Here is a 144,179-nt window from a genome sequence, read left to right on the forward strand (position 1 = left end):
TGGAACAAAAATAGGAGGCCTGCCACCCACAGTGACTGAGTCAGAACACAAAGCTACAGTTTCTTCCCTGCCAAGTTCCCACCCTGCATTTCTCCCTTCTCTAAATAATAGTAATCCTGGAAGATGCAGTTTAGGAGGCCAAGATAACCCCCAAAAATAATTTTGGGGTTTTTTTTGGTTTCTTTTTAAAGTAAAATCAGGTTCCTCATACATATAAGAATCTTTATCCATAGTGATTTTAAAGAAAAATTTATTCTAAATCAGATGACTTTATTAGAATTTTGGGATATTGAATTATTTCTCCATTGACGAAGATGATGAAATCATGGTTTATGAGATTCTATGCCTCGGAGATCAAAAAGAAAGCATTTGCTTTCAATTGCAATAAAATTCATATTTGTGAATCCCAGTTTTCACATGAAAGTGCTTTGTGTCTGTTCATTTGGAAACGACTTGCATCAATTCATTCTATACAAACTCCACAGGAAGTTGGTCCAATGTAAAATCAGTTCATAAGACCACACTCAAGCAGGGAGTATTTGGTTACCATTTTTTTGTCAGGAATTTTTTAGTGATTGTTTTCAAGCAAATTAATCATGACACTGCTCCAAGAGACATTTTCTTCAATCTTTTTTAACTTAGCAAAGAACTGTTTTGTGCCCATTGTGATCAGTGTTATTACTTACTTTGAAAAAAGATTATAGTATTTAATCATCATAACAATGTTATAAGTGATAATAAGAATTTTAAGCATTTATGGTGTGCAAACCATTGTGGAAATAGACATTTTTTGTATTATCATATTTTTGCTAACAAAAAACAGGTTTTGAAACCCAAAGTTCTGATTTCATTGTCAAATTTAGATTCATATGATGGTTACTTTGTCTACAAGATCTAGTACATCCAAAAAGCAAAAGGAAAAGGGAATAGGGAGGCATACAGATTGGCAATAGAATTATTCACTCTTTTGAGACCTAAAATTTGGAAAAGTTGAGGTGAAATGAGTATCTTATTTTTACCATTTATTATGAGCTTTCCTTCCTTATCCCACTCCATCAACAGATTTTGATTTAACTTTAGTCTTCTTATTTAACAAAGATAAGTCTCTAGCACTTGGCTGGAACTTTGAGCAGAGCACTTTCTATTTTTAATCACCTCAAACTTTCCCTTAAAGGCCCTTTTCAAGTTATAGATTCAAAAGTAAAAATTCCCTGAAGGGCAGAGGGAGAATAATATGCAGTAGCATTTATGAAGTTAATTGGATACTTGAAGTGGGAGCTAAAGTTATTGTTTCTCTATGTTCAGAGATAAAATACCCCATAACCCATCACAAACTTGCTGCTGAAACTATATGCTCATTTCTACAATCTCTACCCTGATAGATGGTTGTCCCTCTTTTATGTGACTAGAAAAAGTGTTAATCAATCTATCAGCAATGTTCTTTTATTTTGAGTTTTTTTATACATACTTCCACTTTGAGGAAAATGAATTGCTTGCCTCTAAGAAAAAACAATGAATTACCATCAGTACCATCTATCTCATCATTAGTATACTTTCATTACTAGTAACATAATCATTTTCATGTACAATATCTACCTTTATAATAAAAGTTCTACTCCATTTCAAAAATGATACATGATTTTTACTTATTACCTCATTTAATCCTAATTATTCAACTACTAGGTTTCAATGTATCTGTTTATAAATATGAAGACATTGAGTTATAGAGAATTTTAGCAACTGACTTAAGCTCACATTGATAGAAAACATTCATGTTTATTGTTAGAGGAATGTGGCCAAACTCTCTTTTGTCATCTCAGGAATACCTTGTCTGCCACTAGGAACTCAAAAAGCATTAATGGATAAAGTTCTTCAATGCAGTGGTTGTTACTCTGGGACTCAAACTCTGGAGATGTGATGTGGCTTTGGTGAAAGATATCATGGCTTCATGAGCTTCATTAATTTTCTTGGATCTTCCAAAATGCTATTAAAAGTTGCTTTAGAATACGAGATTTATTTCAGCTTTTACAAAACATTTAGCTTTGTAGTCAATTGTGGTGGCCAACTCTATTATACTTTTGTAACAGACAAATTAATTGGTGGATTTTACAAATGAAAAGATCAACTGATATGATGTAGAGCAAACCCATTATGTGAAGAAGGAAACTAGACCTTGAAATTACAAGCCATTCTGAGTAATTACAATGTATTACTATTTAAAGTCACATTTTAATATCTTCTCAAGCTTCATTTAAAGTATAATGATCAAATAGAAAAATATTTCTCACTGTTAAATTTTTGTCTAAACATTTTATATAGTCTATTGAGAATATGGAATAATTTATATTTCATTGCAGCAGATTATCTAAAGTGAAACTATGAGTATTTTATTTTGGACACTTAAGTTACTATGCCAAAAATAAAAATAACACTAGCATCTTTGTATTGATCATGTAAGACTTTGAAATTTCTTTATACTTAAAAACTGCCTTGTGCTTACTCCTTCAAGCATTTTAAATTTTCTTAAACATTTTAAAACATCTAACACATTTCTTTCCCCAGAGATAAAAGTTTTCAATTGTAATGAAGGCCAGTAATATGAAAAGATTTTCAACAAATATTGTCATATGGGAAATTTCTTCAAGTACACCTGATTAAAATAGGGTGAAGGATAATTCAAAATATGCATACAGTAAAACTAAATGAGTCCCTCTGCCCTTGGTGATGTGTTACATCACCTATTAAAACAAGTTTTAGGCAACAAGACTATAACACATTAAACTATCTCACCTATATAACCAATCACTCTTTATTTACATGAGTAGGCAACTGTTTATATATTTTGGTGGCAGCTATAAAACACATCAGTCCTTTTTTTTTTCTCAAAGATATCTGCAGTACAAGTGTTGAACGATTGATTTCATGCCTCCAGTCTTTCTGTAACATCTTAGATTAACAGAAACAAACTGCATGAGAAGGAAAACTTCCTGGCAACTAAAGTTTTCAAATATTGATATAAAACAAGGTTATTTCCATAAAAACACCTTGATCCTTTAATAAAATCCCCAAGGCAAATAACTCTTGGTGTGTCATTTGTGAAAATATTCTGTAAGATCTTTTATTTCACTTTATCATCACATCTCCACATTTGTATAATGGAAAGAAGGGATCATTATTTTTTAAAAAATACTTTAAGTACTTTTTATTTTTCTGGTTTTTCTTAGAACTTTTTTGATGCATGGAACTTCTCACTACTATCAAAATCTTCCAAAAATCTTAAATCTGAAACACAAGTACTATTTAAAACAAGGGAGGATGCAGATTTCTGCTTACTGCAAGGACACCAAAGCCATTGCAGTCAGTTGTTGGGTTTGTACACTTCTCTAGGAAGAGGAGGAGATCACAGAGCAGGCAAGGGAACTAACATGTCTGTTAATCTTCACTTGGTGCTGGTAGTAAGTTGGAACATGGTAAAACAGAATACCCTGAGTGGTCTGAATTTCAGAGTCTCTAATGTGTGTTTATTTCTCTAAGCTCCATTGCTTGGCCTTTATGTCTTTAGCATAAAATTTATATATATGTAATTCTCATGTTTTATCTGCTCTATTGTAAAAATGCATACTTTGTGATCAGGGACTGTTGTAGCAAATCAAAATGATCTTTCAGAGACAGGAGAGTTGGGTAAAATAAAAAGGAAGTTTATTGCCAGGCAATGGATGGCCTCAGGAAACGAGTCCTTTTAGGTTGACCATGAGTTAAGACAGTTTCTCCTTTTTATACCTTTTACAGGGTAGCTTAAGTTGCAGTTACACAGACGAATGTGCCAAGGCTGTGATAAAGCAGCATTAGGCAATTTTCCATGGTTTCAAGTTTGGGTGCTTAGATAAACAAACTTCAAGGCTGGATTCTAATCTTTCCAGGAACAGACTGCCCCACAAAAGGGAGAAGGCCCACCCAGAGTTTTCAAACAGGAGCAAGTTTCAAAGAAGTTTCAAACAGGGTTTTAGCACAGAGTTCATTAACAAATATTTTACAATAATTATCCATTCCAAGCTATATTTGGTGGCTCTTTCTACCTCAGGACTACATATCCTTTCACTATTGCAGCATAATGTCTGATGCAAGGTGAACCCATAATATATATTTTTGGAATGAATGTTCATTATATTACCAGAGTCATCTACATGAAGTCCTCACTTCAGGGAGTAAAAACAGAGTAAACCTGGACACTTTTCTCAAAATTTTATGTATAAAATAATAATGAAGTACAAAATAAATTCATTCACTATATCTATGCTGGGATTCTTAGGAACTATCATCCCTGGTTCTGTCTTTGGTGGGCTAACTAGAGCATCTAGAATATTTTGAGAAGGAGGGGCAGAAGTATTTCTAGTCAAGCAGTTTGAGTTAAACTGGGTCTGGTTTTTGTTATCTCAGGATTGCCATGTCAAGCCTTCTCAGCAGCAATAGGAATGTTACTACTTGGGGATAGTAGTTTCAACTCATAATAACTGCTGTTCCTGGTATCAAAAATGACTATAGAAAAGAATGATTGAGAGACAAAGACAAATCAGAAAATCGTGGATGAGTTAGTACCTCTAGGTTTGGGGCAAAATAGACATTTCTAGGCATCGTTCCAGTGGTCTGGAACAGAGTGCTATAAAAACTGGAGGTTAAGATTATGTTGATTATGATGGCCCTGAAAATCTTGAAATTACTTTAGTTACACTTGTCTTGGTGTCTTTAACCTTGAAGAGGGAGAATTACTGTTTTAAAAGAACATTCTTTTAATGATTAACATGTCCTCACATGAAGCATTTCATATAACTGTTAATATTATTCTGTAGCATTTATTATTTAAATTATTATTATGTAAAGAGGTAAAATGTTGAAAAATAAAAAACTTTGTAAAATAGTAGAGACTGTTAGTTAATAAAGGGAGAACTTGCAGAAGGCAGAAATGATTTTGAGATGAATTTGGAATAATGTTGATAGTTGTAGCTCCTGATAAAGTGGGCAAAAAGAAAAAGAACAAAAATAGATTTTAAAGACAACATGGAAGTAATAAATAATAAATAAGTAATAAATTAACTCAAATGTGAAGCCCACTGTTTTCAACTAAAATAGTCCATAGATTTCAACTAGTGCTTATGCTATTTTAAATTGTTGCTTATTTTTTAAAACATAAAACATCTAAACTGATGCAATGAAGTAGAAGTGTGACAGATGAAGAGAGAATAACATGCTTTGAAAATGAATTCCTGTACATACAATAGAATATTATTCATCCTTCAAAAAGAAGTCAATCTTAACATTGACGACAACAAAGATGAACATAGAAGACAAATATTATTCTAATATTTGATTTTATATTGTTCAAAATATGAATTCTTTTTTAATACTGTGCTTATTTAAAATTTATATTTTTCTGTACAGAACATTTTCAAGACTGCCTTAACAATAACAATATTTTGCATACTAATTGGAGGGAAAAGTACAATTTTAATGGTTTGTGTATGTTCATTGAAGTTTTCATGCCAATTTAGAGTGTATTAAATATTGAACTTTACATTGATGTATAAATATACTGAGATATTCTTGATAGAAAATTTTCCATATATTAACTCACTTTGCATGTTGTTTATTGTCCCTTTATTAGTATTACATATTCAAACATATTTACATAAGGAATATTATATAATCATTACATAATTATTATTTTTAATATAAAATTATTTTAGAATTTATGATACTATTTGAAGCAAGTTTGTTATTTTATAAAATACTGAGATGTAAATAACTTATCACTTAAAAATATTTTTTAAAAGGTAAAATATGTTAACACAAACATTTTTGAGTTTTGGAGAAGGACAGGATTATTGTATGTGAATCAAGTTGCTCCTCTGCTATCAATCAAGAATTATCCTTGTTTAAAACTAAAGACTGAAAAAATTCTTATTGCCTGACCTAGAAACAGGTTCATTTATTTTCTCTGCCTTAAACATTTAAACTTAGACAACTGATTGAATGTTCCATCCATCTTTACAGTGCTTCTGAGAATACTTTCAAAACCATACTTCTTCTTGTGTGAAGAGTCCATAGACACAAACCATTTTGTGGAGAATGGCAATTTTATAGAAAAAGAGAGATATAAATTGTATATAAATTGACATTTATTCCTAGCTAATTTTGAATGAGGTAAATACAAACAATGTTAGATTTCCATTTGTCATTATGGGCACTACATTATTGCTTAGAATAATTGGAGTAAAAGAAAATATGGAGACAGTAAGTAATTGATGAGAAGGGGGTGAGAATACTAGGAAGCAGTTTATACACTAGGGACTTTTTCAAATTTCTGCTATACCTGATGGTCACACTCTTTCTGGGTACACTGAGATGATCCATAGGATTCAGTGTTAATATCACTTATTTCCAAAAGTTTTGTCCTGGGACTTTGCTGGAGACTGAGATTAAGGCTGGCTCACTAATTCATTTAGTAGAAGAAATTGAAATGGAGCCCAAAGTTCAGGCTGTGGCATGGTCACTGTTGGCTGCTGTAACCTAGATCTACAGTGAGAATCCAGAGCAAACTTTAGAACCTAATGATTTGAAATCTTGGTACTTTTGCCTGGAAGAAAACACCTGCAAATTTAGAGCAAAGGATAGGATTATTTCTGAAGAGTTAGCACTAAAAGGGAGTCAAGTATTTTGTATAGAAACAGAAAAATGATGTGTAGAGGCATCTTCAAAATCAGCCTGATCCCACCTGTGGCAGGATCTAGAGTGCAAAACTGTAAATCTTTCATTTGAGAAGAAAGTCTCTGTGATACCTACTCTTTTCAGGGGTGCCTAGGGAAGCATATCTCTGAAATCATTCTTCAAGGCACTCAGAGGTCACTTCAGACATGTTCTGGGTCGGGGGAGGGGGGAGTCTGCTATTGCTCATGCTAATATCAAACTTTAGGGTCAAGTACATGCAGCTAGTTTTTCAGGCATACAGAATGCAAGAGTTGTGGAGCCAGGAAAGATTCCTCCAAGACTTCAGAGGAAGACCTGGGAGGCCAGACAATGTGCCTCTGAGAGGGGAATATATGAAACTACACGAGTGAAGCCAAAAGTACTGGAGACCTCAGGAATTTGGAGATTCCAGGAGCACAGTCTGTCTGTAAAGGAATGCCATGGGGAGTGAACAAAACCAGCCCCAAAGAAAGGTCATGTGTGCTGAGAATTGCAACGCTGCAGCTGTAGTGATGGATCAGCCTAAGTCCTTTGGAGTTCACATCTCTCCACAGCCAACACTGGGTGCTGGACACACAACTAAATGTTTTAATGTTTAACCTGAGTTTTGGTCTTGCTTTGTTCTGTTTTCTTCCTGTCTTCTTCCTTTTTGGAATGGGAATGTTTGAACTGTGCTATTGTAGGTAGGAAGTGTTTAAATTTCTTTTTGATTTTTACAGGGTCTCACAACTAAAAGTTTGGCTTAAGTATCAAAAGGGATTTTAAAATTGTACTTTTCAGCAATGAAGGAACTCTTAAACCTTTGGGGACTCTTAGAGATGGACTCTGAACATTTTGCATAATGAGATGTATATGAACGTTTCTGCATAAGGAGGCAGATTGTTATGGTTTAGATCTAAAATAACTACATAAAGTCTCACATTTAGAGGTGCATTCTGGTTGGAAGGGATGGATCACTGGGAGTATGGCATGTAAGGACACATTCTTGTCCTGGGTCCTTCCCTTCTTTCTCTGCTTCCTGGCTGCCATGAAGTGAACAGCTTTTCCCTGTTGTGCAGTCCTACCATGGTGGTTCTGCTTCTGAGCTGGTGGATCATGGACTGAAACTTCTGAGAGTATGCACCAAAATAAACTTCCTCCCCTTTAAATTATGGGTATTGGGTATTTTGTTTAAGCAATAAGAAAGTGACTATAATAAATTTGGGTTAGAAAAAATTCTTCCATGAAGTCTTGCAGAAAACCAGGTTTCTTTGTAAGGCATTGTAAAACATAGCAAAGTTATCTTCAGTGCTGATTTCATGCTTTCTTGAAGACAGGAGGAAGATATGAGGAGGATTGACATGCCATATTGACTCAATTTCTAGTAGTAGGTTAGGATAGAATGGTGAATAGTTTTAAGTGGATGACTAGGAGTTTCTTCCCCTAATAGAGAAAATATATTAAGTCTTTCAGTACTCTGGGGCAGACTTAGGAGAATGATTCAGAATCACTTTAATTTGGTCATTATTACATCCCTTTGACTCACTGACCAAGTTACAGATGTGTATAATTTTACTATCAAATATATTACAACATAGCTTTGTAATCATTAAAAGGATTTTGAAAACACACATTGAAATAGAAATGTGATACAGACAGATTGCAAATTTTATAAAAAATAAAATTTAAAATATTGTATACACATATCCAGAGTTGGCCCTTGTTATCCTTGGGTTTAATCAACCTCAGGTTGAAAATACTGAATACCAAAGTCTGTTACATGAACAGATTGTTTTCTTGTTATTATCTGATAAACACTACAGTATAATAATTATTTCTATACCATTTACACTGTACTCAGTATTAGAAAAAAATCTACAAATAATTCAAGGTATAATATTAAACTATTATATGTAAATAATTAAAAATATTGTGCTAGTTTGTATAAAGGGCTTGAGCATCCTTAGACTTTGGTATCCTCAGGAGGAGTCTGGAAACTAATCATCAGCATAGACCAATGGTCAACTATATAATAGCAGGAGAGATATACTGTAAATGTTAAGAGTGATTAATTTTGGTGTTGGAATTATGGATGATGTTTAGTTATCTTTATTTTGTATATCAACATTTTCTAAATTGCCATGGGTCTTTTGTGTAATAATTTTTTTTTTTTTTTTTGGTACCAGGAATAGAACTGAGGACCTTGCACTTTCGAGGCAGGCAGCGGAACCACTGAGCTAAATCCCCGGCCCTACTTCTTGTCTAAATGCTTTAATTGGTTAAATATTTTAGCCATCTGTTACTTATCTGTTCAATACTTAACTTCCTGCTTATATAAGATAACCACCAATTTAAATAAGCTAGTTGTACTCAGGGTTTACAAGGGACTAGATTTAAAACAGGATACATAATTTATAGGATTATTTTACAATAGTCACCCAAAAAGTCAAATCCAAAGGAATGCAAGAGACCTATCCATGCTAGAGTCCCAAAGAATTTAGCCAAGGGCCAGGATCCCATGGCAATGTCTCATGCAAGCATGTATCAAGGATCTGCACTGGGAAAGCTCAAAGGGCAGTGGAGGAAGCTAGAAATTTTGTGCCAGCAGTGTGAAGGATCTGGGCCAAAAGGTTGAGGAATCTGCACTGGAGCCAAGAAACAATGTTCAAGGGAAAGACTAGAGCTCTCCCAAATAGAATAGCAGCTATTCTATAGCTATTCTATAGCAGCTAACCTTGGTGACAGCAAGGACCCAAACTTCTCTGATGACTAGAACAGCTGAGTTCCTATCAGGAAAACGAGCCACAACAAGCCTCTCTAGGAAAATCAAAACCATGCAATCTTTCCCAACTGTTTTCTTTTTATACCATTGGCAACAATCCTCAGGTGGGTCTTCCACACCCAGAACCATGCTGACTCAGTTCAGGTGGACATTCCTACTTAAGTTGACCATTAGTTAATCCACAACACTAGTAAACCTTGTTTTGTTGAGGATTTTTAATATCTCTCTGTCATTAACCTATTCTAATTATTTTTCTTTCCTGTACAAAAATAAAGCCAAAGTTTAACAACATTTTGACATTAATATTACTATTCTGCTTTTTAAAAATGACTGAATTGTGATGTCATAAATAATACATAAAACAATATCAAACAACATATAACTAAAAGAAAGTAAAGTAAACCCAGTTTGTTGGTCTTTATTTTCCCCTTACCAATAAAAGAAGCAATCTTCTCTAGCCTGTGGATACATCCAGAAATTTTGTGTATGTGTTCTTGCAGCTTATGTATTCCTGGAATGTCCACCATGTTCAAATATTCAAGTAATCCCTAAGTGGACAGCACAGCAAGCAGGTTCTTTCATGACACTTTTATACATTCACTTGAAAAACAAACAGTGAACCCAGGTGGATTTAGAAAACATTTTAGTCATGATAAAAGCAGCAGTGTGAATTTTATATCAGCTCCCCTTGTCCCACAACTCCCATGGAGGTTTCAGGGAGGCAGGCCCAAGTGAATGCTGAACACTCAGTGGATCTATGTTGTGGCTGTGCAGTGCTAGGTTGCAAAACTCACAGTCACATATGGGCCTCCTAATATGTGTCCCTGAAGTAGGTAGTATTTTTTTCTTATTCTGGTCAGGAAAATTTTCCACTCAGTGACTGAGATAAAAAGTACTGGTATCATCTAAAACTGTTTTCAACAAATACATCCTCACAAAGGGTGACAAAAGATGGTATCATCTAAAACTGTTTTCAACAAATAGATCCTCACAAAGGGTGACAAAAGATGGACAGAACGTCTACAGTTATCTCCTAACATTATATATGCCACTGTGAGTGCAGCCACGGGTTGCCTACATTCACCCATGGGCTATTCTACATTCATAGGTGAGCAACTATCTTCTGGTATAGTTCAGGAGATGGAGTGTTCCAGGTAACCTTTCGCTTGCACTGCAATCCATTTAAACAAGATTAAAATCCCAATCTGTACAAGTAACCACTACAAAAGCATATTATACAAAATAAAACAATACAAAACAACTTTGCTGTTTAATGTTGCCTCATATCTTGGACTTTAGAAAGCTGAATGACTGTACTCCTACTACTACACCATACAGATGTCATTGAAAATGCAAGAGGATATTAAAGATACAGGAATATTCCTATACTTCATCTTGTGTTTTTCAGTTATGCATTCAGAAATCAGTGGTAAAACATTATGTCACCTGATTACTGGTAATAACATAGAGATAACAGGGTCTCTTTCATCATTACTCTTCAGTCATAGAGAAATTATATGATATACTAGAAATTTTGGACCCTCTTCACCATGTATTTATACTATATCTCAAAATTCATGAAAACCTTTTCTGGATATTTTGCAATAGAAACACCAATGTAAGTATTCCAAAAGGTATAACAATATCAATAACTAACAAGCATTGATTGCTTTAGAGAGCATATAGTTCATTTACTGAAACTTGCCAAAGTATGACCAATGCACCAGTATTGAGACTGCAGGTATTTTTCTCATCAAACTTTATTGCTTCCCCACAAAATGTTAAAATACGTATTCATGTATGTAAACCTCAGATGCAATAAGATATTCATATACCTCCATAGTTTCATTTTTTGATCTGAAGTTTAAGAACAAAGTTTCCTCAAGTGATCATGTGAAACAGCAAGTACACGCAAAATGAGAAAATATAAAACATTGTGAACAACAATTCCATTTCTGATGAAACTCAGAAAGTAACCTCTTCCAGTGTAAGATTTGAAACCATTTTTGACTAAATCATTACTGTTATGAAGGATATGAATGTATTTTGATTTCTTTCTTGGTCAGTTGCACTAGTGCAGAAAGAAAGCATAAGAACTTGATGGTAACATAACCATTATTAAGGATGCTATAGAGGTTGTCTCTGTAGAATCTTAGCTTTTACTTCCAAAGACCTCAGAGGGAAGTGTGTGTCTAATTTGTAGTATAAGTATTCAGTACAGTATCTGCAGGAGGAGTTAGCAAGTGATAATACTGAAATGCAATTTTTTCTTTTTCCTATTAACATCAATATTTTAAAATGTCACCACAGAATTTTAAAAGAATACAATTGTAATAGCATTCTACAGTGTTCAGATATATTGCTTAGATTTCAAATGTTTATTCTGTTATAGTGATACATTAGTTCTGTCTTGGCTTCAGCTGAAAATAGATGTTTAATACTTATTCATCCAACATTTTGTCAAAATATACCTTCATTGCTCTTAAAATATACACAGATCTCTGCTGAAGAATTAGAGCAACATTAGAAGAGAATTTCAATGTAGAAAGTTACAAGTTACATATTTAGCTAAAAATAATCTTTCTATAGTGTCCAAACTGAGTTTTGAACAGAATTTTCCCTCACTTCCAGGCTCTCTGGATTTCAGTTTGGGATATTTCTTTTTTTGAGATAGGATCACACTAAGTTTCTAAATTTCCCAAGCTGAGCTTGAAGTTGCAATCCTGCCTCAGCCTCTCACATGTACCACCATGCCTGGAAGAATATATCTGTTAACCCTTTCCTCAAACTCTCTGCTCTGCAACTTCATTCTTTCTCTAATGAAACTATTGCTTTTTGTGAGATCTGTCCAAAATTTGTGCAGTGGCTCGAGTCTGGGCTACTGTCTCGGGAAATGGCACAAAATTGTGCTTTTTTGTGCTGAATTTTAATAATAGAGGTTGAAAGCAAATGGAAATGGGCTAGAAAAAGTGGGCTTTTGTGAGCCAAAAAAACAAAACATCTTTCAATAGAACTATCTCATTCAATTTTCCCACCAGAGAAAGAAATAGCCCTACAAATCCTTTACCATTAACACATTAAAATAATAACCTACTTAAATTATTTTTCTTGAAAAAATTTTTATTGAAAAGGTAAACATCAATTTTTATGAAACAATGGTACTAGCTCATTGTGACAAAATGCCATCCTTAAATAAATTGTGTTTCCACTGTTTGAATCCACCATGTCCTAACCGATTATTTCCTATTAGTAATAGCCTAGGGAGTAATTAATGTAATATTTACTTGGTCCTAAGGACACGTTCATCATCAAATACTATCATTTCATGTCAAAGCCTTCTTTTGAAAGGAGAGAGAAGATGGTGATTATTAGCATGCACAACAGTTTACCTACAGAGAGATACCTAACAAATCATCTCACAGTAAATTGGAAAGTGAAGAAAAAAGTGAGAGAGCAAAAAAGAAAATTTGTATACCTCTTAGTATTCCGGGTAATTTTATCATGTCATATATTTTAACATTTAAATGTCTGAGGCAGGCACAGTGGTGCATGCTTATAATCCCAGAACTGAGGGAGACTGAAGTAGGGCTTTGCAAGTTTGAGTAGTGAGACCGTGTGTCTCACTAAGCATATAGGACTTGGGATGCCACTCAGTTGGTAGAGCAGCTCAGCCCCCTGTTTGATTCTGAGTACCAAAACTGAATGAATAAATTAATGAATGAACTAAGAAAAAAATTATGTCTTATTTGTAGGTTACTTTAGGAAAAGTCAAAAATAGATCATTACTTTTTGGAACTCAGATTTATTTTCACCTTTTCTGCAGTTAACTAAGAAAAACTGTGCATGTTATGCACATTCAATGCGTCCCAAATTCATCAGAAGAATAGCAAAGGTGATGCTTAATGCCGATGAAGAGAGTTTGCTGGAGTTAAGATTCTAAACAAACTTCTTGGTAAGCTGGAGAGAGTAGACAACTGGTCAGAGCAGAAACAGTTCTGTGGAGGTTTGCAATACTCGATTTCCTCAATTCTCTAGCCAGGCTCCAAAAATATCCCCTGCTGAAGGAAGATTAGAGTATCTGTAGCTATAAACAATAGGCATCAAATATTGTATTAATTAATTCATTCATTCATAAGTTTAACAAATAGTTGAGGTTACTCTCTGAGAATGTCATAGGCAATAAAATACATATAAGTTCCAGGCATCATACTATATTCTACTAAAAAAGTGAAGAAGCATCTATAGTAGTTCAGATTTTAAGTGCAATGGAGAAAATTAAAGCAGAGAGAGTAGAAGGAAACAGGAAAGAAGAGAGGCTAGTGCAATCTAATTTTAAATAGAATCACATTTGAGAGGAGATCTGAAAGAGGAGAAGAAACAAGGTATGTTGGAGTTCAAGGATAAATAATTGTCAGGCAGAGTTTCAGATAAGGACCAAAAGGGCCCTAAGAATACATGTACTACATAGACAAAAGGATTATGGTGATGTGATGGGAGAATAATAAGAGGGATTTATTCTAGACAGTAATTATTTATTCAGGGATTAAAATTTTAATATTGCTTTGTAGGTTTCTAAGGCTCTACTCACTAATTTTTAAAATTTTTCTTCTTTATAAATTCTGTTGTCTTATTTTCAGGCTCAATACTTTTATCTGTTATTCCCACATCATTGTACTATCTGAGGTAAATTTTTATTTTGCATTTCTTTTTTTGCATATTTTGCATTTTCTTTTTATCTTTTGATAATTTTATGTGAAGTTCTGCATATTTTATCTTGAATATATTTCCTTTATTTTATTAAAGATAGCTATAATAATTATAATACATTCTTTGAAGTTCTTGTCTGATGACCTTTGTTGCCTTTTCTTTCAAAATTCTGTTACATTTCTCCCTAATGTCTAATTATTTTGGATTATAACTTGGCTATCATGTGCATTATCTTCTGAAGATTCTGTACTTTGGTATATTCCTGTGAAAAATCTGATTCTTTATTTGAGCCAGTAATTGATTACACTCTGGAGAAAGTGCTGTCTTTCTTGCTGTGGTGAATTTAAGTTCAAACCTCAGCTTAATCATTAAGCCTTTGCTAGATCTTATCTTTCTCAAACATGTGTAGTTTAAGGGTCAAGTGAACATTTGAGAAGTATTTATACATAACATGAAGAAAGCATACATTTTTCTAGCTTTATTTTCTCTATCACTCTCCTCACTAGCCTTTTCTTGGTTTATTCTGGTAGACTCAATAATTTCTGAATTTTAACTACCTATATCATACCTCACATAACTTTAGCCCCCGCTTTGGAAAACACACAAAAAATGGTCATCAAGAATCATTCCTAGGTACACAATAAATTATGATTGTGCATCAATATAAAGATTACAAGTAAGTAAAGTAAGTCAATCTTTCTAGTAAATGCTCCACTGAATAAATTTGAGTATTGAGAACCATGGATTATAGGTTTTAAAAATTTCTAATTCTGGAGAAAATTCAGTTGGTGAGAATAATTTTAGCACCCTTCTATTACATTTTACTCAGTGCTTCAGTGTTTGATTGAGCCTCAGTATTAGTACAGCAAGATTTTCTCATCAATTTTCTACTGATTAAATGTACAAGACCTTGAGCCACAATAGTGCCAAATCTCTGCCTAGCTATAAAAGCATAAATATGTTTCAGTTATCTATTTTCATATAATGAATTAATACAAACCTTGTGCACCTAAAACAACCAGCATTATATTATATTTTTTATTATATTTTATAATTCAGTGACATATAGCCATTCAGCTCAAATGGATAGTTCTTTTCCTGAACCATGTTTGGAATATCACACCTAAGACTAGTAAGACTTTCCTAAATATGCTATTTTTTCCAGATTTATGGTCCCTGTTCTCTGGCACACTTCATTCATTGCACCATTGGCATGTTGATGTAGTTCAGACAAGAATTTCTCAATCACCCATGGCAGTCTCATAACATCTCTCAAGTACTGACAAGTCTGTTGAGTGTCTATGAAGTCTTTGGAGCTCCTGCTGTTAAATTTCTCACCTGTAACAATATGATACAAAAAAAAGAAATGAAGTATGCAATATTTTACAGAGCTTATTTTTCTATTATTCTGGTGATTTTTAACAAATACTTCTGACTTGTTCATTAGGCATTAGCTTTGCTGAAACACATGAATGTTTTCTCTCCTTTGAGCTGTTTCCTTTTCAATGAATTTCTGACCATACAAATTACTTGAAGATCCTTCTGATAAGGCTGCTAAGGCAAAAATGAGGTGGTTAATTGGAGGCTCAAACTTTTAATGAGACTTAAGCAGAATCTATTATAATATGTTATAGCAGAAATACAAACGAGTATTTTGTTAATACAACGTATTATAGGAAAATGTGTATATATCAACTAGGCAGCATAAATGTATCCAATTAAACATAAGAAATACAGAGTCTTCAGTCCTCATCAGTTCCTCTTTGATGCGCATTTTGATTTGTGAATCAATTTTTGATATTTCCAATGAAATTGTCACAGACATGTATGAGAAGCATAGGTTTAAATATAGATACAAAATGGAGTACTACTCAGCCATTAAGAATGAGAAATTAGAAACATTTGTAGCTAAATGGATGCACATTGAGGTCATACTCAAGTGAAATAAATAGGACAGTTGTGTAAATACTGAATTGTTTCTCTGGTGCAAGAAACTGAAAGTGTAAATAAGGACTAAAGGATTTAATAGGTAATGTGAAATAGGAAGAAAGGCTGCAAAGGGGAAGAGGAAGTGGGAGGGGTAGGGGAAAAGAAAGAAGGGAATGGAATATGAGAAAAAGAAAATATGGAAACAAAGTCTTTGTAGATAAGGAAGGGTAGAGGGGTTGAAAGGAGGGCAGAGGAATGGGGAAAAAATAAGAACCAAGGGAGATTATGTAAAGGTGCAAATTTCCAATGATGAATGTCATTATATTGTATACCTTAAATGTACCAATAAAATTAATTTCAAAAATAAATAATATATAACTTTTCATTTTGATAAATGTAACTAAATACATATAGCAACATTTTTATGAACTGCTTATCTTTCTTTAAATTTTAGAAGAAAAGGTATTCCTATGCTAATAAACCAGTAAATATTGTTGTGGTTACTTTATATTTAATGCTCAAAATAGACAGAGGTAGGTTTACAAAACATGTCTATTTTATACATGATGCTTTTGATGTGTAGAAGAACAAAGTAACTGGGCTAAAGTTATCAAACCTTTAAATGTGTCATAAAGAGTGTAAACTTAAGACTTTCATAACATCAGTTCTATGCTCTTACTTCCTGACTCTGTGGACAAATAAATTTAAAATAAAATAATACTGTATTTGATATTTACTTGGTAGGAAATAAATACATTTAACTGGAGAATGTTACCTTCAAAGCAGGAAAAAAAGAACCAATATCTTATAATCACATATGGGAACTTAAGTAATTGAGTTAAATAATAAATTTTTCCATTTATTTTTAAAGCAGTCTTTCCATTTAAAAGAGTAGACACCAAAATCGTCTCTTTGACTCCTGCTAATCCAGCCTTTCTTCTATTTTTTTTCAGGTTGGGTATCTGTGAAGTTGGGGTTGTTCTAGCTGACAGGGACACTGGCATGCTACAGTTGTATTTTTAAGAATGCATTAAATTATTTCCTATACAGTGGACCCTCAACTTATGACACACAAACAACTTGGGTTACAACCAGAATTTTAGTTTTAACTTCCAATCAGAGTCTTGCGTTATGACTCAAATGCTGGTTGCTTGTGCTTCCAGGTGGTCTCAGATACAGGTTTAACCCTTAAAGAGTTCTGGAGGGAATATTACAACATCCTTTCCTCTGTGGAGTTAACTGAGAAATCCTGAACCAATTTCTCTCTAAGAACACTGAGATTGGCCTATATACAAGAGAGAGATTTTGAAGGCTGTGTAGAGGAGCCTGAGCCTTCAACTGACTTGAGTTGCAACCAGCCCTTGAGAATGAATTGAGTTTCAAAGTCAATGATCCACTCTATTTTGTTGATAGCACTATTTCTATTAGTGTTTAATGGATCTTTCTTTGTGTACCATCCATTTTTTTTAGAGTTCCAGTTTTAAAAGGTGTAATAGAACACTGCTGCTCTTAAAATCATAAATGTGGTTGATGAACAGCAGGGATTGTAGAGTTGGGTATATATTTTTAAAAAACCGCATTGCCTGCTTTTCTCCTTTTCATTTCATTTCCAAACTAACTACTTTCTTTAAATGTGGTTTAATTCTATTAAGGCTGATTTCCCATTTTGAGTTTATGGTATTTCAGATGCACTTTTGAGAATTGGGGCCAGCTTCAAGAACAAACTATTGTTGATCAATAACTCAGTATTTTCTTTCATCTCTTCTCATGATAAAAAGAAAAAGTTTACTTTTAGCCATTCCCTGGTAGAATATGATGTGCACTAAGGCAAGAAGTTTTTCTTCTTCCTCTTGGCTGTATCCTCAGATCTTAGTTGACAGAGTTGATTGTAAGTTATTTCTTTTTTTGGCACCGGGAATTGAACTCAGGACCTTGTGCTTGTGAGGCAGGCGGCAGTAAGTTATTTCATATTAATGATTAATTGACTAAATATATGAAAGATAGACTAAAGCAAATTCTTTCAGAACTTTTAATGAAAGTTCTATTCAAAGGGGTAAATAGGGACTATAATGGTACTTGCTTTTTTGATGTATCATACTGACCTAGTATAACCAATACCTTATAAAAATGTAAAAAGATTTTTATATTTGTCATTGATTTTTCACTGCAATTAGAATAAAACTGGTATAAATTAGAGGTATAACTGAAACTATTTTTCAAACACTTAATCAAATAATGAAAGTAGGAATCACAAGAAATAATTTTAGAATGTGCCTGTAAATACAATTACCATATTAGAAAAAATACAATTATGGAAAAATACGTAATTCTACTCCACAGAGATATAATTAACAATATCTAGAAATGGTAGCATTACATGAAAATATATGGTCCAGTGTCTCTAATAATTAAACAAGACAGAGAAACATACATATAATTGCAGAACTGTATGAGACATATCAGCCAAATGGAGGTAAAAAACCTTTAGACACAATTGGAAGATCTTAAACTCTGATAGCTTGATTTAATTAATTAATTATGCTTCTAGTTTTCAAATATTATTGCAGTTGTTTTAAAATTTACTTTCTTTTAAAAATAGGCAGATAAATATTCGGAGATAAATTGTAGACTTTACAGTCAGCTGTCCACACCTTCATATCTACACATTCAATCATTTTTGGATTGAAGATATTTGAAAAAATATTGTATCTGCTTAGAACATATACAGATTTTTTTCTTACTCTAATTCCATAAACAGTACAATATAACAACTATTTACACAGTATTTACATTATATTAGATATTTTAAATCATCTACAGGTGATTCAATGTATTATAGAAGGATGTTCAGAGGTTACATGCAAGTACCATGCCATTTAATATGAAGAGGTTGAGAACATATAAATTTTGATACCTTTGGAGATACCTGGTATCAATCCCCTATAGACACTGACTGACAACTGTACTTCAAAACAATCCAATTTGGGGGGAAGAAACAACAACAAAAAAAGATTTATTTTGCATTTTCCTTTTCAATTTGGTGGGTGGGTAGTGACTAAATGATTGTTCATTGTCCTTTTTCCTCACTTTGTTTATACAATAAAACCTTGGTTTTTGAGCATAATTTGTTTTAGAAATGTGTTTGTAATCCAAAGAATGGGTATATCAAAATGAATCTCCCCATAAGATATAATGCAAACTTGGATGATTCATTCCACAACCCAAGAATATTTATATGAAATGATTACAATATAGTAATACAAAATATAAAGAAAAATAAGCAAAATGCCATGTACTTACCTTTGAAAGCTTTCATGGCTGGTGCAAGGGAGATAAGACAGAGGAGGGTTATTGTGTAGGATGACTTTCACTGTAACTAATGGAGTTACTGCTATCTATTTGCTATCAATGGAATCTTTTTCTTTTTATGCACCTTTAACAAGTTCCTACACAATGATATTTGCTTCTGCTCCCTTTTGATGATTTTGCAGAAATATGACATTGCATTGTCATTAAACAGATTCATTGCACTGCTACAGTTTTATTCAGTGGTGCTTTTCTACAAAATCTTGCACTGCTTCCCACATTTTCAATATCTCCCTAATCTCACTTAATGTGAGAGATTCCTCCACCCTTTGTTCCTACTCCTCTGCAGAGGATATCTCCTCCATAACATCTTGCTGTTGGGAAAGGATTACCCATAATCAGAGAGAAAGAGAGAGAGAAAGAAGGAACCATTGACTCACTTGTGATCATGTGATATTTATTGTCATACTACTTATACTTTAAGATATCACTCATTACCAAGCTAAAATGTGTTAGAAATGTTTGCTTATCTTGCAGAACACTCACAGAACAAGTTACTTGCAATCCAAGATTTTATTGTACTTGATATTTTTTTCATTGGACAACAAAATATGTATTAAAACTATGATTGTCAGTATCACCTTCAGGGACATGCAATTTATTAAGAGCCTAATAGCCAGTCATAAATATTTGTGTAATTTTAGGCTACATAGAAAATTATTTTTGAAATATATAAGATCCTTCACTATTAAAATGAACAGCAATGCAGTTTTTCACATTATTAACATTTGGATACAGACTGACCCAAAAGTTCCGTGTGTTAGAGGTTTGACCTCTCACATAACACTCTTGGGTGGTGGCAAAACCTTTTAGAGGCAAAGCCTAGTGGAAAGCCTTTGAGGCATTGGGGACATGTCCTTGAAGGGTGTAGTGGGAACTCCAGTCAGTTGCTTGTGATCTTTACACACTGGACATGAGGTAAGTCGCCTTGCTCTGTCATGTGCTTCTGACATGATGTGCTGCCTACAATCAGAGATTCAATGCTAATGCTCATAATTCATAAGATCTAAATCTTGAAAGTTGCCTATATGTCCTTTAAACAGATGAATGCTTAAAGAAAATGTGATATTTACAAACAATGGAGTTCTACTTTGCCATACAGAAAGATAAATTTGAATCATTTGTAAGAAAATGGATACACCATTTTGTTACCATAATGTTAAGTTAAAAAAAAATCAGACACATTAACTTAAATATCACATGGTTTCTCTTATATGAGAAACCCAAAATAAAAATAGAAAGGAAAACAAAAGATGATCGAAAAGGAAAGGGGATCAAGAGTTAGAAAGGGGCAGTGGGGAGAGAAAGAGGATGAATGAAAGGAACTGGCTTGTGATATATACATGTACCAACCCTGCACAAGGATTGTAAACATTATGTACCATAAATATGTACCAAAAAGAGGAAGGTGATCTCTTAAGATATTGGTGGAAAGAGGGGGAAGGGAAGTGAAAGTGGATGATGTACCAAACTTCTCACAAAGAATATAAAAATAAGAAAGATTTTCTGTATATGAAAAGAAGTGGATAAATCAAATAGTAATGAATAGTAACATCATCAATGAAGCCTAGATGAATGTTGAATGCTTCCATAAATGATGTTCTAAAAATACAAAACAAATTTTTGAAAATTCTCTTCCTGGAAATGCATAACCTGATTCTCACAAAGAATGTATTAGACAGACCAAAAATAGATACTATTGTTCAGATGTATCTGTATTATAGTAGCAAAGAAAGTTGGAAGCATTTAGAGTTTAAAGCAGATATGGGACACATGATAATTAAATGTGAGACCACACAAATAGAGAGGAAAAAACATGATAAAGAATATCATTAAGCCAAATGATGAAGCTGAAATATTAATTGATATATCAGACAAAAATTTTGTGTCAGTTTTAAATTTTGTAAAGTGTGATAATTTAACTGTGATTAGCTAAAGAAGTCCAGGGATTAAAGTTTGAGTTGTTTGTTGTGAAATGACATTTAATTTATGCTCCTAATTTTCCTTGTGTCGGTTAATAGGTCACTACAGATTCCCACCTATTATGTGAAGTTGACCTGGCCATTGAACTTGCAGCAATTACTACATTCTTAAAACTGATGGGAAACTTCATTTATTTTCTATTTATGATTTTACTAAATAAACACAAGTACACTTTAACTGAAGGGAGGATGCAAATTATTGTTAAAGTTATGTTGATTCTGATGTCCCTGAAAGTCTTGAAATTACCTTAGATACTGATAGATTTCTCTCCAATTTAGGGTGGCTGCTGTATGTAATAGCTACCTTCTTTCCAACACACCCCTACTCCCACCAAAAGACTAAACTAATACTTACTCTCCTCCTAGCAAATAGTGAGGTCACAGGCTCCTCCAGTCCCTAGCCACTACCTCATTCAACCCCATCTCAGCTCCTACAAGCCCTACCCCCGCTCCTATAAAAGGCACTTCCTGTCCTGGCCACATTGCTTTTGTCTCTCTTTTGTTCAGAGACAGCCTGGCAGATTGTCCCTACAATAAAGGCTTGTTGTCGCCTGGTCTGCTCTTGGTTTTCAGCCTTTTACCTGACAAGTACCCTTGTCTTGGTGTCTTTAGCCTTGAAGAGGGAGAATTACTGGTTTTAGAAGAACATTCCTTAAATGATTAACATGCCCTCACTTATAATTAAACAAGCATCTGATTTAAAGTATAAAGCACCAAGACAGACAAAAGCAAAGTGAAAGTAGAGATGCCAAACTTTTATTTTGGTTACAGTTACTTATTTGGTATGTGGAGGCCCTAGTCAGAGCTTTCAATTAAAAGCAGCCTCTAAGTCCTTATTAAAATTCTATTCTACATGCTAGCTAGATTCTGATTCCAAATCCCATTGATAGAGTGCACCAAGTAATCCAAAAATGATACAGGGCAGCAAGAAATCCAAACAAGTGAAATATTACAACTCCCCACCTGCTAGATATCCAAAATGTGAGTTTGTGTTCTCCAAAATCAAAGAATTAATTCTAGGAACAATGGAGGTTAAGAGTAGGAAAAATTTATTTTGAGAAAGATAGCTTCTCTCTGAGAGAAAAGGGGCACTGGAAAGTAGGTCACCCATCCACCCCAATTTTCAAAAGTGTTTTATAGGGCAAAGGCACAAGGTAAGGTGGGTACAAAACTATAAGACCCAATGGAAAATCATGAGGTGGACATGAAGTGGGACAAAACCATGACCAACCAATATGATTGCTAGTACAGTCACCCAGGTGATATTGATTAAATGAGGATCAAATGTGAAAAATGAGTCACCTACAAGGAATTTGCAGAAGGGAAATGGGCTAGGGAGATTGATGCCTATTTGGAATATCAATCACTGCTATTTATCCCTAGGGGAAGTAGGTGGGTGCAGTACCTTCTCTCTTTTTATAATGCTAACTACTAAATGAGCCTCAGTTTTTTTTTTTATGCTGAGGACCCAGCCTTGTCTAACTGCCTTATAACAATTTCTAACTAATTTAGCTATCTGCAATACCATCCTAGCCTCTAAGCTATTTGTAGTGGGAAGCATATTTCAAACTTGTTTCTCATTCATGACAAGCACTTAATAAACTTTTATTGAATGAAGGAAAGAAAATAATCGATTTACTATCACTTAAAACAAACTTGATATTGGAGAACTGCCTGTATTTCTGACTTGTAACATTAGCAGTTTCAATTCATAATTGATTTATTAATTATTATATAACAATTTAACTTTTTCTTATGTAGCTTATTTTAATGAAACTCAAGGTCATGAGTAAATTTTTCTGCTTCAGATTGCACATCATTGTGTGCCATGAATAATCATTAGCTTTCATTAATAGTACTTTTTTTCTTTTGTGATAGACTGGTGCTATTCCACCCTCCCTTTGTTCACTCATAATAAAGTGTGTTAATTATATTTTCATAAATTATTTTCTTTTTGCCACATGTAGTGATCCCATTAGCTTATTGATGTTAAAATGCAAGTTACTTTAAAAATGATGAGATAATATATTGGCTTATAGCACCTATGCATGAAGAATGGCTGGATAAATTAACTAAATAATATGAAAATCTAAGTGAGAATATGATCTGATGAAATTAAGTTTGGGTTCAAAGAACAAGGGGAATTTTTTCCTTGTAGAGTACATTTACAAGAGTAAGGGAAATTTCATAGAACTTGTATTCATTAGAAAGTTAGTGAGTCTTAAGGGGATATTTCAGATAGGTAACTTAATTAGATATCTTGTAGGCAGTCAGACAGGGCCAGCCCAGGAGGAGCCAACATGGAGGACAGTCAAGGAGCCAACATGGAGGACAATCAAGACACAGTCACTGAAGGCCAGAATTGTAAAAAGAGAGAAACTACACACCCTTGTGCTTCCCCTGGGGATAAATAGTAGTGAATGATATTCTAAATAGGTATCAATCACCTGGATGGGGGGTCAAGGTCTTAACGCAGCCTCTCCAGGAAATATCCCTGACTCCCACACTTACTGAAAATTTTTGTATGCCTGTTACTTGACTTGCTACCCCATTTGACCCCTATTTAATCAATATTATCTGGGTGACTGTACTTGTAATCTTATTGGTTGGTCATGGTTTTGTCCCACCTCATACCCACCTTATAAATTTCCACTGGGTCTTATAGTTTTGTCCCACTTTGTACCCACCTCACCACATGGCTTTGCTTTATAAATCATCTTTGAACTTTGGGGTGGGCAGGCAACCTACTTTCCAGTCCCCCTTCTGTCTCTCTTCGGCAGAAGCTTTCTTTCTCCTGATACATTTTTCCTACTCTTAACCTCCATTGTTCCTAGAATTCATTCTTTGATTTTAGAGAACACCAACTCGTATTTTGGATATCTAATAGGTTTGGGAGTCATATCTCTTTGCCCTATATCAGGAAGATAACAGAAATTGGGACAAAAAACACATAGATCCACTTGGGCACAATGAATACATAAATAATTTTCTTTAGAGTTTTCCTTAGACTGTTGAATTCAAAGTTAAGGTTTTGGATCTTATTCATGATATTATATGTATATTTATTTCTAAGAATGGAAATGTTACTGATAACTTCTATATGATTTGAAAGTATCAGTGTAGCAGTAACATTAGTATATATTACTTTATAGCCATAAAAAAATTATTATGTGCAACCTCCTGTGCTCAGCTCTTCATATGTAGTGAGGTAGCTTCTCTGGAAAGAACAGCTAGTAATTGATAAAGCCTAGATTCACTACCAAGCCTGTGAAGAAATGCTGTGTTTTGTTAATTATTTTTTTTCATTCCATGCTACCATCCAACCTATGATGGTACATCATAGGCAAGAAGATTCACACACATTTATTTGAGTGTCCTTGTGGTCTTTTTTGAATTCCATGGCTGTACTTCTTTTGACCTAGCAGTTTGGATCTTAAGTCAGGCACCTGAGAACAAGGAATTGATGGCTGCTGGCATTGAAGCGGGGAGGGCTGGAAAAACTATTTTCCACTATATATTTAATGAGTGAAAAAGAGTGAGTGACTCTTCAGTGGAGAGGAGTAATTTGTCTACCATTCTGAGTTTGTATCCCTTATGGAAGAGCTCCTTCATCTAGGCAAAAAGATGTCCAGTGTGTATGTAGCAGGGAATGTGAGTCCAAGACAAAGAGCTTGCTCCTGAAAGAGGAAATAAACTCAAAGAAAAAAAAAAAAGAGGAAATAAACTCCTGACAAGCTGAACAGAGAATTCACTAGTCTTGAATCAGACAGACAAGAGACAAAGCCTATCAAAACAGGAGTGGCTTCCAACAAATATCACCTAATTTGAGATACCAGATGTTTAGACACCAAGGAAAACCTTTCAGTCCATCTTTGAGGAAGGCTTTAATAATTTACACATTCAGAATACTGAAGTTTCCATTGAGACAACTGACATATATAAAATATACCTTAGACCACATCTGTAAAATTTGCCCTAGTCCAAGCCAATCAAGTTGCCTTTGACTCAGAAGAATAGGACTGTGATTAGCAAAACCGAAAGGCTAATTTATGAAAATCTGAGTAAGATATTTCAGTATTAGTGACTATTATACAACAAAAATACTAATTATCAATATTGTATCAATAAAAAACAACCAAATAGAAGAATAAACAAACTTACCAAGGATATTATTTTTTTTTGTCATCTCGTGAAATCTATTGTCTCAGATTTGTGAGGTCCTGTCTCTGTTGTACCTATAAATATTTTACTACTGTTATATAAAATTAAGAAAGAATATTTCAAGTTTGTTTAAATTTTGAGAAGAAGCACATATATACAATTTGTGGAACACATAAATCTTGTTACAACTAATTAACAATATTATAGTGATATGAAAACAATCACATGATATATAAATAGGCTTTCCATTTTATAGACACTGGATAAATAGAGCATATATATATGAAACTCCATTATAAGGAGGTATTATGTTTTAATACATAATTATAATTATAAAAAATAACATTTCCAACATCCTACTGTCTTCTTCCCAAGGTAAGTAGCCTGACTGCATAGTGGAGTTAATCACCTTGATGAATTTTCTTTTCTTTGTAGCTTTAGTAATTATGTAGGTATTCTAAAAGGTACAGATTAGCTTTAAAAAAACAACATAAAATTAAAATAAAACAACATAAAATAAAAATTAACATAAAATTAAAACAACATAAAATTATTTTTGAATGGAACAGTTTCTATTAAGTCTCACATAAATAAGTTACATTCCTGGTAAGATTGAGAAAGATATAGTAATATGTTTACTATTCACAAAATTATTACTCTACTGGAACTGCAAAACCAGGGGTATTGAAAAACCAAACTATCAGCCAAGGTACAATTTTATTAAGAATTCTTTTAGTGGGTAGGGAGCTCTGTATGATACATTTCTCATTTTTATAAGTTGTGGAAATTGCTATCACAAAATTTAATGTGCTGACAGAACCCATATTTGTAGATATAAATCATTTGACAGCTTCTCTTCTATATAGTAATATAACGCTCTCTCCATATTTGACATCCAAGATTAGAGTCACTCATTTTTCAAATCTTAAAAAATGTCCCTTATACATTCATACATTTATGCTATTTAATTGGAATATGTATCTTCTTAAATAGGGTGCTAAATGATTATGGGAAGATACCCAATATCAAAGTCATCAAGAAGTTTTCCAGTGGCTACTATATATATTATGAATTTCTTCTGTCCACTGCAATTTACAAGTATTAAGGAGTCATTTCTTCTAGGCCTTTTGGCTAAGATCAGTGAAGTATTAAGGATTCACAATTTTACTAACAATTTAATTAATCTAAAGCCTGTTTTTTAATGCAAGAATTCAACACAACTTAACATCATCTCCATTTATTTTTGTGAAGTTCCTTCAATATTTTCTCATGAGATTTTTTTTTTTTTTTTGGTACCAGGGATCAATCTTGGGACCTTGTGCCTGCGAGGAAGGAGACAGAACCACTGAGCTAAATCTCTGGCCCTCTGATGAGATTTTATATCCTCACACACACAAAAAAATGCTCCTTCTGTTGAGCGATATCCCCTTTCCCTTAACTCCTTACCATTATTCACTAATATCTGCTGTATTCATTGGATGTCAAAGTCATCTCACAGTCCTGCGGCAGTATTATATTCTTCAGGATAAATTTGGTAATGTTCTATTGCAAAGTGAGCAATCCTTTCTTTCACTTTGTATTAGTTAATAAATACTATTATCATCTTATGGTTACTTTCCCAGAAATTTTATCAAAATTTTCATGAGTTTACTCTTCCAATTTTTATTTATATATTTCCCATGTCTTGTAGGACTAAGATGTGATTCCATTAGAAGGTCATCTATTCTGGGACACATATAGTGACAAAAACAAAGATATACTCAGAATTGATTGTCTTCTCTTCAGAATAAAAGTTTCTGATTTGATCAAATACTATCCATTCTTTCCTGAGCATTAGCAACTTACCAGATACCTACTAATTGTTCAAGGACATATATTTGGTAATAGAGTACAGAAGTCTGAAACCATTGTACAAAGAACAAGTTGATAACAAGCTCTGATAGTTGCTCATGATCTTAACAATAAACTCATTGTTGAGAATCAGAAGAGATAACTTTGTGCATATTACCATGATTTCCAGAACACTCTCCCATTTATTTTTCTTCCTGTATGTGTAAATCAGTTTGAGCTTCAATGAAATAGTGGGAAATAGTAAGATGAAAAGCATAGTAATGAATAGATAAAAGACTTAATGCCCTGGAATAATGTATAGTTAAATAAGCTAAGTCATCAATATGACTAAACACATTTTGCTTTCACATCAATAGCAATGCAATAAAATTAGTATTAGAGGGGCTGAGGATTTAGCTCAGCGGTACTGGCGCCTGCCTCACAAGCGCAAGGTCCCGAGTTCGATCCGTGGTACAAAAAAAAATTAGTATTAGAAATTTTGTTACACTATTTTTATCCACATTTTCTACTGGCTATGCATTATGAGGAAATATACTACAATGGAAAAGAACAATGGGTTTGGAACATAGAAACTGTTATGGTTTGTGATTAGATGTCCCCCCAAAACCTCATACAGATGAGGTGGGAATTTCTTTTTTGGAGGTAGCTGAATCTGGAGTGTGTGATCCTGGGATTAAGGGCGTGTGATAACTAAACTACTACATATGAGTAAGTAGTTAAGTACCGCCCTAATCCCAGTAGATTGGATGGGATAAAAGAGGCAGAAAGACCTGGTAAAGCTCTCCTGTTACCTTTGCTGCCTTGTGCATGCCATGTTTCTACTCTGTCATGCTTGTTTGTCATCCTGCCTTAGAGCCAGCCAATTATGGACTGATATGTCTACAAAATGTAAGCCAACTAAAACTCTTCCCCTTTTTTGATGCCAGGTATTTTGTCTCAGCAATGAGAGAAAAATAACTAACGCAGAAACTTAATTTTGAGTCCTGGCTCTGGCCTTGTTTCTCTGTATAATTGCTGGGCCCATATTTCTGTTTTCCTATCATAGATTCCTATCTAAGTTTGGTATACATGAGAGGTGAGGTTCTACATAGTCTTCACAGTCTATGAAACATTTTATTTCATATGCTCAGCTATTTGTCAAAAAATATACTTAGACCCATCAGTTGATGTACAACACACAACTATCTATGCTTTGGCATAACTATTTAAATTGCTTGATCCACCTAAGAGATATTGGGCTTCTCCACCAAAAGTTTAATATGGTATATATTGAAGGGCACTGGATAATAGTACAGTACAGTTTTATATTAATAAAAGGAACACAAATTTCTTCCTGTTAAGAATGTTGTGAAGAGACTCAAATCAGTTGTTTCATATGAGATTAAAAGATGAAATTCATGTTAAAATTTTATGTGCACTTTTTGAAGTCAACATTGTATTACCACAGAGTAATCACAAAAGAACATGAAGTAAACTCTGAGAAGAAAAAAGATTCTTAAACTTTCTTGTTAATAAATAGCTGATGGTTTACAAAAATCTTCCCTGTGATTCCATCTCCCTATAGGTGATGTTTAAAATGATGGTTTCAGGGCTGGGGATTTAGCTCAGTGTTTCCTCCACCTGCCTCACAAATGCAAGGACCCCAGTTCAATCCCCAATATCAAAAAAAGAAATAAATAAAAAAATAAAATAAAATGATGGTTTCAGGCCACGGATTTAGCTCAGTGGCACCAGGCCTGCCGCAAAAGTGCAAGGTCCTAAATTCAATCCCTGGTACCAAAAAAAAAAAAAAAAATGTAAAATGATGATTTCAAGCAAACCCCTTAAAATGTTTAACTTTTTCTTTGAAGTTGATATGTCATAACATTCAATGGGTTTTTCTAATGCTCAGAAACTTGGGCCCTTAGTGAGGGGAGGCTAAGTATTTTCAGTTATGTAATTTCATCTCATTAATCCAATCTCTATTATTCTAGTATAAAAAGCTTCTCACACAGATGACACAGAATAGTTCATTGCTGACTACTAAAACTAAAAAATTAAATGCAATTCTCTAGAAGAATCCAATAAAATATCACTTGTTGACAGAGATGATTTTAAATTTGGCTTGAAATAACCAAATTAAATGAAATGGGATAGCATAATTGCTAGTCAAATTTCAGCTCATGTTTTATTGGCTCTAAAGTCATTAAAGGTAATTATAATAAAAACTGACATGATACAGGTGATGTGAAGAAAATTAGCTTTTTATTGGGCCCTTCTGATAATTTACTATCTGATACACAGATATATTAAGAAATAAAAGCATATTGCTTTCATGACTTCTTAAAAATAATTTAGAACAATACTTTTTCATACTACATTATTATAGTTCCACATTTGTTTGCAAGATTCTCTGTGAACTAAAAAGTACTTTATATTACAGAAGAATCTTTTAAAATGTTCTTACTCTGAATTTTAAATTTAGGAGATAGTTTAATAATCAGTATATCAAACTAACTTGTTATAGGTATGAAAATATAAGTCCCAATTCTAACATTAGCTGCCTAAACTATACATATTAAGTACTGAGATTTTCAAATTTGAAAAAGTATATACAAGCTTAAAAAATAGGACCAGAATTAAATTAATGGGTCTTTAACATGCTTATTTTAATATTATATCAACCCAAGAAAGGCAACATATTTTGATTTTTGGTTATAAACTATTCTCCATCATGCCTTATCCTTCTATTGCTGCTGCTTTATGGGTTAGTGCATGAAATTTAGATTCTTCTATCTCAGGTTGTGTTACTTACAAGCTCTGTGCTCTTGGCCAGGTAATTTGGTTTGTTGATGCCTCAGTTTTCTCTTTTTCTAAATAGAAATAACAAGAGATTTGAGGATTAAATATATTAATGTATGTAAAGCATTTAGCACAGAGCCCAGAAAGTGACAAAATGCTTTTATCATGTTCCTAAACATCATGATGTTCATCACTACTGAATCTTCACACATTTTAACTTCTGTAGTATAATCAAACAGTTCCCCACAACCGTTCAACATTTTCAGGTGAAAATATGTATTTAGAAACTCTACACTGCTCGATTTGCTTAATGGCAACATGTTGGGTTGTTAGTGACTCTTACCTTTTCCCAAATCTTTGTTCCTACTTCAATAAGTAATTGAATGAACTAATGTTGGTAATGTTAATTCTTAATTTTCTGTTATCTTCTTATCTCTTTCAGTCTCTAATTCCACAAATATAATCGAATTTCCCATTGTTACTTAGCGGACTTTTCTAGAATTTTCTAGTTTATCTTCTAGTCTCTTATTTACCCACTCATATTATTTTTCATAAAGTTTCTATAAAGATTTATCAAAATTAAAATGTGATCCTATCATTTCCTTCCTTGGTATCCTCCAATAATCTTCCTCTACTCATAAACCATGAATCATGCTCCTCAAAATGATGCACATTTCTACCAAGATATTTTTATATAAATCATAACGAACTATTACTAGTTCTATGAATATTCCATTTCCACCCATCCTTTTGTAACACTGTTTTTTCTCCATCTGGCTTTGCTTTTATCTATGATATGCTGACACCCATAAAACAGAATTAAAGATTAATCACTCAATCTTAGGTATAACTTATGTGTCTTACATGTTGTCCCTATTCTTTCATTATGTTAAGGCTTAAATATTTGTTTACAAGTCTGGCATTTTTTAAGGTATTCTGATACTTGTTAAAATAAAGACTAAGACTACTTCAATCAAGGTGAGTTATATTGTGGTGCTACAGAGGGCATGAACTCAACTTCAAATTTGAATACAGCAAAGATGGCTGGAGAAAGTGAATGGATCAATGGATGAAAAATTAAGAAGAGTCATCAAGGGTAGGTACATTCTTCCTAAATAATACTGATTTAACAGTACTTTTGCCAAAACAGTTTGATAGGGTGAGCATAGTATTGAATGTAAGATGGTTTCAAGGAATCTGTTTGTAATTTGGAGAGACATTTTAATAGTAGCCAAATCTTTCTTTAAGGATTGAGGTTTTCATTCATCTCATTATCGTGAACCTAAAAAATCTTGATAAGTTGTAGATACTTAATAAGTATATTTTCAATGTGAACAGAATCTTTGTCAGAATCTTTGTCAAATAAGGTCAACGCTTGAGATTTCAGTCTATTTTGAAGGCTAATAGAGGAGGTATAACATGATTTATACTTCTACTTACATGTCTGATTGACTTTAAGTTTAACACATCACAGTTAAAGAATCAATATGTTCTGCTTTATCTCTCCATCTTGTTTCTGATCAGCTATCACTTTCAAAGCAATAATGCTGTATAGTATTCTGTGTTTCAAATGGTTCACACTTGTATGTCTAGTTCAAATTTCATGTAAAATATTTGTGAGCTGGATATCACACTGAAGTTGACATTAACTGTTCTATCACGTCTTCCACAAAGCACTCCTTTAATGCTTGCATAAATTTTTTAAGAGGAAGTACTTAACAATATATTTTTTATTAGATAGTTTTGTTCCAGAAAGTCTGAGGCTTGGGAATAAAGACAATAATTCAGAATTAAAGACTTCTGTTCTTAAGTACTTTTCTTTTAAATTTTTGATTGAAGTTAAATTACATAAATGCATATATTTTAATTGTACAGATAAATTATTTTCCATGCTTTTATCTGTGTAAGCATTTTCCAAGTTAAGAAATAGTAATATTTCATTAATTTACCATGTTTCTGTGCTTCACATCAGACAGCATCACATCTGTAAACATAGCACAAACTTAACTTCTTTAATTTGTTTTAATCTTTCTTCAATTTTCTTCATTACAACAGATTAGTGTTTCTCCTATTACAGAAATCCGTATACATACAATAACATAGTGTGCTCTCATTTTGAATATGACTTCTTTCATTCAAATTTTATCTGTGAGATTATAAATTTTGTTATGAGTAGCTGTATTTTGGTATTTTCTGTGAGCATTGTCTCCTTATAAGCATATTAATGATAAGTGAATATTTGGGCTGCTTTTAATATGTAATTTAGTATGTAGTTAATATGTAATTTAGTATGTAATTTAATATGTAATTTAGTATGTAATTTAATATGTAATTTAGTATGTAATTTTGGGCTGCTTTTAATATGTAATTTTAATATGTAATTTAATTAATTTAATTATGAATAATGCTGATATGTGTATTCTTAAACATATTTTTGGTAGACATAAACATTCATTTATTTTGAAAATATGGCAGGGTGGCATTTCCAGATGATAAGGCAGATTGTTAGCTTTAGTAGTAGTATATTTTAATCCGTTATTCCTCCTTGTATCAGCTAGTACTTTTTAAGAACATTTAAAATGTGGTCTGAACGTTTTTCCAACCTTGGAAAAATGCACTCTTTTGAGCATTAAATTGATTTCATTTAAATTTTCTATAGATGCAATCTACTGGGGTAATATTTTGGTGCCATTTTGCTTCTTTTCTTAATGTGTTTATGACAAATAGGTATTGAGTTTTGTGAAATACTTTTATGCAATTCTTTCCATACTGTCTTAAAAGAGTTTTATGTTCTTTTAATTCAGTGAATTATATTTATTTATTTAAAAGTTCTAAACGCACTTTTCACTTTTAAAACAAAACTATCTAGACTCTAATGAACTGTACTTTTTATCATTTTCTATTTTCTATTTGTTAGTGTGTTTTTTATTATTGTTGGCTCTAAGTTCATGAAATTAATTAATCTTTCATGTTCCTGGGTCATAGAAAGTTCAGGTTAAAATATGCTCCCTTCTCAAAATGGAGAAGCATGTTTATTTGATCTTCTAAAGTAAATTAATTCTCTCCCCCCTTTTCTTTCTCTGGAAAATTTAATATAAATTTAGTATTTATTTCTTCTTTAAATGTTTGAAATATTTTTGACCTAGACAATTCTTTGTGGGAAGATTTTTAACAAAAACATTTTCACTTTGTGAATGTCAGATTATTTGATTTTCTATTTCTTTTTGAGATAATTTTTGTTACTTCAAATTATTAAATTCTACATATACTTGAAACCTTATGAGACTAGAAAGCATAACTCACATGATATATTTGATACTTAAAAGATATTATATGCTAAGTACATAAAATACTTTATATGGTTATTGTCATTTAGATATACTCATGTGTTTATCTATGGAGAAATATCAATTTCTATCTAGATAAAAGTACATATTTACCAATTCACTTATTCTTCCTTACTTTATATATTTTGAAGCTTCAGTCTTCTATTATTTCCTTTTCCTGAACTATATCATTTAGGATTTTTTCTTATTTGTGGGGCCCTGGCATTGAAGTCTATCAATAAATCTCACTCAATATATTTTTAAATTTTTTTTAAATCCTAGAATACTTTTTAAGAAATACATTTAATCACTGGCTTTTGTTTCTTCCTTAACCAATATTATTCAGATTCAATGATTGATACTAAGATATGAAACAGTGGTATTACCAGTTTTGCCAACTGAGGAATCTATGAATTCTTTGCTATCAGAGAGAACCAATTGCAAGGAAACTGTGGAAGTTATCAGCAGCTGCTCAGGAAGAGATCACAGTATTAATTATATCTTAGTACTTAATAACAGTAAAATCTCATTCTAAAGTAATTTTTGTTTTTCATTCAACACATTAAAAATATTCCTATATTGTCTCTCTTCTATGGTTCAACAAAGAATATTCTGTAATATTTATCTGCTTCTTTTTGTCTTCAGTTTTCTGAGTTTGAATATGATGTACCAGAGTATGGATCCTAACATGTGGAACTTTTTTGTGCATGTGTGAATTTCATTACAGTAGACATTAAAATATATTGCATAATATGGAGAAATTCTGTTTGTTAATATTTTTCAGAAGTGGGGAAGGCTCAGGTGTTTTAGGAAAAAATTCTTATTTTGGTCTGTCATACAGAAGAAATAAAATATATTGTTGATCAAGTTTTTTTAAAAAACTAACAATGTTTTAGAACATTTTATAAATAATGGCAAAAAGGAGTCCACATTAAAATGTATTTTCATGTGGTTTTATTTTGTGGATATTGCTGAGCACTATTGTTAGCTACAGGTGCCAGTGCTTATTTTGTACTTGTTTCATGACAAGATCTGTATTAAGAAATTTTATTCTTTCAATTACCATGTAGAGTAGGCATTAGTAATGTAATTTTTATATAAAATTGAGGACTGTAGTATTTGACCATAAGCCATGAACCGTTAACATGTGCAATAAACCTTGAATCCAAAGTCTGAGTCTACTACAGAGCCTACTTTTCTTGTTGTACATGAAATGGGTTTACATTAAATATCTGTTTATGTGAATAAACATTCCATGTTGTGGTACATAGTAGAGTTTTGTTTAGTTTTCTTTTGGGAAAAAATAGCAGAGCTGACTGGTAAATCATCAATAAAAGAAGCTGTCATATGTCCTCTGTATAATGAAGCTTATGGAAACTGAATTCTGGAATTGCTTACCTAGAATTTATTCATTTATCTTTTATGATATCTGTTATAATGGAAGAGGACATTGCCTTTTTCAGAATGCATGTATGTTAGTGTGCTTTTATGTGAAAATCCTAAACAAAATACAATTCACTCTGAGCAAAATAAAGTTTATGATTTTAGGTTATTTTGTTAGACTTTGGTATTTTCAATATTAGTATTATAACATTATAGATACTATGACTAGAACAAACATATGATTATGGCAAAATAAAACAGGGTTTGTTATAAAACAAAAAGTTACAGCAGGACATATTGTGTCTATATATTTGAATATTTTGAGTGTCATTATAGATGCTAGCTTAGGATACTATCACTTTTTGAAACCTCTTTCATTTTGTGAAAATCAATGTCTGTATATTTTTGTGGTGCTTGATATCTAGCACTTTAAAAGATGTGATTTTTGAGATTTTTTTAATATCATAAACATTTATAATATATGTCATAACTTATAATAGTGATGCAACTACAATAAAGTGCAACGTGACATTGTAAGTAGGTAATATATTTTGTTTGTGAATGGGTGAATCTGTTATTTGCCAGATGCTCTGCTAAGTACTTTGGATGTGGTGACTGATGGCAATTTAATGGGAATTCTGAGGTCTCTATGACTTGATTAAAATAAGAAATATAAGAACAAGTACATTGCTATGAATTATTGCTACAGTACCAAAAAACTCATTATGTCAATACATCCTGTTTCCAATATAAAAGGAAATGTTCTAAGGAAGGATGGGAACTATGATGATTAATCTTATGTATCAACTTGACTGGGCCATGGAGTTTCCACATATTTGATCAAACAACATTCCGAGCTGACTTGTGAAGATCAAAAAAAGAATCTGTCATATGTCATTTGTGAAACAACGCTTATAGAAACTGAATTTTGGAAGTGGTTATTGTTTATTAATTTATCATTTCTGATACCTGTCACAGTGAAAGAAGTGGTTGATTTTTTTGGTATGTATGTATATTAGTTGTGGTTTCTCTTGGGAAAAACCTAAATAAAAAAAAATCTGAAAGTGATTTGGGATAAAGTCAGTATTTGAATCAGTAGACAGAGTAAAGCTGATTTTTCTCTGTGCTGTGGGTATCATTCAATCAGTTGAAGGACTGAATGGATAAAGAGTCTGACTTTGCTTCAAGTTAGAGAAAACTGTTCCTCTATCAGTGTCTTTGAGGTGGGTCGTGTATTGTTTTCTTGCCTTCAGATCTGAAGTAAAATATCAGCTTTCATTGGATCTTCTGGTTTTTCAGTGGGAACTTATTGGCTCTCCTAGGTCTCCATGTTTCCAATTTAGACTTTGGGATACATCAGCCTTCATAATCTCCATCCCACTTTGTACTGCTCTAGCAAAATACCTGGGCCTGCTACTTGGTAAGTAATGTCTTTAATTTCTCACATTTCTGGAGATTAACAAGTCCAAGATCAAGCACTACAGTAAGTGCCTGCTGAAGGCTGTATTATTGCATGCTGACATTGAGAAGGAATAAAAAAGACAAAGGAGAAAAAGTACTGTGTCATCACATAGAAGAAAAACAGAAGAGAGAACCTATTACCTGAAGCTCTTTTATAAGGATCCTAACTTCTACAATGGCTCTGATCTGATGACTCCTAAAAGGTGAAGCTCTTAATACTATTACATTTGACACTGAGTATTAGCATGTAAATTTTTAGGAAAATGTTCAGGCCAGGACCGCTTGCAATTGAATAAGCCAATTAAATTATTTATAATAAATTCTCTGTATCTATCTATCATCTATCTATCTATATATCTATGTGTGTGTGTGTAGATGGGTAGTTATATATGTCATAAAATATATATAATGTATTAACATAGTACAGACACACTCATGCATGTCTACTTACATATATATATATATACATACCCACATACATATATGTGATACAATGCATATAATATATACACACACATAACAACTGTATATAAATACAATGGTTACAGTTTATACCTAAAAAGTCCCTCAAAAGTCCCATGTGTTTGGAAAATGTTTGAACTATGGGAGCAACTATGGAAGCAGTTTCATCAGTGGTTGAAAGTTCAGTAGTCTATGTGCTGCTGGAAAGTAGAGCCTAGTTGGAAGAGGCAATTAACTGGAAGCCTGATCTGTATCCTTGTTCCAGCTCCTCCTTTTTCTATTTTTTTCCTTGCAGCCATGATGTAAGCATCTTTCTTTGCCAGGACCTTCCACCATCTTGTTTTTGTGGTAGAGTCTGATAATCATGGACTGAACCCACTGAAACTGTGAACCTAAATAAATGTCTCATCCTTTATATTGTTGGTGTTGAGTATTTTGTCCCAGTGACAGTAAACTAATACAACAATCTTTTTGTTCTGTTTTCTCTGTAGAATCCTGACTATTACAAAAACTTTAGAAGTTAAAAATAAGATGTCATTGAGAATAATATCTTTGGAAGTTAATCAGTTGTGTAAAGAGCTCCAAGGAAGAAAAATAGGGAAGAGAAATCACTTTGCTATTAACTTGTAAAGCCGCCATTACTACATACAATTTTGGAATTACATCACTGTTTAAAACAGAATCTATAATTTTTTTTTTTTGGTATCCCAGTCTGGAATAGAACTCTCGGGCCCTTGTGCCTGTGAGGCAGGCAGCAGAACCACTGTGGAGTCTATAATTTTGAAGTGCTTTTATAATCATTTATTAAAATGTTTGTATTATATCTAATTAATTATATCCTTATTAGTGCTTACTTAAAATTTATCTAAATAAAATTTCATGATTTCATTAGATGAAATGTTTTGCTTGATAATTTAGCACCCTTATTCACATTTGATATTTTGAATAGAACACAGCAAAAGGCTACTGCCAAAAAGAATTATGTCTTATGATAAAACCATGTAGAAACTTGCCTATCACAAGCTCTCACCTGAACCCTTAGTAGTTTACTCCTTATTTTCTTAGGTCGTATGCCTATTGCTTTTGACTTTCAATGAGGCTACATTCTACTCTGTGATTTTTGCACAACTGTTAATGATTTAGAAAACTAAAAGATTTTTTCCACTTTATGTTATACCTTGAGCTCCCTGAAGCATTATCTCATTGGTAGGGGATTAAACAGTGTAGAGATTCTTTAGTTCTCTTAAAGACTGCTACTTTAGTAAGAATATTCAATGACTGCAAATGTTGTTAAATTAAATCTAATATAGGTAATGTAGTGCACACCTGTAATTCCCCACTAATTCGGAGGTTAGGAATGAAGAGCACAATTTCTAGGTAATTCTGAGCAACTTAGCGAAAGACTGTCTCAAAGAGAAAAAGGGCTGAATGGGTAGCTCAGTGGTGGAACACTTGTCTATAATGAGTAAGGCCTTGGATTCAGTCAGTTTGCATAACTAAAGAAATATGAAACAAAAAATGCTGAGATACAAATGTGCCATTTGTACTTGTAACATTTTAAGTAAAGGCATGTCAGAGGTTGCAATTTTGTCATTTGAAATAGCTAAGCTATGCTGCAGTTACAAATAAATATTAGAGACTAAACAAAACACAAATATAATTTCTTGCTCTCACTACTTGTCCATCATTGATAGATGGGTGTGTCTTGTTTCCTAATTCTGCCAAGGCCAATGAAGCCATTCTCATCTGAAATATTAGAGGATGCCAGCATAGAAGGAAAAAAAATAATTTTCCTTCCAGAAGTTGTGTATGACACTTTCTGTTAACATTTTATTGACCAATGAAAAATCATATGACCAGTCTTAACTTGAATCAGAGTAGTGAGAACATTTGTTTACCAATATTTTCTGATAATCAGTTGAGTTATCATGCACATATTAAAGAACTTTTAAATAAATTATTTTTATAATTATTTTTAGTGTAATTTATGTTTCCTATTTTCATAAAAGAATGACCTGTAGCTTATGCTACATATGCACTGTAATCAGCCTTGTAAAAAACAGAATATGAAATTTGTATTGATTATTGACAGTGTATTTTGGTCTTAGAATTTTTTAAATTACAGTTGTCCTTTGAGTAATTCTAGATTTGACATCTATTTTCAAAATAAAAGGATCTTTTAGTTTGATATTTTAATATTATGAAAGTATTGTACAACATAGAGTTAATAAAGGGAACTTTGAACTGTTTAGTATATGTAATTAGCTAAAATAAGTGGGCTGTTCCTGTTTCCATCTCCAATCCAAGTGAAAACTTTAGCAAGGGCTGACTGACTAGCTCTCAGTCTCTTTTGCATCCCCAGTTTCATGCTGAAGACTCCATCTTTCATATTTTCCTGCTTATATTATATTCAAATTTTCAGTATTAGTTCTAAATATTCTTCTTTCTTCATCAGACATGATTGTAAAAGGATTATGTAATACATTTCAATGAATTGGATATTTGTGTACACCAAAAAGGAGCTTAATATTTTGTCCAATGCTCTTTGAGAAATGTTTGCTGTCACCTTCTTTCTACTTGTTTTTCTATGTATTTTCTTTAATAATTCAACTTTCACAATGTACAATGTCTTCTCTACATGGCTTGACATTTTTTCAGGAAGAAAGCAGTTTTTATGTTGTGAAAATGACCTCAAAAACACTCCACTTCCTTTGCATGAAAATCTCAGACTCTGGGAAAACTGCTGGTCTGCAGTATGATACTGTACCTGAATACAAACATTTTTGAGTTTTTATTTTGGTATAATGGCTCACTGATGGTTGTGGGTAATCTCCATTTTTTCCTCAAGCAAATAGTGCTGTTATTGAAATATATTTTTAATCCAGTTCATCAGTTTGCAAATATTATTAGAATTGTTCATAATAGTAAAGTAATTTTATGTTTTCTGTTAGGGTCTGTTTTAGGTAGGATCCTAGAAACTGACTTTATAAAATTACTCAAAGTATTTTTATGATACTAGTGTTTTGATGTAGATAAATTATCCAGACTATATTATTAATTAACATGTGCCTCCTGTTTTAAATGGAAAAAAACTGAAGCACAGATGGGTAGCAACACATAGAAATCAAGATCTCTAGATTACAACACAGGTAGATCATAATTATGAAACAACAGTTATGTAATCATGGATGAGATATTCAAACCTGCTAACTTCCAATTTCCTCACCTGTGAAAAAGAGATCATATAGGAAAGTGAAAAGATTGTTAATGTATTTACCACATTTCTTGACATATGTTAAATATTCAATTAACATTGTTTTTTATTGTCTTTAGACATTTTTAATATTTGTTCTCATCTTTCCAAGCCTCTTGTCCAAATCTTACACAAAAAACTATTCAATACATTATATTAGACAATTGCTATAAATATGACTGTTTCATTCCATAGACTATCTCTGCATCTTAGAGTATTATTTTACCATGCTAGGTCCTTTGACATTTGTATCTGATGGTGTTGGTTTCCCACTTGGATTCTCTTTATTGACTTGGCACTTCTATGTCCCAATTTCTGTGTGGTTTAGCTACCAAAAGTTCACACATCACCCTTTCTGGGATAGTAGCCCACGGCTGAAGTTATTACCATTCTTGAATGGTCTAAAAGGTTGTGCCTGTTGTGCCCAGATCGCGAAGTCCCCAAAGACCACCAAGGAGCCGATTCGGATGTAAGCACACGAGGGTCATTTATTCAAGCTCAAGCAGGGGCACTCAACCGTCACCGATGCAGCGGATCAGGATTGAGAGCCCCTGCTCGAGCTTGAATAAACGACCCTCCTGTGTTTACATCGGAATCGGCTCCTTGGTGGTCTTTGGGGAATTTGCAATCTGGGCACAACATTTGGGGGCTCGTCGGGGATCCCCAAGACCCTCAGGATTCCCGTACCGGAGGGTCGACGCCGGCTGGTGAGTGTTTCTGTGTCTGTAAAGTCTGGGGCCCATTTTCTGGGAAGGTCGGCAAACGGTCTAGGCGGAAGCGCTGCGAGGGCCGTCGACCGGGGATCCCGGAAGACGTTCCGGGATCCTTCTGGAGGGGACAGAGTGCCCCGTGAGTACGAGTCTGTGAGACTCCTGGAGGGACCGTGAGGGTCGCTCCCGCGGTACGGCGTGATGCCGTCGTCCCATGCTTTTTACTTTTCTGTTGTGTTTACATCAGAATCGGCTCCTTGGTGGTCTTTGGGAATTTGCGATCTGGGCACAACAGTGCCTTGTGCTCTTTGCCCTCATGATATGAAGCCAGTGAGTGACTGATGTTGCAGTATAACACAGGGACATCTTACCTATGGGAAGGACAGACTTACATTGCCAAGCTATGCTTCGCATCTGTCTGAAGTTACAACTTCTTCTGAAACTAAATTCTAGATATATTCCATACTCTACTTTATCTTTCTTCCCTTAGCTCCTTGCAAATTTCTCCTAAAGATATTTCTTTCATAAGATTCATATCAGGCTCTACTATAGGAAATTCAACCCCGACCATACTTACAGTGTTTTCTTGTTAAAGTTAAGTTCAAGGAATGAACTATCACCAGGGATATCCCATAGCATGGATGCTGATCACCTAGCACATTGTGTATTAAATGTAAAATTTTCAAATATATTTGTTTAATTAATACAGAAGAGTCCTTTCTTAGATAAAAATTAAATTCCAACATACACAGGTTTTGCTGTGCTAAAACTGGTCTATTTATAAGAAAAGAAGCTAACACTGTACCAATAAAATTAATTTTAAAAGTAAGAAGCTAAAACTACATTCCAGAAGACACTACAGATTCATTGAATTAAATCTAGAGTAAAATCTCCACAAATTAAAATTTTTAACAGGTATTTCCTAAATCCTTGTTAAGAGAATTAGACTTTAACGGATATTATTTGTTTAATATCAATCTTTGTTTTCTTCTAATTCTAGGTTCTACAAGTCATATTAGAGGAAGGCTTATTGTGAATTTATCATGTGTAATTTCTTCTTTATTCATTCTTCTTGCCTGGATGATTTGAAAGACCCATTTTAACAAAGAACAAATGCAACACCATGGGATATCTTTCTTTGACACACCATTGCGGTATTTTGGTCTTGGGTCTTTGTATTTGTTCTTTATTTTATTTTATTTATTTATTTATTTTTTAATTTAAAGTTCTTTTATTGGTACATTGTAGGTATACAATTCGTTTACATTTATCATTGGGTGCTTGTACCTGTACATGATATATCTTGGTTCTTATTTTTTCCCCATTGCCTGTGCGCCCTTCATCCCCTCCATCCTTCCCTATTCACATAGACATCCTTTCCATTTTTTTCTTTTCTCATAGTTTTTCCTTTCCCTCTTTTCCTTCCCTTTCCCCTCCCTTCACCCCTTTGTCTTTGGATCTTTTTTCCTATTTCAAATTATCAATTATTCATTTTAATCATTTTAAACCTTGTTTACACTATCAGTTTCTCACACTAGAGAAACTATTCAGTATTTACACATGTGGATCCTATTTATTTCACTTAAGAGTATGTCCTTGATATGCATCCATTTAGCTATAAATTACTCTGGTTTTTCATTCTTCATGGCTGAGTAGTACTCCATTTTATAAAAAACCCACATTTTCTTTATCCAGTTTCCAGTTGATGGGCACTTGGGCTGCTTCCAGGCTTTAGCTATTACAGACTGTGCTGCTATGAACATGGGTGCACTTATATCGCTGTGGTATTATTCTTTTACTTCTTTGGGGAAGATACTCAGCAGGGAAATAGCTGGGTCAAATGGGACTTCTAGTACTTTGAGGTATCTCCATACTGGTTTCCACAGTGGTTGCACCAGTCTGCACTCCCACCAACAATGGAGAAGGGCTCCTTTCTCCCCACACCCCTGCCAGCATTTGTTATTGGTTGATTTCTTGATAGCAGCCATTCTTTCTGGGTTGAGGTGGAATCTCAGTGTTGATTTCATCTGCATCTCTCGAATGACCAGAGATGTTGAATATTTTTTCATATGCTTATTTGCTATTTCTACTTCTTTGCCTGAGAAATGTCTGTTCATTTCAGATGCCCATTTTTTAATTGGGTCTTTGAATTTAGGGGGTCTGATTTTTTTCAGTTCTTTATATATTCCAGATAGTAGTCCTTTGCCTGAGGTACAGCTGCTAAAAATGTTTTCCTATACTGTAGATTGTCCGTTAGCTCTGTTGGTGGTTTCTTTTGCAGTGCAGAAGCTTTTTAATAAAATGAGATCCCAGTTGTTGATTCTTTCTGGTAGTTCCCGTGCTACTGAGGTTTTATTTATGAAGTCTTTTCCTATGTCAAGGTCTTCAAGAGTTCTACCTAACTTATCTTCCAGAAAGTTTAGTGTTTCTGTCTTAATATTTAGATCTTTAATCCACTTCAATCTTAGTTTAGTGCATGGTGATAGGTATGGGTCTAGTTTTAATCCTGGGCAGGTTAAAATCCAGTTTTTCCAACACCGTTTATTAAATAAGCTCTATCTTTCCTCCAATGATGGTAGTTGGCTCCTTTGTCAAAGATGAGGTGGCTGAGCATGTCTGGAGTTGTTTCTGCATCTTCTAATCTATTCCACTGATCCTCAGGTCTGTTCCTTTGCCAGTACCATGCTGATTTTATCACAGTAGCTTGTAGTATAGTTTCATGTTAGGGATTGTGATACCCCCATCCATGTCTCTGTTGCTTAGAATTGCTTTAGCTATTCTAGGTCTCTTATGGTTCCAAGTGAATTTTTGGATTGTTTTCTCTAGTTCTGTGAAGTATATTGTTGGAGTTTCAATTGGTATTGCATTGAATCTATATAGTAGCTTTGGAAGTATGGCCATTTTCACTATATTGGTTCTTCCTACCCAGGAGTAAGGGATGTTTTTCCATTTTCTTGTATCCTCTTCTATCTTTTTTTTTTCAGAATGCTGTAGTTTTCAGTGTAGAGGTCTTTTGTTTCCTTTGTTAGGTTGATTCCTAGATATTTTATTTTTTTTGGACGCTATTGTATAAGGAATTGTTTCCCTAATTTCTCTCTCAGTGAGTCTGTTATTTGTGTACAAGAAGGCTATTGATTTTTGATTGTGGACCTTGTATCCAGCTACTCTGCTGAGTCTGTCAATTAAATCTGGAAGTCTTTTAACAGAGTTTTTTTGGTCTTCTATGTAGAGTATCTTCTCAGAAAATAGTGACAATTTAACTTCTTCCTTTCCTATCTTTATTCCTTTTAATTTTTTTTATCTTGTCTAATTGCTATGGTTAGTGTTTCCAGAACTATATTGAACAGGAGTGATGATAGTTGATGTCCTTGTCTTGTTCCTGATTTTAACATGAAAGATTGATTTTTTGACCATTTAGTATGACGCTGGCTGTTGGTTTTTCATAGATAGCCTTAAACAGGTTCTGATAAAGACCTTCTATTCCAATTTTCTGTAGTGTTTTTATCATGAATGGGTGCTGGATTTTGTCAAATGCCTTTTCCTCATCTATTGAGATGATTGTATGGTTTTTGTCCTTGACTCTATTAATATAATGTATTATATTTATTGTTTTAGGAGTTGAACCATCCTTGCATCCCTGGGATAAATCTGACTTGGTCAGGGTGTATGATCTTCTTGATGACTCTCCATATTCTGTTTGGTAATATCTTGTTGAGGAATTGTGCATCTATGTTCATTAGGGAGATTGGCCTGTAGTTCTCTTTTTGTGTTGGGTCTTTCCCTGGTTTTGTAATCAAAGTAACACTTGCTTCAAGGAATGAATTTGGAAGTATTGCTTCCCTCTCAATTTCCTTGATGAGTTTAAAGAGTAATGGCAGTAGTTCTTCTTTAAATGTCTTGTAGAATTCAACAGTGAAGCCATCAGGACCTGGGCTTTTCTTTGTTGGTAAACTTTTTTATTAAACTTTCAATTTCACTCATTGTAATTGGGGTGTTTAGAATTTCTATATCTTCTTCACTTAACTTTGGCAGTTCGTATGTATCTAGGAATCTGCCCATTTCTTCTGTGTTCTCCCTTTTATTGGAGTACAGGTTCTTGAAGTAGGTATTGATGATCCTCTGGATTTCTATTTGATCTGTTGTGACTTCACCTTTTTCATTCTTAATTGCATGGATTTGTGCCTTTTCTTTCCTTTTTTTGATAAGGTTGCCTAAAGGTTTATCAATTTTATTTATTTTTTCAGAAAACCAACTCTTTGATTCATTGATTTTTTATATCGTTCTTAGTCTCCATTGCATTGATTTCTGCTCTGATCTTTATAATTTCCTCTTTTGTATGAGCTTTGGATTTGTTATGCCCTTCTTTTTCTAGCAGCTTGTGGTTCTGCATTAGGTTATTTATCTGAGTTTTCTCTGTTTTCCTAATATTGGCATTCACTGCTATAAATTTCTTGCATAGAACTACTTTCATTGTGTCCAATAGACTCCTGTATGTTGTACTGGCATTTTCATTTATGTGTAGAAACTGTTTAATTTCTTCTTTAATTTCTTCTGTGATCCATTGGTTGTTCAAGAGGGTGTTATTCAGTTTCCATGTGTTTGTAGGGGTTTTGCAGTTTCCTATGTTATTGATCTCCAATTTTATTGCACTATAGTGTGATAATATACAAGGGGTAACTTCAATTCTTTTACATTTACTTCATCATATCCTATGAGCTAGCTGTGATCTATTCTGGAGAATGACCCATGTGCAGATGAAAATAATGTGTATTCTGATTTTGTGGGGTGGAACACTCTGTAAACATCTATTAAGTCCATTTGTTCAATAACTTGGTTCAGTTCTAGAATTTCCTTGTTAACTTTTTGTCTATATGATCTGTCTATTTGTGACAGTGGGGTATTGATGTCCTCCACTACAATTGTGTTAGTGTTTATATGGTTTTTTATGTCCATTAATATTTGTTTTGTATAGTTGGGGGCATTCATATTTGGTGAATATATATTTAGGATTGTCATCTCTTCCTCTGGGATTGTTCCTTTCACAAGGATGTAGTGACCATCTTTGTCTCTCTTAATTATCTTTGGTATGAAATCTACTTTGTGTGCAAATAATATTGCTACACCTGCTTTTTTCTGGGTTCCTGTTGTGTGGAGAACTGTTTTCTATTCTTTCACTTTCAGTCTATGAGTTTCTTTTTGAGTTAGGTATGTTTCTTGTATACAGTATATCATTGGAATTTGCTTCTTAATCCATTCTGCCAGTCTATTTCTTTTGATTGGTGAAATGAGTCCATTAACATTGATAGTTATAATTTATAGATATTGATTTATCCTTGTCATGATTTTTTACTTTTTTTAGCTCTTTTATCTTATTTTTCCCCCTTTCCCTTTAGTGTCTTACCTTGCCTGGTGGCTTCCCTCTGTTGGGTCTCATGGAGTTGTGACCTTCATTGTTTTTTTGTAGGATATTGATTAGAATTGCTTGTAGTGCTGGTTCTGTGTTCATGAAATTTCTCAGGTGTTCTTTGTCATAGAAGTATCTAATTTCTGCATCAATTTTGAAAGATAATTTTGCAGGATACAACAGTCTAGGTTGGAAGTTATTTTTTTTTAGGCCTTGAAATACTTCACTCCAGGCTCTCCTTGACTTGAGGGTTTGTGTTGAAAAGTCTGGCATGATTCTGATGGGCTTTCCTTTTTAGGCGATTTGTTTCTTTTCTCTAACTGCTTGTAGGATTTTATTTTTCTGTTGGGTTTCTGGGATCTTGACTATTATATCTCTAGATGTAGATTTTTTTTGATCATGGCTAGTTGGAATTCTATATGCCTCACTTAGCTGTATGTCCATTTCTCTACCTCTGTCTGGGAAGTTTTCTACTATTACTTCTGTGAACATTTTTATAATGTCAATTGTGCTTTCTCCTGTTTTTTCATGGACTCCAATCGGTCTTATGTTATTCTTCTTTGCATTGTCTAGCAGCTGTTGGATTGATTTCTCATGGTCCATTACTATTTTTACAAAATCTGTTTTCATGGTCTTTAACCACAATCCTGTCTTCTATATCTGATATTCTACCTTCAGATTCCCTTAATCTGCTGTGGATACTTTCAATGGTATTTTTAATCTCCTGAATATCTGTTTGAAACTGTTTCATGGATTCCATTTTTTTCTTATGTTGGGCTATCATGGTTTCCATTTCCTTCTTATGCTGGGTATTCATAGCTCCCAGCATGTTTCTGAGTTCATCTAATTTTTATCTGTTTCTTTTTTAGATCCTCTAATCATGTCTTTGACTCTGCTCACCATCTCTGTAGATATCTGGGAGATTATTTCTGCTTTGAATTTTTCTAGAGCCTCATTCATGTGTTTTGTTACTTCTTGTGCTATTAGTTCAGGGTATCCAGGTGGTTGGTTTTTGGACTTTTCCACCTCATTTACCCCAGGGTTTACCCTTAGTGGGGTGAAAGTCTGACTTTGTGCCTTGCTTAAATGTCTTCTCATTTTTGTTTTTCGTACCCTCCTTGGTTTAACTTCTGGGTTGATACTTTGCAATTGCTTGTTGTAAATATAATTGTTGCTTGTAATTAGAGCCCTTATGGAATGATTGCTTCTCAGAGGTGTCTTCCAGATATATCTGGTCTTTTAGTTTTGAGTCTCTAATGACTCTAGGACTATCTCATTTTCCTTATACTAGGAAGGATCACTGACTACATCAGTAACAACACCTTAGCTCAAGTGATACAATCAGCAACACCATTGCATCAAGTACATCTTAAAAAATGACATTTTGCGGTAGTTATTAATCTATCACCTTTAGCTGGGTGAATTAAATCATGATCAAGGACCAACCCAACATATAGTGAATAAACTCTTCAATATAACAACTTTATCCTTCCAGATGGGGAGTTAGAAGGAGTTAGGGAGGGAGGAATAGATAGGTAGAAGGATAGGGGAAGGTTAGCAGTGAGGCCAGAGGACACAGGCAAGAAGGAAAAAGAGAATAATAGGAAAATAAAGAACTCCAAATGAGGGCCAGAACAGGGACAAAAAGGGTGATGAACCATGTGGGAGAGCAAGAGAGTGAGTGTAAGAGAGAGAGAAAGGAATGAGAAAAGGAAGAAGAAAAGAAAAATAGGAGAGAAAAACAAATATTTGCAAAGAGTGGGAAAAACAATTAAAGATAAGAGGAGAAAAAGGAAAGAGAAAAAAAACCAAACTAATAATACTAATTTTGTAAATTAAAAAAAAATGAAAATGAAGGGCCTCTTTCAGGGTATGTCTCTGTTGCCACAATAGAGAATGTGGGTAGCAGTGTGCAGATATAAGTCAATGAGTCTCAGCAAGCAAATTGCAGACCTGTGAGATTCAGGAACATTTCTGGCTGCAAGTCCCAAGTTGAGCTCCCTGTCTTCCTGTAGGGTTGAACTCTGCAGGGTTGTACTGCAGGTTCCAGCTGCCCTTCCCCGAAGATAATCCCAGTTCTGATGGGAGGTGCTGATGACTCCGGTCCTTGGTTTCTCTAGAGGGAACCCGGAGACCCCGGAAAGCACCAACTTTTAAAGAAAGAAAAGGAGACAGCCTGGGGGATGAACAGCAGTTTAATTCCTCTGGCACTATTCGACAATCACAAAGGAAAGAAGCAAGGCTTTTATACATGTAGGAAAGCAGTTTAGTTATTCTGGCTATTGTCTTTCTGATTTTCACCTCTGATGATAACCAGTGACTTTAAGTGACTCATAAAAGCTACAGAAGAATTCACAAGTCCCCTGTTTCCATTCACCAATCCTGCACATCAAAGAGCACACCACAGCCCTCTTCTTATCAGAGAGTATCAAGAGAAAAGGATGACTTTAGCCAAAAATCAAGCCCACCGGCCCACCATAAACATCACAGATGTGCATAGTGAGTTGTATCTCTCTTACCACCCCTAGAGTCATTGGTTCCAGTCCTCTGATCCCAGAAAATGGTAAATAAGAAAACTAGGAAAACCTGTTTTTCTCCTGTGAGACTTTTACAAGGTCTCAAAGTTTTCTGGCATTCTTTTAACAAACAGACTTGTGGAATTTCCCAGAAATGACTTAATTCTCTTAGTTAACAAACTTCTTGTGAACTAGATAGCTGAATTCTACCATTTCCCACAATTCCCCCTTTTTTATTTTATTTAGGCTAAATTCTTGATTCTAACATCACGAAGATCAAGAGACAGGATCTTGACAGGCCAGGAAGGGAGATGTCTTATGTCAGCTCAATTTGATGTCTAGTCCTTCTATAATTTTATAAAACAGTAAGAGATATAGTAAAAGAGGAAATAATACTGAAAAGAAATCATCTTTAAATTTTTCAATCATTGTATAAAGGGAACAGAGATGGTTTCTGTTTTTGTTTTAGCATATAAGTAATTTTTTTTGGGGGGGCACAATCTCACACAGTAAGGTAGGCATTGTTACATTTATCTTAGTCTTAAAGGTTAACAAGTAACTCATAAAGCCACAGGCAAGTTTACATGTCTCATGTCTCTGTTCACCAGAGCCGTACATCTAAGAGTGTATCGCAGCCCTCCTCTATCAGATGTTCCAGAAAAGCAGGGTGATTTCTGCAGAAATCAAGCCCACAATCTTTCCCTCCATCTGTAGAGTCACGGGGCCATGATTCTTTGACCCCAGACAATGGTTACTAAGAGAGCTTAGGAATACATGTTTACTTCCTATGAACTTTTACATCTTTTAAGGTTTTCTGCAATCCTTTCAGCAAAAAGGCCAGAGGAAGTTCTCTGAGACATTTACTTAGTTCTTTCAATTAAGTTTCTTACAATTAGGAACTAAATCCTAGAGTTGAGGACATTCACAGAGAATTGCTTAATTTTCTTATTTTACAAGCTTCTTACAATTAGTAACTAAATCCTACATTTTCCCCATATTCCTCCTTTTTTGTTTTATTTAAGCTGAATTCTTGATTGTTGATTTCTTCAGCACGTCTAGAAGATCAGAGAAGACAGGATCTTGAAAAAGTCAGGAGGGTGTGTTCTGCCCAGATCGCGAAGTCCCCAAAGACCACCAAGGAGCTGATTCCGATGCAAACACACGAGGGTCGTGTATTGAAGCTCGAGCAGGGACTCTCAACCGTCGCCGACGCAGCGGGTCAGAATTGAGAGCCCCGAATTTCAAATCAGCAGGGTTTTTATCATGGTTACAGCAAGGTTTGGGGATTTTCCACTTAGTAGTTACATGATTGGTTGACATTTAGCAAGTATGGGGTGTACACTTTTGATTGGCCAGGCCCATCGGGCCAAGACCGCAAACGACTGGGGCTGGGGGGGGGGGCGGTTAGGGGCGGTTACATGTCGATCTTAGGGGAAGAAGGAACAAAGGTTAGTGGTCGACTGTCACGTACTGATGATCAGCAGACACACTGATAGATTATTTTACAGATAGTGGGCCCAGGAATGTTCATTTTCCCGGCAAACAGAGGGTTGTGTAATTTACTTAGGAACTTTGTTTCATGCCCAGATTTTATCTATTGACTTAGAGTAAGCACATTTTAACTATTAATTTATGAGTATAAGGGAGACTAGAGGAAGAATAGCTGATCTTAGCGGAATGGAGTCGCTCTGGTCCTATAGGTGGACATCTATGTCAACTCAATGCAATGTCAGGTTATTCTATAATTTTATAAGACAGTAAGAAATATAATAAAAGAGGAAATAATATTGAAGAAAAATCATCCTTAAATTTGTCTTTGTATAGAGAGAATAGATATGGTTTCTTTCCTTTTTGTTTATATCTTTTTTGGGGCATAATTTTATGCAATAAGGTATAAATTGTATGCTGCAACATGAGAGCAGTAAACATATGATGACAAATACGATTACAAGAAAAAGCTGTTTTAGCCATTGTATGTTAGGTAGCCATTGGGTTAACCATTGGAACAAATCCCATCCTAGTCCCTCATTATGTATTTTCTCCGTTAATTCTTCTAATTGTTTTTTTTTTTTTTTGTATCCCTGGGCTATTGTCAGTCATGTTAAAACAACACATATTTTTTATTTTTTTACAACCCTGATGATGGAACAGGAGCAAGTAATCTATTGCTGCTCAATTGTCTAAAATAGCCTGTCGGTGTTCTTGTAACTCCTGATTAATTAATACCAAGGCAGATGAGGTAGCATTTAAACCTTTGACCACCTTGTATGCTAACTTTTGTATCACCTTTTCTGCATGAATTCCTATGACAGGTTGAGCAAGTACAGATGTTATCATAGGTATCACTTCAGCATCTGTCAAGAGACCTACATCATCATCACATCCTGGTTCAGTATAAGGTGACCAACGTTTAATTCTTTTGGGTGTTATCAAATCAGTTCTATCTGGCAATACTATGGCTAAGCGACTCAGGCAGCAGCGAGTCTCAGACAAGTAAGCAGGGATATAATTAAACATTACTACTTTACATGTATAAAACCATCCTGATGGTAAAGGTATATGACCATCATTATATATGATTTTTTGTTCCTCGTAACAGGTCATTTTTTCTAACATTTGTAATCTTAGACATTTTGTGGTACAATGTTTATATATAGCACATTGTGTATTGTTTAACATAATCATCTGAGGTGTATATAACTTAATAGCATTTTTTGGTTTAAAATAAGAGGGAGTCCCCCAATTGTAACTATCTTTATATGTAAGATATTTTTCTGGGATATCTTTAAACAGAGTATAAGGTTGTATCAGATTCAAAGGAGTGCACACAGGGATGAGACAACTCCCTAATACATAATGTAAATTTACATCTACATTTAAACAAAATTCAGACAAATTAAGTGATTGTGCTAGCTGAATCCAAACATTACCAGCAAGATCTAATTGTTTTTGGGGTAATATTGGCGATGTTCCAGAAAACAATGACTTAAAAATAATGATCATAATAAATGTTGAATTACGGGTCAATATAACAAACATTATTATTTCCAACAAAAGTAATTTATCAGATTCCCTTTTTACTTCTTGGATTTTTTAAAAGTTTTTGTTTGAATCTAAGAACATTTTGTTAGAATAGAGAGGGAGAGTCCAAAAGGAATCATGAATATATATTATAGGTTTTACAGTTATCCAATCTTTAATTATAGTAGTACTAGTATCATTTTGAAGGGCTAAATAATCATAATCTGACATACTTACACCTACCTGAGCAATAGATGAATTTAATAGAGATACCATAGTAAGGAAGAAAAGTACTGAGTGTCTAGGCTTGGGGGGGGGGCTGGGCCCATAGATGATGTGCAGTCTTGAGCCTTTGTTACCAGGTTAGTTAACATATCCCGATCAGGGAGTTTGGAATGGTTTTTAGCATGAGAGTTTTTCTTTTTCTCTTTGGTTTAAGAGAGAGCTTTCTAATTTTTTGAACAACCTCTTTTTCCAGTCTTTCTGGAATAGTGCTTAAAGGTTGTCCAAGCACTACCTGTTCTTGGAGACCCACCATCCAGGCCATTGTCTTGACTCCGGAATCCAATTTTTCATTCAGGAAGCCAGACCTGGGTTGCTCCGCCATCTGTGGAAACACAAGCATATCCCTTCCCCTTTGCAAGCATTTGTCCTGATGTCCAATTATTATGATCTAATTTTACCCAGACTGGTTGAGGTGATTTTGAATCAATTTTTTAAAAATGTTTTTCAGCCCGAGATTCAATGTCTCCTTGTGGCAAATTTTAAAAATTTAATGTAAATAGAGTAATGTGTAAAAGTTGATGTGGTGTTTGTATTAATTGTTTCATAAGTTTCTTATAAGTTGTATTTTGTCCTTCCCTTGAGGAATCAATTTCTTTTTCCCCGTATTCCCCCACTTTTATTTTATTTAATTGTAATTTTAATGTATGATGAGCTAGTTCTACAAGTGCTTGTCCCTGAGGATTATAAGGAATGCCAGTAACATCTTTTATATGGTATTCTTGTAAAAAAATTTTTAAATTTTAAACTAGTATACGCAGGTCCATTATCAGTTTTTATAGATCCAGGAACTCCCATAATAGCAAAACATTTTAACAAGTGAGGAATGACATTTTTAGTCAATTCTCCTGTACAAGCAGAGGCCCATATGAATTTAGAATAAGTATCAATGCATACATGTAAATAACATAATTTGCCAAATGGAGGATAATGAGTAACATCCATCTACCAAATTTGATCTGGCTTTAAACCTTTTGGATTAATTCCCATAGGTCCTTGTTTTAAGTGTAGTGGATAACAGGCTGGACATGATCTTATAATTTTATGGGCTTGGGAATATGGAATTTTATACCTTTGATGTAATCTCCCTGAATTAGTATGTAAAATATCTTGCTCTTTTGAGGCATTAACAAAATAAGTTACTTTTTTTTTTTTACTTACAAGTTTATCAGCTTGTTTATTACTAAAAGTTAAAGGGCCAGACAAATTGGAATGTGCCCTTATATGAGTAATATAGATGGGCTGTTTTCTTTCTCTAATTAAAGCTTGAATCTCTTTAGTTAGAAATTGTATTATGGATGAAGAGATACATATAACAGCAGTTTCTAATTGATTAATCAAATTAACTACATACATTGAATCTGCAACAATATTAATAGCTATATTAGGTTTCCATTGTAACAGAGCTAAGACAGCAAATAATTATTTTGTTGTGCCATATGATATGGGGTTAATACAACCTTTTGTTCTTTGGTAAATGGTAAAGTAACATTATCTGTTTTTTTCCTAACATTTGTCTGCTTCTGTTTTTTTTTTCCTAAAACTAATTTACCAATTATACTAACATATGAATTAATAGAAGAAGAATATTTATGTCTAGAATGTATCCATTCTAAAATTCCCTGACCTTGAATCAAAACTGCAGTAGGATATACTTTAGTGGGAAGGATCATGAGCCCTATAGCTATGGATCAAATCTTGTTAGCATTTTATTTTTAAAAGCTTGTTCTACCAATTGTAACTCCTTTTTACTTTCTGGAGTAAGAGTTCTTGGGCTATTTAAATCTGAATCTCCTTCAAGAGTGTTAAATTTGTTAGATTGCCAGTAACAATGCCTAAAGCAGGACAGACCCAATTAATATTATCTAACAATTTTTGAAAATCATGTAATGTTTTTAATTTACTTTTATCAATGGAAATTTATTTGGGAATTATTTTATTTATTTATTTATTTATTTATTTTATTTGTTGAAAATACTTTGGTGGTCGTACACGCTGATGTATGAGATGTCCACTGCCATGGCCCACACCACCAAGTTTGCCACATCCTGCAGGCTACACTGCTCCTCGGTCAGCACTAGCCCCATATACACGGGCAGCTGTTACAGCGCGCGGCCTTCCAAGCGCCAGCGCGGCCGGGCCAGGCCAGGCCAGGCCAGCAGAGCCCGGGGGTGGCGCCAGGGACTCCCACAGTACGAAGCCGAGCGCGGCTAGGACCACGGCGGCGGCGGCGCAGCAGCAGCGCCTCCAAGCCAAAGTCCAGGAGCTCAAGTGGGTGCACAGCCGGGCTGACTGCGCGTGGGGCAGGCAGCTCGTGCGGGCCAGTCGTGTTCGCTCCACCCCGGGCGCCTGTTACCCCCTGCCGCCACGGCGGGCCATCTTTATTCCGCGTCCGCCTGCGTAGGCACTTTGGTCTCAAAAGCCTCACTTTACCCTCGCCGCCATCTTTTCCTGAGCTACTTTTTGAGGAGGAAGAAAAATCAGTATTAAATTTCTGTCTTTTGCGATTTTGGAGAGGATATGCTTTTATCATGGGCTGTTTTTTAGATTTGGCTTTTAAAGATTTATTTTTGTTTTTAACTAATGGCATAGGCTGATCTATGGGTCCTAAAAGATCTTGTTGTATGGACATAGTTTTATTAGAAGCTTCTCCTCCCTGAGCAAGAGAACAAGCATTTCTAAGGTCTTTTGGGGGGGGGGGGTAAAGAAGGAGGTGCTGAAGGTGAGGGCTGTACTCCTGTGCACAAATTATTTTGGCCCTGAGGCGTTAAAGGGCAAGGAAATCCCCCCTCCCCCTCCTCATCAGATCTATCATCCTTATCCTGAGGTATAATTTGAATTAAATCATTTGTTGCTTTTTTCTCATCTTCCTCAATTAAACCTTGTTTTTTAAGAGCTAGTTTAGCCTGATCTGATAACTCTGTTCATGCAGTTAAACCGTCCTCACAACGAAGAATGAGCTGTATTGCGATAGCAGTTCCCCAAAACCTGTCATCAATCATCATTCCTTCTTTATAAGCCTTTCGAGCACAAGCAAGCATTTCATTCCATTTATCCTCAGTCCAACCCTCCTTGAACTGAGCCAAATTACAAAATCTGTTTGCTATAAGCAAACATCGTTTTAGATCCTCTTTATGGATCTTAAATCCAAACCTTTTCAACAAAAGTTTAAGGTTGGAAATGGTCTCACCAAACTGTGACCCATTTGTTACCCAGAAAATTCCGGAGTCTTACCCTGACTCAACAGAATGTCGATTGCTCCCTTGTCTTCACAATACCTTGCTGAGAGGATTCGAGGTCCCTGTTCGGGGCGTCACTTGTCCTTGGTTTCTCTAGAGTGAAACCGGAGACCCCGGAAAGCACCAACTTTTAAAGAAAGAAAAGGAGACAGCCTGGGGGACGAACAGCAGTTTAATTCCTCTGGCACTATTTGACAATCACAAAGGAAAGAAGCAAGACTTTTATACATGTAGGAAAGCAGCTTAGTTATCCTGGCTATTGTCTTTCTGATTTTCACTGACTCCAACTTACTCAGTACAGTGGTCTGGTGTTCCAGTGTCCTCTGTGTCTTTGTAATGTGGAACCAGGTGGCAGTACAGCCAAGAGGCCAGAGCAGTGGGGCAGGGGGGCGGGGGGGGGCAGTGGATTGCTGCCGGGGTGTGGGCTGGATCAGCATGTTGCATGTGGCTCGGGACCTTGCTACAGCATCTGCAGACCTGCCTGTCTGAACCTTGTGCTTTATTTTAAATCACAACAAAATAACTAAATTTTAGATAACATTTACCAGGGCCTTATATTTTTTATGTAATTGAAAATTTCCAAAAATTGTTGATTCAAAGATAGACTATTATTTTGGAAGGAAGACCATTATTTTTCAACTACTGTGAAAAACAAGGGGAATTAATAAGAGACAGTTACAAAATCTACTTTTTGTTGTCATGTGAGATGACTAGTGTATCAATGATGAAATGTATAGATCACCATAGAAACTGTTATCATGAGCTAGTGGCAGTCATTTATTCTTGTGGGTAAAAGTAGACCAAGCAGGGCACAGGTGGCTCTAGCATGTGACATTCACTTAGAAAATGCAAAGACTTTATATTGCTTTTACCTTTTTACAATAGTAGACAGAAAATGAGCTGTCATTTCTGATATGTGGTATGTCAGTCATTACAGCTATGCCATATCATAGTTGTGTGATTTGCAGTAATTTACTTTGCAGTACAGCTGTAAGGAACTACTTAACTTTTGGGCTGTCATTAATTAAAATATAGATATATTACAATTCCATTTTCCATCAACTTATATAGTATGTATTAAAACTGGATTATGGTTTTTGGAAAAAACTCTTGGAAAATTGCTCTTTTAAAGGCAATTACCATGTAACATTTATAATTGTATCTCTTTGGGTACATGGAATATTTATTCTTGTCATTAGGGATTGAGTGTTTGAGGGCAATTAAATATTTATAGGATTCATATATTTTTATCAATTGTTGCCAAAACTTACGTGCATTTTAAAAATTGTTTTTTAAATATCTGAAAATAGGCACACATGTGATTTTTTTTCAATAGAAGGGACCAAAACATCTTGGCAAGTGCAATTAATTTGTTATATTATCTAGAGAATATAATTTAATTAGTGTGTTTCTCCCATTGTAAAGTTAGGAAGAACTTTATATATTCTAGATAGTAGATCTTTATCTGAGGAACAGCTAGTAAAAATTTTTTCCCACATTGTGGGTTGTCTTTTCACTTTGTTGGTGGTTTCACTTACTATGCAGAAGCTTCTTAAAAAGATGAGATCTCATTGTTGATTTTTTTATTAATTATATTGGTACATTTAAGCTACACAATATAATGATATTCATCATTGGAAATTTTTACCTTTATGTAATCCATCTTGGTTCTTATTTTTTCCTCATTCCCCTGCCCTCTCTTCAACCCCTCTACCCCTCCCTATCTACAAAGACTTTGTTTCCATTTTTTCTTTTTCTCATATTCCATTCCCTTCTTTCTTTTTTCCTACCCCTCCCACTTCCTCTTTCCCTTTGCAGTTTTTCTTCCTATTTAACATTATCTATTAAACCTTTTAGTCTGTAGTTACACTTTCAGTATAACACCTTAGAGGAATTATTAAGTATTTACACGTATTTCTTATTTATTTGACTTAAGAGTATTGCCTTAATGTGCATCCATTTAGCTATAAATGTCTCTAGTTTCTCATTCTTTATGGCTGAGTAATACTCCATTTTATAAAAAATACATTTTCTTTATTTAGTCTGCAGTTGATGGGCAACTGAATTGCTTCCAAATTTTAGCTATCATGAATTGTGCTGCTATGAACCTGGGTACACATATATTGCTGTGGTATGATTCTTTTAATTCTTTGGGGAAGATATCCAGCTGGGAAATAGCTGGGTCAAATGGAACTTCCAGTCCTAGCTCTTTGAGGTATTTCCATACTGATTTCCACAGTGGTTCCACCAGTTTACACTCCCACCAGCAGTGGAGCAGTGTTCCTCTTTCCCCAAAGCCCCACCAGCATTTGTTATTGGTTGATTTCATGATAGCAGCCGTTCTTTCTGGGATGAGGTGGAATCTCAGCATTGTTTTCATTTGCATCTCTCAAATGACAAGTGATGTTGAACACGTTTTCATATGTTTGTTTGCTATTTCTATTTCTTTGAGAAATATCTGTTCATTTCAGATTCCCATTTTTGGATTGGGTCTTTAAATTTGGGAGGTCTTATTTTTTAAGTTCTTTATATATTCTAGATAGTAGACCTTTGTCTGAGGAACAGCAGGTGAAAATTTTTTCCCACATTGTGTGTTATTTATTCACACTGTTGGTGATTTCTCTTTCTGTGCAGAACCTTTTTAGTAAAACGAGATCCCACTTGTTGATTGTGTTAGTTCATGGGGAACTGAGGTAGCCTCTTTAGTAAATGGTGCTGGAAAAATTGGGTTTCAACTTGCCAAAGATTAAAACCAGACCTATATCTCTCACTATGCACTAAACTAAAATCGAAATGGATCAAAAATCTAAATGCTAAAACAGAAACACTAAATGGGCTGAAAGAGTGGTTAGGTAGAACTCTTGAAGACACTGGTGTAGGAAAAGATTTCATGAATTAAACCTCAATAGCATGTGAACTAGCACAAAGAATCAACAACTGGTTTTGCATGTGAACTAGCACAAAGAATCGACAATTGGTTTTGTTCATAAAATTTTTCCCTACACCAATGTCCTCAAGAGTTCTACCTAACCCCTCTTCCAGCCTGTTTAGTGTTTCTGTTTTAACATTTAGATCGTTGATCCATTTTGATCTATCTAGAATATAAAAAGAATTTTAAAAATCAGATCTCCCAAATTTAAAGTCCAAATCCAAAAATGGGCATCTGAAATGAACAGACATTTCTCAGACAAAGAAGTAGAAATAACAAATAAACATATGAAAAAATGTTCAACATCACGGGTCATTGGAAAGATGCAAATGAAAGCAACACTGAGATTCCACCTCACTCCAGAAAGAATGGCTGCTATCAAGAAATCAAACAATAACAAATGCTGTCAGGGTTGTGCGAGAAAAGGAACACTTCTCCACTTTTGGTCGGAGTGTAGACTGGTGCAAATCCCCAGCCCAAAGTAGTCTTTTTTATTAGAGATGAAGAGCTCAAAAATGTTTCAATGAAGTGCAAATTGTGACAGTTATAGATCTATATGTACATAATAACACCACATAAATACATAAAGTAACATAACAAAACATGAATTTTAAAAAGAAAACCTGTAATCTGAGTTGAAAATTTTAACATGTCACTCAGTAATTGGTGGAAATATTGACAAAAAGTGAAAAGGAATATAGAAGGCACTAATGAAACTATAGACAACTGACAACTAACAAACATTGCCCACTAGTACATCACCTCTTATAAAAAATATGCTTTCTAGAAATTTTGAAAAGTTTATTATTACACACTGTTTAATGGGTCATACAGTAACTCTCAATATATTTGAAAACATAGAAATTTACTGTATTATTTTTACATAAAATAATTACCTTAAGAATCAATAACTAAAGAATGTCTTGCAAACACATACACTTTAGAAATTTAAGCAATATTCTTTTAGGTACTGATTTAAAGAATAAATCTTAAAAGAATTTGGATAATGTTTCTTTTCTTAGAAGCTAGAAAATAAAAAGAATAAAGTAAGTGGAAGAAAAGATAAAAGCAGAAATCCATGAAGTAGAAAAGTGAGAGCAGAAAAATTTATCAGTCATATTTAGCTCTTTAGAAAACTAATAAAATTGATATCTTTAATGAAATTGATCAGAAAAAGATGGAAAATCTTCCATAATTTATCAATTAATGATATCATTAATGAGATAAGGATTATTATTACAGATAATACTTTTCTCCTTAGTGTAAGAGAGGGGCATAAGAAACTTTCTATGTCAATAATTTATGAAACTTAGGAAAAAATTATAAACTCCAGTTTTGTGATAAGATACTGATATATGAGCCAAGCAAATAAAATAAGATACAAAAAGAAGAATTAAAACTTTATGCCTTCAGGTATAACACAATTATGTACAGAGACTAGCTTAATAATCTTTTAACAATCTAAACTGTAACTCATCAGCAGGCTTTGTGTATTCTTCTGTACAATTCCCATGTATATAATCTCTTCTCAAAAATAAACTCTTAATGGTTTAGTTTGAAATACTTTAGACTTTTCTATTTGCACATATCCATATACAACTGTATACCTAAGTAGTTTTATCAATTATTTAGATGTTTGAATACATATATCCAAATTAGTACTCTAAATTTTAATTTTTCTTAGATGACATAAAACTCCTTAGTTATTATATGATATTTGTATGTTATCTCTGATGCATATGTTGAAGTTCTATTAAGTAAACAAAATATAATAGACATAAACTTCCATCATCCAAACTTTGGCTACTATGAATTTTATTTTGTCTAACAATTTCTGTGTGTAAATCATTTCTCTCCCTTTAAAAAAGTGCATTCTAATTTTAAAGGCCTTGTATTACAAAGAAACAAAGCTTTCACTCTTTTTACCAAGTTAACTTTAAAATATTCAGTTACATTGTTCTAGAATTTCAGATAAATTGAATCCAATCATTGCAGTTTTAAAATAGAATAATACCATAACCTCATTTGTGCCTTTCAAAAAGGAGAAAAGAAACAGGAGACAGTAAGTACATTTAGGAATCTATTACATTAGACATTGCAGAAGGTGATATGATGAAATGTACCAATCGGGCATCCCTTGGCATCTGTTTATTTATTTCTAAAGTTACTTTCTGAATATTTATCAGTCACTCACTCAGTCCCAGGCAGTATTCTTAGTATAAAAATTATGTAAAACCTAGGTGGTATGTCCCAGTGGTAAAAACATGTAAGAGCTTGCATTTGTGATTTGGGAATGCTTGGAAGCACTTGCAGGCAAAGATCTCATTTTCTGGCTTGATGATGAAGTGCCTAGTAAGGACTTGTATTTGCCTCAGTGCTTGCTCATTTTCTGCTTCCTTACATCAATCATTTCACCCAAATAACTTCTACTCTTTGTTTGTTTGTTTGTTTTGGGGGGGGGAGAGTTGTATCAGCATAGATGTCATTTCCTTTAGCGAGGCTTTAAGAATGACAATCACTCACTACAGTGCCTAAGATGCACTCTTCAGCTACCCTCTTGCCTCCTAAGCATGAAAGGATACCAGAATGTCATATAATAATTTGTTGAAAATTGAGGAAGACTTGAGTACATTCATTATGTATAATGCTATTAGTCTTTCCTGGAGAAACACTTTTCCCTAAAACTATCTTTTGTTTTTCCAGCTCCAATTTAAGATAAGCACATTGCCATACTAAACTGTATGCATTCCATTTTCCTTTCCTTTCTCTAGGGCAACATACTCTAGTTATTCTATCCTCTTGACAGGCTTTGATAATGTAATTACACATTTGAATTTATTGTGAATCATACAAAGAGATAAATGGTGCAAAAGTTTCATCATGTATTGATTCATGCACCATTTGCCATGAAGTAGATTCAGAAAAAAGCAATTATGTTACACTTCATTTATAAGTGTTTTCAACAGCATAAAGTGCTAAGTTGTAGAATTGTCGTTGAGGAAATAGACGTTAATGTATAGTTTTGTAATTTTCCTGCTGTAACCAAGCAACACTTACAAATATATTCATAGTATAGTAATTTCTAAACAATATCTAGCTTTTATTGACAAGATGGAAGTATTACCATTATTCTCAGATTACAGTTTTATTACTACAAAATAAAAAACTTATTTCTTTACCTAAATGAAATTTGTTTACATGATTCTAATCTTTAAGAAACATGAGACATTATAATGACACTTTCTCAATTGATCACATAACATTCAAAAATAATTAGTTAAATATTGTCAAATACATAAATTGTGACAATAATTTTTATAACCAGTTACAATTGTTTTCATATCTTTTGTATTTATTACATTCTCATGAGATCTTATCAATCATTAAATGTGCACTTGATAAAATTAATAACACTTCTTGCTTAGAAAGATAATCTAAAATATTAGAATACATATTCATTGTATTTATATGCAGAGAGAAATGCATGCCAGTTTATAGTGGATTTATTTGAATATGCTAGTATTGACATATAATTTAAAATAAAGTTGTCAAAGACAAGAATCCTTGGCCAGTATCAAATTTACCTTCATGCAGAAAGTAGAATACACCTGGAAATTTGCAATCTCCCATCCATATTATAGCAGGAACTCCTTTTAATGTATTCAATCAATGCTGTTTATTTATTAAATTTATGTCTTAGTCAAGCTAAGTTGGGGCTGTATCACTTGGATGGCAAAGAGATAAAACAGACAGAGGAAGTGATTCCTTTTTATATTTTTTGGTGGAAACATATAAATCACTGTGTACACTTTGTACTTTGTGTACACTGTATACTTTGAATATATATATGAATTATTTTATTATTTGTGAGTATGTTTCCCTACTATTTTGCAGGCCTTTGATAAAAATATAATATTTTACTGAAGAAAATTTTTTATGAATGGGAAATAATAGAAGACACTTCCACATATAATAATCAGTGAACTGTGGTTACTACAAAATGCTGATGGTCCTGAGTCTAGTGTCAGATATTTATGAAAGAACTACATCTCAAGTATCAAGGAGGAAATTAAATGAGTCAGGAAAAATGTTAGGTATTTTGAGAATATGACATAGTTCTAAGGAAACTCAGCCCTATCAAGGCTGCCAAGCTTGAATATCACCAAATAGGGTAGCTGTGGGGATGGAAAGGCAAACTTACATGTAAGCAAAATACTATTTTTTCCCTTTTTCATGTATCCCCATCACCTTTGTTGAAGATCAATTGAATACACACATATATAAAATATAAGATATATAATATATAATAATATGCAATATATAATATATAATATTATATTATATATAATAATATATGTAATATATATGTCTGTGTGTATGTGTTTTTTCCTGGACTTTCTATTTGATTTCACTGACATATATGCCTACATTTACTATAAGAGGATACTCTTTTCATTACTGTAGTTTGTGATATAGTTTGAAATCAGAAAGTGTGATACCTTCAACTTTGTTTATTCTTAAATTTACTTGGCTAATTAAGGTTCTTTTGTAGTTCCATATGAATTTAAAATTTTTGATTTTCTAAATAAAATTCTTTTCACATAATATGTAAATCTCTTTGAAATATACAGACAGTTTAGCAATACAAATTCTTCTAATCCATGAAAATGGATATCTTTATTTTGGTTCAGTTATTTTCTTCCATCAATTTCTATAGTTTTCACTGCACATATATAATGAAGTTGGATCTCTACATTACAATACACAACAAAAACAACTCAAAATGGATTGAAGACTTACATATATGATCTGAAATTATAAAATTCATTGAAGAAAACTGGAAGAAATTTCTTCACATTAGTTTTGACTAATGTGTTTCGACTAATTAGTTTGACTTCACATTAGTTTGATTCACCAGGACACCAAAAGAATTATAAACAAAACCAAAATAGTCAACTGAGACTGCATCAAACTAAAAATTATCTCCAAAGCAAAGGGGACAATTAACAGGTCAATAAATAACAATCAATAAAATGGAATAAAATGTTTGCAAAGAAACTTAAAAGGATTAGCATTCAAAATATAAGAATACCCTTCAACTCTATAGGAACAGAATACATAGTTCAGTTCAAAAATGGAAAAAATACTTTAATAGACATTGCTCCAAAGACACATTAATGGTTCCCAGTACCTGAAAAAGTGACCATCATGAGTAATTCTCGGAGAAATCAAGATTAAAACCACAACAAGATATCACCTCATACCTATAAGGATGGGTATATTATACATTTTAGAAAGATAAATGTTGGTGTGGTGAAATTAGAATGTTTATCCATTGTTGATAGGAATATAGAATACTGCAGTTAGTACAGGAAACAATATAAAGATACTTTTAAAAACTTAAAAATAAAAGTATAATATGATATAGCAATCTCAATTCTGGGTTTCTATCCAAAATAAATTCAAATCAACTATTTGCATTTTTAATATTCATTCTAGCATTATACACAATAGCCAAGGTATAGAACCAACTCACAAGTCCATCAACAGATTAATGGATAATAACAAGTTATATGTACACACAATAGAATATTGTATTCAGCCTTACACAATAGACAAATCCTGCTATTTGGGACAACATGGATAGAACTAGAAGAAATTATGGAAAAGGAAAATAAGATAGTTGAAAATGGACAAATAGTACATGATTCAACTGTTATGAATGAAATACATAAAATAGCCAGACACACAGAATCAAAGAGTAGAACAGTGATTTTCAGAAACTGAGGTAGGGGAAAATGAATAATTGTTTTTCAATGAGTATAAATATTCTGTTATGCATGATGAGTAAGTTCCAGAGATCTGCTATATAACATGGTACTTATGTTTAACAATATACTATTGTACATCATAGTTATATGGTTATTTTGCATTATTGTAAACACTAAAATCTATCAAAGAGATAGTTATCATGTTGAGTATTCATAACAACACACACATACACACACAAGGACAAATAAATATTTTGGAGATAGATATGTTCAATAGCTTGATTGTAATGATAGTACTATGAATGTATGTATATGTTCAAATTCATCAAGATGTTTACATAGGACAAAATCTCTGTCAATGCTGTGTGTCCTACAGAAATATGTGTAAGGTGAAAGTCAACACTAGTAAGAGGCTATTAGTTATGTGAAGGTGAAGACATTGACATGTTTAGTATCTTAGACAAAGTAAAAAGATGAGGAATTATTTCCTTTTCAGTTATAAGCTGTAGAAGATAAACTTTTCCAGTCTTTTCTCATATACTGAAAAGTTACTACCACTCAACTTCACTTAAGAACTTACATGATTTTTCTACAAAATCTTTATCTTATTTTCCTCTTAATAATATTAAACATATTTTAACTGTAAAATACATTCAGAGAATTTTCAAAGGAATCTAGGACTTCATAGAAGAACTTATTGACTGTTATTGTAGTCATCCGAATACATTTACATTCTGAAGGCCACTATCCAACTTTAGCCTGGAATTTTTGCATAATTTCTCTGAATGTATTTTGTTTTTTCAAAATCAGTTTTTTATGTGATATGAGTTTATATGTGTGCACACACAATAAATTGATATTCTCTTTTCTTTTTCTCTGAGCGTGTTTGACCAGAAGTAACATAAGTGCTGAAAAACAGTGGAAAATAGTTATTTTTAAAATATCATGATTTAAGGATATATTAACAAAGCTATATCTCAAAGCTTCCTCACTGTTGAAAGTAGAAAAACCCTAATGTTGCCAAAGGTCATTGGATACTCCTCACAGATGCTAAAACCAAGACCATTTAACATCAAATTAGGCTGGCAAATACGAATATTAAATTCAAAGAATGCATTAAGATTTCACTTCAGACTTGTTACATATGCCATAATTAAATGGAAATGTACAGCTATATAGACAAGTCTCCTTAGAAAGTTAACACAACCAAGAGAAATAATGCAGATTGATTTATAAATCATAATTTTCCTAAAATAATTTTTGAATGAGTAGTCTGTTTCCCAGGATTATGTAATTGCTTGTGGTTATATTCAATTTGAATTCTTCCTTCCAGATCCACATGATACATATAAAGTTTGTTTATTTAGTAACAGGCACCTAAAAAATACAAAAAGCCAGTTTTAGGGAAGTTACAGCAAAATGGCATAAGTTGTAAAACAGTACTTCTGATAGTACTATAGTTTTATATTTGGTTCTGATATAAACAATTTATCAAGAAGAGAGATTTCTTCTCAAGATTTTATTGGCTTACAGCGGATGTATATAAAGAACTTTTATTTTTCTTGAGCCCCTGTTGTTTGAGTTGTTCTCATGTGGGAAATTGTCAAATTTGAGCTAGGTCCTCTGAACAGTAAGATATATTTCTAGGTCATGATACCCCACTCAAGCAGAGATATTTGCTTTTCCCTTATTGGCTGTTTTATAAGTTTGTTAGATGAAACATAAATTTGTTTTTCAGTGAAATATTCACTCTTCAGACTGTGAGAGTGGTTCAATTACTTTACGTAATTTGGAAAGATAAACTTATGAAATTTCTCAATGTGGGTATACGTTTCTCCTTGTAGATCTCACATTTGTTAGAAAAGTTATCTTTAACTCATGGTATAATTTATACATAAGGCTGCTAATCTTTAAATCCTAAATATAATAGTATTAATTTTTATTTTTTGTTTTCTAAGAGGGAAAAATTATAATGTCCAAAAATCTGCATGCAGAAGTAGATATTTACCATTATTTTGACATCAAACTCAAAATCTGAGAATTTTAAGAAAGATTCTTCTATTTAAGGAGATTGAACAAATGATTAAGGCCGGTGGTTAGGTCTTTGATGTATTAAAAAAACTCACTACTGTGTAGGAATCACATTACCAATAGAGGAAGACTTGGATATCTAAGCTTCAGAAAAATGAAGTACTTAAACCAAACAATGATTATCAGTAATGTTATTACTAGCAGCTAGTTCCTGAATTCTTGGGGTCATGGCTGTCATTCTAGCTCTCTCTTCTATTTATGTTATAGTTTAATTAATATGAATTGGTATCCTCATATGAGCAAAAGATGGTTCAAATTCTTTCCTCTAACTTATGAAGTACTTGTATATATTATGTAAAATTTCTGAACCCAAATCTCTGTAAAATAGAAATATAATTGCCTACCCAATAGGAATAAATTTTAACGTGTATGGAATTTGTTTGATACAATGCCTGGCACATATGCAATCACCAAATATTAGTGATTAACACTCAACACACCATATTACATGCTGTTATTTTCAGAATTATCAAGATATGATGGTAATATTACTATTGGTTTAACACCATCTGAGTCTATACTTGTGACTCAATTGCAACTTATGTAGTGAGACTTGGACATTGCACTTGCATCACTTGCTTATTACGTCTAAAGCCAATGATATATATTTACTTGAAAACTTCAAGAATTCTGATTTAGTCTTCTCCCTATCTCATTAGCTTAAAATATTTCTTTCTGTAACAGAATCCATTGTCTTTAACAGGTTAGTTTTTCTCTAATGAAGTCATTCATAAACCTCAGCTCCTTTAATCTAGCATTTTAACATCCCTGTCATATCTAGTACAAAATATATGTTATATATTGTATATATTGCATATATACCTAATATATGTAATATAATAAAATATATATGCAATTTTGTGTCTCTTCTGACTGAGAAAATAGAATACTTTGTGAACTCCTGAAGGGTGACTGAATGACAAGTGGAATTTGCCCTATTTTCACTTCCAGAACATAGCTACATGTCCCCGTAAAGTTTCATATAAAGCTTAGAAATGTACTTTAAATATCTACTTATGAAGGGGTAAAGAAAATGGGTTTTGGTGACTATGTTTGTATGGTCTCAGCCATAACAAGGTACAGAGTGCAGTGACCTGACTATCTTGTGTGAAAAAAATGGCAAAACTAAATGTGTATACTTAAGCTTCATAAGGTATCAATAAGACTGATGTGTATTATCAGATGAAAGAAGTAAGATACAAGTGAGAAATAAGTAAGATACCACTGAGAAATTTGAAAAATTAAAATTTTATTTCAGAAATTATGACTGAAATTACAATAGATCCAGGCATTCAACTCTCAGGACCTGGAAGTATGCCTGATAAGGCACGTTCTGCAGATTTGAGTAGCAGAGTCTGCTGTAGAGTTTTTGTACACTACAAATCATCTTTGAGTTTTATGGAAGGATGTTCCTTGGGCCATCTCATGTAAAAGATATTGAATGTTGCTAGATACAATAGCTGAAGCTCCTTTTCTCTGGATGAGAAAAATGGCACAATCACTCTGACAAATTTGCAGTGTATATTAGTCAGCTTTCCCATTGCTGAAACACAATAACATCCATAACTTAAAGGAGGAGAGGTTTAATTTGATCATGGTTTGAGTCTATTATTGCTACTTCCAACATAAACAAAGCCTCTTAATTCATGGCAGTAAGAAAGCACAACATGGGAAGAGTGCTGAAGAGAAATGGATGAGGGACCATATATAATACCCAAGGCCATGCCTCCATGATCCACTTAGACACACTGAGGAACATATTTTACTGATCTGACAGGTGTTTTTGTTTTTGTTTTTGTTTTTGGTACCAGGGATGGAACTCGGGTCCTTGCACTTGCACAGCAGGCAATGAAACCACTGAGCTAAATCCCCGGCCCTGATAGGTGGTTCTTAATCCAATGTAGTTGATGTATCAAAATTAATGGTCACAATCCACCTGTCCTCAACTTTGTACACAAACACACATCCATAAACAATACTTAATTCTTCAAATAAAACCAATAGCAGATTCTTAATTCCACCTATCAATACAGCTATCCTGACTACAACCAAAAACAATTATCTCTTCTTCTAGAGACTCAACAGGTCCAGTATTTTTCAAAAGTCCAAGCTGTGAACCACTGGAAAAATCTAAAACAAGTTATATAATCTTAAAATCCACTGGTACTGAGTAAAAATTCCCATTGAGGAGTAGGAGAATAGAAAAGATTCAGGCCAAAGCAAGACCAAAAGAAGCAGGACAGACATTATGTCCTGTAGTTTCATGCCTGGTCTCTACAGCACAGGTTATTAAACGGTCAGTTCCAAAGGACTTGGACAGCCCCACACCAAGGCTGCTGGTTGCAGCCTACAGGACCTCTCTCTTAGGTTGGCTTCACTCACTGCACAAAGCTTTTCTTGGTACACATTCCAGATTCCTGACATCTCTGGCTTCCTTCAGTTTCCACTGCACTTTTGGCTTCATTCTCAAATCTTCATGCACTGCCCTCTCATTTATTCCAGACCTGGCCTACAAGGCCTTCCTCTGAAATCTAGATAGAAGCTTCTTTGATCTCATGACTCTTACATCCTTCTTGCCAGTCAACCGGCATCATCTATCCTATGTCAAGGGTGGCTTGGTGGAAGCTACAATTAGTTTCCTTTGGACTGTGGCTTCAGTGACCTCTGAGTGCCTGTATGGCTGAGCAGGGTAAAATGAATCTTGGAATCAATTACCTATGTGACCCTTCATGAGCAGAGAGCCAAGAAACTTTCTTCTTTAAAGAAATATTGTCTTTTGCACTTTTAAACCCACAATGAGTTGGATCTTTCTGTTTCCTTAGATGCTTTTTAAGGCCTCTTTCTTCTGGCCCCTGAACAAAGTAATTGGTTTCTTTTCAATAGTGCTAATCTATTACCAGCTATACATTCCTTCTGTCTCAGTATACACATAGTTTTTCTCTGGATGAAAATTTAACTCTTACAAATACCCTGCTCTGACTTTTGTCCCCATTTCTAAATCCGGTGAAAAACAACCAGTAGTACCCATCCCATCCCCTGAATGTTACCTTGTCTTGAAGTTTCCTCTGTATGTGCACACTGCACGGTGTGTATGACACTATGCCATTTTATTGCATTCTTAGAATTGTATGATACCACCATAATACGATACATAACAACTTTATCACTGAAAAGATCACCTTTGTGCCACACTTTCGTAGTCACATTTATATCCTTCCCTTGTATTTACATCATTCCTAATCTCTTGTAACCACTAACCATTCTCCATCTGTATAATTTTGTCATTTTGAACATTTTCTATATATTGAATCATATATTATGTGGTGGGTTGAGATTAGATTTTGTTCCTCCACTTAATGACCTTGAGATTCATACATTTTGCTGTGCATTTCAACATTTTTTCCCCTTTATGGCTACATATAATTGGATGATACACGTCCAACTTTGTCAAACTATGTTTTCAATTAGTGCACTTGTCCATTCAAATTTAATGAAATGATTGAAATACCTTATTTTTTGCCTGCCATCTTATCTTTCATTTTTGTTTATACCCCTTTTTCTATTTACCTGGTTTGTATTTTATTCATTCTTATAGATGTATAAATATATTTTGGAATTGCATTTTAATTATGTATAGCATTTTTAGTATATCTCTTCATATAGAATGTTTTTGTGTTACTCTGTTGTTTTTTACATGCATAATGTCACAGTCTACTATTGAAACTTAATTAGAGTGAAATGTGGGCATCTCTTCCCACTTTTAATAGGTTAAATATTTCTCTTTATAACGAGAATTATATCAAATAATATCATAACTGTTTCAATTCTTAGTTAAAATTTAAAACTTTCAGAGATAAAGGAAAGTTTGCTTATTTATACATATTTTTACTGCTTTAATTTTTTTTGTTCCTACTTGATTAAAAACTTCAACTTTCACCATTTGCTTCTGTATAGTGGACTTAATGTAGCTATGTTTTCCATTTTTAGTATATTTTAATACATAATGTATATAACATATATGCATATATAACATATATGCCTATATAACATATGTATGTATATTGTATCTTGATGCCATTTACTTTCCCTTTGCCTTCTTCAAATTTCCTCCCATTCTCAGATCACCTTTCCCCATCTCTGCTGTCTATTTCCCTGTTTTCTATCATCTATTTTATATTTTGCTCATTAAATCATTTATACCCTGTGTTTATCATATAAAAGAAACCACACAATATTTAGTCATGTGTATCTGATTTATTTCACTTCACATTATGGACTCATGGTGCATTTATTTTCCTACAAATGACTGAAATTTATTCTCCTTTTTAGCATATATATATATATATACATATATATATATACATATATATATACATATATATATACATATATATATACATATATATATATACATATATATATATATATATATACATATATATATACATATATATACATATATATATACACACATATATATATACATATATATACCATTTTTTAAAAAACATTTCAAGTTAGTTGGCATATAACCTGCTTCCAAGTTTTAGCTATTCGAGCCATGGTGCTGTACAATGGGTATGCATGTATAACTCTAATATGATAAGTTTAAATCTTTTGCAAAAGTACCCAGAAAAAGGCATAGATGAGTCAAATGAAGTCGATTGTTTTTAGATTTCTGAAGAATCTCTATTTTAATCCCATAGTGGTTGCACTAAATTGCATTTCCGCCAATGATGTATAAAGGTTTCTTTTTCATTACAACCTCACCAGTGGGTTTTGTTTTATTTTGTTTTGTTTTGTTTTTTGATATCTTGATGATAGCTATTTTTTCTGGAGTAAGATGAAATCTAAGTCTTGTTTTAATTTTCATTTTTGTAATGGTCAAAGATGCTGAACACTTTTTCATGTGTCCATTGGCATTTTACTGCTTCTTTTGAGAAGTGTTCATTCATTTCAATTGCCCATTTTTGAGAGGTTTTTGGAATGGGGGAAGATCTAATATTTTGAGTTCTTCAATTGGTAATTATTTCTCTTAGATTTCTTTGGCAACTAAAAATGTCTTTAATTCTACTTTAATCATGAAATATATATGCATAATTTATATAATATATGTATGTTTTCTGGATGTAGACTTGGGTGTTCAGAGTCCTTTTCTCTTTCATCACTTGAAAAATATTGTGCCACTTCATTCTTGGTAGCATAGCTCGATGAGAGAAAGACCTACTGAAATGGAATTATTTTCACCTACTAAGAAAGTGCTATGGTTTGAAAATGATAGTTTTCCAAAAGTTAATGTGCTGGAAATTTGGTCCCCATTGTGGTCCTTTTGAAATTGTGGATTCTTTAAGAGGTGAAACTTAGTGAAAAATAATTAGACATGCAGGATCCATCTCATGAATAGGTTAATATTGCTTTGTCAGCAATCTCACACGAATGGATTATTATAAGTGAACTAACAAACCCCTTTATTTTTTCTTGTTTTCTTCAGAGAATCTGTGCCCCTTGCACAGCTGGATGTTTCTTTTCCTGTTTCTCTGCCATGTTAGTATGTAGCCTTCACCATGATTCCAGCATCATATTATTTGGATCTTTCAGTCACCAGAAACACGAGCAAATAAAACTCTTTACTTTATGTTACCCAGACTCAGATTTTATAACAACAAAAAACAGAGTAAGACACTACTTCTACTTTAAAGAAGTTATCTGTTTTTAAATCTTAACTTCTCAAATTTAATTATGAGGTGGTTTGGCATAATTATATTAGATATTTTTATACTTGGTATTTATTTAGATTCTTTAGTGTAAAAAGGGAAAGTTATCAAAGAGTATTCACTTAGATTTGGTGTAGTTACTGTCCTCTCCCTAGAACAAAATACTTGACAACCACATCTTAAAGGGGGAGAGGTTTATTATGTTGCACAGTTGCAGTGGAATCAGTCTACAGTCAGCCAAATCCAAGACAGAAATGACATGGCAGAACACATAGTGGAAGATACCTGTTCACACCATGGCAGCCAGAAATAGTGAAGAGGGTGGCTGAGATTGAAAACACAAACTTCCAGGTAATATTCAACTGTTAAGTTTATCAATAGATAAATTCAATGATGATATAGCACTCCTATGATCCAATCAGTTCTTGCATTGTTGAAAGGTCCAAGTCCAAAGTATCCTCTGAGACAAAAGGCAAACTCTTGGCTGAAGAGCCCCTGTAATATTTAAAAAATATATTTTCCACATAAAATGGCACAGGGTAAAAATTCCTTTTCCAAAAGTATGTATAGGAGTATAGAAAGGAGTGGAATCCAAGCAAGACTGAAACTCGAAAGGGCAAAACATCACATCCCATAGGTCCATGTCCAGCACCTGGAGTAAGTTGAGGAGAGATGTAAACTCTAGAAGGCTTGAATGGCCATCCACAGAAGCATTGAAGATAGCAGTCATCATGGCCATTCTCTTGGTATGGCTCTACTCATTGCCTGAAGCTTTACTGAGCAAATAATTCAGTTCCTGGCATCTCCAACTTCCTGGATTTTCCACTGCACCTTTGGGTTCACTATAACAGCTTCTTACACTGTTCTCTCAGTGGAACATTGTCTGGCCTTCCAGTTTTCCTCTGCAATCTGAGTAAAAACATCACTAACCACAAAACAATTATATTTTTTATGTCTGTAAAATGAGTACCATGTTGGTGGTGCCAAGGTCTACTACTAGCTAAAGCAGTAGTCAGATCCCTTTGGGTCATGGCTGCAAAGGCCTCTGAGTGCCTGTATACCTGAGCATTTTGAAAAGAACTTGGGGAAACCAATTCCTAACCGGCCCTTCTCAAGCAAGAAATGCTGGTGTTCTCTTCTCAAATGAAAGTTTTAAGGTTTTTCACCTATTATCATGTGATATTTGGGGATGTGGTGATTTCTGAGGTGACTTCATGCTATGTTTCCTATTGTCCTGATGTAAAGTTCTTGGCTTCTTTTTAATGCTAACATTCTTAGCAACCATATTCTCCTTTGCCTTGACTGCAGGAACTTTTTTGCATTTGACATTGCAAGCTTTTCACATTTTTTTTGGCTCTATCATTTGCTCTTGATTTTTCACTATAACTATGGCTAAAAGCAAGTAACAGTTCCCATGCCACATCCTGAGCATTAGGATGATTTGAAACTTTCTCTACCAGACTCATTAGTCTGCCATCCTTAATCTCAGTCTCCCCTAGAAATTCTTTGAATATGGACAAAATGTGGACAGATTTTCTAGCAGAATGTAACACAAATGACATGTCCAACTGTCAATGGATTCCTCGTTCTCAGCTGAAACTGCCTGACCCTGGCCTTTACTACTTGCATTTCCCACAGCGCTCTGATCATCTGAAGTTCAATCTGAATTATTTATCCTGCTTTGTGAATTGCTTCTTGGGATTTTTAACTCATATGGACAAACTTTCCTGGGTTCCTTCTGTAACTAATTTCAAAGGCTTCCAAGTCATATGGTCATGTACATGAAACTGCACTCCTACTGCCAATATGTATATTAGTTACTTTCTCATTACTGGTCAAAACACCTTAAAACAATTTAAATGAAGAGATGTTTATTTTGGATTACAATTTCAGCAGATTTAGTCCATGGTTGACTGGCTCCAAGGCAGAAAAAGCATGGCAGAATAGCATGGAGAAGGAAAGCCATTCACTCCATTATGGCCATGTAGCAGAGAAAGGAGCAGCCAGAATGAAAATATACTCTTTCAAGTCCAACCAGGCACTATTACCTAACAGTTCCTTCACCTACTGAACTCAATGGATGAATCCACTGATGCGACTAGTAGCCCAATAATCTAATCACTTTCCACACACATGAGAATTTTTTGGGGGGGGACATTTTAGATCTAAATCATAATAAATTCCTCTTATTGTCCCTCCATTTCTGGAGATAAGGATACTCCTTTTTTCCAGGTACAGGAAAACCACCTCTCCCAGAGGGTCTTACTACCTTCATGGAAAAGGGAGAGTCCTTGTATGTTTGATTCCTTCTACATAAAACATTGAATATCCCAAAATGCCACAATTTGGGGTAATGTGTTCTGAACTCTATCATTATATCAAAATACATTCATAAAATTTGCCAATGGGAAGTTCTTTTTATTTTCTTCTCATTGTATAATAATCAAATAACTTCTTTTTTATTATTAATTTTTACTGCTATTAATCTATTAGATAAGCTATTCCATCTTCTCTAAATTTGTGTATAATATATTTTATGGGGGATGAAACTATGGTTCTATATTAATCTGGTTGAAGGAATTGCTAGAATGAGAAGCCCTTAGCCATTTTGCTTAGTGCACCCACTAAGACAGAATGATGACTTTCCCCTAAACCAGTGGTACAGCATCCCTTATTTTGTTGGCTACAATTGGCAACATTGAAAGTTCTAGTTGGAAAAAAATGTATTGTGAGTATATTTGGAAACTAGTATCTTTTATAAAGTATTACAAGTTATTGTAGTTGTAAATCAAGAGAAAGCTGGTCTTTGCTTTTGTGATGCATAGACACATCTATATGGAATGAAATTTTTATGAGCTTTGCCCTTTTTACATCTCAAGAAATTTAAATTCTTGTTTCTCCTAGCAGAGTAAATTGTTTCTGGTGAATGTCAGTGTTAGTGTGTATATTTTATGGGCTTCAACATGAAGTTAGCATTGTCAGTATCAAACAAAGCAAAACAAAATGTGTCAAAAACATCTATCTTCTTTGTAGAGCTCAGTTATAGGAATCATATATGAATGTGCTATCAGTATGTATAATTAATAATGTAGGAATTCTTTATAGGTAACTAAAATAAAACCTTTTGATGATGGATATTGCACTACTCATCTCTTAGGTTTGTAAAAACTTGTATTATTATATTTTAATTAATAAGTAGAATCTGTAAACTGAAATATGTGATTTTCATTAATGGAAAGTTTAATGTAGTTACATCTACAGATAAACAGTTGTTAGAATGTTGTGAAGATTTTTTTTTTTGTAATTCACTGAGAAAAAAATAAATGTCTTCTTGGGAGCTTGATATACAGTGATAGCTTATATCATGCATTCCCAATAGAGCAACTTTCTTAAACCTAAGTGCAAAGAAACTCCTCAAATTTTTATTTTTCAATTTTAATGCTTCAAACAAAGATGAGATATTGGCAATCAAATCACATAGACTGGAATAGGTATTTTACCTCAAAACCAAGAGGAGAATAGTAATAGGAGATTATGATAAAATACAGGAGATTGGTATTTTAAAGAATAAAACAAAATCTTTGGTCACATAAAATAATACTTGTTTTTGTTCATTGCTCTCTCTAGCAGACATGTAACTTTTTGTTGAAGTAACATGCCACTGATAACTTCCAGATATTAGACCAAGTTATTCAGATATTTTTCAGCTCAGTTGACCTCTGTTTCTTTAAGTATTTTATGTATCTTGATAAACTATAATTTTCTAAAAGAGGTGATTTACATACTTATTTTAAACATTTTAATGATTTTTCTTCTGAGTTGAAAAATGTATTTTGAGTATACTTGTAGTTTATATAAAATTACAATTTTGAAATTAACATGAAAATATTCCCAGTAAAAGTCACACTAAATTCAGTCTTCTTTTCTGCCTTTAATGATGTGATTCTAGCAACTTATGTATAAAGCTGATGTTGGCACCAAACTTGAAAGTTCAAATGAAACAGATTTTGGCATTTTTCAGCTATTTCTTTAGGTGAAAAATGGTTGACAATTTGAGAAACTACGTTTACTGCATCAAATGATGATGAATGTTCTGAGTAATAACACTTTTATGTCTTCTGTGTTGCTCCCAAAAGATTACGTTTATACCTTCCTTTACCTACTTTTGATAGCTTAAATCTACTGCTGTCAGCAGAAAAGAAGTATGTTTAGAGACATTTATGTCCTTATTGTAAATTATGTCACATTAATACAGTATTCTGTGCTACTACATAGTATTTCCCCACATAGTGAAGTTAGACCAGGCATTGCTACTTTAAGTTGGAATTCGTAAAAGTATTTCTTGTGTTTGGGCCTTAGAAGATAAAATAAATGAAATAAAAACAGGAGAAAAACATGAGCAAATAAATCTCTTTATATTATTCTTCACTGTAATGGAGAAAATAATGGCAAATCAATTATTAATATTTTCTTAAGGCAAAGTTCTGTTATATCATCACTATACTGTTACTTGAACAGATAATTTCCATATTATAAATCACTTCCTCATGCTAGAAAGCCAAATTCATTGAGAAAGAGTTAGAAATAAAATGGTTTGAGATATTATAATATAAATATAATGTTAAAGAAGATTCTATTTATGAATGAATATAAGTAAAAATTGAAACTAAATTAATCCAAATAAGAATTAACCTAATTTAATCTAAATTAATCTATAATAAACCAAATAATTCATAAGAACAAGTCCTCTTGAATCTTTATTGACTCAACAAGAATTTTCATTTATTTATTTTGGCAGCACTGGAAATTGAATTAGAGCAAGATATATTACAAGATTTTTTAAATTTATTTTTTTGACTAGGTTTACCTAAACCAAGTTGTCCATGATGGGGTTTAACTGCAGTACCACTGCCTCAGCCTCCTAGAGTGCTAGAATCATAGGAAGGTGGCAACATGCCCAGCTCAACACAAATTATAAACCACAATTAACTAATGTTACCTATACTGATAGAAGTTATGCAAAATATGTTTTATATCAAAATATTATTTTTTCTTTGCATAGATATTTGTTTACAAAATTCATGTGTATAAATATAATGCCACACTGGCATATTTAGAGAATTAATATTTACAGGTAAATTAGAAATCAATTAGAAAATCACTTGCTAATTCTTATTAATAACAGTTTTCATAAACAGAAAATAAGTACAATAAGCTTTTCATTAATAAAATTCAATTAAACTCTTACAGCTATGATACACTGTATACTTTTTGGAATGTTGCATAATGGGATAATAGACAAATAAAAAATGCAAATACATAGCACAAAATAATACAAATAAATGAAGAAATCTAGGTAATTTTGTTTATCCTAAGTAATATAAACACTGTAATAGCTAAATCTATATGGTGTAGCTTGTAAATTCAAGCAGTTGTTTAAAATATTTAAGTTATATCAAAGTTGCTTTAGAAAGCAATCTTCTTATTTTCCAAAGCCATTGCAAATAGGATATATTTGGAATTACTGAACAATCATAAGCAGTAATTTATTTCACATCTATATTTGTAAAATTTCAGACTAAGGACATTTACAAAGTATAACATATCTTTCAATAATTAAGTTATTTAAGATATATGATCTAATTTTAGAATTTTGAATACCTTAGTGATCTGAAACTAAAATGTAAACACCCTATACTGTGTATGTTTGAATCATGTTATGTCATTAATATTTCTCTAAACAAAATGTGCATATGTAGCTTAATTACAATGAATTAGCTGTCATTAATTAATCATCAGCAAATTGGCTTATTGTATAGTTTCAATATAACTAGTTTTCCCACTTAGTATCATTGTGTAAATTAAAATCACTGTAGAAATTATTGTGTGTTTTATTAGGATTAGGACTAAAATGTTGAACACTGTTTTTTTTCAAAACCTAAATTAATTTTGAATTAAAAAGACAGAGTATTCATATTATCCATGCCATAGTTATTTATTTAAACAGTATTTATTGAATGGATGCTTTGTAAATCAACAAAGAATATATAAGGATAAAAATACTTCACAAGTAACACATTTGATAATAACTGAAAAAGTTTATGTTTTGAATATAAAGCTTTTTAATGGATAACAATGGGTGAATTGATTTTTCTATATGCAGTGCAAGTTTTATTCAATATTGACAAAATGGTATGGTAAAAAATGCAGTAGAAAAAGTTGGAACAAGTTCACCAAAGCCTTGTGCTGAGTTATATCTAGTCTTTTATGTAAAACTGAAGAAAAGGATGTGAGGATCTTGAACTTAAGCTGGTAATAAAGCAATGAGAAGTTTCCATTTTTAAATTATGACAGTATAACTAACACTAGATCAGACTTTATTTCATAAACAATGAAAAAATTGGGCTTCATTTATTGGTTAATTGTAGCAAATACACCATACTGCTTTAACATGTCAACAATAGGAAAAATTAGAAATCGCGACTCATGGGGACACTTTGCATGATTTGTCTAATTTTTCTGAAAGTCTAGAACTGTTCTGAAAAGTAAAGTTTATTGTTTTGAAATTCAACTTTAACTCAACAGCCAAATTTAAACCTTTTGCCAACCAAGGAGTCTTGTATGTTCTCCAACCTTGTTCTTCAGTATGTATTGCTATTCTTTTTATTTACTATACATTTTAGGATGAACTTATTAATTTACACAAAAATATGCTGGAATTAATATAAGCCTTGTCATGAGCCAATAGATGAATTTTGGGCAAATTGATATTTTAGAAATGGCTTTCCCAATTTATACCTATTTATATGTCTATATTACTTTAAAACTTTTAAAGTTTCAATAATATTTGAAATTTTATCTGCACAGATGTCTCAACTTTGCACACATTTCTAAATCTCTGATTTTCATTTATGGTACTATCAGTGATTTTACATGTAAATGCTCATACATGTATATTTGATGCAATAGATATATTTGATTATTAGGTTAATTGATATGATTTCATGTTTGATGTAATAGAAATGAATGTTATTTATATGGACTTTACGTTTCACAAATTTATTAACTTTCTCATTAAAATTAATAGTTTTTCCATAGAATATATGACTTTCTGCATACATGTGTAAAATATAACATACATTTGCATAAAATGACACCTTTCCTTGTTGATCTTTACATTTAATTTATTATTTTGATATCATGACAGTTATTGATTTACATCTGATGCTCTCATTTTCCCCTGTGCCAATGAGAGGTGGAGGTATGACTTGGCTGACAGTCAGTGTGCTCCTCCCCCTCACTCCCTTTGCTCCCCCTTGGACCCCAATGGACTAGGACAATTTGCTTCAGCGTCCTCTCTGGCTATCTAGTGGTGTCCTCCCTGGCTATCAAACTGCCACTTTCTTTTTCTTTTTAATTATTGGTTTTATTGGTACATTTTAGGTATACAGTATAATTACATTCATCATTGGAAATTTCATACCTTTACATAATCTATATTGGCTCTTATTGTTTCCCCATCCCCTGCCCTCCTTTCAACCCCTCCACCCTTCCCTATTTACAAAGACGTTGTTTCCATTTTTTCCTTTTGTCATATTAATTCCATTCCCTTCTTTCCTTTTCCCAACCCCTTCCACTTCCCCTTCCCCATGAACAGACATTTCTCAGGCAAAGAAGTAGAAATAGCAAATAAACATATGAAAAAATGTTCAATATCACTGGTCATTTGAGAGATGCAAATGAAAACAGCACTGAGATTCCATCTCTCGCCAGAAACTGCCACTTTCTACTTCAACATGAGCACAGCCAAACAGGCAGTGTGGTGTCCCTCTCCCACTCTCACCACTTTAAATGATACTGTTCCCTTTTTGAAGAAAGGAGAGGGAAGAAGTGACTATGATGAGAAAGGAAAGGATCTGGACCCCTTATTTTTATACCCAACATTCATAGCAAGCCTTCCAGAAGACTTGCTGGTTTCTGCCCTCACTCACTGAAAGCTGCAACATAAGTAGCAAGTTTTCCTTCTCAGGTTTTCCAGTGAGTGGTTCCTTTTGTGTACTGACTCCCCCATGCTGCATCACAGGCCCTGTTAGAGACTTACTTTTGTCTTCCTATTAACGTGCTTGTGATTTATTTCTTAGGTACTGTGGGCTCCAAAAGTCCACAAATCTAATTTAAGAAGTGTGGACAGAGTGATTGGTTTCCAAAGAAAGATGAATACTCAGAACTGTTAACACCAAAGAACTCTAGATACCAGCAACAGAGACCCAGCACCCAGTGGAGTTGACTCATGGTGTATAGCACAAGCTGGCTGGCAGTGGCAGAGATCAGCAGCTGTCTGGGTCAACTGTTGGCATCTAGCATTACCTGTTGTCATCTGGTTACACAAGAACAGCTAGCAGATACACAATTTCCATCAGAATCAAGCAAAAGAACCTTAGGCTGATTGGCAACAAGCGTACATGCATAGATTATAGTAAATTTTTAAACAGCATTTGAGATAACAAGCATTCTAATCTTATTCTTTATCCAAGAGGGAAATCTTTAGAAATTTTTCAGTTCTTGAAATTCTTATTCTAGATCTAAAAATTACTTCAAATATAACCTTTATTAGGCAAAGAAGTTCCCACTTTTTATATTTCAATATTAGTTATTTTTATCATGAGTACATACAGAATTTGTTCAATGGAAATTTGTCCTTATGTTGGAATAATCATCATTCTCTACTTTCATTTATTTTATTAGTTTACATATTTATTTCCTATCTACAGATATTTTAAAGTAGAATTTCTAGACTAAATTCCTCTTGAGTTGAGGAATGAGAGCAAAAAGAAGAGACAGTAAGAGTTAGATTTCGGTTTATTAAAATTTTCCTTAGAATTTTATGTTCACTTTTTATAGTAGGTTAATTTGCAGTTTTCCTTTTCTCTAATATTTTTATTAATTTTTAGTTTATGCTGGCCTTGTAAAATAAACTCAGGCTTCTTCATAGTATTTTATTCTATGGAAGATTTATATTGGTTTCTTTCTTTGTTTTTGTTTAATTTTTTTCTTTGGTTGCGGGGATTAAACACAGGGCCTTCGTATTGAAGTATATACCCAGACTGTTCTTTTCTTTTTCTCTTTTCTTTCAATCTCTTCTCTTTTCTTTTTGAGACAGGGTCTTACTATGTGTAATAGGCTGGCCCGAACCCATGATCCTTCTGCCTTAGCCTCCCAAATGCTAATATTACAGACACACACTCCACTGCAGACTAGGTTTTACTTCTCTGTAAAAAAGATTAGTTCTACCCACTAATGGTACCATCTGAAGTATAAAATGTTCTTTATAGGGATATCTTAAAATCAGGGTTTGAATTTACTAATGAATGTAGAGTCGATTTTGTTAGCATGTGCTTCAAAGTCTTTGTTCAATTTAAAATGTCACATAAAGTGTTTCAGCCTAGTTTCCCTATGCTCAGGAAACATAATTTCTTTATTTTTGAATTAAAAATTTTGTAAGACTTCTTTTCAAGGCTTCTGCATGGTCCATGTAGATGACTATTATATCTTTATCCCTTTCTCAACTTTAAACTTGATGTGTGCTAATATTTCTATGTCTTGGAAATATGATTTAGCTGTTTTAATATCCATTTTAACAATTATTCCCATTTAACTAGACTTCTTAATTTATATTTAAAGTAGATAATGCTTTTGTATTAAGTTCTATTATTTTTGTGCTAGTTAGTGATTTTATAGTGATGAAAGCATTTATTCTTAGCTTATTATTTATCATTAATAAATAATTTTACCACTTTCCAGAAACTTTGAAGGTTCTGGCAACCATTATACCACTTCTATTAAGAGATATTTTAATTTTATTATAGTTCATTTCTGTATTCATATAAAACTTTCAGGATTTCAATGTTGTTTCTACAGTTTTCTACATTCAGGTCATTGGTTAAGTACAATCATAAGAACAGCCACACTTCTCTGGTACCAGTTTTCTGTATTAGTCAGTTTTTCCATTTTTGTAACCATGTACTTCACCCCCACAATTTAAAGGAGGAGAAGTTTAATTTGGCTTACAGTTTGAGAGGAATTGGTCCATGGTCAGCTGGCTCCAAGGCAAAAGGACAGAGCAAAACAAATCTGCTTAATTCTTGGAGGTTAGGAAGCAACGTAGGTAAAAAGTGTCAGAGAGAAAGGGTCCAGGTACCAGATATAGTACTCAATATCATGCTTTTATGACCCACTCAGGCATACTAAGAAGTGTGCTTTATTCATCTCCTTGGTGGCTTCCTAGCCACTCAGATAGACAAACATCACATTTGGCCATGTCTATTCCACTTGACCGTGTTGTGTTAAATTGTTTTTAGAAGTTTTAGTGGAGAATTGATAGTGATGAGAACCATTCTTCAGAACTAGAGTTTGGTGAAAGACTTGATATATACAGAAAATATGAAAGTTAGTATCTATATGAACATAATACTAATAGTACAGCATATCTGACCAAATAATTATCTAAAGTTGCTATGAATTTGATATTTTCTGCAATATTGTGTATTTTACATTCAGTCTCTCATCTACATAAGTTTGAAAGCTACTGTTTGCAAAATCTCTCATATATGGAAAGTGCTTATCAGTAAAAATGTAAATTTAGAAACTTTGTAATTGCAATGATGTTTATTTTTACCAAACTAACTCTTTAATTTGCTGAAGTTAAGATCAATTTATCTAAAGTTCTGAGAGAATTGAATCAAACTCACACTAAAATAAAGGAATTGATTAAATCAGTGTTAACATGAGCAGCAGGAGAGTTAGAGTCCAGAGAATTTAAGAGGTCTGCAGACATCCTGTTAATGAAGTAGAACTCCAGCTGGCATCTGCTTGATTCAGCTGTACTCAATTATCTTCTTCAATAATATTAAAATATTGAAGTAGATTCAGTAAAAATGACACTAAATGTCTAACTTTAACATAAAATTCCAAATAGTAACAGACACAAACTCCTGAGTCTTAATAATCATATCACAATATAGAAAAAAAGTAATTTATTTTACATTCAAGCATATGTTACTTGTTCCTTTGTTCTTCTCTTAGATCATTTTAAGGTCTCTTGTGCTTTCTCTCTCTCTCTCCATATATATATATATATATATATATATATATGATCTATATATGATCTATATATGATCTATATATGATTGAGATACAAATATACTGATTCTTGTGAAAGATCCAAAGGGGAAAACAATAGAAACACACACACACACACACACACACACACACACACACACACAGAAAGAACTTGGTATCTCATATGCTGACTTTTTTAAAAACTGAACTTTTTATGTCAATCACTGATGAGGGGTAAGGAAAATGATTTTCGTTTGCATTTGTGTATGTTTGGGAGAGTTTTGAGGGTTAAATTTTGATGGAAGACATCAATATGCCATGTACATATTTTAAGGATTTAGCTACTTTATCATTGTATAAAAGTTTTGGTGTGAAATTAAATAATAATTTTTTTATGCTTTATAAAAACTCTCAACAGAACTAGAATTAACTATTGCCTTAAGACTACCTGTTTTATTTAATTCTTCTTGGCATAGAGATATGCTGGTCTTTGAAGACAGATGAATGTATTTTCAGAAAATTTTATTAGTATGTTATTCCTAAAAAGGACAATTTCAATTCTTAAATTTTAAGATACTTCAAATATTATTTTATTAACTTGTCTGTACAATTACATGAATTAATGAATTAATTAGATAACATAATTTAAATAATATAAGTAATATATTTTACCTGGTAAATTCTAAGATTAAATTCCTTGACTAGTGGAAGTGACAAGAAAGAGGGTGCATCGACTTCTCAAATTTGAAATAATTCAAATGCTAATAATATATTTTTGTATATCGTTTTGATCACATAGTCTTCTTCTTGTTTGGCCAAAACTGTATCCAAAGCAACTTGGGTGTGACAACAAGAGCCCCTGGTAAATAGAAAGGAAAAAGACACTGGGACACTGGGGTGAAGGTTATTATTACATGAATACCATGGAAACAAAGCTGCATACAGAAACATGTTTGACTGTCTTTTTTCCATTGCTACATTAAAATTTTATGAAAGTTTTGGTATGGTTGTTTGATGAAAGATGAGGATAGAAAAATTTTTTCCACATTGAAAATCGACTTTATACCTAACTACATAAAGAACAAATTTCCTTTAAAAAATAAAAGTCTGCATAAGCTTTAAGGGAAGAAAGTAAAAGTTCTATGAATTTACTTGAGGAAACTGTCATTATTCTGATGATATCTTTTTCATGCACTTCATTATATACATAATGGACATACATTTATAATTTCACATAAGTAAAATGAGAAGACAAATTTAAAAATTATTTCACTTTTAAAAATATCCTTGCTTCACTCTCTTTTTGTCTTGTTTTTCTTATATTTTTTCTTCTTTTCCATTCTCATTATGATTCCAATAGCTTTATGAATGCAGTAGTTAATCTTCAATAACTTCTCCATCCTTTGCATAACATTACACACAGAGATGCACACAGTTTCTTTTTATATTTGATGCAGTTTGCTTTAAAAAAATAGGGTTATATTATATTTAATTACGTGCTTCTTGCTTTCCTTACTTATAAGTACATCATTAAAAAATCAATCTTTCAAGAGAGGAATTAGAGATTTATTGCATATTTATATTGTATATTTTACCTATTTCTTAGATATCTTTAGTCATTTAATATGGATTTCTTGTATACAGCCAATATGTCACTTTGTGTAATTACTAATATATCCTCAGGTTCATTAATTTCTGTCTACTTGTAGTTTTACATTTTAAATCTGTATTAAAGAAGCCTTTATATTTCTTTCCAGGAATATTCTGTTTATTGCAAACCTTATTTTTATTCTTCATAATGTTCTGTCCCTTCAAAAACTTTAAGACATTTCATCTTTCAGTGTTTAAATGTTCTTACTTTATACATTATTCAGGTGGCTTTTTTGTTGTTACATTTTTGGAAGTGTTAGTGCTTCTGTTTCTCTTTCACACATAGTGGTTTGTTTTCTCTGTGTGTAATTAATTTTCATTATAAATTATAAAAGCTTAAAATATTTTTCTGCCCTGGGAGAGTCTCCCACTCTTGAATTTTCTCTCCATAGAATGTTTGAATTTGCTTCTGTTTGTGCTCTATGAACATCACTATTTTTGTCATTTGAGTCAGTTGTGGCATGTTGCATCTTCCTTTAATTAGATTTCCTGTTGTTAGTAGTCCTTGTCTCCTAATGCAGTGTATAATGGCTAACATTGAGCCAATGAAAAGTTTAAGAAGGGAAAGGAAAAATTATGAGAAAATAAAATAAAAAATGGAAACAAAATCTATGTAAATAGGGAAGGGTGGAGGGGGTGAAGGACGCACAGGTAATGGGGGAAAAATAAAAACTAAGATACATCATGTTCAGGTACAAGCACCCCAGGATAAACGTAAACGTATTGTATACCTAAAATGTACCAATAAATATATATATATATATATTATATATAAAGAAAAGTTCAGATTACACTCAAGACTACTGTGGCAGAGACTGATTTGTTCATTGCTTTGGCTTTCAGCTTAACTTTGTATTTGGTATCTGAAGATTTCTTCTTAAATAGGTCTCATATTTAAGTCAAACAAATAAAATGAAATGGGGAAAGAATTGTATCTTATCTAGTTTGCCTAGGTGATACTAGTCAAAGTGTGTAGCATCTGGCTAATTCATTATTGTGTAAAAGCCCATCGCTCTTTTGTATAGCCACCTAATATTTTGCAGCAGAAAATATATTTAATCATTCACATAGTGAATGATATTTATTTTTTCTAATTTTCTTCTCATTACAAATTTAAACCCAATTAGCATGACTTTGGGTGTAACTTTTGTAATTTTTTTCTTTGAGATGACATTTCAGGAAATAGTATTGTTCTGTTAGAGGTTTTTTCATTTTTAAATTTTTGTAGAATATTACTTCACTACATTGTTCAAAAGGCTGTATTTATTTATACTTAATCTAGTGATACTTGTTTAGGGTTGATATATGCATCTTAATTCCTCAGTTACTCAATGAAAGAGGTAATTTATTTCATTTTTTGTATAAAATGATTGTAAATTTAATAAAATATAAAGGAAAGCATATGAATAGAGAAATAAATTTTAAAATTTCATGTCTGTCAAACCAAATATGTTGAGATTAGAAGCATCATCATTTAAATTCAGAGAAGAGGTGATAAATCCTCCCAAGTAAAATGAAGTCCATGCATGGGATCATTTAGGTGCTAGATGTGAATCCTTACAGAAGAAAGCCATAGCCTGGGGTCACGGCTACCTGGAGACTTGAGTGTAGTAATCAGGAAATGATCCTGAAATCAGATGAAATAACAGCTACCTTGGAATTTGATGACAGCTGCCTGATAAAATGGTGGCAAAGTCATCTTGAGGATGCTTGAGTTCTGAAATTTCCATCACTGTTAACTGGAAAGGCTTCTCTAAACCCAACCTGACTTATCTCTGTTAAAATTAGATTCTATTTCTGAACTATTGCAAATGACAAATATCTTCCAAGATCTGTGGTGCCAGGGCTGCATTTGCAATTCTTCATACTTGAACTGAGAATAAGTTATTTTAGATGAGAATGATTGACTTCAATAATGTTTTTTTCCATTAGAATAATTTCCTCTCTTGTTTCAAAAAAATAAAACTGAAGATACTATCCATTTAGTATTATTTTATTTTGATTGACACAAAATAAATTACAACCATTGGTTTGAATAAATTACAAGTAATGTAAAATAATATTAATTAAATATCCTTTGAAAATTTATTTTATTTCAAGATGACCTGCATTATTTTTGTCTTGATAGCTACTGTGAAGAAAATGTGACTTGACATATGATGGTATAAAGACTGTAGAGGGGCTATTTAAGGCCAGAGAAATTATTTCCAATCACTCTAAAATCAAGTTTTGTACAGATCATGTATATGATAGTAAAAGTCCTACTTTTACGTATTTTACACAGTTATAAAATATTATACTAGTCTTGTCTGGTTTATATATATGGATGAAAATATATATTAATATTTTATTGTTAATAATATACTAGTCTTTTGTCTTTGTATATGCACAAAATCTGCAAAAAAGATATTGCAAAGTGAGAATATTTATTATATGGAAAGGAATGTCCATTAAGTTATTCTAACTAAAAAACTTTTGACTATTAGATTTGTAAGAAAATGAATTTGGGTTTGTAGGAGAATATTAAACATTACAGTAAAATTTTGTGTGAGCGTGGCTATGTATCATATTTTCCAGTAAAGTTGAATTTTCTGGATTTTACATTTTGTGAGGAGAGAAACTGTTCCATCAATTATTATTAATTAGGGCCAGGGATTTAGCTCAATGGTGCCGAGCCTGCCTGGCAAGCACAAGGTCCTATGCTAGATTTCTGGTACTAGAAAAAAAATTATTAATTAATAGGAATCATCTACTGCAGATTCTCTTTCTCCATATGTGGAATTTCACTAAAGAATTGAACTCAATCTATATAAATTTTTTTATTATCACAGCAGCAGATGAACTCTTTAGATAATTTGCATCCCTATAATAAGTCTGTTATAATTTCAGATAATCTTTCTTATATTGTTTTAGATTATAGTTTTTCACATACATGCTGAAAGAAGAGAGTATCCCTTAAATGCTTTCCTACCCTCTTTAAACACAATATCAGGAAGGATGTATTTTTTACATAGTAGAGAGCAGTATATATTGGTTATATTCATATTAGTGGTTATTACCAGGAAGTAGGGGGTGTGAAGGCAAGTTATATTAATATGTAACATCTCTTCCAAGAACTTTGAGAGCAAAGACATCAATGCTTATACTTTTTCACATTTTTGGAAATTACTCTGAGATCATCTTAACGGTGAACATTAATATTTACTAAGCACATACAATATAACAAACCCAGTGTAAAATATTTTGCATGTATTATGCCTTGTAATCTTCACAGAAACCATATTTCTGGGAAGAAACTACTTTTCCCAAATGTATAGGTAAAAAAGTAAGGATTTAAGACAATTTAGTAAATTATTATGTAGGTCAAACTATTGAAATCTGAGTCTAAATGTTTTGATTACAAAATCCAGATTCCTATCCACTACCTGATGATATAACTTCACCAATACTTCATCTTCCTGTTGAAGACCCTCTTGCAATTCCAAAGACAAGGAGATAAAGTGATGAATTTAGCTCAGTGGTTCAGCCTCCTGCCTCTCAAGCCCAAGGTCCTGAGTTCGATCAAAAAAAAAGAGAAAGAGAGATAAATTTTGTTAAACTTCAATAAATACTAAGAATAAATAGCACTTCCCAAAGTATCTAATCTGTCTTAAAACACAAATAACAAAGTTTTATTATGATTTAATCAATTATTATCTATTCTTATTATGTAATTTGTACTAGTGTACATAATATATCAGAAGGAAATACAGGGTTCTGAGAAAAATTAAGAAAGTAAGGGAGATAGGTTTGAGAGTAGATATATAATTTTAAATAAGGGTAATCAAGGAAGCATTCCATATTTAAACAGAAATTTAAATTAAAAAACACACTGAATTCTGTATTCTTATCTATCTACTTCATTGAGCCATCATTTATTAAATATTTTATATTCACCTGTTGTTAAGCTTTGTGGATACCATGACCAGAAAACACCAATAGAATCCCTATCCTCATAGTGGTTTCTAAAATGAATCAGATAATTACAACCAAATATGAAATTAAAATCTAACAAGTGCTTCAAAAGGAGAGTATTATAGCTTTGAGGATTTGGAACAGTGACCTTTAAAAGCTCTTGCCAATATGGGAGTAAAGAAAGTTCCTTTGTGGAACAGGTGATTGAACTGAGATTTGAATCTAATAGAACACAACAAAGGAAAGAGGAATACATGACACAAAAATGTCAATAATGTATTCTCAGTGAAGTAGTTAATGATATGTACAAAGAGTCTGCTGGTGGCACAGTGTGAATCAATTAAAAGATGACAAATGCCAGTTTGGCTGGAACATGCAGGTTGATGCAGATTGGGGCTACAAGATAGAAGAGCATGGACGATATCTAAAGTAGGCAGGGCTATTAATGTATTACCACCAAATTATGCAAGTGCATTTCCATTTACAAATGTACTTTTACATATTTCACATTGCCCATAAATGCAAATAGAAAGGAATATCATAATGAATAGATCTTAGAAATTCAAGAGATTACTCAAACCCTTCAACCAGTAAGACAAGATAGAATTCCAGGACAAGGCAATTTTTTGAGTTTGAGCTAAAGATTAAATTTTTGTAGACTTTATATTTTTTCTCCCCTTAGTTGTAAATAATACCTACAACCATGTATCCCAAATATACAGTTGTTATACAAATACAATAGCTAGATTTTTAGTTTGAACTGATGGTGAGATTTTTTACTATGGTCATTTTAGCCAGTTGTCCTCACTTAACAAGCTGTGCAGAACAGAAACATAATAATTCATATTTATATAGTTACAATGAAATGCTTCAGAATATCAGATTTTTTCATTTTAATTTATTGATTTTACAGAATTTTATGTGATTTTAAATTTTCTGTGATTCAAGAAACATGATTATTTTGTTCTGAAATTCTGAATTTTCCCCATATATTGTAAGGATTTTACTGTTGTTGCTCCTGAAGTGCTCTGCAAATTTATTAAATTATGGAATATCTTTCAGCAGTAACAGAAACATGTACAGGCATTATAAAAAGAATATAATAGATCACTTCATCTCTACTACCAATAATTGAAACTTCACTTTGAAGATATAGGAACTCAAAAAACATAGCCACACATATGCTGGAAAGGAATTCACATTCCCTCTCAAGATATATGCTTCCAATAGAACAAAACAATAATACAATAACAATATGTGTGTGTCTTTGGTATGTTAGGAAAATTTTAAACGTAAATGTCTAAACTCTAAGAGGACATATTTTTCTACTAAACATTATATTTACTAACCTATTTTGAGGATTTTCTAATGGAAAATATCACTAGCTGCTGGTTTAATATTCTGATTTAATTCATAATTTTTTTTAAGAATGTACTCTGTAAACATTGTTCTCAACTGTACTTTCAAAAATGTGTGTGTGTGTGCTTCTGTGTGTGTTTGGTGGGATTAAAATACATAAAAGACACCATGTCATTAATTCCCCTCAATATGCCTCCCTCATTTTGAACACAATTATTCCATCATTCTTGCTACTTTCAGAAGCAGTTCTGGAAGTGTCTTTATTTGCATTGTCAGGACTGCCTTGATGTTCTGAATGGATTCAAAACATTTACCCTTTATGGTCATTTTGACACTGGGAAAGAGCCAGAAGTCACATGGTGTAAGATCTGCTGAATAAGATGCATGAGAACACATCGTAATGATTTTATTTAACAGAAATAGCTATAAACATTTGATCAATTAAATACAAAAAATATGGTGACTATTTAAATAAAAATATTCAATACAATAAAAGACATATTGGTATTTATCCTTCTCATAATATTTCCCCTTGCTTCAAATATTTCTCTCCCATCATTTTTTCAATGTCTTTTATCCTAATAAATTTTTAATAAATTCAATAGTCACAATATTTTTCTATCATTCCTTGTACATATGTATATATGTAAGTATATATGTATATATATATTCATTTTATCATTTTTACTAGTTCCTTATTTTTTGTTGTATCTTATTCACCTAAACTCTAGTTAGTTCTATAATTGTTTCTTTTTTTTTCTGGTACTGGGGATCAAATTCGGGACCTTGCACTTTCAAGGTGGGTATGGCTTCACTGAGCTAAATCTCCAGCCATGTTCCATACATTTTTGACCTTGCATGTACTCTCAATAGCTTACATTTATGTAGTTATCCAATAACCTATTGTTTATCTATATTATTTTCTCTTAAGAGGATTTTTCATTTTCTTTGTCTTATACACATCACTTGAATATGACATAAATACAAAATATTATAGAGAGATTTCCCTGGTTGCACTAAAAATAATGTGGGATTCTTTTCTCTCAATTCATGCTTGTTTAGCTCTCCTATTCTCTACCTAATATGCCTATTTGCTTCACTCTTGGAATGTTTTAATACCATACATTGTACTTAGCAATGTTGAAGTTTTAGTTTTTAAATTTTGGGCTCTCATCCAATATGCTTATCATACAATACAAACACTGTAGAATAATACTTTAAATTTCTAGTGAAGATGTCAGTTCTTTACTAAGATATGCTCCAAAAATAGTGTATATCAAGAAAACAAACACATTTAAAATCACAGGATATGTATTTATTACAAAATTAAAAGGCAGACAAAAAAATCAGATAAAGATATATATGATCCTGTACTCAGAAATTCAGAGTTAAAACACATTTGTGAGCCATAGTCTAGATAGATGTAGAAGTCTAGATGACAGATGTCTAGAGAAGTCTAGACAAATGTAATATTTCAATTAAAAATGACAATTGAGGGAATAAATATTTATTAAATACCTTCTATATAACAGACATTGTCTGATGTATTGAAGATGGGATAGTGATTTAATGAAGGATTTTCTTTATAAATAGAGCCCACATTATAAAATATTAAATAATTACAGATGTATCAATTAATGTGGTAAAAATCATGAGAAATATACAACACAAACTCTCAAATTTAGCTTCTTAAAAGAAACACATACATGAATTTGATCAGAAGTTCTCAATTTGTTTAGGGCTAACCTCAGAGAGTGTCAGCCGAAACATCTTCATCTGGGCTCCCTGACTCCCTTTCAGATCTATTCATTCTGATGGCTGGCTGCTGGTAATGGAAATCACAGAGAAACTCAATAGACGCTGTCAGCTGGGAGCCTTGATTCTATTCCATGTAGACATTTTCCTGGGGTTGGTGGGATTTCTGCAAAGCAAGACCACTGGTATCCAAGAGAGGAATGAGAACCTGGCTGGCTTCCTTCATACCTGAGCTGAAAAGACTGAGAATATGCCTTTTTCTTCATTTGATTGACTAAAGTACTAGTTCCCACATCTTTATAGAAAGATACAAAGTAGGGTGCGATAGTTTCAGTCCATTATACATGGTTACATGTGTAACCCAGTTAAAGGTACAGAAAAAGCATCCTTTAACAAGTGACTTCTAAATAAAAGTGAAAAGAAATAAGAGATGGTCAAAAATATTGGCTGCTGGGAGTGTGGAATTCAGTGAAGTGCTCTAAGCTCTGGAGGCCACCTACATATTGGAAGCATAGATAGAAGTCTAATGTAGCTAGAATCAGAGTCAATAGTTGACACATGAACCTTCATAAGAATTCATTGAATAGAAGAAGAAATTTAATCACTTCTCTGAGTATATTCAGGAGCTACTGAAAGATTTGAAGAGTAAAAATAATAGTCATGATAGTTCCAATAAGAAAGATTAAAATCACGTAAGAGAAAATATGTGGAGAGTTATTGGGAAGCCATCCCAGTTGCTAAAGAAGGAGATGAAGGCAAATGCAGTGTAAATGAAAAAAAAACCCTGTAGATTATACAGATATTTGGAAGTTACAGTTGACCAAAATTTATAATTATTTGATACAGACTATAAATTGGATAAACCAAGAGCAATTTCTGAGTTTCTAGGTGAAGTATATGCATGTTCGTGATATTTACTGAGAAAAAGAATGATAAGCAAATTAGCAAGTATTTAGGTAGAAGATAATAAGGTAAAATTTGGTCAGGTTGTTTATCTATCTACATCGATATGGATCCTAGATTTTAAACAGGTCTTTACAAATGATGTACATATAGACTATCTGGCGATTAAGCTATGGAAATGACTGTTTGCTTTTGCTTTGAGAACGAAGCCAGAGTGTGAAATAAAACTAAAATAAGAAAAGATTTGAGAAACTTCAAAATTTTTTACTCAATTTAAGAAGGACAGCTGGACAAAGATAGAATAGAAACAGTGGAATTATCAAAGTGAATTTCACAAGATATTGGTTTATTTTTTTAAAAAGACAAGTATTGTAAGAATGGACATATCTTTCAAATATGCGATGATAAAACAATTGCATAGTACTCTAGACATTTTATTAATAAGAAACACTCGAGTTTTCATTATTACAGATTAAGAAATTATTGCATTTTGAAATATTGTGGGCAATGAATATTCTTCTGAGATTATCACAAAATTAAAATGAAAATTTGTATTGTTATTCTTACTGATACTTCTAGTTGTCAGAATACAGTTTTATTTGAAAAAGGTAGAATCATGTATCAAATAGTTTTGATTGTAGAAAGCCTTTTTCCAAAAATTTTATTTTATCGGTACATTTTAGGTATACAATATAATGACACACATCATTGAAAATTTGCACCTTTACATAATCTTTCTTGGTTCTTATTTTTCCCCATTCCCCTGCCCTCCCTTCAACTGCTCCATCCCTCATATTTACAAAGATTTTGTTTCCATTTTTTAATTTTCTCACATTAATTCCATTCCTTTTCTTCTTTTCCCATAATCCTCCCGATTCCCCTTCCACTTTGCCCCTGTACTTCCTATTTCACATTATCTATTATAACTTGTAGTCCTTATTTACACTTTCAGTTTCTCACACTAGAGAAATTATTCCTATTTACACATGTGTGTCCTATTTATTTCACTTAAAAGTATGACCTCAATGTGCATCCATTTAGTGAAAAATGTCTCTAAATTCTTATTTTTTATGGCTGAGTAGTACTCCATTTTATTTTTAAAAACCACATTTTCTTTATCCAGTCTCCAGTTGATGGACAATTGGGCTGCTTCAAAATTTTAGCTATTACAAATTGTGCTGCTATGAACATGAGTGCACATATATCACTGTGGTATGATTCTTTTAATTCTTTGGGGAAGATCCCCAGCAGTGGAATAGTGGGGTCAAATGGGACTTCAAGTCCTAGTTCTTTGAGGTATCTCCATACTGATTTCCACAGTGGTTGCACCAGTCTACACTCCCACCAGCAGTGGAGCAGGGTTCCTCTTTCCCCACAGCCCCGCCAGCATTTGTTATTGGTTGATTTCATGATAGCAGCCATTCTTTCTGGAGTGAAGTGGAATCTCAGCATTGTTTTCATTTGCATCTCTTGAATGACCAGTGATGTTGAACATTTTTTCATGCATTTATTTGCTATTTCTACTTTGTCTGAGAAATGTCTGTTCATTTCAGATGCCCATTTTTGGATTGGGTCTTTAAATTTGGGAGGTCTGATTTTTTAAAGTTTTTTTTAGATTCTAGATAGTAGACCTTTGTTGGAGGAGCAGCAGGTGAAGATTTTATTCCACATTGTGGGTTGTCTCTTCACATTATTGGTGGTTTCTCTTGCTGTGCAGAAGCTTTTTAATAAGAAGAGATCCCACTTGTTGATTTATTGGGCTAATTCACAGGCAACTGAGGTTTTGTTCATAAAATCTTTTCCTACACCAATGTCTTCAACAGTTCTACATAACCTCTGTTCCAGCCAATTCAGCATTTCTATTTTAATAATACTTATTTAATATTTAGATCTTTAATCCATTTTGATTTTAGCTTAGTGCATGGTGAGAGATATAGGTATAGTTTTAATCTTTGACAAGTTGAAATCCAATTTTGCCAGCACCATTTATTAAAGAAGCTATCTTTCCTCCAGTGAGGGTGTTTGGCTCCTTTATTGAAGATGAGATGGCTGAGTGTGTTGAGCATTGTTTCTGCATCTTCTAATCCATTCCACTGCTCCTCAGGTCTGTTTCTTTGCCAGTACCATGCTGTTTTTATCACAGTAGCTTTGTAGTATAGTTTCAAATTGGGGATTGTGATGCCCCCTGCCATGTCCCTGTTACCTAGAATTGCTTTTACTATTCTGGGTCTCTTCTTGTTCCAAATGAATTTTTGGATTGTTTTCTCAAGGTCCATGAAGTATGTAGCTGGGATTTCAGTTGGGATTGCATTGAATCTATATAACAATTTTGGAAGTATGGCCATTTTCACTATGTTGATCCTTCCTATCCAGGAACAGGGTATGTCTTTCCATTTTCTGATATCGTCTTCAATCTTTCTTTTCAAAGTGCTATAGTTTTCAGTGAAGAGGTGTTTGATTTCTTTTGTTAGTTTGATTCCTAAGTATTTCAGTTTTTGGATGCCATTGTGAAAGGAATTGCTTGCACTATTTCTGTCTCAGTGAGTCTGTTGTTTGCATAGGGGAAAGTTATTGATTTTTGTGTGTTGAACTTGTATTCAGCTACTCTACAGAATTTGGTTATTAAGTCCAGAAAACTTTTGGTGGAGTTCTTGGGGTCTTCTATACAGAGTATCATGTCATTTGCAAATAATGACAATTTGACTTTTTCATTTACTATCTTTATTCCTTTTATTTTTTTCTCTTGTCTAATTGCTGTGGCTAATGTTTCCAGTACCATGTTGAACAGGGGTGGTGATAGTGGACAACCTTCTTTTGTTCCTGATTTCAGTGTGAAGGATTTGTTTTTGATCATTTAGTATGATATTAGCTGTTGGTTTTTCATAGATGGCTTTTATCAGATTGAGGTAGAGACTCTTTATTCCAATTTTTTGTAGGGTTTTTATCATAAATGCACTTTGGATTTTGTCAAATGCTTATTCCACATCTATTGATATGATCATATGGTTTTTGTCCTTGGCTCTATTGACATAGTGTATTATGTTGATTGATTTGCGTATGTTGAACCACCTCTTTATCCCTGGGATGAATCCCACTTGGTCAGGGTGTATGATCTTCTTGATGATCTTCTGCATTCTATTTGTCAGTATTGTATTAAGGATTTTTGCATCTATGTTCATTAGTGAGATTTGCCTATAGTTCTCTTTTTCAGTTGGGTATTTCTGTGCTTGGGGATCAAGGTGATGCTTGCTTCCAGGAATGAATTTGGGAGATGTGCATCCCTGTCAATTTCATTGAAGTGTTTAAACAGTAGTGGCAAGAGTTCCTCTCGAAATGTCTTCAGCAGTGAAGCCATCAGGACCTGGGCTTTTCTTAGTTGATAAGTTTTTAATTATATTTTCAATTTCATTGGCTGATAGTGAGTTGTTTAGAATTTTTAGGTCTTCTTCATTCAACTTAGGTAATTCACACATATCTAGGAATCTGTCCATTTCTTTTGTACTTCCATCTTGTTGGCATATAGGTTCTCAAAGTAGGTATTGATGATCTTCTGGATTTCTGCTCTGTCCATTGTAATTTCACCCTTTTCATTTCTAATTGCATAGATTTGGGCCTTTTCTTTCCTTTTTCTGATAACATTGGCAAGGGTTTGTCAATTTTGTTTACTCTTTCGATGAACCAACTCTTGGTTTCATTGATTTTTTGTATTGTCCTCTTAGTCTCCATGGCATTGATTACTGCTTTGATCTTTATAATTTCCTCCCTTGTATGAGCTTTGGGTTTGTCTTCCTCTTTTTTTTTCTAGAAGCTTGAGGTTTAGCATCAGGTTTTTTAATTGGGCTTGCTCTGTTTTCCTAATATGAGTATTCATTGCTATGAATTTTCCTCGGAAGACTGCTTTCATTGTGTCCCATAGATTCTGATATGTTGTATTGTCATTGTCATTTAATTGAAGGAACTGCCTGATTTCTTCTTTAATTTCCTCTGTGATCCATTGGTTAATCAGAAGTGTGTTGTTCAATTTCCATGTGTTTATGAAATTCTTGAGGTTTCTTTTGCTATTGATCTCCAATTTCATTGCACTATGATCTGATAATATACAGGGGATAACTTCAATTCCTTTGTACTTACCTAAACATGTTCCATCTGTGAGTATGTGGTTTATTTTGGAGAACAACCCATGTACAGCTGAAAAGAACGTGTATTCTGATTTTGTGGGGTGGAACACTCTGTAAACATCTGTTGAGTTCATTTATTCAAGATTTTGACTGAGTTCTAGTATTTTGTTGCTTGTTTTTTGTCTAGTTGATCTATTTATTTGTGACAATGGGGTACTGAGGTCCCCCACTACTATTCTGTTAGTGCTTATATGATTTTTCATGTCCATTAGTAGTTGTTTTATATAGTTGGGCTCACTAGTGTTTGATGCATATATATTAATTATTGTCATCTCCTCCTCTTGGATTGTTCCCTTTACAAGGATGTAGTTTCCTTCTTTGTCTCTCTTAATGAGTTTTGGTTTGAAATCCACTTGGCCTGCAAAGAGTATAGGTACTCGTGCTTTTGGGGGGCTCCTGTCACATGGAGTATTGTTTTCAACCCTTTAACTTTCAGTCTATGAGTTTCTTTTTAAAGTTAAGTGTGTTCCTTGTATGTAGCATGTTGTTGAATTTTGCTTCTTGACCCATTCTGCCAGTCTATTTCTTTTGATTGGTGAGTTGAGACCATTAACATTGATGGTTCTAACTGATATGTATTGACTTATCATTGTCATGACTTTTTATTTTGTTGGGTTCTCCCCCTTTACATTAAATGTCCTGTCATGCTTGATGGATTCATTCTGCTGTGCTTCCTGGCATTGTGATCCTCATTGTCTTTTCCTAGGCTATTGTCTAAAATTTTTAGAGTGCTGGTTTAATATTCACGAAGTTCCTAAGGTGCTCCTTGTCATGAAAGTATCTTTTTTCACCATCAATTTTGAAAGATAGTTTTGCAGGGTACATCAATCTGGGTTGGAGGCTGTTTTTCTTTAGGACTTGGAGTATGTCACTCCAAGCTCTTCTTGCCTTGAGGGTTTGCATTGAGAAGTCTGCTGTGATTCTGATGGGCTTTCCTTTGTATGTGATTTTTTTCTTTTCTCTAACTGCTTGTAGAACTTTGTTCTTTTGTTGGGTTTCTGGAAACTTAACAATTATATGCCTATGTGTAGATTTTTTTTGATTAAGGCTAGTTGGAGTCGTATATGCCTCACTTATCTGTATGTCAAGTTCTTTTTCCCTGCTTGGGAAGTTTTCTGCCATCACTTCTGTGAAGAATTTTTTTATGTCATCTGCACTCTCTCCTGTTTCTTCTTTGAGTCCAAACAGTCTTATGTTATTCTTCTTTGCTTCATCTAGCAGCTGCTGGATTGATTTCTCATGGTCCCTTATAATTTTGAAGCAATTTTTCTTTTCCTGGTCACTAATTACAGTCTTATCTTCTATATTTGAAATTCTGTCCTCACATTGGCTCATTCTGCTGTGTAGACATTCAGTGGAGTTTTTAATCTCCTGGAATTTGCTTGCATCTGTTTTATGGATTCCATTTGTTTCCTATGTTGGGATTACATCATGTTCCTCAGCTCTTCTCTAGATTTATTAATCATGTCTTGCACTATGAGCACAATCTCTGTTGTTATCTGAGAAATTATTTCTGATTTTATTTTTTCCAGATCCTCTTTTTTTGCCAGTTCAGAGAGTCCAGGTTGTTGAGTATCAGAGTGTTCCATCTCATTTCCCTTTGTGGTTGCTGTAGGTGATCTGGAAGTCTGGTTTTGAGACTTTTTCATGTGTCTTCTCATTTGGAAGGGGAGGGGAAGCAGGGTGCATGTGTGCCTTTGGCACCCACATGGTTCACCTCCTCTGTGCTGGGAGTGGTGGTAGGGTGACTCAGAAGACCCTTCCTTTGCACTGGGAGTGCTGTATGGTGACCCAGAAAACTCTTCCCCTGTGCTGGAAGCCCTTGTACAGTGGCCCAGAAGCCCCTTTCTCTGTGCTGGCCCTCTGAGCTGGGAGCAGTGGTATGGTCGCCCAGAAGCCCCTTCCTCTGCACTGGGAGTAGTGGTACCTTTTTTGTTGGTTTTTGGTAGCAGGGATCTTACTCGGGACCTTGAGTGGCAAAGCAGGTGGCTGAACCACTGAGCTAAATACCTGACCAAGTCTTCTTTTCTCAGAGTGGACATGTCCAGCAAAGTTCTCCTCCAAGTATATACCTCTTCCCTCAGAGGACTTCTCCAGTATGTTAGGCATGGCTTTCTGTTCACTGATGAGGTGGAAGTTTTGCATCCGGCTGCTAACATGGGGCATCTAAATTTGACAGGGCCACAATGTGACTGGCCACAATTACTTTTGTGGACAGTTCTGTGGAATGGCTTTGTTAGTACATCTGAAAAGGTCAGCAGAGAATCTATTATTTTCAGAACTCCTGATAAATTCATGAACCCATTCAGAATACAGAAATAAATGCTTTTCTGTGTCTGCTACCCAGAGTGCACTCTTTTTCACTGTTATTCTATTCTGATTGATAGATCTTTTATATTACACTTAAGGCCATTCAGAAACAAGGTATTAGGATTATAGTTGTTCTTTAAAGGTGGCTTATTGGTAAAGACAAATACTTTCTTTGTCAACTAAGCATTAACTTAGTGAATTTTTGTCCTGGAGGGGTACATATTTATTGAGAATGTTGGTTTGTATAGATTAAATGATAAAAACAAGTAAATCCTAGCAAGGTGCTAAAAATGTGGTTTGTTTGCCAAAAAAAAACATGACTTTTAAAAATATTTGTGATATTTGTCTGGATATAGACATAGTACATGTGAATGATGAAAAATATTGACAAGCTGGGGATATTTTAAAATCCATCTTTTGGTGCTGCAGTCAGGTAATATATTACCATTGTATCTTTCTCAATTTTAAAAATAGAGACTTTAATTTGTATAAACTAGTGGATTTTAAACTAAAAAAATGTAAATTTTCTCATACTACTATATTACTACTTACTTGTCAATTTTAACTGTCTCTATCCCTTTTCATAAAAATTAACATTTGTACCAAGGGTGACTTTCACATGACAATGTGTAATCTCCCTTTTAGAAGAAGCTAAGTAACTGATTGTAACTTGCTAGTGAATTAGTTATTTCTACTGTATCACCAGTAATGCTACCTTGTCAATGTTATGATGAGAAAAATTTTCTAGAGAATACTTTTATTATGCTATAAATTTCAATGTTCTTTCAGAATGAATAATTTGATTTTCAAACAAAGCTTCAAGCAATGATTCTTTTTTTCTGTTGAATAGAATATGGCGTTGGATCCAGAAAACACTTCTACTTATTTTTGATGAAACTTTAACAAATTATTTGCAATTTTGAAATATGACATATATTAAATTTCCTTAGAGGAAGTCATAAGAATTTGCTACAAAGTGACAGAGTACTTCTTGCTGATATGGCCAGTGAGCTGATTTCATTTCAGACCTGTAAAATATCTTATCTCTTGAGGCAATGATATGCTTCAGTCTATACTGCAGATCTCCAAAAGTTGACTTTCTTCTCACTTCTAAGGGACTGTCAGGAGTTACTCAACTGAAAAATCACAGAAACACTATTTGTGTTCCAAGAGTTGTTTTGGAAATTCTCTGCTGTATAGGAAAAACTAACCCAAGAGAAGAAGCTCTGTCAAAACATTAATGTCACCTTGGAAATGAACAAAAACCAAGATCATGAAGCCCCAAATACATCTGTAAGTGTTGGAACTGTAATAATGGATATGTCTATTACACTAGTGACTTGGCGGCATCTTCAAGAAAGGATATTAGAAATAAAAGCAATAGATTGATTTTTGTTCTAGGAAACATACAGTAATTGTTTTTATATAATTACTAGGGCATGCCTTCTATTATCAATTTAATGAACATTGATTAAAAAACTACTTGGGAGAGAAGCCTCTCCTGGGCTCTTTGGCTTTTCCAGTCATTTGATTTGTGTCATCCTAGGTCTCAGTAAATAACAAAGTTTGAAACTTAAAAACTACTCTCATTAACAAAATTAATGATAATAATTTCGGTAAAAAAAATTCAACTCCACAAGTGTATATTTTAAGACATTTTTGCATTCTTGTTCCACATATGATCTGTATAGGAACTATGGACATAAAGCATAGATTCATTATCCCTTTTTTCCAGATGATGAAACAGGGAAATTTAGTAGAACATTACAAAGATATATACATATAAACTTAGATAATATTTAGATCAAAACAATATATTTTTTCAATCTCTCAATCTTACCTCATTAACATCTCATAAGCAAAAACCTCAACTACATATTCCACTTCACATTAAATGAGATAGATAAAAAGCAAAGTACTGTACATCATAAAAATTGTTCCAGAAGCCCTATGACAGTAAAACATTAACTATAAATTCACATTTAATAATGGTATTGTAGGTTCCAGACTCCTTCAAAACAACAGATATGCTCAAGGACTACATTATGATTTTAACCCTTGGCATCTTTTCTAATATTCTCATACTTCAAGATTAGGCCTCTGGTATAGAAAAATCTATAACCTGGTGAAGCATTCTCACAGATGGAGCATATCATGACAAGTAAATGACTGAGGGGAGAATAAACAATAATGATAAGGGATGTAAATTATCCTAATAAATCCTAATTTGGAGCATACACTGCATAGGCAGAGTACATAAAATTGTGTATGCATGAAAAGCCCTTACACAGATTTCAAAAAAAGAAAAATATCAAAAGATAAAGTGAAGGTCCAAATCTTAAAGCAACTTGACTACCAGAAAAGTGTCCAAGAAATGAAATATCAGGCATTAATTTTTAAGTCTTGCTTGTGTTCCAGGCCAGAAATCCACATAAGATAGCTGGCAGGCTAGTGGATAAGTCAATTTGATATACTTCTGGCATCTGAAGCATCATACCATATGTCTGGTCATTTTAATTTCTGTTTTGAGGTTTTCCACTGGGAACCAAAGCCTTCAGGAGAAAGGCCAACCTTCTGACTAGGTCCCAGAGTCAATAGTAAAGCAGCTGGTTGAATTTTTATACCAGAGAATGCAATTCTATGTTTTGTTTGCTATTACCTTAGAAACTTACCATTTTGAATCCAAAATAATTTTAACACCTTTGTAACATAATGGATTAGAAATGCTGACTTAAATTCAGTATTGCTGTTTTAACATGCAGATCTCATTCCCTTTAGTGTGGAATTCACTTTTATGTATAGTGCATTTCTATTTGGAGAGGATCCTGAATATATAGTATTTCCCTAAACTGGTGGGACATCCCATGTGATCACATTTCACTGAATATATTTTTTAAAAAGCTGATACAACTTATCAGAAAGGTCAAATTTGTATATATTCTTGTCAAACAGGAGTTTCACAACTAGACTCCAGGTATGTTATTCCTCTAGGAAAAAAATTATTAAATTTCACTGATTTTTTTGGTTTATAACTGTTAAAAACTTATTCATAACAGTATATAATTGCACTCATTTATTGGAAATCTTCCAACACTACATAGTGAGATACTTTTCATTTCATAGTCAGTTTGAAGGTTTTTCCTTCTATGAAATGTTTCTTTCTTTCCTTATTTTGAAGCCTTTCATTACCCACCATTATTCCCCAAATCATTTCTGTTCTTCGGCTCCCACATAATATTCATTGTATATTGCCTGATAGTGGAGTGATTATATTCATGCTTTAAACTGATATAGAGGATTAAATATGAGAATTAACTTTATAAGGGCTTATAAGAAAAATAAATGAATCTGATGCTGGGAAAATAAAAATGGTGGAAGGAAGGGAAAAAGACAATCGATACATGTTGTGTACATGTACCAATTCCCTGCAATCAATGTAATCATTATCCACTGCAAACATGTACTAATAAAATTAAAAATTTTAAAATAGGCTCCTAAAGTTCAAGAATTGTGTTTATATCTTACAAATTGCCTACAAAATAATTGTGACAGTAGATTTTCATTGATTTGTTTAATCACTAAATAGAAAAATATAAGAACATTTAAATGTACACTGACTTTTTCTGGTAATATAATTTTATCCCCAATTTTCCTCTTTTTACTATATTATTAGCTACAAATTATAGGAAAATTAAAATTAAAGAAAGCATATTTTCCCATTTATTTTACTTCAGTGAATTTCTGTTTTAGGGTTTTACTAGTTCTTTCTGATACTATCAATCTTTAATTTTATCTATTTATTATTATGAAGTAGATATAATTATGTTCTATAATTTTTATTTTGATGCAATATTTTCATTTTATATACTATGCTTACTTATGTTTTATGTATTAATTTAAATTGTCACATCTAATTGTTTTAAGAGATATTCTTCAAATAATGCTATATGTTCTAATTAAAACAAGTCACCAGTACCACTAGTAATAGACATACATTTTATTTACTTTCATTTGTTCTATTACAGATACCACTGGCACTGAATTTAATCTGTGCTACTATAGACACTTCTAAGAAGTAAAACATACAAACCATAGAAATATTGAAACACATAAATATTGTAAAGGTTCTTGGCTTTTTTATTTAAAATGTGTGTAATTTTTTATGAAGAAATTATTTCATTGACAATGCAAGAACAATACTAAATGCACTAAAATTTACTTAGGAAATTGTTTCATTACAAATTGTAGAAAGAATAATTTTAATGGTGTTGTTTGAATTGAACCTTATTTCATGCAAGGTCACTTATCAGTAAGAGAAAAGAATTTAAATAAGGGAAAAGATTGATAAAACAGGATGTTGAAAACACTGGGTCTGGAATTTTTTCAGTAGAGTTAAGGAAACTAGTGTTGGTTTGAAATTCATTTTATCTGCAAAGAGGATAGCTACTCCTGCTTTTTGGAGGTTCCTGTCACATGGAGTACTGTTTTCCACCCTTTAACTTTCAGTCTATGAGGGTTTCTTTTTTTTAATTTAAGTGTGCTTTTTCTTGTATGCAGCATATAGTTGGATCTTGCTTCTTGACCTATTACACCAGTCTACTTCTTTTGATTGATGAATTGAGGCCACTAAGATTGATGGTTATAACTGATATGTATTGACTTATCCTTGCCATGACATTTTCCTGTTGTTGGGATTCTCCCCCTTTGCATTTAATTTCTTGTTTTGACTGATGGATTCATTCTGCTTGGCTTCATGGGGTTATTACCCTCATTGTCTTTTCCTAGGATATTGTTTAAATTTTTTGGAGTGCTGGTTTGGTATTCATGAATTTCCTAAGGTTCTCATGAAGGTATCTCATTTTTCAGTCAATTTTGAAAGATAGTTTTACAGGGTACATAAATCTGGGTTAGAGGTTGTTTTCCCTTAGGGCTTTAAATATTTCACTCCAGGTTCTTCTTCTTGCCTTGAGGGTTTATGTGGAGATGTCTGGTGTGAGTCTGATGGACTTTCATTGTATGTGATTTGTTACTTTTCTTTAACTGTTTGTAGAATTTTTTCTTCTGTTGGCTTTCTGGAATCATAATTATTATATGCCTAGGTGTAGGGTTTTTTTTTGTTTTTTTTGTTTTTTTAACATGGCTAGTTGAAGTTCTATATGCCTCACTTTCTGTATCTCAAATTCTTTCCCTGCTTGGGAAGTTTTATACCATTACTTCTGTGAAAAGATTTTTTTTTTTTATGTCTTTTCCATGCCCTCCTGTTTCTTCATTAACTCCAGTCAGTCTTATGTTATTCTTCTTTGCATCATCTAGCAGCTGCTGGATTGATTTCTTGTGATTCCTTGCTATTTTTAAGGAATCTATCTTTTCCTGGTCACTAATTGCAACCTTGTCTTCTATATGTGATATTCTGTCCTCACATTGGTTCATTCTGCTGTAAAAACTTTCAATGGAGTTTTTAATCTCCTGGATATCTGTTTGTATCTGTTTTATTGATTCCATTTATTTCCTATGCTGGGATTCCATCATGTTTCTCAGCTCCTCATGTTTTTAATCTGTGTCTTCTCTAGAGTTATTAATCATGGCTTTCACTATGAACACAATCCCTGTTATTATCTTAAAAATTATTTCTGATTTCATTTTTTCCAGATCGTCTTTTGTTGGCAGTTTAGGGAGACCACCTGGTTAAGTTTCAGATTATTCCATCTCATTGCCCCTTAGGGTTGCCTTTGGTGATCTGGAAGTCTAGTTTTAAGAGTTGTTTAGGTGACTTCTCATTTCAACCAATACAATTTACTGCCCCTTTATTGCAGTGACTCTTTGCTCTCCCAGTGGACTTCAATTCTTGACAAGTCTCAGAGAGGGCTCCTCCCTGCTGCTCACCACTATGCCAGTTCTGATGTTATCTGGCCAGGCCTCTGGCTGGGGCCTGCATCCCTGCACAGCTGTTTTCCAGGGACGCCTTTTGCTGGGACCTGTGTGCTCAAGCTACTGGTGTCTGGGCAGGCTTTTGGCTGGGGTCTGCATGCATTTACCAATGTATCTTGGTGGGCCTCTGGCTGGAGCTTGAACACATGTGCTGGTGTTATATGGGCAGGCTTCTGGGTGGGGCCTGTATGCACCTACTGATGGTATGTGGACAGCAAGTTAAGGAAACTAAAATATAAAATTATGTGCTTGCTGTGAAATGTAAATAAAAGAAAATAGCCATACTGACTTGTTGATGTTGCCTTTTTTTCCATAGCATAATACCCTATCCTGGGTGAAACACCCTTGAATTTGAAGACTCAAGTGAGCTATACAAGAGCCAACAGAGTAATAAATGCAATTTTAGAAGCTAAATTCCTTTTCTAATAAACCTAGAAGTGGCTGAACTAAAATCTGATCTGCTATTTTCTCATTTCTCTGTTACTGCGATTTTTCCTCTTATTTCTTTCCATCTTCTTAACTTTAAGAAAATATACTCAGTATTTATACTGAGATTTTTCCTACAAAGGGGAAAAACAGCAAGAATAAAATTTCAGAAACACTAAACTTGCTGAAAGTTAAGTTAGGTAGAACTCTTAATGACATTGACATAGGAAAAGACTTTGTGAACAAATCTTCAGTAGCATGGGAGCTAGCTCAAAGAATCAACAACTAGGATCTCATCATATTAAAAAGCTTCTGCACAGCAAGAGAAACCACCAACAGAGCTAACAGACAACATATAATTTGGGAAAAATTTTTTAGCAGCTGTACCTCAAACAAAAGTCTGCTATCGAGAATATATAAAAAATTGAAAAAAATCAGAACCCCCCCCCCCGCAAATTCAAAGACCCAATTCAAAAATGGGCATCCGAAATGAACAGACATTTCTCACACAAAGAAGGAAAAGCAGCAAATAAACATGGAAAAATGTTCAACAACACTGGTCATTTGAGAGATGTAGACGAAAACAGCACTGAGATTCCACCTCACCCCAGAAAGAATGGCTGCTATCAAGAAATCAACCATTAACAAATGCTGGCGGGGGTGTGGAGAAAAAGGAACCCTTCTCCATTGCTGGTGGGAGTGCAGACTGGTGCATCTACTGTGGAAATCAATATGGAGATACCTCAAAGAACTAGGACTACAGGTCCCATTTGACCCAGCTACTCCCCTGCTGGGTATCCTCCCCAAAGAATTAAAAGAATCATACCACAGTGATATATGTGCACCTATGTTTATATTGGCATAGTTTGTAATAGCTAAAGCTTGGAAACAGCCCAAGTGTCCATCAACTGGAAACTGGATCAAGAAGATGTGATTTTTTTTTTTATAAAATGGAGTACTATTCAGCCATAAAGAACGAGAAACTAGAGACATTTATAGCTAAATGGATGCATATTGATGCCATACTCTTAAGTGAAATAAATAGGACACACAAGTGTAAATACTGAAGAGTTTCTCTAGTGTGAGAAACTGAAACTGTAAATAAGGATTAAAATGATTAAAATGAATAACTGATAATTCAAAATAGGAAAAGGTTCAAAAGTGTAGGGGTGGTGGGAGAGGAAGGGGAAAGGAAAGAAGGGAAAGGAAAAATTATGAGAAAAGAAAAAAATGGAAATGAAATCTATGTAAATAGAGAAGGGTGGAGGTGGTGAAGAGTGCACAGGTAATGGGGAAAAAATAAGAACCAAGATACATCATGAACAGTTACAAGCACCCAATGATAAATGTAAATGTATTGTATACCTAGAATGTACCATTAAAGATATAATAAAAAGAATAAAATTTCACACCCATTCTTGCTCTCATAGATCTTACAAATAAAAGGGGAGTCTATAAAAAATTAACAACCAAACAGAATACCCCAGTAGAATGATAAAGAAAGAAAAGATTCTGTGGTAGGGATTGCTGTGTGTGTGTGTGTGTGTGTGTGTGTGTGTGTGTGTGTGTTTGGGGGTGTGATTTTGTTGCCTTTGATGGAATAATCTTGGAAAAGTAATACTTGAATATACCCAAAACTAAGCAATAGGAAAAGCCTGGGTAAAATTTTCCAGACAAAGGAAACAAGATAAAAAAATACAAGTCACGTGATTGACAATTGAAAGAAATAGGAAGAACACTTAAAAGGAAGTACGTTCCACCTCTCCCTGTCCACTTGGCAGTTACATAAATGTTTGTATGTCAATTACAGAAACCACTGAGCCACACCTTCCAAAGCATGGACAGAAGATAGGGCCGGGTATTTAGCTCAGTGGTTTTGCCGCCTACTGCGCAAGCGCAAGGACATGAATTCGATCCCAGGTACCAAAAAAAATGAAAAACAAAGCAATGCCAGAAGAAATGACTGTAAAGCCAACTGAATTTATTAGGAAGAGCACAGAGTGCTGCAGTACTACTTAAATGAAGCCTCTTTTGTTCCTCTGGGTGAAATTCTACATTTTCAAACTAATTAAATTAAAATATAAATAGATAAAATCATAGGTGCAGTGCCTAAGTAGCTATATTAGTTTTGTCAGAATGAATCCATAATGCATGATGATTGTAAAGCTTTACTGTTTTCTAGGAAAGTATTCCTGAGTGAAACAGTTGATATTTTCAATAACTTTAAAAATTTAATTGAAGTATAAGTCAAGGTTAACTCTTTAGGAAACGAATATGTCATTCAAGTTGCTAAACCAAAGTATGCATTCCAAGTTAAATAATGTATAATAGAATTTTACAAGATAACAAATTAGATTATGACATACTTGATAGCTTCCAGGTATTTGACAGATATCCAAAAAGGTTATTTTTTAAAAACATCCAGATAGGAATTTTTATATGTGTCTCTGAAAAATGAAATTTAAGAAACAACAAAGAATAAAATGTGTTATATTTTACATGAATAATTGACAGAATTCATCAAAAATGAATACTTTTTTCATTCATGAATAACATTATACTTTAACTCTTCTATATTTTTAAATAGTCTGAACTGTTGCCCAGAGAAAATGTAACCAAATTAAATAATTGATATGACTCCAGAAAACACAGAATACTGCATATCATATAAAATTAGACAACTTAATTTACAGATCATGTGTGTTTAAATACGTGTATTGTGTTTTATACATTTCAGTAAATTACTTTATTTGAGAACATTTGAGCTGATGGAAGATGACTTTAGAATACAGAGTGTGCTGCTTCTTTTCCATGATTTTCTGCAATCAAGACACAAGAATATACTACGTGCTTCTTCTAGTAAGAACATTTTTATTACGATGTTGTGCAAGTTTCCATTATATCACTAGGATAAAATAAATATTCTTTTTCTTGGTAGTTTAACTCTTGGTAAAGATATATAAGTGCCGACATGTTTTTCTCACACTGTAATGATTTCTCTCTTACATATAGGGCTGTGTAAGTCACCTTCATCTCTTATTTTTAAGGAATGATTAATAAGTTGGCCCAACATTAGCTAATCATTAAATAATGTGTTTAATATGACACATCATCTTTACCATATGCTCAAAACATTTCTTGTATTAATATAATTATCTTTCATCTAGTGAGTGCTTACAATGTTCCAAAAATTCTTAAGTGATTTATTGTCTTTTTCTATTTTGTACATACAAATCTTTGAGGAGGATATTAACACTCATATTTGACAGATAGGTTTCAGATATGTATGCATAACTCTTAAAATTGCTTAATAACCTTGTATCTAGGGCATAGCAAGAAAAATAAACTGGATGGATGAAAAGCAGTGGAAATGTTAATTAAATAATATTTGTTGAAACAATTTTAAAATATGTAAAGTTCTTAAATATACATGAAAAGTTTCTATGTGTCTTCTTTTTATAAATATAAATGATATCAGGTATTATTCAATGCATGTAAATTTTACTTTCTTTAAATCTCTTGCTGACATAAAGAAAGTCATAATGAATAAATTGAGACTGGAAGGATTTAAGCAACTTGCCCAGGTAATGTGACAGAGAAGTAATACAGCCAGTGTTCACATACATGTAAAACAATACCAGTGTGCCAGCTTTATTCCAATTTTTTCTTGATTAGTCTTAATAATCAATAAATTTGTAATAAAAGTGAATTAATTAGAATCTGCAAACTGAGATGCCTCTTTGAGTCTTCTCATATAGGTATAAAATCTGAAATTTTTCAAAGAGGTAATATTAAAGAAAATAATTTGATAAAACATTTGTATATGTTAGCAATAGTCCATCAGTAAATGCAATTTTTAAAATTGAAATGGGTTTTTGCCATAGAATTATATGCTAACTCAATACATGACACCTTATTCACTTTTGCTTGGAAAAGTATAATAAGATAATAGAAGTTATTTTATTCAACAGATTCAGTATATCAATGTACATAGTGAAGTGCACGAAAATTCAGTGAGATTGGGAAGAACACTCAATGCTGTCCTCAGTGGAAATAGTAACTACATCAATTCATAGAAAAGTATAATATGGTCAGGTGTTCACATGATAAAAGAAATTTAACAAAGAAGCGAATCCTGTGCAAATCATATAAATAATAGAATACAGGGTTTATTCCTTTTAATAAATATTAAAAGTTTTGCACTTATTTACATTTAAATAATTCCTAATTTAGTGTATTTCTTTCTCATATTTTTCTGAGGATTTATCATTTTCAAATCTTAGCTCATGTCCATCTTTGTTAAAATTATCTCTTTAATTTAAAATACAGCCCTGTGCTCACTTTGGCAGCACATATACTAAAATGTAGGGCTACATTTTAGTACTTCAATAACATCCCATAATTATTGAAATGTTTACATTTGAAAATATGTGATGTAGCTTTGCAAAATTTGACTCTAAAAATTTGTTAAATATAATCCACATTCACAAATTCACATTTGTTAGATACAATCTTTGAACACTGTGGAGTAATTTTTTTCCTACACTTATATTATAAATCTCCATATTCACTCAGTCGTGTTTACTAATGTGATCTGTATAAATTCTTGCTTTGGGAAATTATCTATGTCCTCTATCCTTTATATAGGCTAACTCTTGAAATACAATTTCCTAATGCCTCTCACATTCTTGAAATTTTGTGAATATGTTTTATGAATATATGACTTTTTATTATTATTATTTTGCAGTACATGGGATTGAACCTAGGGTCCTGAAATACACTGCAAACCTTTTTTTAATTTTTAACTTTTTAATTTTTAACTTAAGGAGACAGAGTCTCCTTAAGTTATGAAAATGCCCAGCCTGGGCTTGAACTTGCCATCTTCCTATCTCAGTCTCCCAGAGTGCTGGGATTACATGTGTGTGCCACCATACTATTCTGAACATTATTTTTTTTATAATGCACATTCACTTGTATTTTATGAATTATAATATTTGACTTTGGAACTCAATATTTTGGAGCAAATATGGAGAATCAATATTTCAGCCTGTGTTCTGCCCACACCCTACCGAGGTCCTGAGTCACGTGGAAGATGCTGAATCAGCCCGCTGCAGACAGGCAGGTCTGTGCACGCCCTACTGAGGTCCCCAGTCACACAGAAGACACCAAATCACCCTGCGAGAGACAGGCAGGTCTGCCCACACCCTGCTGAGGTCCCAAGTCGTGAGGAACATGCCGAATCAGCCCACACCCTGGCAACAATCCACTGGACACCCCCCAGCCCCCCGCTCCTCTGTACAGCCACCTGGTTCCACACTACAAAGATGCAGAGGACACCGGACCACCAGATCATGGTACTGAGTCCCGCTGCTCCTGGCCCAGAGGGAGGGCCTCCTGAGCCGCCAACCCACTGCTCCTGGTAAAGAGGAAGGGGCTTCCCAGTCACCATCCCCCCTGCTGGTCCCAGCCCAGAGGAAAGGGCTTTTGGGCAAACTTCTGCCCCACTGCTCCTGGCCCACAGGAAGGGTCTTCCAGGCCACCATCCTTCCCACCACTGCCAGCCCAGAGGTAGGGGCTTCTGAGCCAACAAGCCACTACTCTTGGTCCAGAGGAAGGGGCTTCACGGCCACCATCCCTCCCACTGCTCCCAGCACACAGGAAAGGGCTTTTGGGTCACCATCCCTACCACTTCTCCAGGCCCCTGTCCCACCGCTCCCAGCTCAGAGGAGGTAATCCATGCAGGCACTAACAGCCCCCTGCCCCAGTTGAAATGAGAAAACACGTAAGTAAGTCTCAAAACCAGACTTCCAGATCACCTACAGCAACCCCAAAGGGAAATGAAGTGGAACCCTCTGATATTCAACCACCTGGACCAACTGAACTGGCAACCAAAGGGGATCTGGAAGAAATGAAATCAGAAATAATTTCTCAGATAACAGGAGAAATTGTGCCCCTAGTGCAAGACAAGATTAATAAATCTAGAGAGGAGCTCAGGAACATGATGTATCCCAACATAGGAAACAAATGGAATCCAAAAAACAGATGCAAATAGATTTCCAGGAGATGAAAAACTCCATTGAAAGTCTACACAGCGGAATGAGCCAATGGTAGGACAGAATTTCAGATATAGAAGATGATTGCAATTAGTGACCAGGAAAAGAAAAATTGCTTCAAAATTATATGGGAACATGAGAAATCAATCCAGCAGCTGCTAGATGATTCAAAGAAGAATAACGTAAGACAGATTGGAGTCAATGAAGAAACAGGAGAGAGTGCAGATGACATAAAAAATTCTTCACAGAAATAATGGCAGAAAACTTCCCAAGCAGGGGAAAAGAATTTGACATACAGATAAGTGAGGCATATATGACTCCAAATAGCCTTGATCAAAAAAAAAATCTACACATAGGTATATAATTGTTAAGATTCCAGAAACTCAACAGAAGAATAAAGTTCTACAAACAGTTAGAGAAAAGAAACAAATCACATACAAAGGAAAGCCCATCAGAATCACAGCAGACTTCTCTACACAAACCATCAAGGCAAGAAGAGCTTGGAGTGACATATTCCAAGCCCTAAAAGAGAACAACCTCCAACCCAGATTGATGTATCCTGCAAAACTATCTTTCACAATTGATGGAGAAATAAGATACTTTCATGACAAAGAGCACCTCAAGAACTTTGTGAATATCAAATGAGCACGCCAAAGAATTTTACACAATATCCTAGGAACAGACATTGAGGATCACAACCCCAGGAAGCAAAGCAGAATGAACCCATCTGACATGACAAGAAATTAAATGTAAAGGGGGAGAACCCAACAAAAAGAAAAAGTCATGGCAATGACAAGTCAATATGTTTCAGTTATAACCATCAACATTAATGGTCTCAATTCACCAATCAAAAGAAATAGACTGGCAGAATGGGTCAAGAAGCAAAATCCAACAATATGCTGCATGCAAGAAACACACTTAATTCAAAAGGAAACTCATAGACTGAAAGTTAAAGGGTGGAAAACAAGACTCCATGTGACAGGATCCCCCCAAAACGCAGGAGTAGCTATCCACTTTGCAGATCAAGTAGATTTCAAACCAACACTGATTAAGAGAGATGAAGAAGGACACTACATCCTTGTAAAGGGAAGAATCCAAGAGGAAGAGATGACAATCATAAATATCTATGCACCAAACACTAGTGCACCCACCTATATAACACAAATACTAACGGACATGAAAAGTCATATATGCACTAATACAATTGTAGTGGGGGACCTCAACACCCCACTGTCACAAATAGATAGATCAACTAGACAAAAAGTAACTAATGAAATACTAGAATTCAATCAAACTCTTGAACAAATGAACTTAACAGATGTTTACAGAGTCTTCCACCCCACAAAATCAGAATGCACATTCTTCTCAGCTGCACATGGGTCATTCTCCAAAATAGACCCCATACTCACACATAGAACATGTTTAAGTAAGTACAAAGGAATTGAAGTTATCCCTGTATATTATCAGACCATAGTGCAATGAAATTGGAGATCCATAGCAAAAGAAACTCAAAAACTTTCATAAACACATGGAAATTGAACAACACACTTCTGAATAACCAATGGGTCACAGAGGAAATTAAAGAAGAAATCAGACAGTTCCTTCAATTAAATGACAATGACAATACAACATATCAGAATCTATGGGACACAATGAAAGCAGTCTTACAAGGGAAATTCATAGCAGTGAATAAGCATATTAGGAAAACAGAACGAGCCCAATTAAACAACCTGATGCTGCACCTCAAGTTTCTAGAAAGAGAAGAACAGGACAACCCCAGAGCTCATACAAGGGAGGAAATTATAAAGATCAGAGGAGAAATCAATGCAATGGAGACTAAGAGAACGATACAAAACATCAACGAAGCCAAGAGTTGGTTCTTCAAAAGAATCAACAAAATTGACAAACCTTTAGCCAACCTTGTCAGAAAAAGGAAAGAAAATGCCCAAATCCATGCAATTAGGAAAGAAAAGGGTGAAATTACAACAGACTCAGCAGAAATCCAGATGACATCAACACCTACTTCCAGAGCCTATACACCAATAAGATGGACAACACAGAAGTAATGGACAGATTCCTAGATACATATGAATTACCAAAGTTGAACAAAGAAGACCTAAAAATTCTGAACAACCCAATATCAACCAATGAAATTGAAAATGTAATTAAAAACTTATCAACTAAGAAAATCCCAGGCCCTGATGGTTTCACTGCTGAATTCTACAAGACATTTAGAGAGGAACTGCTGCCACTACTGTTGAAACTCTTCAATGAAATTGAAAGTGAAGCAATACTCCCTAATTCATTCCTGGAAGCAAGCATCACCTTGATATCCAAAGCAGGGAAGGACCCAACTGAAAAAGAGAACTATAGGCCAATCTCACTAATGAACATAGATGCAAAAATCTTTAATAAGAAAATGGCAAACATAATGAAGAAGATCATCAAGAAGATCATACACCCTGATCAAGTGGGATTCATCCCAGGGATACAGGGATGGTTCAATATACGAAAATCAATCAATGTAATACACTATATCAATAGACCAAGGACAAAAACCATATGATTATGTCCATAGATGCAGAAAAAGCATTTGACAAAATCCAACATGCATTTATGATAAAAACCCTACAAAAAATTGGAATAGATGGTCTCTACCTCAAACTGATAGAAGCCATCTATGAAAAACCAACAGCCAATATCACACTAAATGGTCAAAAACTGAAATCCTTCATACTCAAATCAGGAACAAGACAAGGATATCCACTGTCACCACTCTTGTTCAATATAGTTCTGCAAACATCAGCCGTTGCAATTAGACAAGAGAAAGAAATAAAAGGAATAAAAATAGGAAATGAAGAAGTTAAATTGTCTTTATTTTCAGATGACATGATACTCTATATAGAAGTCTCCAAGAACTCCACCAAAAGTCTTCTAGACTTAATAACCAAATTCAGTCAAGTAGCTGGTTACAAAGTTAACACACAAAAATCAATATCTTTACTCTACACCAATGACAGACTCACTGAGAGAGAAATAGGGCAAAGAATTCCTTTCACAATAGCATCCAAAAAAATGAAATACCTAGGAATCAACCTAACAAAAGAAATCAAAGACCTCTTCTCTAAAAACTATGGCACTCTGAAAAGAGAGATTGAAGATGATATCAGAAATGGACAGACATCCCCTGCTCCTGGGTAGGAAGGATTAATATAGTGAAAATGGCCATACTTCCAAAACTGATATATAGATTTAATGCAATTCCAATTGAGATCCCAGCCGCATACTTCATAGACCTCGAGAAAACAATCCAAAAATTCATTTGGAGCAGGAAGAGACTGAGAATAACAAAAGCAATTCTAGGTAACAAAGACATGGCAGGGGGTATCACAATCCCCAACCTGCAACTATACTACAAAGCTACTATGATAAAAACAGCATGGCACTGGCAAAGAAACAGACCTGAGGACCAGTGGAACAGATTAGAAGATGCAGAAACAATGCCAGACATACTCAGCCATCTCATCTTCAACAATGGAGCCAAACAGCCTCACTGGAGGAAAGATAGCCTCTTTAATAAATGGTGCTGGAAAAATTGGGCTTCAACTTCCCAAAGATTAAAACTAGACTATATCTCTCACCATGCACTAAACTAAACTCAAAATGGATTAAAGATCTAAATATTAAAATAGAAACTCTGAACCAGTTGGAACAGAGGTTAGGTAGAACCCTTGAAGACATCGGTGTAGGAAAAGATTTTATGAACAAAACCTCAGGTGACTGGGAACTAGCACAAACAATCAACAAGTGGGGTCTCTTCTTATTAAAAAGCTTCTGCACAGCAAGGGAAACCACCAGCAGTGTGAAGAGACAACCCACAATGTGGGAAAAAATCTTCACCTGCTCTTCCTCAGACAAAGGTGTACTATCTCAAATCTATAAAGAATTTAAAAAGATCAGACCTCCCAAATTTAAAGACCCAATCCGAAAATGGGCATCTGAAATGAACAGACATTTCTCAGACAAAGTAGAAATAGCAAATAAATGCATGAAAAAATGTTCAACATCACTGGTCATTCAAGAGATGCAAATGAAAACAATGCTGAGATTCCACTTCACTCCAGAAAGAATGGCTGCTATCATGAAATCAACCAATAACAAATGCTGGCGGGGCTGTGGGGAAAGAGGAACCCTGCTCCACTGCTGGTGGGAGTGTAGACTGGTGCAACCACTGTGGAAATCAGTATGGAGATACCTCAAAGAACTAGGACTTGAAGTCCCATTTGACCCCACTATTCCACTGCTGGGGATCTTCCCCAAAGAATTAAAAGAATCATACCACAGTGATATATGTGCACTCATGTTCATAGCAGCACAGTTTGTAATAGCTAAATCTTGGAAACAGCCCAAATGCCCATCAACTGGAGACTGGATAAAGAAAATGTGGTTTTTTAATAAAATGGAGTACTAGTCATCCATAAAAAATGAGAAATTAGAGACATTTATAGCTAAGTGGATGCACATTGAGGCGATACTCTTAAGAGAAATAAATAGAACACACATGTATAAATACCAAATAGTTTCTCTGGTGTGAAAAACTGAAAGTGTAAATAAGGACTAAATGTATAATAGGTAATGTGAAATAGGAAGAAAATGGGCAAAGGGGAAGGAAGTGGGAGGGCTAGGGGAAAGGATAGAAGGGAATGGGATTAATATGAGAAAATGGAAAAATAGGAACAAAATCTTTGTAAATAGGGAGGACTGGAGGGGTTGAAGGGAGGGCTGGGCAAAGGTGAAAAATAAGAACAAAAAGAGACTATGTAAAGGTGCAAATTTCCAATGATGAATGTCGTTATATTGTATACCTAAAATATACCAATTATTAGAATGAATAATCGATAATGTAAAATAGGAAGAAATGGTCCAAAGGGGTAGGGGTAGTGGGAGGGGCAGTGGAAAGGAAAGAAGGGAAAGGAAAAATGATGAGAAATGGAAAAAATGGAAATAAAGTCTTCATAAATATGGAAGGGTGGAGGGCATTAAGGAGGGCTAGGAATGGGGAAAAAATAAGAACCAAGATGCATTATGTAAAGGTATAATTCCCAATGAGAAATGTAATTGTGTTGTATACCTACAATGTACCAATAAAAGAATTTAATAAAATAAATAAATAAATAAATATTTCAGCCTTTGGGAAACATTATTGAATTTTAAGTGTTATTTATAATCATATAAAATCTAGAAGTTTTATGTTTTGCAATCATTGTATAATACTACAAACTGTTCATTTCTATTTTGGTTATATTTTCTTCCAAACGCTACAAAATATTATCATTAATTTTCTGAGATAGTAACATATATCAAATCATTTTAAGAATATAATATTAACTTGAGGGAGATTTATTTTAACATTTAACTTTCTTAACCTAAGACAGTCATAAGTCTTTTTAAGAGAAAGTAACTTTGAAAACATATCAAGTTTATTGTATTAAGGAACAATCATTAAGTTTCTAAACATATAAGTCCTAGTACTCTTATATACTATTTCCTTAAGGAAGTATTTTTACAGCATTGATACAATTGAAGATGCAGTTAAAATATAAATCACAATTATTCTTTTAATAATATATACATAATAATACATTTCTTAAAATTCATCATCATTCATTAATATTATTGAATGAATGCTTAAGACTCATGCATACAATTATAATGGCTTCATGACAATTTAATTTCATTTAGTAAGTTTATGATAATCTCATCACTATTATTAGAAATAAATATATTATTTACAGTAGAAAAATAGCTTTAAAAATATGGCATATTTTGCCTTTTGTATCGTAGTTACCCTAACATATGGGTTACTCAATTTGTAGACATGAGAATTAAATGATGTAGTAGGGATTGCACAGCTAAGAATTAGAGGATTTACCTGTTTGGATGAAGGCAAGGAGGTCTGATTGTCTAATTTTCTATAAAATCTAATACTTCTGGAAGTAGTACACTATAAAATAGCTTTTAAATATGTCTATGTATGCATTAGTATGACAGCAAATGACACTGGAAACAATTTTTAAGCTATATTGAAATCAAAGTCCTAAAACTTATCTAAACACTCACATATGAGGATATAAACCAACTCTTTTTAATATTTTAGCAAGAAATATATATAAATATAAATATATATAATAAATACATATATATGTATATTTTAGGTATACAATATAATGACATTCATCATTGGAAATTTGCACCTTTACATAGTCTCTTTTTGTTCTTATTTTTCACCTTTGCCGAGCCCTCCCTTCAACCCCTCCAGTCCTCCCTATTTACAAACATTTCCTTTTTTGAAAAAATGGTATTCAGTTCAACAACAAATTACATGCTTAATTAAATTCTTTACTTTATTTCTCCAAGTGTTAATTCCATGAGGTGGTAGTATTTGGAATGCTAAGAGCAAAATGGAAATATTTTACAGCAAAAGAGGCAAATATTTTTATGTAACATACCCTCCTGATTTGGGATTCTCTTTGGGTGAAAGTTATTTAACCTTACCTTAGCCAAATGAAGGCATTTTGTTTTGAAGAGATACCATGTAGCTATATTCTAAAGATAACTCACTTTCCTTTTCACATTTTTCTAGGATAAAATGTCCTCTTTGTTTCCACGTTGGCTAGGTTCAGTATACAAAAGTGAATATACCCTTGAATCACATATATTACTTTAAAAGTAGGATACATCCAAGGACGTCACAGTGACAATAACAATGATTAATGATGAATTAACAAAAAAGTATATTTTTACATATACTCATTATAGAAGTCTTCGCTTCTACTAACCTATTATATTTTCTTCCTGGGAACACAATCACACCCTATTTGAAGACTTTTAAAGTTAGGAAATGCTGTGTCCCTGCTCTCATCAGTGAGTCATACATAACTCTGCATGAGATCTATTTTTGTCTTTCCGGGTAGACTAGAGACAAATACTTGGAAGAACTGGAGATCAGAGACCACAGCTACCTCCTGACCAGAAATTTCTCTGAACTTTAGGTGGGTGACAAATAAAACTTTATATTGTTAAGTTGCTGAGATTTCAGTTGGTGCAGCCTTGGGAAATGAATAATGTCATAAATTGTTTACTTAAGAAGTAAAGATGCTGAGATTTATTTAAAGTTATTTAGTGGATTTCTCATGAATATACTGGTACTACGTAGGCTATTTGAGACTGAAGTATGAGGTTTTTTTTACTCTGGATTATCTATGTTCCATTTTTGGTTGTGTTGTCACATATGATTTTTGCATAGTACTTGCAAGTTCAATCCCTGGAGTCAGAGCAATTTGCATTTCCAAAACTTTTAATAGTTACTAGATATATGGACTCAGAATCATTTTGTAATCGTTGCTATTTTTTCATTTAAAGTATGGAAATAATAGAAGCTGATAGTTTCTTATGATTAATTGATTAGGTGAGGCCATGTGAATTAAAGGCTCACCATATATCTCATACATAACCATAAAATATGAGAAATTATTTGATGTTTGATTTGAAGCCTACCCAAAATACAAAATTTGCAATCCACATTCTCTCTCACTATTTACAAATTTTTATTGCTCATCTTTCCTCTTTTATGCTCAACTGTCTTTATATTTATTTTTTATTTTTGGTACTGGGGATCATACTCGGGTCCTTGCTCTTGTGCAGCAGGCAGTGAAACCACTGAGCTAAATCCCTAGCCCCTCAACTGTCTTTATTTATCTCAAGTTTTTTATATAAATCCAACTTTCAAATTCAGGTATGTAGAATTATGTTTTGAGTTGTTCTTACTTCTTATTAACAGTGAAAAATAAATATGAAATAAATATACTATACAGAATTGAAAACAAAATATTCTATGTTAAGGTATATAACATAGTAGGTAGTGAAATATATATTCTCATGCAAATTACAGGTTTTGATGGCCCTGGTAACAGTGACAAAATGACTTTAGGAAAAAGGTAGAGTTTTAAGTTCTGTCCTAAAATGGATTTGTTTCTGAAGGTAATATGAGGCTACAAACTACTAAATTTTCTAAGTGCTACTGTTAATCAGTTATATGGCTCTAGCCCATATTTTTGATGTTCACATGAAATGTACTAGAGAAAATAGAAAAGCAAGTAAATAAGGCATACAGAGTAGCCCCTGCTGGATGGAATGTTTTAGAACAATACTGTTGGGGTTTGAGAAAAATTGTAAAAGTGAAATTGTAGAGTTAGTTTTAAAGTTAGAATGAAAATTATTTTACATAGCCTAAGTAATGGAGAATTTTTAAGGTATGTCAGACCTTTTGTGTTTGGGGCACCAGGCTTGGCAAAGTCACCTAAATAAACTAGGATAAGCTATATGTTTGGCATCTGCAAATTACTTCATTTTTTTCTACCTAGTGATTTTAGATCTGGGAGATTACTGAGTGTATTCTCATTTTGTAATAGGTTTTTAGGATTTTTTTCCTACAGTTTTTTCTTTTCCCCAAAGGGATCTGGCCAAATTAAAAAGCACTGGTAAACAGGCATATCAGTACCTCTGACCTCACAGTGACCTACTCTCATTCTTCATCTCAGTGCTAAGGACTGTTAACAGTGTGTTATCTTTCTGTCTAGGTACTTTTGAAACAGGACTTAAGAAGAAAAGAATCAAGTTTCCCAACCTTAAGAAATATGGCTGTTTTTCTTTGTTCTAATACAGACAAAATCAGTGGCTTTGTCCCTATAAATAAAGTTTTATAATCTCCTGATCTCATAACATCCTGTTTTTGCCCAACCAAAGGCACTGGAATATGTTAAGTGGGGAAACTGTCACAGCTTGATAAACTACCTTTGTTCTGCCTACCCATTCTGAAGTTACATGCTACTAGGTAGATCAATTTCCTTGACAGCATGTATTAAACTGAAGTCCTTCCTTTGTTTGGGGCTCAACTTTGGATAGGAGTCTGATGAGATGGTGTACACCTAAATAAAATCCTCCTGTTTCACCTGTTGGTCTCTCTGGTCTCTTGAGTTCCCACAACATTTCCTGGCCACCATGACAAGACTGGAGACAATACTCTTGCTGTCTCCTTTGCCTGCAGAAACAGGGGCCCTGATATAGGGGAAGCTCAAGACCCCTGACATCACTGGGAAAGACTCAAGGTTGGAGAGAAAATTGGCCCTCCTACAGCCAAGATTCCTCCTATATCAGGGCAATGGAACCTGAGAGGCTACAGGATGATTCCGGAATAGCACACTACAGGATTGTGGTAAGGTTTTGGGGACCAGAAAAAGGAAAGACCTGTCCCATAAGGATGGAAGAAGAGGTTGCTCACCTCCCAGGGTGTACTAAGTGATCTGATTTGGATTTAGTCAGACAAAACTTACAACCCCAAGCTCAGAACACAGGAGGGGCCCACAGAGAGAGTGGCTTGCAACTGAGAATGTATGAGTGGCACACAGAAAAAGTGGCTCTCAACTGGGAATGTTGGAGTGACCTGCAAAGAGAATGCCCTACAAAAGGGGTGAGAGTTGCTCACAGTGAGATTGGCCTGCAAGAGACATAGGAATGGCCCATGGCTAGAGTGGTTCACAAGAGGTGTACCTAGGAGTCGATCCAGGCAAGTTCAGAGGAAACCTACACCCAAGTTGGAAAAAAAAATCCAAGAAACAAAAATGGGGAGAGCCACAGTGTACCAGATGTCTGAAAGAGATGAGATTGGAGATATGAGGAGATCTGCTTAGCTTTAGTATGCTGAGATATACAGGAAATGTGCTGCAGGCAGGCTGATGGAGGAGAAAGGCAACATCCTGCAGGCTGTGAAATGGAGTGGTGGCAGTGAATAGCCTGGATGGTGATCAGGACTAGGAGGTGCCTGAGCAACCAGCTGGTCATTAGTTGCTGGGCTGTGCTGGGGCTGGTACATGGGGCTGAGAGATAAGCTCAACTGTACCTGCTGAGGTTGAAGGTATGAAGCAAGAGTCAATATTTCATTTCAGATAAAGTATGTCAGGGGACCATACAGAGGGAGGCAAGAGCCACACAGTCTTCCCCTGCCCTATGCCCACTCCAACCCATGCACAGACCCATCAGCTTTGCCTGCCTTGGCCCATGGCCAGGCACTCATTGTCTCCAGAGTTGATTGTCTAGGCCATGGACTTTGGCTGTTATGTGCCTGAGATACTGTATAGGACAGATGGGGAACAATGTACTGGGAGTGCTCAGGATCTGAGCATAGGGACTATTCACCAGCCAAAGCCCTTGGGCAGGTGGCTCTGGGCTGCATGCACCATGGGGTCAAGTGAAAAAGTGCAGGTCAGATCTAGGGTCTCTTTGCAACTCAGCGTCACTAGTCTGCCACTGCCTATAAGCATCTGGAAGCCAGAATAGCCCCAGCCTGGGATTGGATGACCAGAGTCAAGGACCTGTGGCTGCATCTTGCTGGGTTTGAGGATGTTTTGCAGGAGAATCAGAAGGGACCAAAGGGGGCTCAATTGCTCTTGTCCTTGAGTACAGTTACCTTGGGCAAGAAAAAATCAAGTTACAAATCTTAGCTAACTTACTTTTGGCTTCCGATTTAAGTTATTATTGTTTAATTAATATACTTAAAATATTTCTTGTACATTGTAAATTCTTAAACTATACTTAGATGGTTAACTTGCTCTTTTCTCTGTTCTCTGCTGGTTTAAAATAAGAACATTGATTCAAAGTTACTTAGAAGTCATTTGGCTGCCAGTCAAATTTAAAATGTAACAATCTGAGACCAAAGAAGAAAAAAAGAGAGGATGCTTTAAAATTCAAGTGGCTGGAGCCAAGTTTGTTTTTAAAAGCTTATAGTAAATGGGATGGAAAAATATATAAAGAAAGCTATAAGAGGTCCACTTTTGATATGGAAAGGTTTTGTAACGCAAACGTTTTGTCAGGCTGAAAAGATAAAGAGAGGACAAGGATGTAGCTCAGTGGCACCAAGCCTGCCTGGCAAGTGCAAAGTCTTTAGTTTGATCCCTGGTACAACACAAAAAAGACAGATAATGACAAAACTTGGAAGCTTATATACATTGAAAAAAAACTTGTGAAGTGATTTATCACAAAAAATATGTATGCTTGCTTTCTGGTTTGGTGGAGCCTGGGCTGTTCCCTCTAAAATCTCTTTGTTGTTCTAAAGGACTTGGGGGGCTGTGGCCCTGACTGTAGCCATCAGTCCTTCCCATGTGTCATCTCTCCTGTCCATGTGAGCTGGTCTTTAACACCCAAGGAAAAATATATCCATCTGTTGGCTTTGATTAAATAAACATTTTGTTATTATATAAATGAGGCACACTTATATGGGGTAATAAGTCTATGTGTGGTCATTAACAATGTTTAAAACTTTGTGAAATTGATTAGCCTTCCTTTGATGTTAGATGACTGGCCAAGTTGATAATAAATAAGAAAACATTTGAGCATATATATTGGGTGGTGACTAGTGATTGAAGACAATCAGGGGATCCAGATCAATTTTCTTACATCAACTTGTGGCTGAACATGATCCAGACATGACCTGTGTGGCTACAGCCCTGCCTGGTGATACATTACAAAACACTCATGGCCTGAGTTGAGCCTAAAACAAAAGAGATTAAAAAAAAAATCTACCCTGATGGGGGCCATAGGGATGAAGGAAAACATTAACAGTGACATTGAGGAGTCCCTTGGCCAGCTGCACAAGACATCACAGGTGAGCTTAAGAGGCAAAAGGAGTGATAGAGGACACACTGAGACAGCAGTGGCAAGTGGAGGAAGAGATCCTTGCACTGAAGGTGAGCTTTGAGAAAGCTACTGCTGGCAAGACGAAGCTGAAGCTGGAGATAGATAGATGTCTGCAGTGCTGCAGACACATTGCATAACAAGGAGCAGGCAGAACTGGAGGCTGCTGGGCAGCAACAGTTGCTAGCAGAGGAAAAACAGGGGAGCCATGAGGCTGAAGAGTATTTATCAAAGAGTCTGACATCTGAGGAGGAAGCCACAAGGCAATGAAAAGATGCACTAGAAAAAGTAGTTACTCAAAACCAAGGAAAAAGAATCCAAATGTCTGCAGGAGCAAGCTGAAAAGGAGTCAGCTTGGCAGCTACAGCAGCCCAAAAGGCTGCCCCAAAGTGACTACAGAGAAAAAGAAAACATCTGAGCACGCTACAGCAGCTGCTTGTTGTGCATGGGTGGTGGGGATGATGGAAGCACAAGAGTGACAGAATCAAGAGGAGGCTAAGCACTTTCAAAGGCAGATGCAGCAGAAGAGCTTCTCAGGCTGAGGCTGAGAAACAGAAAACTGGAAACTGTATTCAGATAAATTACCAAAGCCACAAAAACGATGAGCCACATGGACTAACACATAAATTTCCCTGGTTGTGGGCCAAAGATAATGGACCTGGGCTGGCTGTAAATCAAACACCAGTGATAATGAAAATAACATTTAAAATAGCTCTTAGAACATGAAATCTTGGCTAGATTCCAGTCATCTTAGAACACCCCACTTTTGCCAATGCGTACCAGGCACTAATTAATATAGACCAGTATAAGACCTGTGTGCTATGAATCAGGCCACTAAAATCATCCACCCAATGGTACCAAATCCATATACATTGATGGGACTTATTCCAGCAAATTCTTCTTGATTTCCTTTGTTGGACTTAAAAGATATCTTTCTCTATCACTGCTTTGCAGCAGCTCATCTTCACATTTTAATGGAGGAGGATCCTATCATGGGCATAAAGAAGCAGCTCACCTAGACAAGGCTGCCAAGACTAGTTCCAAGTCTACTCCATTCTTTGGATTCCCAAGGAATCAAGAACTCTCCTACAATCTTTGGATAGGTGCTAGCTATGGACCTGAAGGCCTTCACTATAGCAAAGGACAATTGTACCTTGCTACAGTATGTACATGGCCTCCTTTTGGTAGCCCCAAGCCACGAGGACTGCTATCAAGCAACTAAAGACATCCTTCATCTACTTTGGAAGGCTAGATATACAGTGTCCAAGAAAAAGACACAAATTTACTGACAAGAAGTCAGATATTTAGGCTTCATAGTGACACAAGGGGAGCACCAACTGGATATTAAACAAAAACAGGCTCTCTGTGCCTTCTCAATTCTAACTACATGGCCCCAGATAAGACAGTTCTTGGGGCAACAGGATTCTATTGTAAATGGATCCCAAATTTTTCACTTGTGGCTGAATCCCTATATGAGGCTACCAAAGGGAGGGAAAAAGATCTCCTTCTCTGAAAGAGGATTTTCTTCAAGAAAGAGCATTTAAACAAATCAAAGAAGCCCTGATTCAGGCCCTTGCCTTAGGACTGTCAGATATAATCAAGTCTTTCTTCCTGTATGTCCATGAACAAAAGGAAATGACCATAAAAATCCTAACTCAGATCATGAGCCCTTGGTATCACCCAGTGACCCTAGAATGGCCTACATGTTTTAGGGCACTTACTGCTGCTACCCTGCTAATGCAGAAGGCTGACAAACTGACCTTGGGACAACTGAACATTCAAGAACCACACACAGTTATAACCTTAATGGACCAGAGAGGACACCATTGGTTGTCAAACCCTAGGATGACTCAATATAAGGGGCTCCTATGAGAAAATCCTTTCATAACTCTAGAAACAATGGACACTCTTAATCCAGTCAACTTTGCTCCCAGTCAAATTGGGAGCCCCACTTCTTGACTGTGTGGAAACCATAGAAAAACTATTCTTGAGCCAGAGGGACCTCACAGGTTGCCCCCAGAGGAGACCCAGATGTTGAATACTTTACAGATGAGAGAAGCTTTGTGCTAGAAGGGGCTCAACAGGCAGGATATGCAATGGTGCCGGTGTACTCTGTGATAGTGCCTCAGCCTCTGACTACCAGAACCTCAGCCCAGAAGCCAGAGCTGATAGCCTTGACAAGAGCTGATAGCTTTTTTGCTAGCATAAGACGAAAAGGCTCACATGTATACTTGCTGATTATATGTAAGGAGAAAGGGTTCTTGACTCCTGGAGGAAAAAAATAAATTACAAAAAAGAAATTTTACAGCTCCTAGATTCTGTATGGGCCCCAGGAAAAGTGGCTGTTGTACACTGCAGAGGACACCAATGGACCGGAACATTAAAAGAATCAAAACACAAACAACAAAATAGGTTGCTATGACAGCCTCACAACCTGAAGGAGGGCCCTGACTTTGCTGCTCATCCCAGAGCTCGCTCTCCCGGAGAACCCAAACTACTCTCTAAATGAAAACAAAACAAAACAAACAAACAAACAAAAAACCCATGGTTTGTCCAGGAATCTAGAGGTTATATCAAGGGAAGATGATGGATATTTTCTGATGGAAGACTGGCCATCCCTGAAATAATGGCTCCCTGGTTTGTAAGCCAGTTCCATCAAGGGTCTTACATGGGAAAATAGCACTAGAGATGTTACTAGACCATCATCTCTATGTAGCTTGGCTCACTGCCATCACTCAAGCTGTTTGTAAACAATGCCTGACCTGTGCTTAAAGTGATCCAAGGCAAGAGCTTACATAGCCCCAGAGTATTAAAAAAATGGGTGCTAACCTCTATGAAAATTTGGTTATGGACTTCACAGAGCTGCCTCAAATGGGAGGCTACAAGTATATGTTGGTGCTTTCTGCACCTTTTTTGGATAGGTTCAGGCTTTCCTTACCTAAACAGAAAAGGCACAGGAGATAACAAAGGAACTGCTAAGAGACATCTTCCCAAGAATTGGATCACCCCTAACTTTGGAGTCAGACAATGGACTGGCATTCACGGCCAAAATAAGAGCTATACCTTTTTGAAGGAAAATAAAATATATTTATTGAATATACCTGAGATTATTGTGCTGAAATATATTACAGAAAGTTTTACATGCTTTGCAGCATAGTTGGTGAACACCATTTAAATATTTCTAATTCTTCAAATATCCAAATAAATATTTAATTGATTGAACTCTATTCCCAGATATTTAAAAATAAAAAGGTTTTACAGAATTCTAAAATATTTTAAAATGGTAAATAATAGTGTATTCTTTTTCAAACTCATTCTATCAAATATTGTGAAATCAATTTAAAATATATCAAATAGGGCTGGGGATTTAGCTCAGTGGTTCGGCTGCCTGCCTTGCAAGCACAAGGACCTGAGTTCAATCCCCAGTACCAAAATAAATAAATCAATTAATAAAATAAATTTTAAAAATAAAATAAAATATATCAAATGATGGCTTGTGAGTTCTACATAGATAGTGACTGCAGTCATAGTAGTAATTTTGTTAAACTTTTTTTTGAGAATAGAAGATTTCACTGGATGTTTGCCTGTTGGCAGTCATTACATCAAGAGAAGCATCATTCTGAGATTCAAATTCACATCTGGGAGTAAAAAGAGTTCAACACATAGATACATATGAACCTTAATGAGCCATATTTTTACAATGAGACTTCAATTTCTCTGAGAGCAATATTGATAGGGTCATATCCACATTCTCTTCCCAGTCATTATAGTTCAAGTTATTGGAGAATAATTTGTGGGAAATACCAGCATAGACTTCCAGTATCATATGTGATTCCTTATTTCTAGAGAAGAGAAACCCAAAACCATTTCAAAATTTGCATTTAATGAAAATAGAATCCAGTGATTTATGGGGACACTAGCTAAGAAGCAAGTGGAAAAGAATTTTATTTCTCTTTTGCAACCACTCCTATGCTAATTGTGTCAGGGGCTATACTCAGATTTTGATTCTCTGAAATGGTGGATTTCTCTTTAAAAAGTAGTGAATGATAATTTGTGATATTTTTCTTAATTTGTAACCAAAATCTTTTACATCTATCTCCTGAAATAAAGAATAAATGGAGAAATGAATACAATTTTTAAAGTACATTTATATCATTCTTTGAATTTTGGCCCATTTTACTCATATTAATTGGATGTTAATTAAGTGAAAAATCTTAAAATTTATTAAGTACAAAATCTTTAATAATTAAAGTTAATGATAAGTACTCTGCATCCTGATTTATATTACATTTTCATTTAATTAGCAATTAAAATTGATCTACTGTGTTTTTAATGTGTTTTAATGTTTTTAATTTAATCAAAAAATCATATTAGAATCATACTGTAGTAGAAGCAGAGTAGGTAAAACTATAAAACTCTTGAAGGAAAGTGATAAAGAAGATGATTCCTCATTATATTAACTATTATAAAATGGTTTTAAAATATTGCTTTAAAAATGTAAGATTTGGCAAGCTTTTCCATTCAAAGAAAGCCTTCTTTTTAAGTAATGACATTTAAATTATTTCCTGCTTTCTAGTGGTACTTTATTTGTTATGCAAACAAAAAGGTTCCCCCTCTCAGAGATGTGTAAAACTGCTGTTGATTACACATTTATGTTTTATTTAGGAGCATATTAATGCAACAATCCTCAGATTATCTTGAAAATTTGATATAGTATATTAATAATGCATAGCATTTTACTCACTATGAAACAGATATACTAAATAAAAAGTTGTGTAATTTAACTATATCTAGTGCTATAAATTCACAGAAATAGAACCTGAACATAAAAAAAAAAAATCAATTCTCAGTCGGCTCTGTTCTCCCTTTTATGTTATGTGCTCATTGAGAGACACATTTTACTTTTTCCAGCCTCTTTCTAGCTCTTTTCTTGGAAAAGTCATAGTCTTAGGATTTCAAGAATAAAAGTAATATTCACATTTCTCTTGCCTAGTTACTTATACAGTAAGAATTACCACTTCCATATTTTCTCTATATGGTTCCCTTAGTTGTATCAGTCAGCTTTCCCATCACTAGAACAAAACACCCAACACCACAATTTAAAGAAGGAGAGGTTTATTTTGGCTCATGGTTTTCAGAGGATTCAATCCATAGTCAACTGGCTTCAAGGCAAAAATGACATGGGAGAAGGCATGGTGGAGGAAAGCTTTTCAAACCATACCAACCAGGAAGCAGAGAGGGAAGGGAGAAGTTTGGGATAAGAATATACTCTTCTAGATCACCTCCCAAGTGACCTACCTCCTACCAGGAACTACCTGTAAACATCTGACTTTTGGGGGACATTTTAGATCTAAATTATAATAATTTATCCTTAGTCCTCAAAAGGTTATTGTCCATCTCATTATGTAAAATCCATTTTTTCTATATCTAAAAATTATCAAAGTCTTAACAGTTCTAGCATTGTTGAAAATTCCAAGTTCCAAGACTCCTCTGAGACTCAAGGCACACTCTTAGCTATGAATCTGTGGCTTTCCTCTGCTGATGGTACACATTTCTAGCATCTCTGACTTCCTTCCTAGGGCTCCACTGGATTTTACTTCACTATCACAGCTTCATGCACTACCCTCTCAGGAACACATGGCCTGGATTCCTAAACTTTCTTCTGAAATATGAGTGGAAGCCTGCTTGACCGCACAAATCATGCATTCTGTATTTCTGAAAATCGAATTCAATGTGGGTGATGCTAAAGTCTGTAGTTAGTGAGAGTAATAGTGCACCCCTCTCGGACAATGACTAAATGAGTCACTGAGTGCATAAGAGGCTGAACTCCAGAAAATATTTCTCTAGGCAGAACTGCAGAAGCAGTGTTCTCTGAGATTCTCTTCTCATAAAAGAGTCTTTCATTTTTTTTTTTACCCTTTTACATTCCTGAGTCTGGGAAGCACTAGTGTTTGGCCAGTTCCTAAAATGCCTTCAAATACCTTTATTTTTGGCTTAATGCAAAGGACTTGGCTTCTGTTTTTTAATGCTAAACTTTTCAACAATGATTCTCTTAGTGGCATAACTTTGCAATTACTTCTTTCTAATAAGACTACACACTTCTCAAATCACACACCTCTGCTTTTTTCTTCTGATTCTTACTGTAGACCTGACTAAGAGCACCTACAAGTACCAATGACACAGCCTGAATGTTGGGCTGCCTTGAAATTTTCTCAATTCATTCACTACCCTTAATATTAATTTCCCCCCAATTATCAGAACATGGGCTAAATGTAGACACATTTTCTGCCAGAGTATAAGACATACAGACTCATCCACATGAAAATAAAGTTCTTGTGTCCCATAGAAATCTCACCAGCCTGGCCTTTACTGTTTGCATTCTTATCAGTATCCCTGTCTCCTGTGCTTTGAGCATTATTTCCCAGCCTTGTTCACAAAAGTCTAAACATTCTTTCACCTGTGATTCCAAACTGTTTCAACTCCTACAGTCCAGTTCCAAAAGATTGTGAAGCACATGATCAATTACAATCATGACCCACTTCTCTGGTACCAATTTCTGTTTTATTCCAAAGCTTTTAGTTTTTTATTATGGTAAAATATGTATAACTTGATGCTTTTTTGCCTTAAACATTTTTAAATGTATAGTTAAATGATATTAAGCACATTCATATTATTATACAACAATTAATACTATCCACCTTTCAAACTCTTTTATTCACACACAATTGAAATTCTGTACCTCTTCAGCAATAATTCCCTATGCTCCATCACTTCAGCCCATGAAAACCACCATTTTATTTTCTCTGCTGTGATTTTGATTATTTTAAGTACTTTATATAAATAGAATCATATGCTATCTTTGATGCTTAATTTTGTGTCCACTTATTGAGATAAGTGATATATAGTTAGTAACATATTAGTTATATATGTATCTATGAGGATATTTCCATAAGAAATTAGTATTTTAGGTTACCACTGAATAAAGAATATCTGTCTTCATCAACATGGGGAGGGTATTAACCATTCTACTGAGGAAAAACCTTCCCAATAAATCAAAAACACACTAGAAAGGCAATCCTCCCCCCTCTCTCTGAATTAAGACATCTATCTTTACCCGCCTTTGATTTGTGGCATTCCTGGTTTTCTGACATTTGGACACTGAGAATTACACAAGTACCAGCACATATCCAGTTCTATTTAGCCTCAGATCGAATTACATTAGCAAATTTTTGGTTCTTCAGCCCATAGAGAATATATTTGGGTACTTTCTCCTTCTATAAACTACATGAGAAAATTTCTGTAACAAAATCCCTCATATACTTCTGTCAATGTTCTATGGTTTCTATTTCTCTGTAGGACACTGGTTAATACACAGTTTTTTTCATGATTGGCTTATTTCATTTAATATAATGTTCTGAGAGTTCAGCCAAGTTTAGCATATGTCAAAACATCCTTCATTGTAAAGACTAATATTCCATTTTATGTGTATCCAGACTTTGCACTTTCTCTTTTGATGCATGCTTCAGTTTTTTTCCACATATTATCTATTTGCACAATAGTGCTAAGAAAATTGTGTATAAGAACATTTTTTGAAACATTTCTTTCATTTATTTTGGGTATATACCTAGGAGTGAGATTGTTGAATCATATGGTATTTCTATTTTTTTAATTTTTGTGAGGAGAGTTCATACTGTTTTTCATACCTACTCCACTACCTTACATTTTCACCAGTACTATGCAAGGGTGTCAGTGTTTGATGTTCTCACAAATTTTGAATTTGTGATGATATCATGTGGCTTTAATCTACATTTTCCTAATGATTAATGATGGTAAACATTGAGTATTATTTCATGTGCTAATTCACCATACATGTACAATAGCTATTAAATTATTTTGATAGTTTTGTGTTATTAAGTTTTAATATTTCTTTACATGATAGTTGATCCTGAAAGTGTTATTCTTTAGGATTTATTCTTCAAAGGGAGAAAGCTTTTAAAAAATGAAGTAGAGGAAAAGGCATTAGCCCTTAATACTCAATCAAGTCATGTGAAATGGATGGATAGGGCTGGCCTCAATCTAGCATACAGCAATGCCTTTCTAGTGCCTCCTATACTTCTACAATCCAAAATTGAAAATTATCTTTAATTCAATTTTAAGTATATAATATGAAGATAATGACATATGCTTTGAACTCGTATGATTGAGTTAAGAAAGAAATTAAGTAATGCATATAAAACATACAAGATATATAATAAATATATCAATTTATTTTTATAGTTTCAATGTAATAAAGAGTATTCACTTCCTCATTGGCATTAGACTTCACCATATACCTTGCTTTAGCTCATAAAATAAGAATGGAACTGGTATGTCCCAATTCTGGGAAGGAGCATTAAGAACTCAGATGTAGACTTATGTTCTATTTCTTTTAATAATCATGACTCCTTTTGGAACCTGTGGCAAATCCTTGGATATCAGAATAAATAATTCATGGGACTGAATCATTGTCAACTTGCAAATGATTTTTCACATGTGTAAGAAAGACTTTGTTATTGAAAACTAAAGAGATTTTGATGGTCATATATTATCACAATATGACCTCTTCTATTCTTTTCTTTCCCTCGGCTGTTCATTTTGGTTTTATGGTGCCTGACATAAGTTTTTGTTGTTCTGAAATTGCCCTAAACAAAGGAAGTTAATGTCTTTTATATGAACTCCATTCTGAGAATTTCAACAATGATACGGAGTTAGGAAGAACTTCTTTGGCTTACCTAAGAAGATGTTTCCCAGTGAATATCTTCAATCTCTGAAATATTCCTAGTTAGAAACACCCTAGTCCCTTATAAATTTGGAATTGTGAGCCATATCCTTCTAGCTGAAGAGGAGACAAGACATATAATCCAGTTTATGAATATTCAGATTGGTATGGAAAATTTCTCAATGTGTGGTAAAATTCATCACAATGAAGTATGAAGTTTTGGAATTAAATATTTTATACTAAACTAAAGAATGCCAGAAGATAAAATGAAATTTTTGAGGTAATAAAAATAATTACTATTTATCTATCTATCTATCCATCTATCTATCTATATATATATATATGTTGAAATTGGTGTATTCTGTAGAAAAATGAGGTAGAAAATGTTAGCAAAAGAAAAATATTGACAGATAATATTTATTGAGTATTTAGAATATGCTTACATTTACTTTTCATTGTATCATTCAATTTTCTCTGCAAGCATTGAAATGCAATGTTTAGGTGTTTATTTAGTTAGTTTACTAGCTATTCAGTTTTGTTTTGCTTTAAGATAGAGTTTTGTTATATTTCCCAAGGTGTTCTTAAATTGTTGGCCTCTAGCAGTCCTCCTTGTAGCCTCCCCAGTAGCTGGGACGAGAGGTGCATGCCACTGTGGTCAATTTAAATACATTTTAAGTTTGAGTTATAGATGAGGGCCGGGGATTTAGCTCAGTGGTTCTGCCGCCTGCCTCGCAAACGCAAGGTCCCACGTTAGAGCCCTGGAACCAAAAAAAATAAAAAATAAGAAATAAGTTTATAGATGAGTCAAGGCTTGGAAAAGTAATAGAAGTTGCCTATGTTTACACAGCTGACAAGTAGAGGATTGAGGACACATGCCAAAGTTTATCTCTCTTCAAAGTCAAGATCTACTTTATTTACATGTTATATTTACTGTCTCTCTGATGTAGAAGTGTGCCAACTCAAGAATTAATACACTTCATAGGATGTAACAAAGAGCCTGAATTATTTTATCAATGCATGCCTCAGGAGAATGGTTTATTGTGGTGAATCTGAGCCTTGAATTTTTGGAGGTCCTGTTTGACTACATACATGTTTTTAAAAATTATTACATGTAGTGCAACCAAGAAGAATTCCAGTATTAAATGCTGTATTTCAGAGTATGTATTATATAATTAAGATTTATTTATTATACAATAACAGTATTTCAGATGTAGGAATAGCCATAGATGTAGTAGATACCAACATAGGTAAAACTTTCGTATACATACACCTTCAAGTTTTTCTTTTAATTTGAGGATGAACATGTATACCCAGAGTTCAAATTAAATGTTCAAAATGCAAGTAATTGCTAAAACATGTCAGCAGGAACAAACAGTGAGAGCAAGTGTTTATAGAGGTTTGTTGATGGGTGAAATATAACTGAACATGTTCATGAAGGTCCTTCTTAGAAGGCCATTTCTTAGAGGTCCATAGAGACAATACAAGTCTGAAGTCAGCTCTCTTCAAGAGTAAGTAGTAACAAGATGTAGGGACACAGATATGGAAGCCTGAGCTAAAAAGTAATATTTTTCCTTATAAGATATATACTATTGGGCTGGGGATTTAGCTCAGTGATTTCACCACCTGCTGTGCAAGCACAAGGACCCGAGTTCAATCCCCGGTACCAAAAAAAAAAAAAAAAAAAAAGATATATAGTATTAAATCTTTGACTTGTCCTGCAAATGTACTTCTTTGTTGAAAAATATTATTTATATCAAAATGACCTTTTGTTGTGGGAGAGCTTGAACATAGAGAAATTGATTTTATCATGTCAAAAATAGACAAAGAACATAACAAGATTTTGTTTAAATGTAGAGGTGCCTGAAGGAAATATGCTATTCTTTAAAAAGAAGGAACTCTGACAGGTTCATAAAATCCTTACATGAACTGAAAGTATGACTGGTTGGCTGATAATTGACAGAATGTTAGTATTCCATAGTTTCAGACAGAGCCTGTAATAAGACCAGTAAACCAAAAGGATGAAAATTGCTTCTATGTCAGTGGCTTCTAAAAGGCATAAAACTGGACTGAAAATGGTTATAACACTCAGGTCAACACTTCACAGTGTTTAAACATAGAAGCCCATACATTTCCCACTTTTAAGACATATTAGTAACCTGCCGGACTAAATACAGCCTTATGATTCAAAAGAATGAGTATCTTCTTATAATTATCTAGACAGATAATTATCCAGCTATAAATAAGAAACAATTCTCTCAGCATATTTGAAATTTTAACATGATCTGAATTTTTACATGGGAAGGTAATATTTTATTAAAATTTGTAAGAGACAGAAAAACTAAACAAAACAAAATATGGAAAAGGAATCACAACTGAAATTGCCTTTCAGGTGACTGAGTTAATTATTGATTTTGCCCTTTTGTAAGATGAAAGGTTAATGAAAACAATCACATGGTTTTTCTTTTTAAGTACAGAATGTGTAATACATAAATGGCTTGATATGTTTCCTTCTAACAATATGATGGTGTTTGTGCATCATTTTCTGTGATATTAGGATATAGAGTATGTTATGCAAAATGTCTTTGCTTGCAGACATTGACAAATTCATACACTTGCTACTTTGCATTCATGTTGCCTTATTTAACATGGCAACTATTTATTTTGTGGACTAAAAGAGCAATTTTTTTTTCTGTATAAACTGGGACAACTTGAAAGAGGAAGTGATTGCAGTACTGTTTTTCTGTTATTTTGAGTAAAAATAAAATCACATGAGGCAAATTTGTATATGAACAACAATCCAGTAATTTTTAAAAAATAATATATTGGTAGATGATAGTGTCTGTCATTTTATAGATTACTAGTATGTAGCATAAAAATACAACTCTTAAATCATGGAGTAGAATGAAAACAAAAGTAATTAGTTGAGATTGTCAGTAAATGAAAATAATTCCACTCATATATGCAGAGATAATTAAATAATGCTTTATTTATTTGTTGGTTTGTTCCAGGTTATTATAATTCTTCATTGTAGTTTTACAGAGCATTTTCCTGATTATAGTCAGGATTAGGTATTTATGTATAATTCTCAAGATCACTTTTTATTATTTTGTCATTTACTGAAGAAATGTCATATAATAACACTCTTTAAAAGTTCACTTAATTTGTAAAGACTGAAAGTTATTTGTCTTTTACCTGTGGAAGTTATTTTCCCACAGTTATCACAAAATCAACCTAAACTGAAGCGGAAGTTTAGTATCATATTATTCTTGGAGAGTTGTTAGAAACTCTCCAATTCTAAAATTATAAACTTTTGTTTAGAATTATCTTGTGAGAAACATTTCTTCTTGCTCTTCTGTCTTTTGATTCAATCCTTTTTTCACTTTTATGACAAAAGTTATTCTTGTGGAGTAGAAGAACCCAATCAATTCAAATTTGTCACAGCCTGCAGCTAATCAGTTAGGGAAATCAGATAGCATACAAATAGCATAAAATCAAATAGTATAAAATTCTCTTTTATATATTAGTATTCAATTTCATAAAGAGTCAGCAATCTTAGTAGCCGTATGGGTGGATACTGAAGCACATGAATAAAAATTATCTAAACATATTCAATTGATAAAATATTGAATAAAGGGAAAATTATTTAGGTCAACATTAAAATTTTCTACTCATATAGTCACTTAATTTATATTTAATCAACATGTTCACCATTTGGACATCAGAAGCAGAATTATTTATTAAATTGACCATCTTGTTTGAGAGATTTTTAGATGTAGCACTTGAAACAATAAGTATCAACTATAAATTCAACTTAGTACATAAAATGTGGCTTAGCCCTGTAAAAGAGCTACAGTTCCTCTTTTTAATTATCAATCTTTGTTGCCTGGAAAAGTTCAAATCAAAATGTGCTTAAGTTTGTGCTTAAGGAGAAAGAGCTTTCAACTGGAGGTCGTAAAGCCAAGGTGGTAGATAATAGCTAGTTAGTGACAATGATGTGCCATCCATTTAGACAAAAGTCTCACACTACAGGCATCATCATCTCACTTCAGTCTTGCAAAATGTTGATCTGATAGTTAAATTACTACTAGGGTCAAATAGAGTGATAAATAAAAGGGCTGTTATCATGTGTATATTTTCACTCAGGTGGATGGATTTTCTGACATGTTTTAATATTAAGCACAATTGAAAGATTGTGTTGACTAATAGCTCTGTGAAGAAAGACTGTGACATTATAAATTTTGGGGAGTTGAGAATCATAAAATGCAGGTGAAACTGCTAAGCATTTTTTTCTTTGATCCTACACAATTATTTTTGTTTCTAAGTAGCAATTCTCCTCTACTCTTCTAGCTTTGATAATAATTTATAACCATAAATGGCTCCCATCATCAATTGGAGGTAAGTATATGCCACATCCAAAGCATACAAAGTACACCATGATTGTTGTTTGTTGGTTTTTCCCTTAATTTTAACTTAAAAATAAAAACCAAGAGGGGTTAAAAAAATTCTCTAAACCGCCTATTAAGAACATGTTGTATATGGAAGGATGGTTCTGAACAAACACTAATGTTCCTTCAAAAAATTATACTGTGAGCCATTTATGCATAATTTACCTTCAGGTAAAACTATATTGAATTAAGATCTCTCTGAAGCTCTGAGATGGTTGTCAAATGTGCTATGGCATTTGTATATATCATGAAGGTGATTAACTGGCAACTAAGCTCAAGTAAGGTTAGAATCAGATGCTAACTTTGAAATTAAGAAATTTTGCCTTGACTGAAGGTAGCCTGAGATTAAAGAAACTAAAATATTTATGCATGTAAAAACTTAAATTGTGAAGAAAGATTATAGGAAAAGGGAATACAGTTACAATACAGAGATTCAGTTGGAATGAGAAATTAAAGGAATGTATGATAGCAGAAGAGAAACATGTAGCAAAAAGAGTTCATAATAGGTATACTATAAAAAGTACTCTAAAATTTAGCATACTAATGAGAAAAATACATTTGTGTAAGATCAGAAGGAAGAATTTATATCTCTGCATATGCATTTTATATTCATTAATTTTACATACAAAAAGATTAAACTAAATATATTCAGGAGTAATTGGTAGCTAGGCTATAAATATGGGACTTGGGACTCAAGAAACTTCTGTGCAATATCAAGAAAGCTAGGCATTTACAGAAGGACCTGTGAGAACAAGTTTTGTGAGACATTATGGAGATGGACAACACTTGAAGGAATTCTCGGGATTTAGAGAATAACAATAGGTTTAATTTTCAAAACTTGAGCACATGTAATTTGTGACAATGAAGTGGAAAAAACCTAAATGTATTACAATAAACTACAGACTCCATAAAATACTTTCCCAAAACTCTATATCTTGTAGCTTAATGCAGAGAATTTATAGAATAATGTTTGGAAGTCTAGGACAGGGCTATTTTTCAGATCAGACCTAAGGCAAACTCAGTCAGTTACATTGCTAAATCACAGTATCATGGGGATCATTTTTAAAAATAAAAATGCCAGGGCCTTACTCTTAAAGACTCCACATCCAAAGGAAGCTTGAAAATCTAGTCACACACACAAAAAACTTATTCATAAAATTATTCCTCAGGTAATCCTGATTCATGGCATGGTGTGACAAATATTAAACATACCATAAGGTATAGGGAAATCTTCATTTAAAAGGTTTCAAAGATGGCAATGGAATATGATGAGAGAATGAAGAGATGGCCAGAAAAAAGTTAAAACTAAAGGATCAGGGAGACTGTGTATCAGTTAACCCATCAATGACTGATTATGGAGACATTAAAAAATCAAAACAAGAAAAAAATTTTGCCACACTCTTCTTGCCTGGCATAAATAAGGCACCATGGTAATTATTGAGAAGATTTCCCTGGAATAAGCTGGCAATAGATCATACACTAGCAATTCTGGTTTAAATGTTAGTATTAACAATTTAACAACATGTATAATATTTATATATAGGGACTCATAGAAGTCTTTGGACTTAATGTCATTAAAAAAGAAGCACAAATTTTCCAAAAAGTCTTAAAGCCCAAGGATAAATTTTCCAATATTATTTGGTAGTAGTACATTTTATAGTTTTTTATTTGTTTGAATATCTTCACTGAATTAAAATTTAGGAGGAATCAAGTTTTTAAAAATTTGGTCAGTTAATACAGCTACAAGTAGTTTGTCACATTTCAGTTGAAAAATTGTTTTAAAAACTAAAATAACATAATGAAGGTAAAGGAAAATGTAAAGAGTTCTGTGAAGGAAATTCTCAAAACATTAACACTGATTAGGTAGAGACAGGTTTAAAATCCATGCTCGGCTGAAGAATGACCTTCCACTCAATGTCCAAAGGGCTAATCCTTAGAATATTTTATATATATATATATAATATATATATACAGGTAAATTAAGGATGTTGAGATGGAGAAATAATCCTCGATTATTTAGGTTGGCTCCCAAATGCATTCAGAAGATTCACTGTAAGAGGGAAAGAAAACAAGATTTGACTACATAAGGAAATGAAAAGACAGCCAAAAAGAAATTTGAAGATGCTATTCTTACTTTTGAAGATAGAGAAAAAGTTCACCAGCTCTAGAATCTCAAAAGGCAAGGAAGTAGCCATTCCTCTAGAGCTCCCTGAGTAAACTTAAGCTTTATTACACCTTGATTTTAGTCCACAGAAACTGAAACCCAGAACTGGAGGAGTATCTTTTTTGTTCCTTTAAGTGACTCTCTCTGGTAATTTGTTATAGCAGTAGTAGGAAACTAATACAAAATCTTTAAGTATAGTTGACTCTGGATTGAAGGTCAAAACATATTTGACATCAAAATATGGTGAACTATTTAGAGATTTTTCTTTTTTAACATTTTTAAATTATAGATATTAAAATCAGATATTAAGAGTACTTTCAGTCATATAATTTGATTTTACGATGTGTTCCACAGAATGACTGACTCCTGTGCTTTGTTAGAGGATTGTTTATGTCAGGGTTAAAGTTATTGTTGGTATAGAAATTTATTTTTTCCTATAAGCATAGAAAAGCAAAAAAAGAAAAAGATATACAAAGCCATGCAATCTGACATGAAAGGGCAGCTACTGATTGTTTTGTCCACTTCTCTCCGTCCTTGGATTTTAGAAATGCTCTACAGTCTGCATTTCAATATCTCCAATGATAGAAAATTCTCCCCACAGCCTACTTTATCATGTGAGTTCTAAGGAATTGTGTATAATCTTCTTATGAACCCATATTTTCCTTACAATTTCAACAATTTAAGGCCTTCTTGGGGTGCACCATCAAAAAGATTTGTGTTTGCTTCTTTCCTTGAGTACAAATTTCTAGTTCCTTTAACCCCTGCTTTCTAGATCCATCTCTGTTTCTACAACTGTGGAACAACAGTGACAGGGAAAAGAGTTTCATCTCTTTGGCTGTACCTTTCTCTTCTATCCTCCACTGAAGTTAGACCACAATCCCAAAGATGTGTATTCCATAATAGGAAGAAATCACTATTGCAGTGACATTTGGATGCAAAGGACCCTCAGTTAACAACTTCACTGTTTCACTAGACTAAAAGCCCTTTATACAGCACAAAAATCCAAATTAGTTACTTTGGCAAGAACTTTCAACATCTGTCCCACTTAGTGTTTTAATTGCTTTTCCTGATACTTTCTGATAACCACTGTTTCACTGCTAAATACCTTTAGTCTTCCCATTATGCTCCCCCATATCAATATATTTTGGTTTATATTTTTCCCTAAGTTAAAAATAGTTTTCCTATATTGAATAATTATTTTACAAACTCATTTCAGTGTATGCTGCTCATCTAAGACTTCTCTGAACCCTCCAGGAAGAGGAAAGACTTTTATTCTTCCCTCTAAGGTCTGCGAGGTACTTCTGGATAAACACGAGGTTTTGGGCACGTTTGAATGATTCTTTGCATTTAAAAATTTTTTATGCCAAAGATTATGCCTTTTTCTCTAGGTATGCTTATTGACTGGTACACAGGGAATGTTCAACAAATAATGGTTTAATGAGTAGACTCCTATCACTGACCCAATATCAGAATTGAAGATAACAGTTCAGATAATAATTTTCATTTAATTTGATCATATGAATCAGCAAAACTGAAGAGACATGATACTAAGTTGTTTTGACATCAGAAAAGCTAAGGTGGTAGGCTCAAGTTATTTGGGCTAGATGGCACTATATCCTATGGGTTTTGCCTACTCTTATCAATAAAAACAGGTATCTTTGTTGTCCACAGTTCTGATTATTTTTTTCTTCATTCTTTCTGTGATCTTCTGGCCTCAGTTCCTTGATTTATTTCTAACAGTCCTTCATCTCTCTCTTTTGTTGGACTATACTCTAGCTAGCCCAATTTCTTTATGCTGCCAAACTACAGCATGAGGTGTTTTGGAAAATTGTTCACATTATGCTGAATTACTCAAACCTTTTTCTTTCACTTCAATAATACTACTGCATAGTGCCTAATGCTAACCATGCAAGCATAAACACACATAGAAAAACCCATGCAATAAGCTAGGATAGACTAACCTGGAAATAGGGAGTGAAAGCAGAATATATCAAAAACATATGAATTGTCTGAGAGAGTATCAAAAGGGTATCAGTTAAAGCCAAATAAGCAGGCCATATTCAGAATATATGAGAAATACTAGAGTTAAATCCACGAGTAGGCCAAAGGCCTGCTAGAAAGAAACAAAAAATAATCATAAATTCAGAAAAACTAAAAAGTGGATGGTTTAAAGTCTGTAGGTATTTGGTTACATCTGACATTGGTAGATAATTCCTTAAGTTCTTGATACTTAATGTCTTGGGCCCAAGTAGTACTATTAGCATTATTCAGAAACATATAAAAAGGCAGACAGCTTAGGCCTCACTGAAGAACTGAATCTTAAGTAATATATTAGTAAGATCTCTAGGTGATGTGAATAAGAGCCACTGAACTAAAATATTTTGGATAGGAAAGTCTGATAAGAAAACTTTCAAGAGAGCTTGAGTGTCTCATTGTGAAGATGTTGCAAGGCTTCAAAGAATCATCTCACTTTTAGCTGCGTATGACCTGCTTCTTGAAAATCATTTATCCTTTGTTTCAATTTCCACTTCATTTGTCTTTCTTTTCTGACTCCTCTTTCGTTTTTTTCTCTTATGTAATTATTTCCTGGAATTCTTTAAGCTTTTTGTCCTCTACATTTCCACTCATTTCCTAGCTTTCATATTTTCCTATCCATTATGCATATAATCTAGTTGTGATGCCTATTTAAAAGACTATAAACATTTCAAGCAGATATGGAAATTTTCCTCCTGTATTTCTGATAAGCACTTTACACTAAAATGCCTCATTTTAATAAAACACATCCTTTCTTTGAAAATGTTTACTTTTTGAAAATCAACTTCTACTTATAATTTTTTCAACATAATCATTTCCTCAATCATATCTACTATTTCCTTAAATTATCTCCCGCATACGTCCATATGTCTATATTCCCCAGCCTAAGAGCAAAGAATTTCCACCAGTTAGGTGACAGGCAAATGGAAGAAATAATGTAACCGTTCCATATACTTCTCACAATACACCAAGGAGAATTGAAATTACATTCTGCATATAACAATATCTTACACCTGAAGAGAAGACTACCACAACAAACAGCAAACATCATAGCAGATACAACTATGAGTCTAAAATCAAATGTAAAAGGTTTTAAAACCTGGGTTCATCCCCCACCGTACTTAAATATGTTATATGAATAGAGAGTTCTGAAGTTTTCTGACTAATTTGTTCATCTGGAAGCATGCCATAATAATAATAATTTTCTTACATAAATTGTGAATATTAAAAAAGATAATAAAAAGGAGTTTGCTACATAACATGCTTGAACAAATGTTAGATATTTTAATCAATATTATACTTATTTTATTGATCATTTAATCAATTACACAGTATATTTATAGATTTAGCATTTATTCTAATTTTAACCTCTAACATTGTTTGAATAATAGGGCTCTGAATGCCTGTTGGTATGGATATCAGATATGGCATTCTACTTCAGATTTGTTTATCCCAATTAAATTTCAGAATACCAGCTAAAACTCCACAGTGATTCTTTTCATGTTTTCCTTTTCTCATTTTTCAATATCTGAAGAGGACATCACCTTTATAAAGTACTTAATGCATCCAGAGTTCAGTTACACAGTATGCCTGTGTACCTTTTGCCAATAAATAAGACTTTTATACTTGCTATCAGTGAAGTAGAAGCAAAAATATTATTTCTGCTTCAACAGTTAAAGCCTAATGATATCTCCGAACATACACAGTATGTGACAAGAAAGGTGAGTTTATTTTACTGAAGGAAGACAGTTGATAAGTATAAAATAACCCTTTGCAGGTCTAATGAGTTTTCATTTCACAAAAACCTATGGTGCTGTGAAGACTTGACATTAAGCACATAACTGAGTCACTTTTTTCAAACTTCCAGAACTACATAAAGTATTGCGTGAGAGATATGAGTACCAGAATAACCTGTATTCATATATTGATTCATATGATATGTAATGTAATATCCAATTATGTTTTGAATTGAGCTTTCATACATTTACAGAATAGCATGTTCTTTTATCTAGTTTGCATACTAGTAATGATCTTAAATTATCCAATATACTAAAGTAAAAGGGAAGCAGCTAGTTTTCCTTGATATAAGCCTAAACCAAGTTAATTTTTGGCTATCATCAATAATCTTAGTGGGTAAAATGAAATATTACTAGTAACTAGTTGTGTTATCTTAAAGTAGCAAGAAATAATGTTTTCAGAATAGCAAAACTCTTAAATTTAATTTGGAAAAATACAACATACATATAGATTACAAAAGAGGGCAATACCTTCTTTCATTTTGATATTTCATGTAACAAAATTAAATATTTTCTTATCTAGGGAAAAATTTAAATGAATATATAAATTCACAAATATAAAAAATTATAAGAAGATGATCAAATATTGAAATGATTTTTGAATTGAATAGTACCTATAGACTATTATAATAATAACATATGAATTCGGCATGTAGGGAAATTTTAATGCCATGATTTCATAGAGCAAAGTTATTTCTTTCCCTTGACAGAGACCCCATAAAAGGATCAAAATTATATAAAGTATATAATGGGAATGGGTAGATTGCAGAATATTGTCTTGAAAATATTTTGTCCACAAGTAAGAAAAAACCTTATGTATATATAGCAATATATATTTAATTAAACAAGTCCTGATATAAATAAAGAAGACTTTCAAATTTAAATATAACAGTAGGAGGTTTTTGTTATCTCTAATGGGTGCAAGAAATGTTCCCTTGGGTTTAATTAAATATAATGGTTTATAATTCCTACTATAATAATTATCATTATTATTTTGTGAAACAGAAACATTTTTGATAACTTTCTGAGAAAAGTTACCATTTTTAAAAAATGTCTTATTGTTTGTTTCTTACAAATTTGAGTTAATGAGCACATATTCTGTGAAAATCATTGTGTGAAACTCTGATGATAGCTATGAAGAAGATAAATTTGCATTCTTATGAACCTGTCATTCCAGAAGGGAAGACAATTAGTGCTTGGAACGGTATATGATTTTTAGAGGAAAATGAACAATTTGTGGATGTTACCCTAGAAAGAGTCATTTTTGACTGGGGTAAATTGGGAAAGGCTTCCCTGAAACTGATCAAGAATCAGCAAGAAAAGCAGAGGGTGATGAGAGAGCATTGTTAAGTCAAAGCCCTGAGACTTGAGGGAGCTAAACTGTTGAATTTCATGTGGCCATGTTTAAGTGAACACTATATTCTGAATTAAAGCAAAATGCAATGTATTTGCCATGAATTTACTAAAAAACATACTAAATAAAGCTAGCTGGAAAGCTGATTAATGTATTACAGAATGAATGAAAAGCATGTGGTAGCTCTGTGCTTGCTGTATTCTGTTCAGTATATCACCTCAGGAAGCATTAACTCAGCCACTGCAATGGATCCCATATGGGGCTCAGTGAGTAGGATGCTAAAACATCACCCCTATTCTATGATTTCATTTGGATGACATGTTAAGAATGACCACATCCATAGAGACAAACAATAGATTAGTAATCTCCAGGGCTGTGGCATGGGAGGATAGGAAATGACTATAA

The 144,179-nt window shown here is 33.7% G+C and overlaps 1 protein-coding gene and 1 long non-coding RNA gene across 4 annotated transcripts; one reads left to right on the top strand and one right to left on the bottom strand.

The window, feature by feature from the left end:
* Positions 1-13,612: 13,612 nt before the first annotated feature.
* On the bottom strand, positions 13,613-41,240 carry LOC147825622 (uncharacterized). Its single transcript, XM_087184395.1, has 4 exons — positions 41,187-41,240; positions 40,852-41,103; positions 30,293-30,350; positions 13,613-15,547 (listed from the first exon to the last, which is right to left on the bottom strand). Exons 1-4 carry the CDS (start codon positions 41,238-41,240, stop codon positions 15,339-15,341), a joined length of 573 nt encoding a protein of 190 aa, XP_087040521.1. The 3' UTR covers positions 13,613-15,338.
* An 8,609-nt stretch (positions 41,241-49,849) lies between these two features.
* On the top strand, positions 49,850-120,487 carry LOC110344608 (uncharacterized). Of its 3 annotated transcripts, none has more exons than XR_002387272.2 (5): positions 49,850-50,071; positions 51,107-51,193; positions 108,160-108,281; positions 118,450-118,527; positions 120,115-120,487. It is a non-coding gene; the product is annotated as an uncharacterized LOC110344608 (long non-coding RNA). The 3 variants fall into 3 exon arrangements; XR_002387273.2 differs by having other exon boundaries at positions 49,850-50,012; XR_015440343.1 differs by lacking the exon at positions 49,850-50,071 and adding an exon at positions 50,196-50,242.
* Positions 120,488-144,179: the final 23,692 nt, after the last annotated feature.

Source organism: Heterocephalus glaber, unplaced genomic scaffold (assembly GCF_053883595.1).
Source record: "Heterocephalus glaber isolate CG9 unplaced genomic scaffold, H.glaber_assembly_v1.0 deba00001497, whole genome shotgun sequence".
In the NCBI taxonomy this organism is placed as follows: domain Eukaryota; kingdom Metazoa; phylum Chordata; class Mammalia; order Rodentia; family Bathyergidae; genus Heterocephalus; species Heterocephalus glaber.

Coding starts and splice junctions, on each gene's coding strand:
- LOC147825622 (XM_087184395.1), bottom strand. CDS start 41,240: ATGTCCCTGTGTTATACTGCAACATCAGTCACTCACTGGCTTCATATC. Junction 41,104..41,186: donor ACTGGCTTCATATCATGAGG/GCAAAGAGCACA, acceptor TAAACACAACAG/AAAAGTAAAAAGCATGGGAC. Junction 15,548..30,292: donor TGGCCAAGAGCACAGAGCTT/GTAAGTAACACA, acceptor ATATTGTTACAG/GTGAGAAATTTAACAGCAGG.